Raw genomic sequence first — 144,179 nt, 5'->3', positions numbered from 1 at the left:
TTTAATAATTGGGGGGAGGGAGGGTTTGAACTATGAACATCTCTAACTTTTACTTTTATTTACAGTACTTTCAGTAAAAAGTTTTCAGTTTCAGCAAAATAAACAGATCCCAAATAGACCCCAAGTGTTTGTTCATATGTTTGTTTGTTTGTTTTTGTTTTTGTTTTTTTTTTTTCAGTTGATAATTTAATAATTGGGGGAGGGAGGATTTGAACTATGGACATCTCTAAAGAAAATACTAAGAAGTATTAATTGGACTACATGACTACTCTTGACCAAGTATATATTTTCATGAACTTGTCTATCGAATGGTTTTTTTTTTTTTTTTTTGGTTTAAAAATTAAAATGAGTAAAAAGACACTTATATCTATGTGTTTGGTCCTAGCTTATTTGTTTTTTGCTTTTTATTATTATTTTTTATCTCATTTTATTTTTGTGTGTGCAAATAATCTAAATTTTAGCATTTCATCATACATTTAAGTTACATAAAACTATATATTTTAATAAATACTACGCAAATAAGCTACCGGAAATAAGATGTTCCCAAACACGCTAGAGTAGCAAATAATTTAATTTCAAATTCAACCTCGCATATCTTACATTTCATCTAGACATGTTGATAGGAAAAAAAGACAAAAATACATAGAAACCACAAAAACTGGCTTAAAAAAAAAAGAGTAGATGGAGATGTAGATGTAGATAAGAAAGAGGTACTAGAGCATTTGCATTTGTGGTGCTAAAAAAAATCTCATTTAACAACTCAAGAAGCTACTTTATCTACTTTAACACATTGTTCCACAACTAATCCTATATTTCATCTCTTATTTTTCACATTATAGCCAACACTATTAATTTATTTCTCTCTCTCTCTCTCTCTCTCTCTCTCTCTCTCTCTCTCTCTCTCTCTCTTTTTGTTTGAAGCAAACCAACAACCTCCAAAAACCCTGAAAACCCACCACTGAAACAGCACCAAACCCACATAGTAACCACCCACCACTAGCAACCAGCAAACCCACCTTCCATAACCGAGAAACCTCAATTGCAACCCACCTAAACCTAACAAATCCACCCTCAAACTCAACAATCCACCTCCAAAACCAACAACCCATAGTCTAGAACCCACAATCCACCACCAAAACCAACAACCCACAATCAACGCTAATAAAAAAATCCAAATCCAAACAACCCAGAAAAAACCTCAATGCAAAAAACCCAAAATCCTTCAATAAAACCCACAAACCACCATGAACCCACCACCATGGTGTTGCTACAAAGACGATTGAGAGGTGGGAGGTGCAGGTGGCAAGGTCAGAGAGAGAGAGAGAGAGAGAGAGAGAGAGAGAATAGAAGCATGCTGCAATGAAGTAGCAGTTCACTATAGCAAGTGAGGATGTAAAACAACAAATAGTCCAACATAATGGATAGACTAAAACCAACCAAAATTTTCGGGTTTTGGGCGATTTTCTCTTGTATCTGTTCGGTGGAGGTTTGAAATTTTCAATTTTCGATTATGTGGCAATGCTAGATTTTTTTAACCGAATTGACACACACACACACACACACACATATATTTTGGTGTGCAACTTTAAAACATGTTAGAGTCAGTAACTTAGTGGTAAGCTACATTTTTGTCTTCTTCTCTTTTTCTTCTTGCTTTTTTTTTTTCTCACATCCCAAACACTAAAACCTGACTGAATTGACTACAATCAGGCCGGTTCGGTGTTCCTTCCTTACAATTTGGCGTCAGTGCTAAATATGACAAAACTGACATTCTCAATTCAATGAAAAAATTGCCTTTAACATTGACCAACTTGATTCGATTTCACTCGTAATATCAAGTTTGCAAAATTGTTTTTAGGTTTAGCACTCTGGATGTAACATTTTTTGTTGTTGTTATTGTTGTTATTTAGGGTACTAAATAGCATTTTCGGACTTTTAACACTTTTAAGAGCATTGACATTAGGTGTGCCAAATGCTAAATTTTTAGCATTTGGCATACCAAACATCAAAAACCATATCTCATCAAATGTACCAAAACTCAATTTTTTTTTACAACATGCTTCTACTAGTAGTACAAGGGTACTATAGCATTTTGTAATAAAAAAAAAAGTCATTTTTTGTTTTCTTTTCTCTTTTCTCTCTTCTTTCTTATCCTGTTCAGGCATCTATCCTCTCTCTCGCTTCCCTCTCTTTCAGACATCTCTCCTTTCTATTGCCCCTCTCTTGTTGTGGTTGTGGTTTTTTTTGGGGGAGGGTGGTTGAGATTGGTGGTGGTGGGGTTGAGATCGACAACTATTGGTTGTTGAGTTTGTTTTTGTGGTTGAGATTGGTTGTGGGGTGAAGCACTGTTGAAGCCACTACTAGAGGTTGTTGGCCTCTCTCTCTTGACTATGTTGGGTGGAGTTTTTTTGATTGGCTTTGTAATTGGGTTTGGAGGTTTGAGAAATGAGATTTTTGCTTTGGGTTGAATGTGGGCGTTTGTGTTTTGGTTTTACGATGAGTTTTGTGGTGGTTTTGGTATCCTTGGTGGTGGATTTTGATGGTGGTGGACAATGGTAGTGGGATGTGTGGTGTGATGGCCAGTGATATGTGGGTTAGGTTTTGTTTTTGTTAATTTTTTAATACAATTAAGCGTTTTAAGATTATTTTATTGTTGTGTAATGTCAAAATAGAAAATGTGGTGTAAAAATTAATAAAGTAAGCTTTGGCATCTTAAAATAGCATTTGGCATATTACCTCCGATGCCAATGCTCCAATGCTGACACTCTTGCTAACTAGTTGCCCAATATTGGAGTTAAATAGTGGGATTCTATTTCATAAAATAAAATAAAAAAAAGTAAAAAAAGAATGGGATTCTATTTCTAACAAAAAATGACAAATTCACTTTTGTTTATTTAATTAGGAAGGATATAATTCAAGGCAAGTTCATAGTAAAGGGACTAAACAGAGGTGGTGGGTACAAAACATTTTGTCGCGTGCGTGTGTTCGTGCGTCTTTGACCCGCTCACCTCTCTTCTTCTACTACTAAATACACTTCACTTCTTCATATCTCTGTATAATAAATAATACCGAACCCATCACTATACACCAAAAATAAATATTATAAAAAAAGAAAAAAGAAAAAACTAAAGAAGACATTGACTTGTAAGCCCAGCCCACCTCTTTTCTTCACCTGCTTTTGTTGAACTGTATGTTTGAAAATTCTCAGTTCTCTGTCTAAATTATTTCAGTATTTAGTTCTTTGTTTGTCTGAGTATTTGACTCTTTCTCTCTTTCTCTCTCTCTCTCTCTCTGTGTTGCTGCATGCATTTTCTTCTTTGTTTCTTCACCAATTATCAAGCAAAACGATCGGTCAACGGGGTTCGAGAATTTTAATGATTTTTGAACCCAGAAGTGGTTCAGGGACTTTGTAATAAAAACTTATGAATTTCATGTAAGGATATATATGGGATTACAATTATTAATGGAGCGGTTGGTGGCTTTGGTTTCGGTTTGCGCTTTTCTCTGTTCAATTCTGTTGTTTGGTTTTGTATCAAAGGTTTCTGCTAATGCCGAAGGTTAGTGATTTCTTTCTCTCTCTCTCTCTTTTTTTTTTTTTTTTTTATAAATTTATGTTCTTGTAATTTTAGCTGTAAGTTGGAATTTCGAATTGCTGTATTTGGAAATTTGCTTTGCTGCGATGTTTAATTAAAATTCCGAGTTTTTCAAGGAATTTGAGTGTCACTGGTTTTCACTTTTTGTTTATTTCCTTTATAGTTGCCAAATCTACACATTTTGGGGAATAACAAAAGGGTAAAATTAAGTTACTTTTAAGTACAGTATCTTAGCTGTAGTTGCAGTACAATAGGTTCTCGAATTAAATTCAATCAGCTGGTTGTTGGTTGTATTGATCAATGAAATACAAACAAGCGTTATTGTTTTCAAGCACAATTAAATACAATTCAAAATTAAGGAATCTCTAAACTCTAAAGTATTTGAGTCAGCAGCATATTGTAACTATTTGAAAAAAGTTGTATTCTTTGCTTTTGTCTTGTGTGTCATTTTTTATTGTGGTATAAGGAGTAATAGGATTTGAAATTCCATGGTTGTGTGGGACTGTTTACTTTGTACAGTGGAGTAGTGTAATAGGGTTTGATTCATTATGCACTTACTGCACTGCCTCACTTGAGCAACTTGGTCTTGGTTGTTTTATATGGTAAAGTCACTTAAGTTGAGCCTGTTTTCCTTTTCCTGGTACTGGTACTGGTAAAAACTGTGATTTTAACTGGATGGCATCTCACTAGAAGATTGTGAGTACTGGCAGTTTCCGATGACGATAGAGGTTGATTCATTTTGGTATGGAATTGAAGCTTGCACATTAACATTGTTACCTTCTTGGAATCAGTGTGGTTAAATTGAAGCATCTTCTCCTAAAGTCCCTGTGTGAATGGACCTCACTGACTCCCTCATTCTCCATGGATGGGTTTCTTGATTTCTTGATTTTTTTCCCTCTTTTTGTTGTTTTTGTCTTTGTTCTACTTTTGAACTGCCCGTATACTCAGGCATCCTTGTGGTTTATTTATTTGTTTTAATTCAATTTCTTTGCTTATCAAAAAAACATTGTTAGCCTAAATTACTATTCTTTAATTGATGTTTGCACCTAATGATTGTGCCTCATTTGTATAACACAGGCGATGCTTTGAATGCATTGAAGACCAATTTAGCTGATCCAAACAATGTTCTGCAAAGTTGGGATCCTACCCTTGTGAATCCCTGCACATGGTTCCATGTAACATGTGATAGCCAAAATAGTGTGACACGAGTGTAAGATTTATTTATGTGACATGCTACTTGGACTTGTAGTTACACTTTACTTTAATATTATAAATATAATGCCTTTTATCTTTTCACCCAGTGATCTTGGAAATGCAAATCTTTCTGGTACACTGGTTCCACAACTTGGTCAGCTTTTAAATCTGCAATACTTGTAAGTCATCTTCACATGCAGGGCAAGTTGTTTGACTGTATTTTGTTCAAATGATGATGTTAACTATTCGTTTCATGTTAAAAGATAATTAGTTTGAAATCCACCTACGTCCTCCCCCTATCTACATATCAAAAAAAAAGAAAAAGAAAAGATAAAGTTTTAAAAAATAAGAATTAAAAGCCTTTTTTTTTTCCTAATAGTTTTTCCTCTTATTAACTTGAAGACCATGAATTGAATCATTTCCTTTTTTGTGATTTTCATGATCTATGATGCTATGAACAAGCTTGTTATTGAGTTTTGACATAAATATAGAGTTTTATTCCTTTTAGAATGAGTAGTTTATTGTTGTACAAAGTATTTGATTAAGTACATATTCACTTAAAAGTTTCAAGAAGCCAAATTCTAAGGGGTTCCATCTATATGTTTCTTGATATTTTTCTTTTGGTGGATAAGTATGCATGCATTAAGAAAGAAAACTATAAAAAGACAAAGGGGTTTTTGGGACAATTTGTAATTTTTCATGGTATCAAAGCAGGTGGTCGGTGGTCCTAAGATTGAACCCTGTTTCCACTCTAGCTCCAATTTATCATGGTATTAAAGTATGATGTCATCTTAGACTATGTCCTAACAAGTTTGAAAGAAAGCCATGGAAAAGTAGTCTGGAGACTTTGGACTTGGAGCTTTGTCTCCATTCATAATTCTCATCACATTAAAAACTTCTTCAAAGTTATTTTCAGCCAGCTGGCTTCACCTTCATTGATAGCTCAAAATCATAATCCATCCAGCAAAGGATGTTTAAGACCATTTGCATAATATAGTTGTTTGTAAATCTATACATTTCTATTGTTAATGTTTTTTTTTTTTTTTTTTTTGTGTGTGTGGCAAGACCATGGAAGAAATTGGTGTTTGTGTCTCCTGCCCTCAATCATAATGCTCTTAAATTTTGTCTCCAATTAATCTCTTCCATAAATGTAGGCCTTTCCAGTTTTGTTTTTGCTCTGTCCTCCTTTGATTTCTTTTTAAATGATAAGGACATATTTTTCTACGTTACATTTAGATCATGAACCTCGTATTACAAACCATTCTATGTCATTTCCACCTTGCCAAACTCCTCATTCCATTTCTTCAAGTCCATATTTAGATCTCTAAGTTTATTGGCCAAAATGTAACTTGGAGGCCTTGGAAATGATTGTATTCCTACTATGTTTTAATGTTTCCACAAATCCTTATACTTTTATCAAGATATCTTCAAATTTAAAGGGGTTATACTGCTTTGAATATCTCTTCAGTCTAAAAGAATAGGAAAAATGATTGGAAAGCAAATGAGGGAGCCTCCATTAGACCACATTAAGATATTGATCCTCCAAATCTAGCGAAAACAAGAATTGATCAATTTTGCACATTGATTGGTTCTCTCAATTATTGGACTAGGTGAAACTACCCTGTCCGTAGAAATATCCAACAATCCATGCAGCCATATCGAATTAGAGAGGTCTTGGCTGTTGAAAATCCATCTCCACCCAGTCCCTCACTCAGATAGCAAATGACATTAAAGTCTCTACTTACACACACACCTCCCACCAACTAGTTACATCCTTGGTAATGAATCCCAAAAAAGCTTTCTTCACTATCATAATTTGAACCATAAAATATAGTAAAAAGCCCATTCGAATTGGTTTTCCACACCCTCTATTTGCGTAACACTAAGAAATTTCCCACTGCTTCATCAATTTTTGCTACTACTCTTTTGTTCCACGTAAACCTAAATACAACCCGTCTACTTGTTAACATCCTCATAAAATTCTTAGCATGTTTTGATTTCATTTCCTGCAAACAAACAATGTAGTCTTCCATAGCTTGATTAAATTTCTCATTCACAACCTTTTTTCTCCATCATTCAGTTCCTACGTTCCAAAAAATGATGTTCAAATTGTCAGAGTTGAGAGTAATGCCCTGTCACTTTTATCACTGCTTGTTTTTGAACTTTTATATTCATTTTACTGAGCATGACATATTTTTCAGTTCTTTATGACCCTTGAAGGTCGGTTTTGGACAATTCTTCTAAGAACTTCTTATGTGTCCCTTTACTTCAATATGCCTCAATGGCTACAATTAAACTAGGTTTATTTTCCATACCTCATTAGGCATGCCTATGTACTTGCCAAATCCTTTGAGCTTCTTCATGATCCAATTTTGAAGGTATATACTGTGAAAAACTAGAACTTTCCTTGTATTGAGATCTCCCATTTCTTTCTACATCACCTTTGATGCAGTTCATTTTATAAAGCTAGCTGTTTCTAGCTCATGTTGTATAATAAGTAGTTTCCTTTTACTTGTAATAGCTTTATCACTTGTAACAGAAAATTAGTTAGCTGATGAGTTGTTAGTGATAAGTGCAATAGCCGATTAGTTAGTTAGAGAAGTTAGTTAGGCTTTGGCCAATCACATGGCAGCCACATGGTGGGTTCTTGTTACTAACTCAGCAGTTTGCTTATGTAACTATAAATAAGCAAGCTGCCCTCATTGTAACTAGTTGAATTTGAATCCAAGAAATCTACCTATGAGGTATTATTCAAAGAGTATGTCTCTTGAAGAGCTAGTTCATTCTTTCTTTTCTCTAAGAAACTTAGCTTTCTAAAACATCTTTCCTTTTCACCTTTTTTCCTCCATCAACCTTTTCTTCACTCCATGGAGTGGCCATTGCTAGTGGTTATAAAAACATAGGACATAGGCCCTTTACCCCCTATGTATTCATCGGGCGATTGTTGATTGGGTGTGTGTGAGTAAGGGGTTGTCATTACTCCATTTGAGATAGACGGAATATCTACCATCGGTATCATGAGTTTTTCCTCACCTTGTAACTCTGGGATCCACTGCTTTGAGTTGCTCTAGACTTGATTGAATTTGTAGGAAGGGTGCGTTTGTTGTTGATTGGCCCCAGGGAGTGGTGGATGGACTGTTTCTTTCTCAAAATTACCGGTATACTCAGTTTGACCCTTTGAATCGCTATTACCCGAAATACCATCCAAACAAACTGAAGTAATTCAACCTTTTTCCACACAACCCATCCTTGGAGACGAAACCTTATAACCCCTATGGGGCCTCCGAATGAAACTTTGCTTTGTTTGGAGTCCCCTGTTTGATGGACCCCTTCCTCTAGCCTAATGAGCTTGATGATTGTTTGCCTATCTAGCTTAGTCCCTGTGTGTGTGTGTGTGTGTGTGTGTGGGGGGGGGGGGGGGGGGGAAGGGTAGGGTGGGGGTTCAATGGAAATAACTGATTTTTAGAATGACTAAGCATAACTATTTATACACAAAGGAGTTTTTTATGATGACTTCATGCTGGCATCATCTTAAATAAAAACCTCCCAAAACTATAGTTAGCACGTGTAAAACAAAGTCACATGCTGAAAGAAATCACAAGTTATAGCCAGCACTTAGCTTATATATCATTTATCTTACATGTGTAAATTAATTGGTCACATGTCGAATTAACTTCTACTACATTTTCCATGTGCCATATTATTTAATCATGTCTAAAATGAAAGCCTTCCCTTGAGTAGCAGATCTCAGCCACATCATTATGCCCTAGTGGAGTGGTCTTCCATGTCATCCTGTCCTTGTCATCATGACGTAATCAGACACCTAGTCATACTTGCATCATCTGATCTGTGTTTTTTTGTTTATATTAAATGTCCCCAACTGCTGGTTCTGCAACCAAAGTCTTGTCCATGGTGATGGGCAAAGTCTCAATGTGTGTTTATGGGTGTCGTGCGTTTCAGGTGAAGTTTGGTTGTTTAAACTCATATTTTTGGGGGGTGGTTAGATCTCCACTAACTTGTTTATCACTTAAATAAATCCTTTCCGCCCCTAAAAGTATATCTGGTATGATTTCTTCACAGTGACTGTCATTCCTTCTATACTCTTCTACATATAAAAACTGGCTTCATTTGCTATAACATCTCTAGAATACAAAAGCTTTGCATGATTCCCTAAAATTTTTGAGGAATCTTTGTTAGGGTTATGATGCATTTAAACTTGATAACGTTGAGCAGAACAAATTGCTCCCTCGTTCCCTGAGAGCACTTTGCTCATAAATCCTTTGCCGCATTCAATAATCCAAAGCCCATATCTTCTTGTGCGTTCTTCTAAAACTACTTTGAGTGATTTCAATTCTAACTGAAAGAACTTTCTACCTCCCATCTCTCTTAATTGGAATATATTCTGTAGGTTCTTGATTAGTTACTTTGTGACTAGCCCTAAAAGACTGCTGCCACCCGCCTCTCCCACTGTTTGGACCCCCCATTTTTGCTGTTATAGTGGAGGAAGTTGGGTGGAGCACCAACTGATATAATATTTTAATGAGTAGAAACATGAGCCATGTAAGAACACATTGTTACACACAAACATGTATGGATATGATGGATTATATTTCATGTTTTATCCTGTTTTTCTTTTGTTGATTTTCTTGAATAAGATGAGTAACAATTCACTGGAATGCAATTCCTCTATGTCTTATGTGGTGAATTTTGGAGAATGAAATGCTCAAAGAGTTGAACAGTGTGTGAAATCAATTTCGGACTTGAAGTTTTTGTTGTTAAGGTCATTATATGATTGGATGGCTGCCATTGCACCTTTTTCTTTTTAGTCTTAATTGATAGCTTTTGGTGTATGTCTTTTATACATCCCATGGTGGATTACATCTTTCAATATTCAACTTATGTATACGTCTTATAGTTTCTTTTTGCCATCTAATCTATGAAATGGTTTATTGGTTCTGGCCATTGTTCTATATGTTGCTAAAGCAAAGTTTATGAATGTTAAATTTGACTCATTTTGCATTCTTTTGCAATAAAACATGGAATGAGCTATATAGTATTTCTTTTTTCTTTTTTCTTGCACGGACCTTTAAATGATCTTGTTGTGGCAGGGAACTTTATAGTAATAACATATCTGGACCAATCCCTGAAGAGCTTGGGAATTTGACAGACTTGGTGAGCTTGGATCTTTACTTGAACAATTTAAATGGACAGATTCCAACCACATTGGGCAAGCTTCAAAAACTTCGTTTTCTGTATGAACATCTATCCTTCATCTTATAGTATAAGTCAATGTATATATTTATTTTATTTTATTATTTTTTCCCTTTTTACTAAGCATCTAATTATTTAGCTTGCCTACCTTAAAACAGGTAAGCTTATGGCTAATTTGCTTTTAGATAGTAATTTTTCTTACGTCTATATCTAGAAACAAAATGCTTCTTCTTTGTTACATTTATTCAATATTATAAGGCAATTATTCTAATGGTACTTTTGGTTAATACTTAATACATACACAAACATGCATATGCAGTTAGATGTTATTGAAAGTCATTCACTGAAAATAGAAAATTGTTCAACCCAAAGCATTGCTGACTTCCAAGTACAATGTAAATCTTCATTGTAGCTTAGGTGTCTCAGATGGAGATGTCATTGCCCTAGCAGAAAATAATAAATGAACAATTTGAGCTTGTAATTGGAACTCTGAAGGCAAGGTGCCTTTGTGACACGTATATTTTTATGAAATTTACCATAGACAAAATGTTGCTTTAGCTGGAATGGGAGCTTTGGGAGGCTTATGATATAGTGCAATGTGGAAACAGTCCACTCTTATCTAAAAAAGATAAAATAAATTAAAATAAAAGTTGAAAACTAGTCCCACTATGTTTAAGATGGTGTATTAGCTATGAGAGGTAGGTTAAGTCATCAATTTTTGGAAGTAAGGCCACTGGAGCAAAGGCTGAAGCTTGTGGTTTTGAATTCATTTTTATCTGCAGATTGCTGTCGTCATTTTTTTGGATTCCTTTTACTGACTATTCCTCCCTTTTCTTTTGTTTTTGCATATTTTTCTTGTCAAACATGCTGCCCAATTTGGCTAAGAACTTCTTGCATGCATTTGGAGAACTGATGGCGAAACTTTTATGGTTGAATCCTGTATTTATTTGCATTTCTGGGTTTCTCATTTCTCAATAATATCAACAGGATTTTTGTCATCTATATCTCTTAACCTTTTATTTCCCCCTAAAAATCTTGGATAGGGGACATGCATGATATAGGTTGTATCCTATGTGCTGTGAGTGTCTCGCTGCATGCAGCGGACATAGAAAATCCTTTTTTCTGTGTGATGAAACTAAACAAAGTGATTAGGATGATGTGTTACCAGAGACAGATTAAAGAGTACTTGGAATACTTTTAATTGTATAAAATAAAAGGTAGTCATGGTAATTCTTATTGACAAATTATAAATTCTCTAATTAGCCCAAACATATAACCTGATCCCGTAAGTTACTAACTTAGTATCAGCATCAGACATGGGAGATAGATTCATAGCACCTGGCTTTTCCAGCTACGTTCATTGGCTTTAGAAATGTCACTATGCTAACAGCCAAACTTGGGTACCAAGTCTTCCCATGTCATTATCCTTGGATCCAAAAGTAAACCAAAAATTCTTCCAAAAATGATCCAACATTTCACATAAATATCTGCAAAAACAAAATCCTAAAGCCAACTAACTAGCTGCTGGGCCAAATTTGATATTTGACGCATAGGACTTAATGAATAAATCAGAGGCTATAGAATTGAATTGAATTTTGGTCAAAGTTAAAGAGTGTAATTTGTAATTTCGCATTATATATATATATATATATATATATATATATATATATATATATATGTATGTATGTATGTGTGTGTGTGTGTGTGTGTGTGTGTGTGTATGTGTGTATATTTATTTGTATTTTTATATGTCTTAATTTCAAACTAGACAACATCAATATACTTAGTAGATTTGAAAAGATGATAAGTTCTCTTCAAAAGGTAGCTAGTAAATATATATACGTCAAAGCTGATAATTTTGTGTGCAATATATTTATGAATTATGACTTATCCTAGTATTAGATGAATAAAGTTTTGTATTATATATATATATATATATATATATATATATATATATCAGTACTATAACTCAGCCCCCCAAACAAAATTTTTTGGCTCTGCTCTTGCATAACACATTCATTATTTTGATCTCGAGTGACCAATGAAAAATAATTGATCCTAAACTAGAATTAATTTACTGTGCTCATTACTTCTAATCGGGGTTGGATTTGTTTGAATAATGAGAGTCAGATTACACTTGTTATTCATGGCTAGATGTAGCATACAATTTAGTGTCATTAGATACATCATTTGTTGTGTATAGTTACTGGAATGTTACTGAATATTTAGATGGTTGTTCTATTTCTGCAATATCTTTGTGGTTATCTGTAAATGACAGTTTCTGTTGCGTGAAATAGGCGTCTGAACAACAACACCTTGAGAGGAAGAATTCCCTTCATATTAACTACAGTTCAATCACTTCAAGTCCTGTGAGTGTTATCTTGATTTCTAAGTTTCTCTTGATCAATCAAGATTTATATATTATTTGCACATCATATATATTGCAAAAATGTAACATTATCTTCTTTCCATGTTGAATGAAGAGATCTGTCAAACAACAATTTAACAGGAGATATTCCCATTAATGGTTCCTTTTCATTATTTACTCCTATCAGGTTAATCTCATTTCTTTCTTCTATTTTCCTTGGCAGAATTCCAGAATGACTTGACTGATGAACGAGCTTAGCTGACTTCTGTTGTTTCATTTTGCAGTTTTAAAAATAATCCACTCAATAATCCCCCACCTTCTCCACCTCCTCCTATTCCCCAAGCACCACCAACTTCTAATCCAGGTGTGTTATATGTTTTCATCATTAATATGAACTCTAGTCGGATTGATAATGAGGTTTATTGTGTGTGTGTGCGCAGTTTTGGGAGTTCTCATAGAAATTTGAGAAGAAATTGTTTTGAATATTTTGATTTTCTTTTAAAAATCATCTCACAGATAACTTCCCTGATTTTGCAATCTCTCTATTTCCCCGTTTCTTCCTCTTTCTTCTGATTTAATATAAGCATGAAGTATTCAAGTGAAATCAATTGTTTTTGGAAGCAACTATCTGGAAGTGGGATGTATTTGCATCTAAGGCATGAAGTATCATCTCTGCTGGAGCTTGAAAACCTTCTCCAACTTCTTATCACCCACCCCCTCTCCTTGACGAAGAAAAGGAGAAAGTTGACGTTGGTTGGGGATGCTATTGACCAATCAAAATAGGAGGGATAAAGGAAAGGAGGATGATGACATTGAAGTCATTTGTAAAGTCCTCTGGTAGATATACTTGGTGGTTTGGTTGAATTCTCCCAAAGAGCATAATACCTTAGAGATAGAGCAACTCCATCATCATTGAAATTAATGAGTTATCTTGCCTGTTACAATTTTGGTTCACTTAAGAGAGTCACAATCTGTCACTTTAAATGGTCACACACACATGCACAGAGATAACATGTGTTGGAATGCTAACTTCTATGAACTTGCCATCATTACCATTTGTGAATTCTGTCACCTGTTATGATCGGGATTTGCTTAAGAGAGCCACATTCTGTCTGTTTAAATTGATGAATTGTTTCAGCTAGTTCCACGGGAGCAATTGCTGGAGGAGTTGCTGCTGGTGCTGCCCTACTTTTTGCTGCCCCTGCAATTGCGCTTGCCTGGTGGCGACGAAGGAAACCACAGGATCATTTCTTTGATGTACCTGGTTAGACAGTCAATACAGTTTTTATAAACATAATGTCGTTGCTTCATAGGATGCATTTTTATATATACCTGTCTTTCCAGCCGAAGAAGATCCAGAGGTTCACCTGGGCCAGCTCAAGAGATTTTCTCTGCGTGAACTGCAAGTTGCAACAGATACCTTTAGCAACAAAAATATTCTGGGAAGAGGTGGGTTTGGAAAAGTTTATAAAGGACGTTTGGCTGATGGTTCTCTAGTGGCAGTAAAAAGGCTCAAAGAGGAGCGTACCCAGGGTGGGGAGCTGCAGTTCCAAACTGAGGTAGAAATGATAAGCATGGCTGTGCATCGTAATCTTCTTCGTCTTCGTGGGTTTTGCATGACACCAACAGAACGGTTGCTTGTTTATCCCTATATGGTAAATGGAAGTGTAGCATCATGTTTAAGAGGTACTCTTGCTAGCCACTTTTCTATAAACTACACTTTTTCTAATATTTTAAAACAATTTTCATTGATCCAATGGAAAGGTCAACTCTTAATCTTGGTTAAATTTAAGTGTAAAATTCAATATAAGTTCATTTCTAAGTCAAGTTGAGGAGAGGGGGAGAATAAGTTGAATTAACCAACAATGTTCTTTTTATTTGGGTATGTTGGACTGCTTGGGGGCTTTATATCCAAACAAACCATTCGAGTTTACAAATAACACAAGTTACATCTCCAGATACCCATGCAGACTCCAAAAAGAAATCTCAAATGTTCTTGGTGTGTTGTTCTTAAGATGTTTGATTATTCTCATGATTTTTTGATTCATTATTGTAGATCGTCCGGAATCACAGTCCGCACTTGATTGGCCCGTACGTAAACAAATTGCATTAGGATCTGCAAGGGGGCTTGCTTATTTGCATGATCATTGTGATCCTAAAATTATTCACCGTGATGTAAAAGCTGCAAACATTTTGTTGGATGAGGAGTTTGAAGCAGTTGTTGGAGACTTTGGGTTGGCTAAACTTATGGATTACAAAGATACTCATGTGACCACTGCTGTACGTGGCACAATTGGGCATATAGCACCAGAGTACCTCTCAACTGGAAAGTCTTCAGAAAAAACTGATGTTTTTGGATATGGGGTCATGCTTCTTGAACTGATAACTGGTCAAAGAGCTTTTGATCTTGCTCGGCTTGCAAATGATGACGATGTCATGTTACTTGATTGGGTAAGTAATTCACATCTTCCTATTACATGTTTGTTTGTCACTAATTTATCATTGGACATGGTGCTATTTCAAATAATTCTCTATCCTTCTTTGCATTTGTCTTGTTTCTGGATATTCTAGCTTTCTGCTTCAAACAGTCTGATAAGGAGAATGTAGCGCCAATGAGCTTTAGCTCGAATGACACTTCCTCCTTCCATAATAACGGGATGGAGGTGAGGTTGTGGTTCAAAATCCACTGGGTGCGTGTTTAACTTACAAATAAAAAAAGAAAGCATATGAGACTGAAATCTAGGAGCCATTGTTTGGTGCAATGGTAGAAGTCTCAGGCTGCATTCCAAACACAAGTGTGTGGGTTCAAGATTTGAGAGTGTCTACTTCATGCAAAAATGCTGAAGGATAGGGCTGTATGATGTGGGAGATGCAAGAAGATTCTTATTTAGTATTATTTATGTTTGCAAGTCAATTTTATTTTTATGTTTTAGGTCTTAGTAGTTTATTAGGCTATTAGTATTTTAATTTGGAAGCAGGCTTATTTTTGTAATAAGCGAACAATTGAACTCCTTTTGGAGTTAGTTGATACTTTGATGAATGAAAAAAAATGGCATTTTGGTCTCTTTGGTCTAGTGTTGATTCCAAGTCCACCCTAAGTGCTGACTCTAAGTCCACCCTAGGTGTTGACTCCTAGTGGTTTTTCTGCTTGTTGCTAACTCCAAGCCAAGCCTAGGTGCTAACTCTGAGGTCATATCCCTTTATTTTATTTTCTAGTCTTTCAATTTTACTGTTTGATTGTTCTGGTTGTCTTGCATCATTTTTAGTTTTAGCATCCGAGCAAACGCCCGATTTGTTTGTAGCATCACCGCAGTCAATCTAGACCCCAAAAACAAAAACCAAAAAAATTCTTGTACCTGCTGCTTTCAACCCATGTGTCCAAGCCAAACAGAAATCAAAGCCCAAACCCCAACCATTATCACCACTTGCCATCACGCAACAAAACCCACGACAACCCCTTCGCACGCTCATCACTCACTGGCACTAGCTACCGCATTGGTTACCGTCACCCTCCTCGATCTCCGTTTGTGTTGCTGCCATTCTGCCAAAGCTCTCCACCTTGCACTGGGTAATGGCATGAGAATGTAAATGCTGGTGGTTATTTTTCTTAGATAGAAAACTAATATATAATTAATCTTAATAGTGTTGAGTTTTTGGAAGTCATTTTTAAAGTTAACCATAATTTTCCCTAAGGATTTTTATTTTTTATTTTATAAAAACTCTTACCATCATCATACTTTAAATTTGGTGATGTATGAGAGTAGACGTAAAAATTGTGTTCTATAATCAACTACGCAATTTTAGGGCCTTTTAGATAGCCCATGTCATGTTAGCAGAGTTTTACTGGGTGTTGTTATTTACTGCATGGGCTTTTCCTGTTACTATAGTCTAAAGTTTCCTCTCTAAACCTAGCTCAATCGTTAAAGAGAGTTTTCTTTTGGGTTCATTTAACAAGTGTCTTAGGGAATTGGTTAAGGTTGAAATTATAATGTAGCGAATTGGTTTTTTGTAGGGCGTTGTGCCACTTTTTGGTTAAGGTTGTATTTGTAATTTGCTTATTGGCTTTTATTACTTGCCATTGCAGGTGGAACTTGTTTTTTTCCTCTTTAATGAGTGCACACCATACCCTTTTTCCTTTGGGTTACATTGAACTGCCTGACATTAGTTTTGACAATTCATCAGGTAAAAGGACTTCTTAAAGACAAGAAGTTGGAGGCACTAGTGGATGCCGATATGGAGGGTCAATATGTTGAAGCCGAGGTGGAAGAGCTGATCCAAGTGGCGCTACTTTGCACACAAGGCTCCCCAATGGAACGGCCGAAGATGTCAGAGGTAGTTAGAATGCTTGAAGGTGATGGCTTGGCAGAAAGATGGGAAGAGTGGCAGAAGGAAGAAATGTTCCGTCAAGATTTTAATAGTATGCATAATCCAAACGCTGGTTGGATCCTCGACAACAACTCTACTTCCCAAATCCCTCCAGATGAATTGTCCGGTCCTAGATGATCCTAAATTTCATGGTTCCATTCATAGCATACATATAAAATTCTCTTGGATCGCACTTTTTTTGTATTTGAGACAAACGCATATATATCAAATTTGTGCATATATTTTTTCTTGTAACATTTTTCTAATGTAACAGTTTACGTTACATGTTTCGGTTGATGATGTAATTTCCTTAGGGTTAACAATGGCAATGTGAAAAAAGAAAAAGAAAAATAGGTGCCATCAAACAGGCCAGAAGGGCTACTGAGGCACTATCATTTGTCATATTGTGTATCCAAAACTAATGAAGACTGCATACCTAGTAAATTATAATTATTTTCTTCCTCAGAAACTTTGCTTTCTTCCTGTCTGTGAAGCTTTGGCATACCAATTTTTACATATAAAGTTGAGATCGTAAAAGTCTGGTTTGGATTATTCAGCGGATTAAAATTTTAAAATAGATAAGAAGAGACTGTTTACAATGACTCAATACTATGCTCTTTATTTAGTAACATTTTAGTAAACCTAGAATCCTCTCTCTTTATCCTCCTTTACAACAAATAAAAGTTATATACTAGACTAGACTTAGTATTGTGATAGCAAACGAGCTGACAATGTAGACCGACAAGCCTTCTTTCCTTCAGCCTAAATTCTCCTACTTAATTACTAGTCACATCAATCTCTGAAAGAGGCATTATTCAATAATGGCAACTATAAGGCTGTCTAATTTTGTCTGAAATTTTTCTCATTTTAAGGTATTTTAGTTTGGTTTATAAATAGCTGTCAACTTAAAAATATTTCCAGGTTATTAATCATCATAAAATAAACCCCTCACAGCCGTAAAATGGTTTATGCATTTTCAGAGTATTTTCACCACCAACAAAAGAAAATACTTTCCAAATGTGTTACTAAAAATACTGTCAAATAAATTGCTTTTCCAGAAATTTTTTCACTTTAAAATATTTAAGTCAAACAAATGTAGCTAAGCTAAGAGAGCTTATAGCAATGTCAATTAATAGGCCAGAAACACGTCTTTTCTTTCTCTTGCCAATATTGTGCTAAACCAATATAGCACGATTTTCTGTAGACATCTAATCTCATTTTCCTAACTCCTTTTCTTCTTTGTAATTTCTTTTAGGGAGGCTAAAAAGTTAGACCAAAAGTCGTCTGGCAAATATTCCACAATTGCCAAATTTTTTCATAGCACCTTGTGTAGGGAATTTTCACGAATTCCTAAACCTGTGAGAAACAAAATTAGAGAAAACACACGCCAAAGAAAAAACAATCACACGCACAAGACAGTATTTACGTGGTTCGGCAATTTACCTACGTCCACGGAATTGCAGAGATTTCACTATTATCAGGATAAATACAAATTGCGACAGACGTCTTTTATCTCACCAAAACCGACTTCTCTTAAACCCTAATCACAAAGTCACGTTTTCTACTAAAAACCGGATTCACAATGGGCCAAAAAAAAATTTCCCGGGGACAACACCCCCAGACCCCCAAAAGGCTTGTCCATGAGCGCTCCGGCTTGGGCCTATCGACCCAAGCCTTCGCTCCATGAACTAAGCCTCAGTAAATCTCCCATTAAAAACCACGCAACACTATTCGAGTTGGGTCGGGTCGTCAAATCGGATCAAACATAAACTAGACTTCACAAAGCCCAACACCTTGGTGAAAGTAGGCAACAAAAGGATGAGATTAGTGCTCAACGTCATTCCCTTTTCTTAGAGAATTCGCAACCCACTTGGGATATGGCAAATGTAAGGATGTTTTAGTATATCAGTTCCAAATAGCTCAACATCTGGACATGGAAACATGTAAAAATGCAAAAACTTTTGCCATAGTGCTACAGTACCATTCTAAAGGTAGCACAATGGTATAAAGAAAATATTGTTTTTAAATCAGTTGGTTCTTCTCTCTCCTCTCTCATTATTCATTATCTTTCTCTCTCTTCCATTTCTCTCTTTCCTTCTACTCTCTCTTCTTCAAACCCGAGGCCCATGCAAGCCAATGATGGATAACGGTGGCCACCACCAACACAGCCGCTACCGCATGCAAGCCTTTCTCTCATCCTCTCTCTCCATAGCTCATCTCAGACCAAGCGGGTTTGTTCATGGTTTTCCCGCGTGGTTGTGGGTTTGTAGGATTCTCTGGGTGAGATCGGCGTGATCAAGGATCTGGTAGTTGTTATGGTAGCGAGAACAGCGTGGTTGTGGGTTTGCAAATTAGATTTGGTTGTGGGTGGTGATGGGTTTACTAATAGGTTTTGGCCATGGGTTTGGGGCTGAGTTTCGATGGTGGATTACGGTGGCATCGGTGTGATGGGTTGTGGGTTGTAGTGGCACTGTGGGTCTGGGGTTAAGTTGGGTTTGCTTGGTGGGTTAGGTGGATCGGCGTGTGTTGTTGATGGTGGATTAGTGGGTTTTTGATAAACTGTGTTGATGGTGGATCAATGAAGTTTTTTTTTTTTTGTTCTGTGTTGGTTTTTTTTTTTTTTTTTTGGTTGATAAACTGTGTTGGGTCTTCATGATGGTGATGGAGGTGATGAGAGAGAGAGAGAGAGAGAGAGAGAGAGGAAGAGAGACAAAAATTAGAGAGAGACATAAATATATTTTATTGTGTAAATATATTATTTTAATGTATTGTATAAGAAAATAAAAGTTGGGATGTTAAGTGTGTTGGAAAATGATATGGTATAAATGATAAAGTGAGTTTTGAGATGGTAAAATAGATTTTTTTTTAATTTTTTTTGTTGTTGTAAATTTCGGATGTGAATGCTCTTAATACACTGCTTCTAGATTCTATTAAACCATTTGAACAAGTTAAATCAAAATGCCTTTTCAATTGGGCTTGCATGGAGTGGCTTAATGAAAGGTCTAGTATAAAATTATCCAAGGAAATTAAGAATTACAAATATGAGAGAGAGAGAGAGAGAGAGAGAGAGAGGCATATAATAGACAGTTGGGAGTTCTTAAATCTAACAAAAGGCTCAATACGAGTATAAACTCAAATAACAGGAGGCTTCTCTTGTTCTGTGATATGCAGAAACAAAATCAAACATATGTTAAACCATAAAAAGTCTACTTATCCTCTAATAAGATACTACAAGGAAATAAAAAGAATCTTAAGCTTATCAGTTATCATCCCAAATTAAAATTTAAAAAAAAAATTGTGATGGTAAAGGCTTTTTCAAGGATGAAATACCTCCTTTTGTCCCTCTATTAACAACTTGAAACTTGGTATATTTTCTCTCTAGGTCTCCGTTGGAAACCTGGAGGTGAAAAAAGGTTGCCTTGTGCAAACCTTTTCTCCATCGAGGTAGAAAGATCGTAAGAGGACATGGATGAGATCACGAACAGGTGTGCTAGGTTTCGACTGTCGGCAAAGGAAGAGGCTGAAGTAGAGGTACTTTCCTCGATAGAGGAGGGTCGACAAATCCTAGTTGGAAAATTCTACACAAAGAGGCGGGTTAACTTGGAGTCGGTGGCTAGGGTTTTGAAGATAGCATGGAAAACCAAGGAAAATTTTGAGGTGAGTGACCTGGGGGAGAATAGAGCTTTGTTCCTCTTCCAGTCAATGGATGATCTGGATAGAGTGCTGCAACTAGGCCCTTGGTTGTATGATAAGTATCTTCTCATTCTTCACAAGCTGCAAGTTGGGGAATTTTCTTGGAAAGCATGTTTTGAGAAGGTATCATTCTGGGTCCAAATCCATGGACTACCCACGATGAGCCAAACTAAGAAAATAGGGACGAGCATTGGGGAAACTCTGGGGGTAGTGATAAAAGTGGACGTGGATGATAAGGGCTTTTGTATGGGAGGTTATCTACACATCCGAGTCTCGGTAAACATCACAAAACCATTATGTCGGGGCTGGAAAATACAGTTGGGAAGAGAGAATCTGTTGTGGGTAGACTTCAAATATGAGTGACTTCCTATTTTCTGCTACTGGTGCGAGATGGTGACCACGATGAGAAAGAATGCCTATAGTGGATACGAAGTAAGGAGACACTAAGATTGGAGGAGATGCAGTTTGGAGTGTGGCTGCGGGCTTCACCGAAATGAAACCAGAAGTCTCAGCTAATCGTGGCGACGAGTCATGGTGGCCTTAGGGAAGAAAGGGGGTTTGACATGACAAATGATAGGGTGGCGACAATCCCAAAGGAGCCTAGGCAGATGGGACAGGTGACTAGTGGGCTGTAGGTAGGCAAATCAGAACCCACCAACCTTGTAAGGAACGATGGGGATGATACAAGGCTGATGGAGAACTGTGTTGTGCTAGAAAAGTCGATTTCTGCGCTGGAAAGAGATTTTGACAAGCAATTAGCAGAGATTAATGTAGGAATTCATGGTGAAATTTCTCGAATGATGACAGGTAAGGGGTCTGGGAAAGAAGTGAAGGAAAACAGCAAGGGTCAACTCTATAAACACACGCACACTCCTATAAGCGTGACGGGTGAGGGCGTATGCACTGGCCTAGTGTAGCAGGTTCTTGTGGGCCTCATGCAAACGGGTCTAACATGTCTTTGGTTATGGACATAACTACTGAGCGGACCCAGCCCGAGGATGGGTTTAAATTTGTTTCAAATAGCCTAGCACTAATAAACGACATCAACACAAAAAAGCAACGTGGTTGAGGCCCAAAAAAAACAAGAATAAGGACGTTGGTGAAAGAAAAAGAGAACATAACTGGAGCTCCTTCACACTTTGTAATGGAAGCCATGATAGTTTGGGATATGGCTATGGAGGTGGATGGCATGGTGGCAGGGACTAAGCGGAGGTGTCGTACACCGCTGACAGAGATATAAGAGGAGAATGGAAATGGGAAGAGAGTAAAAGTGGAGGGAGAAGTGAAAGAGCTTGGAAGGATTCTGAAACAACATCTTAGATTGGTGGCGGCTGCAGAACAGCCCTACTGGGAACAATGAGTGCCTTAAGCTGGAATTGTAGGGGGCTTGGGAGTCCTTTAACAGTTAAAACACTCCAAAAAATAGCTAAGGAGGAAGATCCCATTTTAGTCTTTCTAATGGAGACTAAATTTAAGGCAATAGAGATGGAAGGAGTTAAGAGGAAGATTGAGAGACAACATGGCTTGGTGGTGCCAAGTCAAAACCGTGGGGGAGGTTTAGCTTTACTTTGGAGGAGTACACTGAAGGTGGACCCTCTGTCTTACTCACCTAGACATATTGACGTGATAGTTAATGAGTAAGACGGAAAGAAGAGGTGGGATTTACTGGTTTTTACGGCAACCAGGAGACAAGCAAATGGGAGGAGTCATGGGCACTAATAAGGAATCTTAGTAGTAAATGTGAGTTACCGTGGGTGATTATTGGAGATTTCAATGAGCTTTTTCATACAAATGAAAAAGAGGGGAGCAATATAAGACCCGAGGGACAAATGAAAGTGTTTCGGGATACCATTAATATCTGTGGACTACAAGACATGGGCTATAGTGGGTCGGATTTCACTTGGAGTCGAAGACTAGGAACAAGAGGGTGGGTCCGCGAACGCTTGGATAGAGCATTTGTGTCGACCAATTAGGCAAAAATGTTTCCTACAACCAAGCTCTATCATGTGGCCAACTCAATGTCCGATCACAGCATGCTAGTTCTTAAGAATGCAAACCCCAGTGGATAGAGAAGAAAGAGGACAAAGCTATTTCGCTTCGAGTCAATGTGGCTAAGGGATGAGCGGTGTTTAGAGGTGGTCGATGATGCATGGGTAAGAGGAAGAAACATAGGAACAAACTGGCCACTCCTTCATTGCCTGGAGGAGTGTCGCACATCACTGACTAAATGGAACAAACATTCCTTTGGCCACGTACGCAAATAGATCACTGAGTTGCAAAATAAGCTTCAAATGTTGAAGAATTGGAGGGGTAGGGAGTCGGTCTTAGAGGACATCTATACCACGAAAATGGAGCTGAACTGGTGGCTTAGTATGGAGGAGGAAATGTGGCACCAACGGTCCCGAAACAGCTGGCTGAGAGCAGGTGATAAAAATACCACCTTTTTCCATACAAAAGTTTCTAACCGGCTTCAAAGGAACTCAATAAATAGGGTGCGGGACGGTGATAACACTTGGTAGGAGGAGGAGAAACAGATTGGCAGAATCTTTATTGAGTACTACGAATAGCTATTTACATCCTCGCGCCCAGTGGTGGAGGAGGAGTTACTTGGGTCTATTCACACAAAAGTCACTGATAGGATGAATACTTATTTGCTCAAAAGCTTTACTGCCCATGAGGTGGAGAAGGCCCTCCAACAAATGCACCCCTTGAAAGCGCCCAGACTCGATGGTATGCCCCCACATTTTTACCAACATTTCTAGCCTACAGTTAAGTCTATTTCATTACTATTGCTTTAGATTTTCTAAACCAAGGTACTGCTCCCCCGCACTTTCATGATACCCATATTGCATTAATTCCCAAAATAAAAAATCTGAAAAGTGTTACAGATTACAGGCCAATTAGCTTATGCAACGTGTCCTATAAGCTTGCCTCAAAGGTGGTTACAAACAGAATGAAAACTGTCTTGCAGGAAATTGTATGTGAGAATCAGAGTGCATTTGTAGCAGTAAGGCTAATCACAGATAATGCACTTGTGGCCCATGAGATGATGACCTACATAAGTAGAAAAAAGAAAGGTCAATGTGGGGAGATGACTCTAAAGCTCGATATAAGCAAGGCCTATGACTGGGTGGAGTGGGTTTGCTTGCAACAAATAATGAAGAAGTTAGGGTTTCATGATAATTGGATCTTTACAGTGATGAGATGTGTAACCTCGGTGACTTATGTAGTGAGAATAAATGGACAACCATACGGTAAGATACATCCATCCCGAGATCTGAGGCAAGGTGACCCATTATCACCATACCTCTTCCTCATTTGTGCGGAAGGACTTTCAGCACTATTGCACCAAGCCGTCCAAAGGAAGAAGCTTAGAGGGGTGGCTGCCTCAGTTAAGAGGCCCAAAGTCTCGCACCTGTTTTTCGCTGATGACAGTCTTATATTTGGACGGGCGACAAGGGAGGAGGCAGCTAAACAGGAACAAGACATCCCTTTTCTTTAGCCCGAACACAGTTGAAGGGATAAGAGATGATGTGAAAAATTTGTTTGGTGCTTAAGTGATTAAATCCCACGAGTCATACCTCGGTTTACCCTTTTTGGTAAGGAGGTCAAAATCCAATACTTTTGCTCACGTGAAACAGAGAGTGGTGAATAAGGTGTTGGGCTAGAAGGAAAAACTATTGACTAGTGCCGGCAAAGAAATTCTAATTAAGGCAGTCGCACAAGCGGTGCCTTCATACACTATGAGCTGCTTCCTTTTGCCAAACAAAATTTGTGATGACCTCCAAAGGATGATCAGACAGTTCTGGTGGGGACAAGCAAATAACGAGAAGAAATTAGCATGGTTGAGCTAGGAGAAACTGTGCATGCCGAAAGATAGATGGGGTTTGGGCTTTCGCGATTTGAAGCTGTTCAATCTAGCTTTCTTAGCGAAACAAAGATGGAGATTACAAACAAACACATCATCCCTGTTTTGCCGTGTCTTTAGAGCTAAGTATTTCCCTCAAGGCAGCTTTGTGGATGCCGACATGGGAAGGACCCCCTCCTATGCGTGGAGGAGCCTAATGGCAGCACAAGGGGTGGTGTGAAAAGGCATTCGTTGGCAGGTGGGGGATGGCGAAAACATTAGAGTATGGTGTGATAAATGGGTGCCAAGACCGAGCACTTACATGGTGGTATCTCCAGAAAAACAGAGCCCGAGGGTCACTCTAGTTAAGGACCCTATAAACAAAGGAACTTTTGAGTGGGATGTGGATATGGTCAATCAATGCTTCAATGCCGAGGACGCTTTAGCCATTTTGGGCATCCCGTTAAGCTCAATTGGCAAAAGAGATAGGCTGATTTGGGCGACTTGTAAATCTGGGAAATTCTCAGTTAGGTCGGCATATGCATTAGCCTATGAGGAAAGGATAGAACAGAATAGGGAAGATTGCTCAAACGACTCGAACTGCAAATAGGTCTGGAAGGGTATTTGGCAGTTGAAACTCCCACACAAGCTAAGACACTTTGCATGGAAAGCTAGCCGAAACATCCTTGCTACCAAGGATAACCTTAAACGAAGAAAAATTTCCGTCAAAGATGAGTGTGTTCTATGTGGACAACTTGAGGAAACCACATGCCACTTGCTGTGGTTCTGCAAACATGCCCGTGGGGTGTGGGAATCTAGTAAGCTTGCTCTACCCTTCGCCATTGATCCGTCTTGGACCTTCTCGGATGTCATGCAGAACCTGCTAAAATGGGAAGAGTCTTAACCCGGTCAGACAGAGAAAGTCATTTCAGTTTGTTGGGGCATATGGAAAGATTGCAACAAAAGAAGGATGGGAGGCACAGACAAATCAAGAAGAGAAATCTTGAAGACTTCGTTGCACCTTGTGGAAGAGTACTATGCTGCGAATGAAGTTAGACAGGAAGATACCCAGGGGGCGAGGCCAGTGATAACTTGGGTGCCTCTTGCCTAAGAACAATACAAGGTGAATGTCGATAGGGCAGTCTTCAAGCATAGAAAAAAGGCGGGAGTTGGTGTGGTGATTTGAGATGAAAATGGGTGGTAATAGCGGCCTTAAATAAGATAGTAAACGCATCACTGGGAGCAGCGGAGATCGAAGCAAAAGCAATGGAAGCAGGTGTACTGTTTAAGCGGGATGTGGGGATTAGGGAGGCTGTGTTTGAAGGAGACTCACTGGTCATTTGCAAGGCCCTCCAAGGTGAGGGGGAGGCTCCCTTATCCATTCATAATGTGCTGGCAGTAACGTTGGAACAAACCACAGACTTTAGGAGTTTTTATTTCTCTCATGTAAAAAGACAGGGAAATGTCCCTGCTCACTTGTTAGCTCAGTACGCAAAAGAGGTCGAGGACTATGTAGTTTGGCTCGAGGAATGCCCTAGCTTTTTAGAGCACATGTGTGCTCATGATATGGCTGCAGTCTCTCATTCCCGATTTAATGACATTATTCAGTATTTCCAATCAAAAAAAAAAAAAAACTTGAAACTTTACTATGGTTACTCCATTTAATTTGAATGGATAGGCAGTAACAAATACTGAATACCACCCCTTTCCTCTAGTTTTGTTGTCATAGTTATGAAAATACCTCTTAATCAATGGAATATAATTACCTGAATTATCGAATATTCAACATTAATGCACCAAAATTTGTTCCCAAACTAATGCGACTGGCAAACTTGGGACATTTTCAAACTGATACAATCCTCCATAATCTGATTAGAACCCCAATGTGTTGCAGGAGCTTTTATATTTATTTGATAATTGAGGGAGGGAGAATTTGAACCATAGACATATCTATTGAAAACACATCCATAATCTGATTAGAACTCCAATGTATTGTGTCATTGTTTTTTTTTTGGATGATTTGATAATATGGAGAGGGAGAATTTGAACTGTAAATACCTTTATTTGAAAATACTAAAAAGTTTCGAATGAGCTAAGAAACTCTTGGCTATTGTGGCATAATTAATACCTAGCAATGCCTATATAACTTGGCACTAAGATAGTATGGTCATAAAATAGCATCAACTAGTACAAGGGGAAGAAATTTCCAAAAAAGAAAAAGAAAAAGTCTGACAACTTTAACACAATTCCAATTTTGTAAAGCATAATTAACCAAGATAGACCTGAAGGCATTTTATGAAGTGCAACTTTGCTGCCTAGATCATCAAATACAAAGGGGTTGACAGCTGACCAGTCCAGCTGACCCAACACTGCAAGTACCAATTACCTTCCAAAGATCTGTTAGATTAAATGGAGCTTGAGGTTTGAAAATTCTCAATTCTCTGTCTAAATTATTTCAGTATTTAGTTCTTTGTTTGACTGAGTATTTGACTCGTTCTCTCTCTCTCTCTCTCTCTCTCTCTCTGTATCTTTCTCGCGCGCTCTCTCTCTCTCTGTGTTGCTGCATGCATTTTCTTCTTTGTTTCTTCATCAATTATCAACAAGCAAAACGATCGGTCAACGGGGTTCGAGAATTTCAATGATTTTTGAACCCAGAAGTGGTTCAGGGACTTTGTAATAACAACTTATGAATTTTATTTAAGGATATATGTATGGGATTATTATTATAATTATTAATGGAGCGGTTGGTGGCTTTGGTTTCGGTTTGCGCTTTTCTCTGTTCAATTCTGTTGTTTGGTTTTGTATCAAAGGTTTCTGCTAATGCCGAAGGTTAGTGATTCTTTCTCGCTCTTCTTTTCTTCTCTTTTTTTTTTTATGTTCTTGTAATTTTAGCTGTAAGTTGGAATTTCGAATTGCTGTATTTGGAAATTTGCTTTGTTGCGATGTTTAATTAAAATTCCGAGTTTTTCAAGGAATTTGAGTGTCACTGGTTTTCACATTTTATTTATTTATTTCCTTTTTCGTTGCCAAATCTACACATTTTGGGGAATAAAATAAGGAACTTAAGTTAGTACAGTATCTTAGCTGTAGTTGCAGTACAGTAGGTTCTCGAATTGAAGTCAATCAGATCAATAAAATACGAACAAGTGTTATTGTTTCCAAGGACAATTAAATACAATTCAAAATTAAGGAATCTCTAAAGTACCGAAGTTGTACCCATAACAAAAATATAAAAGAAAGCTTAGCAACCTATGTTGATCCCTAGTTACCATTAGCTCTTGTAATGTTTTAATCACTGAATTGAAGGATCATACTAATGGTTTATTCTTTGCTTTGCCAAGAGGTTTGTAGCTTAATTGGCTCCTCCCCATGCACAAAGTGCTTGGGGGTTTAGGGGAGAAACGGTTCAAGTTACGGGTTAGATCTAAAAAAAGGTTGAAATTTCATGGTTGTGTGGGACTGTTTACTTAGTATTTGTACAGTGGAGTAGTGTGATAGGGTTTGATTCATTATACACTTACTGCACTGCCTCACTTGAGCAACTTGGTCTTGGTTGTTTTATATGGGAAAGTCACTTAAGTTGAGCCTATTTTCCTTTTCCTGGTACTGGTACTGGTAAAAACTGTGATTTTAACTGGATGGCATCTCACTAGAAGATTGTGAGTACTGGCAGTTTCTGAGGACGAGAGAGGTTAATTCATTTTGGTATGGAATTGAAGCTTGCACATTAACATTGTTGCCCTCTTGGAATCAGTGTGGTTAAATTGAAGCATCTTCTCCTGAAGTCCCTGTATGAATGAACCTCACCGACTCCCTCATTCTCCGTGGATGGGTTTCGTGATTTCTTGGCATCCATGCCTTCTCATTAGTTGCTGATTTTTTCCCCTTTTTATTGTTTTTTGTCTTTGTTCTATTTTTGAGCTGCCTGTTGTATACTGCCCGTATACTCAGGCATCCTTGTGGTTTATTTATTTATTTTAATTCAATTTATTTGCTTATAAAAAAAAACATTGTTAACTTAAATTACTATTCTTTAATTGATGTTTGCACCTAATGATTGCGCCTCATTTGTATAACACAGGCGATGCTTTGAATGCATTGAAGACCAATTTAGCTGATCCAAACAATGTTCTGCAAAGTTGGGATCCTACCCTTGTGAATCCCTGCACATGGTTCCATGTAACATGTGATAGCCAAAATAGTGTGACACGAGTGTAAGATTTATTTATGTGACATGCTACTTGGACTTGTAGTAACACTTTACTTTAACTATTATAAATATGATGCCTATTATCTTTTCACCCAGTGATCTTGGAAATGCAAGTCTTTCTGGTCAACTGGTTCCACAACTTGGTCAGCTTTTAAATCTGCAATACTTGTAAGTCATCTTCACATGCAGGGCAAGTTGTTTGACTGTATTTTGTTCAAATGATGATGTTAACTATTTGTTTCATGTTAAAAGATAATTAGTTTGAACCCCACCTATGTCCTCCCCATATCTACCTATCAAAAAAAAATAAAAAGAAAGAAAGATAAAGTTTTTAAAAATTAGAATTAAAAGCCCATGGCAGACTCTTTTGTCCATTGCCTTGGTGTCAAATGGTCCTTCCGATACTCTCATTCATTATTGTTCATTATTTATTAAAAAAAAAAGCCTTTTTTTTTTAATAGTTTTTCCTCTTATTAACTTGAAGACCGCGAATTGCATCATTTCCTTTTTTGTGATTTTCATGACCTATGATGCTATGAACAAGCTTGTTATTGAGTTTTGACATAAATATAGAGTTTTATTCCTTTTAGAATGAATAGTTTATTGTTGTACAAAGTATTTGATTAAGTACATATACACTTAAAAGTTTCAAGAAGCCAAATTCTAATGGGTTCCATCTATATTTTTCTTGATTTTTTTTTTCTTTTGATGGATAAGTATGCATGCATTAAGAAAGAAAACTTTAAAAAGACAAAGGGGTTTTTGGGACAATTTGTAATTTTTCATGGTATCAAAGCAGGTGGTTGGTGGTCCTAAGATTGAACCCTGTTTCCACTCTAGCTCCAATTTATCATGGTCTCAAAGTATGATGTCATCTTTGACTATGTCCTAACAAGTTTGAAAGAAAGCCACGGAAAAGCAGTCTGGAGACTCTGGAGTTGGAGCTTTGTCTCCATTCATAATTCTCATCATATTAAAAACTTCTTCAAAGTTATTTTCGGCCAGCTGACTTCATCTTCATTGATAGCTCAAAATCATAATCCATCCAGCAAAGGATGTTTAACGCCATTTGCATAATATAATTGTTTGTAAATCTATACATTTCTATTGTTAATGATTTTATTTTATTTTGTGTGTGTGTGTGTTTTTGGATAGATAAGAGACTTCTTGATTTCATGTCACTTCCGCATCTATTGAGTGGGCACCTATAGAATTGTTCCATTGGTGGGAGTTGGCAAGACCATGGAAGAAATTGGTGTTTGTGTCTTCCGCCCTCAATCATAATGCTCTTAAATTTTGTCTCCAATTAATCTCTTCCATAAATGTAGGCCTTTCCAGTTTTGTTTTTGCTCTGTCCTCCCTTGATTTCTTTTCAAATGATAAGGACATATTTTTCTACGTTAAATTCAGATCATGAACCACATATTACAAATCATTCTATGTCATTTCCACCTTGCCAAACTTCTCATTCCATTTCTTCAAGTCCATATTTAGATCTCTAATTTTATTGGCCAAAATGTAACTTGGAGGCCTTGTAAATGATTGTATTCCTACTATGTTTTCATGTTTTCCATAAATCCTTATACTTTTAACAAGATATCTTCAAATCTAAAGGGGTTTTACTGCTTTGAATATCTCTTCAGTCCAAAAGAATGGGAAAAATGATTGGAAAGCAAATGAGGGAGCCTCCATTAGACCGCATTAAGATATTGGTCCTCCAAATCTAGCGAAAACAAGAATTGATCAATTTTGCACATTGATTGGTTCTCTCAATTATTGGACTAGGTGAAACTACCCCGTCCATAGAAATATCCGACAATCCATGCAGACATATCAAATTAGAGAGGTCTTGACTGTTGAAAATCCATCTCCACCCAGTCCCTCACTTGGATGGCAAATGACATTAAAGTCTCTACTCACGCACACACACCTCCCACCAACTAGTTACATCCTTGGTAATGATTCCCAAAAATGCTTTCTATCACTATCATAATTTGAACCATAAAATCTAGTAAAAAGCCCATTCGAATTGGTTTCCCACACCCTCTATTTGCATAACACTAAGAAATTTCCCACTGCTTCATCAATTTTCGCTACTACTCTTTTGTTTCACAAAAACCTAAATACAACTAGTCTACTTGTTAACATCCTCATAAAATTCTTGGCATACCTCTTGTGATGAGTTTTGATTTCATTTCCTGCAAAAAAACAATGTAGTCTTCCATAGCTTGATTAAATTTATCATTCACAACCTTTTTTCTCCATCATTCAGTTCCTATGTTCCAAAAAATGATATTCAAATTCTGTTGAGAGAAATGTCCTGTCACTTTTATCACTGCTTGTTTTTGAACTTTTATATTCATTTTACTGAGCATGACATATTTTTCAGTTCTTTATGACCCTTGAAGGTCGGTTTTGGACTCTTCTTCTAAGAACTTCTTTTGTGTCCCTCTACTTCAATATGCTTCAATGGCTACAAATAAACTAGGTTTATATTCCATACCTCATAAGGTGTGCCTATGTAGTTGCCAAATTCTTTGAGCTTCTTCATGATCCAGTTTTGAAGGTATATACTGTGAAAAACTAGAATTTTTGAAATCTCCCATTTCTTTCTACATCGCCTTTGATGCAGTTCATTTTTAGAGCTAGCTGTTACTAGCTTATGTTGAATAATAAGTAGTTTTCTTTTACTTTTAAAACTATAGTTTGCACGTGTAAAACAAAGTCACCTGCTGAAAGAAATTACAAGTTAGAGCCAGCACTTAGCTTATATATCATCTATCTCACATGTCTAAATTAACTGGTCACATTTCGAATTAACTTCTACTACATTTTCCATGTGCCATATTATTTAATCATGTCTAAAATGAAAGCCTTTCCTTGAGTAGCAGATTTCAGCCACATCATCATGCCCTAGTGGAGTGGTCTTCCTTGTCATCATGACGTAACCAGATACCTTGTCATACTTGCATCATCTGCTCTGTGTTTTTTTGTTTATATTAAATGTTCCCAAGTGCTGGTTCTGCAACCAAAGTCTTGTCCATGGTGATGGGCAAAGTCTCAAAGTGTGTTTATGGTTGTCATGCATTTCAGGTGAAGTTTGGTTGTTTAAACTCATATTGTTGGGGTGTGGTTAGATCTCCACTAACTCGTTTATCACTTAAAAAATCCTTTCCACCCCTAAAAGTATCTTCTATCTGGTATGATTTCTTCACCATGACTGTCATTCCTTCCATACTCTGCCACATATAAAAACTGGCTTCATTTGCTATAACATCTCTAGAACGCAAAAGCTTTGCATGATTTCCTAAAATTTTTGAGGAATCTTTGGTAGGGTCATGATGCATTTAAACTTGATAATGTTGAGCAGAACAAATTGCTCTCTTGTTCCCTCAGAGCCTTTTGCTCATAAATCCTTTGCCCCATTCAATAATCCAAAGCTCGTATCTTCTTGTGCGTTCGTCTAAACCTACTTTGAATGATTTTGATTCTGACTGAAAGAACTTCCTACCTCCCATCTCTCTTAATTGGAATATATTCTATAGGTTCTTGATTAGTTACTTTGTGATGAGTCCCGAAAGACTGCTGCCACCCGCCTCTCCCACCTTTTGGACCTCCCATTTTTGCCGTCATATAGCGGAAGAAGTTGGGTGGAGCACCAACTGATATAATATTTTAATGAGTAGAAACATGAACCATGTAAGAACACATTGTTACACACAAACATGTACCAATATGATGGATTATATTTCATGTTTTATCCTGTTTTTCTTTTGTTGATTTTCTTGAATAAGATGAGTAACAATTCACTGAAATGCAATTCCTCTATGTCTTATGTGGTGAATTTTGGAGACAATGAAATGCTCAAAGAGTTGAACAGTGTGAAATCAATTTCGGACTTGAAGCTTTTGTTGTTAAGGTCATTATATGATTGGATGGCTGCCATTGCACATTTTTCTTTTTAGTCTTAATTGATAGCTTTTGGTGTATGCCTTATATACATCCCATGGTGGATTATATCTTTCAATATTCAACTTATGTATGTGTCTTATAGTTTCTTTTTGCCATCTAATCTAGGAAATGGTTTATTGGTTCTGGCCATTGTTCTATGTGTTGCTCAAGCAAAGTTTATGAATGTTAAATTTAACTCATTTTGCATTCTTTTGCAATAAAACATGGAATGTGCTATATAGTATTTTTCTTTTTTCTTGCACAGACCTTTAAATGATCTTGTTGTGGCAGGGAACTTTATAGTAATAACATAACTGGACCAATCCCTGAGGAGCTTGGGAATTTGACAGACTTGGTGAGCTTGGATCTTTACTTGAACAATTTAAACGGACAGATTCCACCCACATTGGGCAACCTTCAAAAACTTCGTTTTCTGTATGAACATCTATCCCCTTCATCTTATAGTAGAAGTCAATAGATTTATTTATTTTATTTTATTATTTTTTACCCTTTTACTAAGCATCTAATTAGTTGGCTCGCCTACCTTAAAACAGGTAAGCTTATGGCTAATTTGCTTTTAGATAGTTATTTTTCTTACGTCTATATCTAGAAACAAAATGCTTCTTTGTTACATTTATTCAATATTATAAGGAAATTATTCTAATGGTACTTTTGGTTAATACTTAATACATACACAAACATGCATATGCAGTTAGATGTTATTGAAAGTTCACTGAAAATAGAAAATTGTTCAACCCAAAGCATTGCTGACTTCCAAGTACAATGTATATCTTCATTGTAGCTTAGGTGTCTCAGATGGAGATGTCATTGCCCTAGCAGAAAATAATAAATGAACAATTTGAACTTGTAATTGGAACTCTGAAGGCAAAGTGCCCTTGTGATCACACGTATATTTTTATGAAATTTACCATAGACAAAATGTTACTTTAGCTGGAATGGGAGCTTTGGGAGGCTTAAGATATAGTGCAATGTGGAAACAGTCCCACTATGTTTAAGATGGTGTATTAGCTATGCGAGGTAGGTTAAGTCATCAATTTTAGGAAGTAAGGCCACTGGAGCAAAAGCTGAAGCTGGTGGTTTTGAATTCATTTTTATCTGCAGATTGCTGTTGTCATTTTTTTGGATCCCTTTTACTGACTACTCCTCCCTTTTCTTTTGTTTTCATGTTTTTCTTGTCAAACATGCTGCCCAATTTGCCTAAGAACTACTTGCATACTTTTGGGGAACTGATGCAAAACTTTTATGGTTGAATCCTGTATTTATTTGCATCACTGGGTTTCTCATTTCTCAATAATATCAACAGGATTTTATGTCATCTATATTTCTTAACCTTTTATTCCCCCCTAAAAATCTTGGATAGGGGACATGTGTTATATAGGTGGTATCCCATGTGCTGTGAGTGTCTCGCTGCATGCAGCGGACATAGAGAATCCTTTTTTTCTGTGTGATGAAACTAAACAAAGTGATTAGGATGATGCATTGCCAGAGACAAAGATTAAAGAGTACTTGGAATACTTTTAATTGTATAAAATAAAAGGTAGTCATGGTAATTCTTATCGACAAATTATAAATTATCGAATTAGCCCAAACATATAACCTGATCCCTTAAATTACTAATTTAGTATCAGCATCAGACATGGGAGAAAGATTCCTAGCACCTGGCTTTTCCAGCTACCTTCATTGGCTTTAGAAAATGTCACTATGCTAACAGCCAAACTTGGGAACCAAGTCTTCCCATGTCATTATCCTTGGATCCGAAAGTAAACCAAGAATTCCTACAAAAATGATCCAACATTTCACATAAATATCTGCAAAAACAAAATCCTAAAGCCAACTAACTAGCTGCTGGGCCAAATTTGAAATGAAACATGATATTTGCCTCATAGGACTTAAATGAAGAAATCAGAGGTTATAGGATTGAATTGAATTTTGGTCAAATAATTTGTAATTTAGCATTATGTGTCTTAATTTCAAACTAGACAGCATTAGTGTACTTAATAGAGTTTAAAAGATGATGAGTTCTCTTCAAAAAGTAGCTAGTAAATATATATATACATTAAAGTTGATAATTTTGTGTGCAATATATTTATGAATTATGACTTATCCTAGTATTAGATGAATAAAGTTTTGTTATATATATATATATATATATCAATTCTATAACTCAGCCCCCCAAAATTTTTTTTTGGCTCTGCTCTTGCATAACACATTCATTATTTTAGTCTCGAGTGACCAATGAAAAATGATTGATCCTAAACTAGAATTAATTTACTGTGCTCATTACTTCTAATCGGGGTTGGATTTGTTTGAATAATGAGAGTCAGATTACACTTGTTATTCATGACTAGATGTAGCATACAATTTAGTGTCATTAGATACATTGTTGGAATTTTACAGTGTTATTCTTTTAAGTAATTAGTAATATGTTTGTTGTGTATATAGTTACTGGAATGTTACTGAATATTTAGATGGTTGTTCTATTTCTGCAATATCTTTGTGGTTATCTGTAAATGACAGTTTCTGTTGCGTGAAATAGGCGTCTGAACAACAACACCTTGAAAGGACAAATTCCCGTAATATTAACTACAGTTCAATCACTTCAAGTCCTGTGAGTGTTATCTTGATGTCTAAGTTTCTCTTGATCAATCAAGATTTATATATTATTTGCACATCATATATATTGCAAAAATGTAACATTATCTTCTTTCCATGTTGAATGAAGAGATCTGTCAAACAATCGTTTAACAGGAGATATTCCCATTAATGGTTCCTTTTCATTATTTACTCCTATCAGGTTAATTTCATTTCTTTCTTCTATTTTTCCTTTTAGAATTCCAGAATGACTTGACTGATGAACGAGCTTAGCTGACTTCTGTTGTTTCATTTTGCAGTTTCAATAATAATCTATTCAAAGTGCTCCCAGTTTCTCCACCTCCTCCTCTTCCTCAACAACCATCAACTTCTAATCCAGGTGTGTTATATGTTTTCATCATTAATATGAACTCTAGTCGGATTGATAATGAGGTTTATTGTGTGTGTGTGCAGTTTTGGGAGTACTAATAGAAATTTGAGAAGAAATTTGTTTTGAATATTTTGATTTTCTTTTAAAAATCATCTCACAGATAACTTCCCTGATTTTGCAATCTCTCTATTTCCCTGTTTCTTCCTCTTTCTTCTGATTTAATATAAGCATGAAGTATTCAAGTGCAATCGATTGTTTTTGGAAGCAACTATCTGCAAGTGGGATGTATTTGCATCTAAGGCATGAAGTATCATCTCTGCTGGAGCTTGAAAACCTTCTCCAACTTCTTATCACCCACCCCCTCTCCTTGACGAAGAAAAGGATAAAGTTGATATTGGTTGGTATTGACCAATCAAAATAGGAGGGATAAAGGAAAGGAGGATGATGACATTGAAGTCATTTGTAAAGTCCTCTGGTAGATATACTTGGTGGTTTGGTTGAATTCTCCCAAGAGCATGATACCTTAGAGATAGAGCAACTCCATCATCATTGAGATTAATGAGTTATCTTGCCTGTTACAATTTTGGTTCACATAAGAGAGTCACAATCTGTCACTTTAAATGGTCACACACACACACAGGGATAACATGTGTTGGAATGCTAACTTCTATGAACTTGCCATCATTGCCATTTGTGAATTCTGTCTCCTGTTATGATCGGGATTTGCTTAAGAGAGCTAAAAAATCTCTCTATTTAAATTGATGAATTGTTTCAGGTAGTTCCACAGGAGCAATTGCTGGAGGAGTTGCTGCTGGTGCTGCCCTACTTTTTGCTGCCCCTGCAATTGCGCTTGCCTGGTGGCGACGAAGGAAACCACAGGATCATTTCTTTGATGTACCTGGTTAGAGAGTCAATACAGTTTTTATAAATATAATGTCGTAGCTTCATAGGATGCATTTTTATATATCGCTGTCTTTCCAGCCGAAGAAGATCCAGAAGTTCACCTGGGCCAGCTCAAGAGATTTTCTCTGCGTGAACTGCAAGTTGCAACAGATAACTTTAGCAACAAAAATATTCTGGGAAGAGGTGGGTTTGGAAAAGTTTATAAAGGACGTTTGGCTGATGGTTCTCTAGTGGCAGTAAAAAGGCTCAAAGAGGAGCGTACCCAGGGTGGGGAGCTGCAGTTCCAAACTGAGGTAGAAATGATAAGCATGGCTGTGCATCGTAATCTTCTTCGTCTTCGTGGGTTTTGCATGACACCAACAGAACGGTTGCTTGTTTATCCCTATATGGTAAATGGAAGTGTAGCATCATGTTTAAGAGGTACTCTTGCTAGCCACTTTTCTATAAACTACACTTTTTCTAATATTTTAAAACAATTTTCATTGATCCAATGGAAAGGTCAACTCTTAATCTTGGTTAAATTTAAGTGTAAAATTCAATATAAGTTCATTTCTAAGTCAAGTTGAGGAGAGGGGGAGAATAAGTTGAATTAACCAACAATGTTCTTTTTATTTGGGTATGTTGGACTGCTTGGGGGCTTTATATCCAAACAAACCATTCGAGTTTACAAATAACACAAGTTACATCTCCAGATACCCATGCAGACTCCAAAAAGAAATCTCAAATGTTCTTGGTGTGTTGTTCTTAAGATGTTTGATTATTCTCATGATTTTTTGATTCATTATTGTAGATCGTCCGGAATCACAGTCCGCACTTGATTGGCCCGTACGTAAACAAATTGCATTAGGATCTGCAAGGGGGCTTGCTTATTTGCATGATCATTGTGATCCTAAAATTATTCACCGTGATGTAAAAGCTGCAAACATTTTGTTGGATGAGGAGTTTGAAGCAGTTGTTGGAGACTTTGGGTTGGCTAAACTTATGGATTACAAAGATACTCATGTGACCACTGCTGTACGTGGCACAATTGGGCATATAGCACCAGAGTACCTCTCAACTGGAAAGTCTTCAGAAAAAACTGACGTTTTTGGATATGGGGTCATGCTTCTTGAACTGATAACTGGTCAAAGAGCTTTTGATCTTGCTCGGCTTGCAAACGATGACGATGTCATGTTACTTGATTGGGTAAGTAATTCACATCTTCCTATTACATGTTTGCTTGTCACTAATTTATCATTGGACATGATGCTATCTCAAATAATTATCTATCCTTCTTTGAATTTGTCTTGTTTCCGGATATTCTAGCTTTTTGCTTCAAACAGTCTGATAAGGAGAATGTAGCGCCAATGAGCTTTAGCTCAAATGACACTTCCTCCTTCCATAATAATGGGATGGAGGTGAGGTTGTGGTTCAAAATCCACTGGGTGTGTGTGTAACTTACAAATAAAAAAAGAAAGCATATGAGACTGAAATCTAGGAGCCATTGTTTGGTGCAATGGTAGAAGTCTCAGGCTGCACTCTGAACACGTGTGTGGGCTCAAGATTTGAGTGTCTACTTCATGCAAAAATGCTGAAGGATAGGGCTGTATGATGTGGGAGATGCAAGAAGATTTTTATTTAGTATTATTTATGTTTGCAAGTCAATTGTATTTTTATGTTTTAGGTCCTAGTAGTTTATTAGGCTATAAGTATTTTAATTTGGAAATAGGGTTATTTTTGTAATAAGCAAACAATTGAACTCCTTTTGGAGTTAGTTAATACTTTGGTGAATGAAAAAAATGGTCTTTTGGTCTCTTTGGTTTGGTGCTAACTCCAAGTTCACCCTAGGTGTTGACTCCTAGTGGTTTTCCCGCTTGTTGCTGACTCTAAGTCAGGCCTAGGTGCTAATTCTTAGGTCATATCCCTTTATTTTCTGGTCTTTCAATTTTACTGTTTGATTGTTTTGGTTGTCTTGCGTCATTTTTAGTTTTAGTATCCGAGCAAACACCTGATCTGTTTGTAGCATCACTGCAGTCAATCTAGACCCCCCCAAAAAAAAAAAAAAAAAATTATTGTCACTGTTGCTTTCAACCCATGTTTCCAAGCCAAACAGAAATCAAAGCCCAAACCCCAACCATTATCACCGCTTGCCATCACGCGACAAAATCCATGACAACCCACTTGCCCTTTGCAAGCTCATCACTCACCGGCCACTAGCTACCGCATTGGTTACTGTCACCCTCCTCGATCTCCGTTGGTGTCGCTGCCATTCTGCTGAAGCTTTCCAACTTGCACTGGGTAATGGCATGAGAGTGTAAATGCTGGTGGTTATTTTTCTTAGATAGAAAATTAATATATAATTAATCTTAATAGTGTTGAGTTTCTGGAAGTCATTTTTAAAGCTAACCATAATTTTTCCTCAGGATTTTTTTTTTTTATAAAAACTCTTACCATCATTATACTTTAAATTTGGTGATGCATGAGAATAGACATAACAAGTGTGTTCTATTAAATCAACTACCAGATTTTAGGGCCTATGGTCAGACTGAACGTGGCTTGTTATAACCCTATATTGACACCAGTTTAGGTAGCCCATGTAATGTTAGCAGAGTTTTACTGGGTGTTGTTATATACTGCATGGGCTTTACCTGTTACTATAGTCTAAAGTTTCCTTTCTAAACCTAGCTCAATCATTAAAGATAGTTTTCTTTTGGGTTCATTTAACGAGTGTCTTAGGGAATTGGTTATGGTTGAATTTATAATGTAGCGAATTGGTTTTTTATGGGCGTTGAGCCACTTTTTGGTTAAGGTTGTATTTGTAATTTACTTATTGGCTTTTGTTACTTCCCATTGTGGGTGGAACTTGTTATTATCCTCTTTACTGAGTGCACAACATACCCTTTTTCCTTTGGGTTACATTGAACTGCCTGACATTAGTCTTGACAATTCATCAGGTGAAGGGACTTCTTAAAGATAAGAAGTTGGAGGCACTAGTGGATGCCGATATGCAGGGTGAATATGTTGATGCTGAGGTGGAAGAGCTGATCCAAGTGGCGCTACTTTGCACACAAGGCTCCCCAATGGAACGGCCGAAGATGTCAGAGGTAGTTAGAATGCTTGAAGGTGATGGCTTGGCAGAAAGATGGGAAGAGTGGCAGAAGGAAGAAATGTTCCGTCAAGATTTTAATAGTATGCACAATCCAAACGCTGCATGGATCCTCGACAACAACTCTACTTCCCAAATCCCTCCAGATGAATTGTCTGGTCCTAGATGATCTTAAATTTCATGGTTCCATTCATAGCATACATATAAAATTCTCTTGGATCACACTTTTTTTGTATTCGAGACAAACACATATATATCAAATTTGTGCATATATTTTTTCTTGTAACATTTTTCTAATGTAACAGTTTGCGTTACATGTTTGGGTTGATGATGTAATTTCTTTAGGGTTAACAATGGCAATGTGAAAAAAGAAAAAGAAAAATAGGTGCCATCAAACAGGCCGGAAGGGCTACTGAGGCACTATCATTTGTCATATTGTGTATCCAAAACTAATGATGACTGCATACCGAGTAAAGTATAATTATTTTCTTCCTCAGAAACTTTGCTTTCTTCCTGTCTGTGAAGCTTTGGCATACCAATTTTTACATATAAAGTTGAGATTGTAAAAGTCTGGTTTGGATTATTCAGCGGATTAAAATTTTAAAATTTGATTAGATGTTTTTTAAAAAAAAAATTTCATTTCCAAAACAATGTTCAGTTAACGCACTAGATTAGGTTTTTTTATATATTATTATTATAAAAGATAAATTTACTCACACTAAAATTGGATAATGAATCAATGGTTCATTCAATAAAAACACTTTGGGCGTACCCTTGGCCTTTGTGCAAAAATATGGCAGGCTTTTATTTCTTCGAACGAAAATACCTTGGGTAAAGTATTCAGAGCAAAAACTAAAGAGGCTGAAAATACCTTTGGTGAAAGCTTTTGTGCAAAAAATAGTCTAAAGCTTCGAAAACTTGAAGCAAAACTTGAAAAGGTTAAAGATAATATTCAGATTTGGAATTTCATAAAATAGATGAGAAAAGACTGCTTACAATGACTCAATAATATGCTCTTTATTTAGTAACATTTTAGTAAACCTAGAATCCTATCTCTTTATCCTCCTTTACAACAAATAAAAGTCATATACCAGACCAGACTTGGTATTGTGATACCAAACGAGCTGACAAAGTAGACCGACAAGCCTTCTTTCCTTCAGCCTAAATTGTCCTACTTAGTTGCTAGTCACATCAGTCTGTGAAAGAGGCATTATTCAACAATGACAACTATAAGGTCTCTCTAATTTTGTCTGAATTTTTTTTTTCCTCATTTTAAGGTATTTTAGTTTTGTTTATAAATAGCGGTCAACTTAAAAATATTTACACGTTATTAATCGTCATAAAATAAACCCCTCACAGCCGTAAAATGGTTTATGCATTTTCAAAGTATTTTCAGCACCAACACATGAAAATACTTTCCAAATGTGTTACTAAAAATACTGTAAAATAAATTGCTTTTCCAGAAATTTTTTCACTTAAAAATATTTAAGTCAAACAAATGCAGCTAAGCTAAGAGAGCTTATAGCAATGTCAATTAATATGCCAGAAACATGTCTTTTCTTTCTCATGCCAAATTGTGCTAAACCAATATAGCACGATTTTCTGTAGGCATCTAATCTCATTTTCCTAACTCCTTTTTTCTTTGCAATTTTTTTAGGGAGGATAAAAAGTTAGACCAAGAGTCGTCCGACAAATATTCCACAATTGCCAAATTTGTCATAGCACCTTAGTGAAAGCAGGCAATGAAAGGATGAGATTAGTGCTCAACGCCATTCCCTTTTCTTAGAGCAGTTGCATCCCGCCTGGATATGGCAAATGTAAGGATGTTTTAGCATATGAGGTCCAAATAGCTCAACATCCGGACATGGAAACATGTAAAAATGCAAAAAAATTTACCATAGTGCTACAGTACCATTCTAAAGGTAGAACGACATTGTAGCATAATAGTATAAAGAAAATATTGTTTTTTAATCGATTTGGTTCTTCTCTCTCCTCTCTCATTATTCATTATCTTTCTCTCTCTTCCATTTCTCTCTTTCCTTCTGCTCTCTCTTCTTCAAACCCGAGGCCCATGCAAGCAATGATGGATAACGGTGGCCACCACCAACACAGCCGCTGCCGCATGCAAGCCTTTCTCTCGTCCTCCCTCTCCACAGCACATCTCAGACCAAGCGGGTTTGTTCATGGGTTTCCGGTGTGGTTGTGGGTTTGTAGGATTCTTTGGGCAAAATCAACGTGATCAAGGATCTGGTAGTTGTTGTGACGGCGAGAACAGCATGGTTGTGAGTGGTGATGGGTTTACTAATCGGTTTTGACTGTGGGTTTGGGGCTGAGTTTCGGTGGTGGATTGTGGTGGTATTGGTGTGATGGGCCGTGGGTTGTGGTGGCATGGTGGGCCTGGGGCTGAGTTTGGTGGGTCAAGTGGATTAGCATGTGTTGTTGATGGTGGAATAGTGGGTTTGCTTGGTTAGGTGGATTGACGTGTGTTGTTGACGGTGGATTGTGAGTTTTTTTTTTTTTTTTTTGGGTTTTTGATAAACTATGTTGATGGTGGATCAATGAGGTTTTTTTTTTTTTTTTTGATAAACTGTGTTGAGGTTTTGGGTCTTCACAATGGTGATGGAGGTGATATGTGAGAGAGAGAGAGAGAGAGAGAGACATAAATATATTTTATTGTGTAAATATATTATTTTAATGTATTATTGTATAAAAAAAATAAAGTTAGGATGTTAAGTGTGTTTGAAAATGGTGGTATAAATGATAAAGTGAGTTTTGAGATGGTAAAATAGATTTTTTTTTTTTTTTGTAAATTCCGGATGTGAATGCTCTTAATGCACTGCTTCTAGATTCTATTAAACCATTTGAACAAGTTAAATCAAAATGCCTTTTCAATTGGGCTTTGCATGGAGTGGCTTAATGAAAGGTCTACTATAAAATTAATCAAGGAAATTAAGAATTAAAAAAATGAGAGAGAGAGAGAGAGAGAGAGAGAGAGAGAGGCATATAATAGACGGTTGGGAGTTATTAAATCTAACAAAAGGCCCAATACGAGTATAAACTCAGATAACAGAAGGCTTCTCTTGTTTTGTAATATGCAGAAACAAAATCAAACATATGTTAAACCAAGGAAAAGTCTGCTTATCCTCTAATAAGTACTACTCTGGAAGGAAATAAAAAGAATCTTAAGCTTATCAGTTATCACCCCAAATTAAAATTAAAAAAAAAAAATTGTGATGGTAAGGCTTTTTCAAGGATGAAATACCTCCCTTTGTCCCTCTATCAACAACTTGAAACTTTACTATGGTTACTCCATTTAATCTGAATGGATAGGCAGTAACAAATACTGAATTCCACCCCTTCCCTCTAGTTTTATTGTCATAGTTATGACAATACCTCTGAATCAATGGAATATAATTACATGAATTACCGAATATTCAACATTTTCAAAAAAAATGCACTAAATTTTGTTTCCAAACTAACATGACTGGCAAACATGGGACATTTTCAAACTGATACGGTCCTCCATAATCTAATTAAAATCCGGATGTGTTGCAGGGGCTTTTATATTTATTTGATAATTGAGGGAGGGGGAATTTGAACCATGGACATATATGTTGAAAACACATCCATAATCTGATTAGAACCCCGATGTATTGTGGCATTGTTTTTTTTGGATGATTTGATAGTTGGGAAAGGGAGAATTTGAACCCTAAATATCTTTATTGAAAACACTGAAAAAGTGCCAATTGAGCTAAGAGGCTCTTGGCTGTTTCGACATAACCTAGCAATGCCTATATAACTTGGCACTAAGGTAGTCTGGTCATAACATGGCGTCAACTAGGACATTAACCCAACCCAGTACAAGGGGAAGAAATTTCCAAAAAAGAAAAAGAAAAAAGAGGACTCTAACAAAAACGAAGGCAAGGAAGACAAATTTATCACGCATATATTCTTATTAATACAATTCCAATTTTGTAAAGCATAATTAACCAAGATAGACCTGAAGGCATTTTATGAAGTGCAACTTTGCTGCCTAGATCATCAAATACAAAGGGTTTGACAGCTAACCAGTTCAGCTGACCCAACACTGCAAGTGCCAAGTACCTTCCAAAGATCTGTTTCCGATTCTGCAGCAGCTTCAGCATGTTCATGAATGGCATCATCCAATGGCGATGGAGCTGATGGGAAGGAAGCTAAATGATTCAGTATATCAGCCTCCAGTACAGTAATATTGTGATTGGCATCTTTAGTGACCACATGAAGCTTCCTACGTAAACTGGCTAGTAGATAGGGAGACTCTGAAGCAGTGAAGTTACGGATGGGAACATCTCCTGCAACAACTTTCCAAGCATCATCTTGGTAATCATATACCTTGATTATGGCACTATCAAGAGAACTAGCTGGATCCAGTGCATATAGCTCACCATCGACAGTCACACTCAATTTTGTTCCTGCTTGCCTTGCAGGCCAGCCCTCTCCCATTCCATTTGGCATTTCAACCCATGAATTCATCTCCGGATCATAAACTTCCCCCCCCACATCAACAAAAAATGGCCAGCAATATAAACTCTGAGGCACAAATAATCTTCCCCTATAAGATGTTATACCAGTGGCAATAGGCTTGAGCAGATCAGCCAGGAAGGCAGTTGGTAGCACCTGAGCTTTTGTAAAAGGCATGCTTGGTATTTGAGACCATACACCTGTAATTGGATCGAAAACTTCAGCAGACTGAAGTGGGGTCAATCTACCTTGACTCCTAGAAACCCCACCAACAACATAAAGCTTATTGTTCAAAATGCCTGTCTTACAATAAGCTCTACCAATTGACATAGGAGTTGCTTCACTCCAAACATTTAAAATTGGATCATACCGCCAGACACATTTCATGGTTGAAGCTCTGGAGAATCCCCCTAGCACATAGAGGCAGCCATCAACAGCCCCAATAGCACAACCACAAAGACGCATTCTATCAAATGCATCCTTCCTCCCAAGCCAACCCCTTATGACATCAGCAATTTTGATACTTGAGCCTACCATATTCCACATCCGAAGGGCATTCAAACCCTTTCTAGATTCATCTTCAAAAGCAAAATTTGGCATTCGAGGCAGCCTCTGCCATCTTCGGGAAAGAGGGTCCAAAGCATACCATAGTAGCTTATCATTTTGAACCTTTGTTAATATATACAGCCATTCCTCTGTTTTTCCAAGTTCTTTTCTCAATTTGAAAAGTTCAGAGCTTAGAATGGTGGCCTTCCAGGCCTGAGACACCAACTTAAGCTTCAAATAATTAATCCTAGGAAGTCTAGCAAGAATCTGTAAAGATATCTCATCAGGAAGACTAGGAATCAATCTTGAATTCTCCTCACAAAAGTCTGATGACAACCTTTGCCTCTTGCAAAAGTCACTTTGTGAAACCTCATGGTGCTCGATTCTCGAATTGTTTAGGCTCAATACAGACCCCATTAAATCGAAGTCTTCAAAAAAAAAAACTCGACCAGCTTCTTAAATATTCCGTAATGTTAAGAGTTATAACTTCTAATCATATCTGAGCTCAGCACAATAGAAATAAGCATATAAGAATAGTATCAACATCAAACTATCAATTTCAAAGGTCAGTTATCAGAAATACACTGTAAAGTTCTCAAATTTTTACGCCAATTTAGTCAAACAAGAAAAATGTGCTATACGTTGGATAGACCAATACCATTTCATAATACTACAGAAAGTAATTAAAAAAAAAAAACTCCACTAAAGTGCAGACTGATCAGCCCCATAGTACAGGTACTCTTGTACAATTAAAAAACATTCTAATCGTAGTATGAGCTTCTGGTTTTTATAGGGTATTAATATTAACAAATAGAAAAAAAAAAAAAAAAAAAAAAAAATCAGCTTTCTTCTTCCACCAACATATTGAATTTCTGTATTCTAATTTTATCAAAAAAAGAAGAAGAAGGGGAATGAAAAAAACAAAACTTTCACTTAAAATGGGCCCATTTTATATCAAAATTACTTTTTTTTTTTTTTCACCCCTTACCTTTCTTGGCAACCAAACACAAATTTTAACAAACAAAAAAAAAAAAGCTAACAATTGGAGCAATTTTCACAGGAAAAGCAAAACCCAATATAAAATAAGCAGAGATGAACCTATATTTTCAACTGGGTTTCCCAAATGAGTGAGCGTGTTGTATAACTTGTATTACAAACAATCACTTATAGTGAAAACTGGATACTATGAAAAACCAAAAAAAAAAAAAAAAACATATATACATATAAACAAACCAAACGATTAATAAAACAAAAAAGTATCATAGGAAACTACAATTTTATTGCAGAACTGAAGAAGAAGAAATATAAACTTACTTTGCTTTTTCGCACAGAGACAGAAAAGAGAGACACAGAGAGAGATTCGTTTCTTTGTTTCCTTTATTGTTCAAGTTTTTTTTTTTAATTTTATTATCATCAATAATATCAAAAAGTTTAATTATTAATAGATTTTAAAAATATTCGGAAAACGAAACCTTAGCCTTGTCTGTCAGTCTGTGTCTCTGTGTGTGTGACCCACCTAACGTACGCCACATAATTATCTAGAACGTATGGGCCCCACGTATCGAACGGCCCAGATTTCACAGATGTATTCCCTCAGTTGCGCCCAACACTAACACGCACATCGCCCGTACCACGTCATTATTATTATTATTATTATTTTGGGAATGCCTATCACGTCATTCGATTATGTTTAAGAGAAAAAGATGACAATAATTTTATATTAAAAAATAGGTTATTTTTAAATCATTATACAAGTTTACTTGGAATTTGTTTATTTTATTAAAATTAAAATTTTTTTATTAAAATTATTATAATTAAAAATAAATGTAACTGAAATATTACAGTAGAATTCATAAATAATACTAAAAAATATCATACAACCCATAAATAATATCATAATTAAGTTAAGTAGTAAAATAAGATCGCGGTCAAACAGACATCTCCTTATCTCAACGCACCAGTAGTCAACTTGTGCGCACTAGAGAAAACAAAATAGCCAACTTGTGCCTTCCAATAAAAAGTTTTATTAAAAAGTATATATTTATATAATAACTATTTAATTCATAATTTTTAATATATTTATCAATATAAAAAATAATTATCTGTTATCTATAATAATATTTAATTCATTAATTATTAAAAAAAATCAAATTAGAGAATTTTGAATATATAGATTGTTAGATTGTTTTAGCATTGAAGTTCATGTGGAATAGGTCAAGCCTATTGCACTCTTTTTAACCTGTTTGCCTTGATCTTTGCTTGGATTATGATTCTTAACGAAGTTAGGATTTCTCTTATTTCGAGAGTGGGGCAGAATTGTATCTAATTCTACATTGAAATTTCTGATTGTTAATTAGTTTATGCCTCTTATAATTTAAACTAGTGCTTCGATTGATATGAACATGAGTTAGGAATATCAAATAGAATTCATCTGGTGCCACAAACTAGTGCACAACTCGTCTATGTGGCGAATTGTGGTTGGTGGAAGGGTGATCAACCATCAGCTCTCTACCAACCACAACTCGCCATATGGACGAGTTGTGCACTAGTTTGTGACACTAGACTTTTTCTATCACATATGTGCCTTTCTTAGTCAATTCTTTGTTTTAAATATTTTTTTTCTTTTTCATTGAAGAGCAGTAGGATTTTTTTTTTTTTTTAACAATTAAGTAATCTTTAACACCTATGAATTTCGACTATTGAGTTAGTGTTTGTACTTTGTCAGAAAGTAGAGTGTTTTTTAGAAACTTTTTTAGGTATCAAACTCCCACTATGTTCATACAAGAGTAAGCCAAACTGTGTTTTTTAGACTTGGTATTAAATTTCCAATAGTGCAGCTTGATTACCTAGTGATTTTTTATTTCCAAATAGGAGAAAACAACGTTTTAGAAGCTATTGGAGATTAGCTCTTATGGTGATAACTGATAATATTACGGCAAAACAATAGTCTACAAGTATCTCATGTGCGGAAAATTCTTCGATATTTTTGGAGTATGGATAAATAATGCTCTATTCTCTCACATTCATGATAAACTTCATTATGAATTTAACGAGTGAATCTTACGATAAATATGAAAAGAGAGAACATCATTTTCTAAGAGTATATAAAAATTAATTTGTTCGAGATAATACACAATAAAACCCTGTAGGAAGGCTAAATTGCATCAATTTGTGGCTGTGATACAGACCAGATTTCTCCTAGTTGTTTTTATTTTATCGAATTGCATCTAGTTATTACTTTTGTGGCCTAGTTCTAGCTTTTATTTGATCAAAGAGAGACACAGATTCGTTTCTTTGTTTCCTTTGTTATTATTATTTTTTAATCAAAAGTTTAATTATTATTAAATTTTAAAATATTCGGAGAACGAAAACTTGGTCTTGTCTCTGTGTGTGACCCACCTAACGTACGCCACAGGATTCTCTCAAACGTACAGGCCCCCATGTATCGAACGGTCCAGATTTCACAAACGTGTTGTAGGTGGTTCTCTCAATTCCAACTCCTACATCACCCGTACCACGTCATTCTTTTTTTTCTTTTGAGAGTACCTCCCACGTCATTCGATTATATTAAACAAAGAGATGACAATGATTTAATATTTAAAAAAATATTATTTTTGAATCATTAGAGAAAACAAAATAGCCAACTTGTACCTTCCTATGAAAGTTTTATTAAAAAAATATTTATATAAAAAATATTTCTATATATATATATATATATATATATATATATTCAAAGTTCTCTAATTTGATTATTTCTTTGTTAATAATTAAAGAATTAAATTATTGTAGATAATAGAGAACTATTTTTTATTGATTATTTATTTATCTAGATTGTTTTAGTATTGAAGTTCTTGTGGAATAGCTTAAGTCTACTGCAGTTTTTTAAATTGTTTGCCTTGATGTTCACCTGGACTATGGTCCTGCCAGTAATGAAGTCAGGATTTATTTGGGGAAGGGAGCAGAGAATGATCGTTTGATAATGAGAGTGATACAAAAGTTTAAGAATAAATTTATACATATAACATATATAAAATTAAAACTTATGTCTATTTGATGTTAACAAAATATAAATGAAAAAAAAAAGATAATAATCATTTTTAATACAATTTCAGCCAATCATCTATAAAGGTTAACTCCTTCTCAAAAAAAAATCTATAAAGGTTAACTAAATTTTACTGCAATTTGCCTACCCCAATCTCAGAGGTTATAATTGAGATATAAAATTATGTTTTTTTTTATTTAAAATTATTCAAAAGGAGTATTTATTTCTTTATAATAAGTTTTACATAGCCAGCAGTAGGTAACTTCCTAATAAGAGTGCCTATTTTCAATACATCTCACAAGTAGTTATCATACATAAAAGTTGAGCATGTATTACACCCTAAAAGTCAACTATGTTGCAGGCTTCCCGTTTTGCTAGATCATTAATCAAGGGCAAGGGCAGCTCTACGTAGAAGGCAAGGTGTACAAACGAACGCCTTGATTTGCCAAAAAATAAATAAATTATACTTTCCAAAACAAAGTTATATTCATAATATACCTATTTTGACTCAACCCTAAAACAATATTGAACACATTGACTTGAGGGGTCATTCTACGGTATCCCTATTTGTTTTAGGAGGTACGATACGGTAACTTTCCTAATCCTAACCATTAATTTATCATTGTTTCAATACTGACCATTCATTTAATTTTAATGGAAATTGGTTATTGGTAAAGTAGGTCCGTGTATATAAACTAAAATTTTTTTAGATGGTTCCTATCTTAGCTTTTTATCTTACGTTCTCTTCTTCTTTCTCTAGTTCTCCAATTCTTTCTTCTTCCTTTCTTAGATTTTGCTCTTGCATTCACTTCATCCCCTTATATTCATGATCACATTATATTCTTATTTTTCTATCATTTTAGGTATGATAGAAAAAGCTACAAATCTTAGAAGGTAAGTTGTTACTAGTTCTAATTTAAACACTCTACTAAATTTTTTTTTTTTTACCCACTAATAACAGTCAGTTGCAACCTACTACTTGTGATTTATTATAAAAATGTTGGCATAATATTTCTAAAAAATAGAAGTAATGTTATGAACAATACAAAATGTCACAACAATTTCATAACATTCCTAAATTAGTACACTAACTTACACATGGGCCCACCCAATCTTTAATTTGATTTTGTTTTCTTTTAGTAATTTAATTTTCATTTTTTGGTATACTAATATAGAAATGTTGTAAAATTTTTGTGTCCATACTCCAAAGCTTTAATCACAATTTAGAATCGTTGTAAAATATATGTTTCCCTAGCATTAGTCACAAAAATAACCTTACCCAACAAACATAGTCCTTAACTCCTTAAACAAAAAATTAAAAGGCCAAATACAAACAATAAAAGTTGGCAAAAATACCATTTTGGTTCTTACATTTTGGGCTCACTGTCAATTTGGTTCATACATTTTGGCAACAATAAATTTGGTCATTGTTATTTTCAATTTACAACCAACTTAGCGTGAATTTTTAGTTAGAGAGTTGATTGCAGACACCAAATTAATGTAAGTTGAAATTAACAAAGACCAAATTGATTGCTATCAAAATGTATAGACTAAATTGACAGTGATCCCAAAATGATATTTTTGCCTAATACAACCCTTTGGCGTGTGAGGGTTTCGATGTGGTCTTAGTTGGTGCTCTAGTGTGACACGGTAGATTCGGTGCATCACCAACACTTTGCATTGAGAACCCAGGTGATTTGATGAGAAGAGGCTTCTGGCCACATTGTAATGGGGAGCTTGTTGAGGTTAGGATCTAAATAGATCTGGATCAATGAGTGATTGGTGTGAAATTTAGGTTGAGTATATTGGTGTTTGAGTTTGGGTGCTTTGGTTTTGTTGATGGTGGTGGAAAAACATGATGGCTGTAAATAGGGATGGCAATGGGGCGGGGGATGGGATCTTCATTCCTGCCCCGTATGGTTGTTGCCCTTCCCTATCCCCGCCCCGCCCCTAATACAATTTTATATATATAAATAAAATTTTTGCTACAATAATATAAATCACAACAAAACAAAAATGTTTTAAAATCCAAGCATTTAAATAAATTAAGTACTTAAATAGACAAATAAACCAAATATATCAACAACTTTCAAGAGACACATATATTATAGTCATTTGATTGAAAAACATGAAACAATGTGCCAACAAAAATTGAAACATTTGGAATATAATAAGAAACAAATCTACTGCCCACTGGAAGCACTAAGTGACCAGCCTTTTTTCCTACCTACTGTGCTTCTTCAATAGCTATAAACAAAAATACCAATTTTAGATAGAAAAAAAGATTCAAAATTCAAATTGAAAAAAAAAAAAAAAAAAAAAACTGATTTAAGAAACACTAAAACAAAAGGAAGATAATGAATGAGATGAACCTAAAAAGCAACGTCTTGGACTTGGAGTGGAGTCTGGCTTGAAACTTGAAAAACACATATAGACTATAAAGAAGGGAGAAGGGCCAAAGAGCGGCAATAACAGTAGGTATTAGAATAAAAAATATTTTATCCCATGTCTTGTGTTTCACTTTAAATATTAGTGATTTAGGGTTTACTAAATTTACAATTATAATCCTTATTACTGTGGGGTGGGGACGGGGTGGGTTGGGGATAAAATACTAAACCCATCCCCACCCCGCCCCAGGGTGTGGGGACAAAATATTGCCCCATCCCCGCCCCAGCACCTTTACGGGGCGAGGTGAGGCGGAGCGGGGCAAAATTGCCATTCCTAGCTGTAAAGGTCATTTGATTTTTTTTATTTTTTATTTTTGGTTGAAAAGTTTGTGTTTTGTGTTATTGATTAGGATGTTGGCCTTGTGGGTTTTTTGAGATTTTGCAATTTTCTTTGATAGTCTTTTTTTTTAGCAAATAAAAAAAAAAATTCATTAATAAGACATTATCGTAGTTTTTTGACAAAGATAATCAGGGGCTCCTCAATTCAAGCCAATTCCAAGTTAAAACATTTGGCCTTTATTTCCTTGTCTTCGCCTTCACTAGAGGACAATCATTCATATTAGTTTGGGATTGTCAGGAGTTAGTAGTTTGTTTAATCTTTAATTACTCGGATGGATATAGAGATATTTTTAGTATTTCATTTTATAGTTGAGGGTATTTTATACATTATACTGTAAATTTTTTTTAATTTTTTTTTTGAATTTAAGTGACAAAATAACAGAAAGTGGATGTTTCTCATTTCCGAAAGATCAAAGAGGCAATAACTCAATTTCAAAATTTAGGGAGGGAATTGTAAACAATCTTAAACATAAAGAAGGAAAAATACTTTTTCCCCATATTGAAATTACTATTTCAATTAAAAAATTTATTACTAATAACTTGAAACAAAATTAGAAACATTTTAATATTTATTTTTTAAAATTTTCGGTTATACATGATAAGTTGTAAAATAGTACTTATACAAAAATGATTTTTACATATTGAATTTTATATAGTAGTTATAGTATATTAAAAATGTGGTTGTACCAAATCTCCATCCACTAGTTTTGTTGTGATTTGAGTATGGTTATAATAGGGAATATTCTAACCCTGGTGTGGACGTCCCCCAAAAAATTTTTGAAATTTTCTGAGTTTTGTTGCACATCGAGTCCTTGGTAACGTGACTCTTGTGTGCTTGTGTATCTAGAATGGAGTGTGTGTGCATGTGTATGCGCGATTGTGTGTGAGTGTGTGTTCCTTTTTCTTATTTTTGTTTTAGGAGTCGCCACCAACCATTGGTTTTGTATTATGTGTGATTGGTCACCTAGATGTACAATTTATTTTAACTTTTAAGTTACCTAATTAACTTCTTTCTCAAAAAAAAAGAAAAAAAGTTACCTAATTAACTAAACTAAATTTTTAAAGATTCATTAATTAAGATAAACCAAAAGTCTTTGGACCAAAGATCATGGATTCGAAAGTTTGGTTACATATCGGGAAGGTGTTAGGTACCCCACAACGCCTATCTAAAGATAGTACCTCATTTTAATTTATTCCAAACATTAACTTTTTATGAAAAAATAGAATACTTTGCATTTTGATTTTGTTTGAAAAGGTTTATGCAAATATATATATATATATATATATATATATATATATATATATATATATATATATGTATGTATGTATGTATATGTACATGTGAGTAAATATTTACATATAATATAGCTATCATGTGAATATTAACTTCAACAAAATATATACAATCAAAACATGTAAGGTATATACATAAGTACCATGTGAGAGAGCATACAAGTATACTTTACAATAGCATGTGAGTATTTATTTACTACATAGCCAGCATGTGAGTACTAAATACTATACAAAAACAAACATCGTGTAAGGAAAAGAGAGGATTTGAAGGGTACCACCTTGTTGTCATCCACCATTTTCTTATTTTTATTCATGCAAAACGATGACAAAAAGTGTAAAGTTTAATTTATTTAATCAGGTGTTGGCTTTATTCTGTACCAAATTTACTTGTAATTTAGCAATTAGATACCTTGTATTTAGGTGGAAATTATGTAAGGGTTGTGTGTGAGAAGAATGTGAAGAATTCAAGTGTGTAAGCATTCAAATGATTCTTGTGATTGGATTTCGTGAGTGACTCGCGACTAGCGACTCGCCAAAATGCCATATGTGTGAAGCATGCAGGAAGTTGAAGGGTCACGACAGTTGGAGCACTACAAGACAAAAAGTACAGTTTGGCTTGGCAGTTAACTCGCGACTCAAACCCATGACTCATCCCAGTTGCAAGAGTGAGTCGCCAAAATGCCCTGTTTTGCTAAAAAATGACTTTTGACATTCCTCACGTGCCCTACTATAAATACCTTTATACCCACAAAATGTAGAGAGCTTCTAGAGAGAATTTTGAGAGAGAAACCTTAGAGAAAACCAAGATTGACTCATCCACAATCTTAGACTTTTGATTCTCCGAATTCCTCTACTCTCACCCTTTCCATTAACATACCCTTGAGAGGTTCATTAGCCAAATCCTTATCTCACCATACCCATATCAGTGAAGAGGTATTTTAGTACTTGGGAAGCAGTTTAAAGATGACCAATTCACTTGGTTGATGCAATAGGCTTATTGTGGGATCTGAAAAGTTAGAGAAGATACGGCTAGACTTAACCTTGTTGGAGCAAGAAGCTTAGAGGGCATAGGTGCATTAGGAAGATTAGGCTTAGAGGGTCTATTACTATTTGTGTATCTCAACTTTATTCTTTAGTGGATCATTTCACCACTTGGAGGGCGGCAGAGAGGTTTTTCACCGAGTTCTTCTGTTTCATCTTCGATAACACGTGCCGATGTTATCTTTGTGTTTGTATCTCTCTAATCCTTACTCTAACCTTTTAATTGTTGCTGTGTTATGATTAATTATGGTGCAGAGTTACTTATTTGATTGGGTTTTAGCTTGTACTTATCATTTCATACATCTATTGTTTGAGTATAAGCTTGTATTTGTTAAATTTGAAATTGGGGGTCTAAACGTTCATTAGTGTTTTACACACTAATTGAACTTTCAAAAAGAAACTCATTAGTGCTAAGAAATGTTAGGGACAATGTGAGCTTATAGGGTGTTTAAAGACCCAAGAGAAGGAGCCTTGAATACAAATCCACAAACTACAACTATTCTAAATGATGATGCCAAAAAATCGTCAGTGAGTTGCGCGGCCCTCACATGCTCTAGACAAAACCTGCGAGATCGAAACAACGAAAACCCTACAGAGAGTACCGGTGTGGTACCGGCCAAATACCCTCCGAAGGTTAAGTTAGAGAATTTCTACAACTCTAGAGTGTTAAAGCTGGGAAAAATTACGAGTGCCTTGGTTTATGAGGGATTTGGGGTTTTTAAAGTAGTATAGAGCTGACCTCCGTTTCTTGATGGAGAAGGTATTTCCTTATAGAGAAGATTCTCTTAAGTGCTCATATATCATGAGATTTTTTTCTTTGTAGGGATTCCTCTAATTGTGGTTGAGCGTGAGATGCAAGGCATTTCCATATCAGGTTTCTTGGGGACCACTTAGGTCACGTAGGTGCCACGTGGCTTTACTACCCGTCTACCCTATGTCTGTCCATCTCATTGGAATCTGTCCTCTACAAAGAATCCATCCGTCTTTCTGCCTTTCTGTTCGAGACACAGTTCCCTCTACCAGTTCTTTGATTGTTAAGCCATCTACACCATCTCTTTTGGCAATGTCGTCGCTTATGACAAACCTTATTGATTGGATGCCTTGGGCTTTATCCTTATCAGCTGCCCCCTCACTCTATGGGTCCGTTTCCTGGTATCCTAGACGGACACGTGGAGTGACAGTCTCACCTAGTTCTAGGGAGTTGTGTTTTGATTGACAGGTTAATTGAGAGTCATAAATGCTAGAGGGACATGTGACATAATTTCAGTGGTTGGTTACTTAGACCAAAGTGTCTCTTCGTCTTCCGCGCCATTTCCTCTATATATATGTTGCTTCTTCCCTTCATTTCTACTGTTCGCAACCATTTTTCAGTGTTAGTGCGCCATTGTCATCTGCAAGAGATTTCCAATTTGTCACCTTAGTGTGCCCGTTCACCACGCCGTTTCCGTCCCTTTTTTGCACCGTTCAATTGTAAGTGCTCTTCGTCCTACATTGAAAATTTTCTTTTCTTTTCTCATTCTCTTTAAATATTGTATGTCCTTCGCATATGCAGACCTGTAGAGTCCTAGGAGTTTATCCGTCACGTGTAGGTGTGATAGATGTCTAGTGAAGCGTTGAGCGAGCAATTGTGTGGCCGAGAAGGAGTGGGCTACAATGAGGTGTTCCAGTCAGGTCAAGATGACCCGATGCCTTTTATACTGAAAGGGTACCATTTGCCAACTCACCTTTTGAAGAGGAGGATGAGGATTCGGACGTGGATGGGTCAGAGAGTGATGCAAGTGGAGACTCAAACGGCGAGGAGAATGTTGAGAATGTTGAATCTCCTATTAGATCCGTCATTGGCCATGATGGCCTTAAGAAGTTCGTCCTTCCCCTCATGTGGACGGTCGATGATTTTAACTCTACCATTAAAAGAAAACAGTTTAACACCTTATGGGAGAGATATCAAATTCCTGTCGACAGGCCGCTGCGCAAGTGAAGAAGAAACAGGAAGAGGGAGTGCCCCCTAAGGGAACGGGTCCACTGAATCCATTCATTAAGAGACAAATGACAGACAAAGTTGATCGTCCTACCAAGATGCCAAAGGTGGTGACTAGTTCAACCGTCGGGGAGACGCTTCCGACTACTAAGCTGCCTCCTCCTCCCTGTCTTAGGAAAGGGAAGGGTTTAATGACAGCCTAAGGTCCTGTCTCTGAGAAGCGCCCCCTCCAGCTCCTTGAGGATTCGCGGTACGCCATCGGGCAGCTCTTATCCATCATCAAGGATTAAAATTATGAGGGCTTGGGCAACCATGAGCTGAGGCCATGGGGGAGACGGGCCTCTTCAGCTTGGCACAAATGTGTATTCGTCCTTCTTTCTTTCCCGTCTCTTTGTTACACTTGTTTCTAACCTTTGTTTTGATTTTTGCAAGGGGTGCTTATGATGAAAGGCCTGATGGACAGTTGCATGGCTCGAGAGAAGTTGGTGGACCGTCTGAAGGAGAGGACTGAGGCCACGGAGACGAGCTTGAATGAGCTTGAGGCCTAGAGGGAGGTCTAGATCAAGAAGCTTAACCTGACGAAGAAAGCCTTAGAGGAGTCAGAGGGAGAAGCCAAGGTGCTGAAGAATAAGTTCAAGGACAAGGATGGGGAGATCTCCTTGTTAAGGAAGCAAGTTCTTCGCACCAAGGAGGACGTGGTAAAAGAGTTCCATAACTCCGACGCCTTCCTTTACGAGCTCGGTGGTTGTTTTGCTGAAGGCTTCAATGACTGCCTTCGTCAGGTCAAGGCTTCCTTCCTTGATCTGGACTTGTCTCAGATCTTTATTGGTGCCACAGCCCAAACCCCAGCCCGATCTGTCGAGCCTGAAGGTACTAATGAGTTGTTCGGGGACGACCCCAATCCCGACGCTCAAGGTGATAAGGAGGCTGCTCTTCAAGATGAACAGGTTAAATCTGTCAAGGATGAGAACCGTCCTCTTGAGGAGGCCAAGACGGTTGACCATGAGAAGGTCATGGACAAGGAGGCCCTTGTTGACCAGCCATAGATTTGTTTTTAGAATTTTTATTAGTCTTGTTTTTCATTTTTCTCTTTTATTGTAAAAATCTTTAGGAGAAAAATATTTATGCAATTTTTAACATTGCCCACTGTTTTTGGGCTTTTGATGTAAACATTTGCCTTCCATGGGCTTTTTATTCTTTATCTCTTTTATGTCTGTCGCTTTATTTGCTTGTTTGAACATGCTTTTGTCATTACATTTCAATGGGTTTTTTTGTCTAGGTAAAGGTTAGGTGGGATCAAACACACCTTCCTGTTCCCTATTGGGATCCATCGTGTATAGGATAATTTTTACTTGTCCGTTCTACGGACTCAAAGATGTTGGACCCTTTGTATCTTTTATTCGTCCATCCATAAACTTAGTAGTCTTTGGGTGTTTGGTTTAGATCCGTCTGTTGGGGGAACTTACATCGCGAGTTGGTGTCCATTCTCCCTACAGACTTAATAAATTTTTGAATATTAGTCGTATCCGTCTATTATACTGGTCAAAAAGTTTGAAGGCATACTTTGGGATGCATATGTCCACTTAAGAACTTAGTAAATTTCAAGGCATTCCTTGGGATGTATCCATCCATTTAAGGACTTAGCAATTTTCGAGGCATCCTTTGGGATGGATCCGTCCTGTTAAGGATTTAAATAAATTTCAGGCATCCCTTGGGATGCGTTCGTCCACTTAAAGACTTAAATAAATTTCAAGGCATCCTTTGGGATGCGTCTGTCCGATTAAGGACTTAAATAAATTTCATGGCATCTCTTGGGATGCATTTGTCCACTTAAGGACTTGGTCGTAGACGCGGTTTTGTAGACATGTATATATGCATATGGTATATCTGAATAACTTCTCTTATTATGATAAATACGTGCATAAAAAATTATTCTTGAAAAAAATGAAAAGCTGCCCTTTGGGTTTAAAAGGTACTGTAGATAATAAAAACTAGCTAAAAAGAAATAAACTTGAAATGGGGAGTGGTGCTTTGCATGCCGTCGTCTACTGGTAGTATTTCTTCAGGTGCTCAGTGTTCCATGGATAGTGCAACTTCTGTCCATCTAGCGTCTTCAGGTGGTAGGTGCCTTTCCTTTGCTATGAAACAATTCTATAAGGTCCTTCCTAATTAAGTCCAAGCTTTTCCTAGGAGGAATATTTTGTGGCGCTCGTCACCTTCCTCAGGATGAGGTCTCCAAGTTGAAAATCTTTGTGTCTGATTCTGGAGTTGTAGTGCTTGGCCATGAGGTCCTAGTATAATGATAACCTTTGCTCAACTGTTGCCCTGACCTCGTCCACTAGGTCAAGCTGTATGCGCATTGCTTCGTTGTTCCTATTTTCATCATGGTTCTCCACCTTGTAGCTAGTAAGTCTGACCTTAGTTGGGATAACGACTTTGCTATCGTATGCTAGTCAAAACGGTGTCTCTCCTGTAGGTGTTCTAACCATTGTCCTGTACGCCTATAGTACACTTGGCAACTTGTCTGACCATATATCCTTTGCGCCTAGAGCTGAGTCTTGATGATTTTGAGCAATGATCAGTTTATGACCTCAACTTGTCTGTTGGCCTGAGGGTGGGCGGGAGAGAAGTATTGGTTCTTGATCCCCAGCTGTGAGAAAAAATCTCTGAAGGATGCGTTGTCGAACTATTTTCTGTTGTCTGAGACCAAGACTCTAAAGGTATCGTATCTGCAAACTTTGTTTCTCCATACAGAGCTTCGTATGTTTTTCTCCGTGATAGTGGCCAGCGCTCCAGCTTCTACCCATTTGGTGAAGTAATCTACATCGACTACTAGGAGCTTTAGTTGTCTTGCCACAATCGGGAATTGGCCCATGATGTCTAACCCCTATTGGGCGAAAGGCTATGGAGCTGTCATCAGGAAGAGCTCTTTTGCGGGCTGCCTGATAACGTTGTTGAACCTTTGACATTTATCGCAAACTTTGACATAGGCTTAGGCATCCTTCTGCATGGTAAGCCAATAGTATCCTGCCCGAATAAGCTTTTGCACTAGTGGTCGTGACCCCGAATGGTTCCCGTAGATACCTTCGTGAACTTCCCTTATGACATAATCTGCTTTCTCGGGTCTTAGGCATCTTAGGTACGGCCGATAGAAGCCTTTTTTGTACAAGACATTCTTTATTAGGATGAATCGTGCTACCTGAACCTTCAGCTTCCTTGCGGCCTCCTTACTATCAGGTAATGTGCCGTCTTTCAAGTAGAAGACTATTGGTGTGGTCTAGTTGCTTTCGGAGCTTATTTCCTGCACGCTGACAACATCTTTCAAAGGTGAAATCTAAATAAAAGAAAGTACCTTATTGGGGATGAGCGTGTGTTTTGCTGATGTAGCCTTTGCAAGACGGTCGACTTGCTCGTTCTCTTCCCTTGGGATTTGAACAAACTTGGCCTAGAGGTTGTTCACCTGTTTCTTTACTTGCTCTAGGTATTTCTTCATCCATTCATTTTTGCATTTGCAGTCACCGTTCACCTGACTTGTGACCACTTGAGGGTCGCAATACACAACCACACACGTGTACTCCGCTTCATTGTTGGTCGTAGGGAAGTCGAGACGAACCATGCACTCGATCTTGTCTTCTTCTGGAGAGTGGAGTACTATACTCTGCCAGCCTGCCTGTTGGACGATCCGTCCGTGTGGAAACTCCATTGAGGACGCTCTTTTGTCCTTGGCCTTCCATATTGGTGAATTCCGCAATGAAGTTAGCAACTACCTTTCCCTTCATGGCAGTGTGCAGGTGGTACTGAACGTTAAATTCGCTTAATTCAATTGCCCATAGTGCCATCCATCTAGCGGCCTCGAGATTACTCATTGCTTTTCGTAGAGGCTTATCTGTTAGAACGACCACAATGTGGGCCTAGAAATACGGCTTGAGCTTTCGAGCTGCGGTCACTAAGGCGAAGGCTAACTTCTCTATTGAAGGGTACTTCTCCTCTGCTCCTTAGAGTGCCCAGCTAGTGTAGTACATAGGTTTCCGCACCCTTTCTTCTCTAACTAAAGTTGCACTGACAGCAGCTGGGAGACGGCTAGATAAAGAAACAACTTTTCCCCTAGTTTAGAAGGACTTAGCAACGGTAGGGAAGAGAGGTATACTTTTAGGTCTTCAAATGCTTGCTGACACTCAGTCGTCCACTCCAAGGATTTTTTCAACATGTGGAAGAAGGGCAGGCACTTGTCCATTACCCTTGACACGAACCTGTTCAACGCCTCTACCTTGCAGTTGAGGCTTTGCACTTCTTTCACGTTCCTAGGAGGTGCCATCTCTATTATGGCCCGAATCTTGTCTGGGTTGACTTCAAAGCCTCTTTGAGACACCATGAACCCTAGGAATTTTCCAGTCGTTACCCCAAATGCGCATTTTCTTGGATTGAGCTTCATGTTATAAGAGCGGAGGGTATCGAAGGTCTCCTTGAGGTCGTCCAAATGGTCACCTTCCTGTCGACTTTTTACTAGCATGAACTCCACATCTTGCAATTTGCGGACTTCTTCCACTATATCCTTGTTTCGCTCCTGAGCGTATACTCGCTTCTTCTAATGGATAAGGGGAAAGGAGGGCGATACATTTAACCTGTGAACCATGATTGAAGGGTTAATCTCGGGCATGTCTTTGTGGCTCCATGCAAAGAAATCCTGAATCTCCCTTAGGAATGTCGTGAGTGCCTGATAGACTGGCGGACTAGCAAGGGTGCCAATCCTAGTAGTTCACTCAAGTCTAGAGTTATCGAGGAGTATCTCTTCCAACCCCTCAATAGGCTCTGCAACTGTCCGTTGTTCTTTTATGGTCATGGTTTGTAAGTGGTCATCCATCTCTAACATTGCTATATAGCACTCGCGTGTTGCCACTTGGTCTCCACGTATATCTCATACGTCGTACTTGCTTGGGAACTTGATCATTAGGTGATAAGTCGAATTCATGGCCTTCCATGAATTAAGGGTAGGCCGACCCACTATGGCATTGTAAGCAGACGAACAGACAACAAGGAACGTAACGTCCTTAGTAATTTGTTGAGGGTAATCACCGACTGTCATGGGTAATGTGACTGCATCGAGGGGGTATACCTTCGTTCCTCCAAACCTGACGAGTGGTGCATTGGTTGGTATGAGCCATGCTCTCTCAATTCTCATTTGTTGGAACGTTTGGTAATAAAGGATATCAATAGAGCTTTTCTTATCAACTAGAACTCGATGAGTGTTGTAATCCCCTACCCGTATACTAGCGATGAGCGCATCATCGTGTAGGTTATAAAGACACCAAGCATCTTCCTCCGTGAACCCATTTATGGGGTTGTTCACCCGTGCCATCTTTGGAATGAAACCCATTAACTGAACGTTCTGAACCATTATAAGGTAAGTCTTAATTGCCTTCTTGGACGAACTAGAAGCTGCGGCGCCCCCTACAATCATCCTTATGCCCCCTAGGGGTGGCCTAGGACACTCGTTATCCCTTCTAGTAGCCTGCTCCTGTGGTGGGCCTGCCCGTTCTTTGTTGACAAATTGTTGTAGTTTCCCTTGCCTGATAAGGGCTTCAATCTGTTGCTTCAAGTCATAGCATTCAGACGTGTTGTGACCGTGATCTTGTTGAAAATGATAATACTTGTCTCTGGACCTCTTACTAGGATCTCCCTTCAACTTGCCAGGCCATGTTAAGGCCGTATCGTCCTTGATCTGCATCAGGACCTGATCGATCGGGGCCGTTAGCAGGGTGAAGCTTACGAACTTTCTAGTGGGGGGTTTGGAGTGCCTATCCTCCTGTTGGTCTCCAATCCTAGTCGTCTTCCGTCCCCTATCTTGCTATGTATATAGTAGCTCAATAAAGTACATCTGACATGGTCATCGTGTCGTTTTTGTACAAGGAGAACAAAAACTGCCCCTTCTGTAATCTATTGGCGAATGTAGCAACAAGTATCTTGTCATCAGCTTCGTCTATCAAGAGGGCTTCCTATATTGTCTCGTCCTCCCGTTGCTTGATGCTCATCAGGCATGTAATGGACTTCTTATACCTATGTCCCTTCATAAAGTGCGACGCAAACTGCACGCTCAACTCCTTGAAGGTACTGATGGAATTAGACGTCAATCTGTTGAACCATACCCTTGCGGGACCTTTTAGCGTAGTTGGAAAAGCTTGACATATGATTTCGTCCACAACACCCTTTAAGTGCATGAGGGTTTTAAATGACTCCAGGTGATTCAAGGGATCCTTAGACCCGTCGTAGGCTTCTATCTGTGGCATACGAAACTTTGGCGGAAGGGGGGACGAAGTGACAAGTGCAGTAAAGGGCGAGTCCATCCAGTGGACCAACTTGTTGAGGTCGTTTAACACCAATCCCCTGAGGGCGTTCATCATGAAGTCCAACCATTCTTTCATCATTTACATCTCTACAACCATGTATGGCGGTGCCTTATTTGCAACGAATGGACGGCTGGTGTCTTGTCTCTCTTGTTTGCTCGGGGCATTATCGCCTTCTGGTCCTTCTTGGTCCCTTCTTTTGGCACTGGTACCCTCTTGGTCCTCCCCATGATTGTTGGGTCCTGTGTTTCTTTGGCACAATTGTTCCTCCAGGTTGTGGTTTTACTTAGTAAGGCGATCCACGGCCGCGGCGAGAGTCTGTATCTGTCTTTTGAGGGCAGTGGTACGTGGTTTGTCTTCTTGGTTAATATTGGTTGTCATTGAGCGAGTGAACACCATACAACTCTTTGTCTGGGAAGAGGTAGTAGACTTCTACTACGAGGTTGTCTTATTTCCCACAGACGGTGCCAACTGATGATGCCAAAAAATCGTCAGTGAGTTGTGCGGCCCTCACGTGTTCTAGATAGAACTTGCCAGATAGAGACAAAGAAAACCTTACAGAGAGTACCTGTGTGGTACCGCCAAATACCCTCCGAAAGTTAAGTTAAAGAATTTCTACAACTCTAGAGTGCCAAAGCAGGGAAAAATTACGCGTGCCTTAGTTTGTGAGGGATTTAGGGTTTTTATAGTGGTATAGAGCTGGCCTTTGTTTCTTGATAGAGAAGGTATTTCCTTGTAGCGAAGATCCTCTTAAGTGCTCATATATCATGGGATTTTTTCTTTGTAGAGATTCCTCTAATTGCGGTTAAGCGTGAGATGCAAGACATTTCCATATTTGGCTTCTTAGAGACCACTTAGGCCATGTAGGTGCCACGTGACATTACTACCCGTCTGCCTTATGTCCGTTCGTCTCATTGGAAATCGTCCCCTACAAAGAATCCATCCGTCTTTCTGCCTTTCTGTCTGAGACACAATTCCCTCTACCAGTTCTTTGATTGTTAGGCCATCTACGCCGTCTCTTTCGGCAATAACATTGCTTATGATTAACCTTATTGATTGGATCCATCTGCCTTGGGCTTTATCCTTATCATTGAGAAAAGACTTGGAAATAAAAACTTACTACATTAACTTTATTATTTTGGAAAGGCACTTTTTTTCTCTTAAAAAAGATTTTATTTTAAGGTTTTGAGAAAAAACAATTTTTTATGAGGTAAAACACTTTTTCCAAAGGTATTTCTTTATTTTTTAAAGGAAGAGAGATTTTTTTTTTTTTTTTGAAAAAACAATGTGGTAAAACACATCTATTTTTTTTTTGAAAACATTTTGTTTTGAAAAGCATGTATCTTTTTGAAGAAACCATTTTTGAAAACACACTTTTGTATGTCGAAAATACTTTTGAAAACATTTTCTTTTGAAAAACTTTGAAACCATTTATATTTATTTTTTTAGTTTTAGGTTTCCCCTTTTTTTTAAAAAATAGATTTTTTATTTTGCAAACATTTTTTAAAACAGGTTTTTTTTTTTATTCTGAAAACAGTTTTAGAAAATAGATTTTTTTAAACAGTTTTTTAGAAAACAAATTTTTTATTTCGAAAACTGGTTTTTTAGAAAACAGATTTTTATTTTGAAAACAGCTTTTTAGAAAATAATTTTTTTTACATTTCAAATATTTTTTAGAAAACAAATTTTTATTTTTGAATAAAGTTTTTTAGGAAACAGATTTTATTTTGAAAAAAATTTTATATATTTTTTAAAAGGTTTTGAAATCACCCTTTTAATTTTTTTTATATTTTGAAAGCAAGGGTTTCAGATTCCCTAAAAAATTTAGTTTGAAAACTCTCTCTTTTTTTTTTTTTTTTTGAAGAGGAAAAGCATTTAAAAAAATAGAAAAGTTTGTGTTTGTGTTTTGAAAAACTCTTAGAAAAGAAAAACTTTTTGTTTTGAAAACTTTTAAAAAGAACAAAGGAAAAACATTTTAAATAGATTCTCTTTTACAAAAAAAAAAAAACTTCATTTTTAAGAAGGAAGTGGGAAAAGATGGATTTTGTTTTGAAAATAACTATAAAATCAAAACTATATTATTAGTTAGCCAAGGTTTGAAATTATTTTGGTATCTAACAAATCGAGTCCAAAGGAATTGATTTTGGAATGCAAATCAAGTACACTGAACTCGATTTCAGCTCAGTGCTACAGCTGATGTGGAAATCTGTCCACGTAGGCATGAAAATCGAGTCTGTAACGCTTGATTTCGTTACCTAGCAATAACGAAGAACGAAGCACCAGAGAGAATGAAGCAACCCAGGCAGAGAATGCTTCAGGCAATGGCAACGAAGGTTGAACACTAGAGAACGAAGAACAAAGAACGAAGCACCAGAGAATGACTAAACCCAGGCGATGGCGGCGATGGCTGAACACCAGAGAACGAAGAACAAAGCACCAGAGAACGACTAAACCCAACAAGTGAAAGCTTCAGGCAATGACGGCAAAAGCTTCAAGCGAGGGAAATCCGATCCGATCAGGTATTTGTTTTGGGTTTTGCATTTGGTTTTTTTCATGGATTTTTAGGGCTTGGAAGAACAAGGAAGTTCATCTACAGTTATTGAAGCAAAGGAAGCAAAACTAAATTGAGTCCGTAGGACTCAATTTCTATTAAATAGAACTCGAGACCTATGGACTCAAGTTCTATGCCTACGTGGACCAAGTATCCACATCAGCTACAAACGATGTTGAAATCGAGTTCAGTGCAGTCGATTTAGCATTCCAAAATTGAGTCTTTTGGACTCGATTTGTTAGATACCAAAATAGTTTCAAACCTTGGCTAACTAATGATATAGTTTTGATTTTATAGTTATTTTCAAAAAAAAAAAAATCAGAAAAGATTTTAGAATTTTTTTTTTTTAAGAATAGTGTGTAGGGGAAATGTTTACCCAAGCACATTTATTTTATGGAAACTTTAATAATGAGAACTGTAAAGAAACAACGATTATAAAGTGCAAAAAATAAATTGTAAGGAAAATAAAGAGTTTGAAATTTAAATGATATAGCTTGGAATTTAAATGACATAAAAGTAAAGAAGTTGGAATATTGTAAAGGTTGATTAAAAGAAAGTTTTTTTTTGTTGTTTCTCTCTTAAATAAATTTTAATTTCTTTGAAGCCTTATGGAATTTTCATTATTGTTGGGTTAAGATAGATTGACCTCGATTAATTACTTCTGATGAGGAATGAAGTACTCTAGATCATCCACGGTCATCCACACTAGCAGCCGTCCAGAAGAAAGCATCAAGACGGGAGCTAACGCCATAGCTGTCCATGGACGAAGTCAAACCCACGTCTCTCGTCCTGAGAAGACAACCATCTCGCCCTAACTAGACTCGTCCACACGAGGACCCCTGGACGAAAACGTACACTTGAATTACTAAAATACACTTCACCATTCCGTAATACACGCATAACTTCCGATGACCGTTGTGTGAGAAAATGCAACTATCAGGTGGTTATGGGAGTTATCCAAGAACCCCGGACCTCCTAAAATCCAGGGGAGGTTACAATTTCAATAACTGCCCCTAGGACACTATATAAACAGCCATTCAGATCAATGGAAGGTACGTTGAACATTTTCCCAAAGAATTGAAACTCCAAAGATATAGAGAGAAAACTGACTTTACCATCGGAGGGTTCTTGACCGGCGATCCCGGTCACCTTTGATCGTTTTCCTTTGTTTTTCAGGCCATTAGAGAGCGAGTGGTCTTTTCAAATTTGGAGCATCCAGCCTACTGATTTTCCTTGCAACATCAGTTGGCGCCGTCTGTGGGAATAGAGCAAACAAACACTATTCACTGTTCTTTTTATTCGATTGTGTTTTTGTTGTCAAGGGTTACTCTGTCCCAGACAAAAGGCTAAATGGTTCGAACAAGATCAAGGGCTACCAGCCCAGGCCACCAGGAGAGTAGGGATGCATCTAGTAATCCCCTTCGCGATCGCAGGTCAGCGCCTGTCATGCAGCCGCCTTCTATTCAACACATACAATCCATGGCTGCCGCTATGGCAAAACTGACGCGTCAGAATCAAGAGTTGAATAGGGAGATCAACCTCAGGAGGCAGTGCCAAGATGGGCACACGGAGGGACGGGCACCGAGTCAGGAAGGAGAAGAAGAAAATGTCGAGTCCGAAAATCAGACAAGGGGTACTACTTCAAGAAGAATGCCGCACTTGGAGAGAAAGATGGACCAGATAAGGAAAGCCATGGATGAGATGAGGGAGAATATGAGACGGGCAAACCCAGTGGACGATATGGTTCACCGAACAGACTCCCCTTTCACAGCTTCTATCAATAGTCATCCTCTACCCCCGAAATTCAAAATGCCTTCTCTAGACTCGTATGATGGAAATCGCGACCCTTGCGATCATATTGCAACTTTCAAGACGACCATGCACCTTCAAGGAGTCCCGGACGAGATTATGTGCAGAGCTTTTCCCACCACACTTAAGGGACTAGCGTGAGTGTGGTTTAGTAAGATACCCCCAAACTCGGTGGGATCATTTGAAGAGTTGAGTAAGTTGTTTGTCAACAATTTCATTAGAGGACAGCGTCACAAGCGTTCCTCCTTTAGTCTACTGACTATAGAGCAAGGGGAAAATGAGAGTTTGCAGTCCTTTATCACCCGGTTTAATAGGGAGGCCTTGACGGTGGACGAGATGGATGACAAGTTATTACTGGCCGCTTTCCACAATAGGGTCAATTCTAACTTGTTCATTCATAAGCTCTACGAGCAGGAACCACAGACTATGGCCGAGCTCGTCCATTCGGCCCAGAATTTTATGAATGCTGAGGACGCTATCATAGCCAAGAAAAGGAAAAGGGCAGAACGCTTGGAAGCGGGTCACCATCGTTATTCGGATCAGGGACCTCATCCAAAGAAAGCTCAGGTAGACGAGAGGAAAGATAAGGATGGTAAGAAGGCGAGTTCCTCCGCGAGGAATCAGCAATACACGCCCCTGACTATGCCACTAGAGCAAGTTCTTATGCAGATCAATGATGATTCGTCCTTAAAGTGGCCGGATAAAATGAAGGGAGACCCCAACAAGTGTAATAGGAGCAAGTACTGCCGCTTTCACAGAGACCACGGGCATGACACGGACGAGTGCTTTGACTTGAAGCAGCAAATAGAAAATCTCATTAGACAAGGAAAACTGAGGAACTTCCTTGGACGAGACCAAAGAGATGAGAAAATGAAAGCCAAGGTGGAAGAATCATCACGTCCCCCACTAGGAGAAATAAGGGTAATTATAGGAGGAAACTCGACAACGTAGTCATCCAAGTCAAGGAAGACATACCTGAAGGTGGTGTAGAACATCCAGCTGTCCGGACGACCTCCTAGGACGAGGGAAGTAGACCAGCAGACCGTTACGTTCACGGACGAGGAAGCAGGACGACTTCATCACCCACATGATGACGCGATAGTCATCACCCTACTCATCTCTGACTACATGACCAGGAGGGTGTTGATAGACAATGGCAGCTCTGCAGACATTCTCTACTACCCCGCATTCCAGCAAATGAGGCTAGGACGAGATCAGCTTCGACCAGTGAACTCGCCGTTGGTAGGATTCGGAGGAATGAAGGTGCAACTGGTGGGCACCATCACATTACCAGTGGTCGTTGGAACATATCCACAGTAGATAACCAAGGAGGTAAATTTCCTTGTTGTTGATTGTGCATCGTCATATAATGCAATTATTGGAAGACCAACTTTGAATAGCTGGAAGGCGGTAACATCTACCTACCACTTGTCCATCAAATTTCCAACCAAGCACAGAGTAGGCCAAGTACAAGGAGATCAGTTGGCCGCCAGAGAATGCTACTTAGCTATGCTGGCAATGGATCGCGGCGGAGCCCACTGAAGTATTAGAAGACGTCCCTTTGGACGATAACTAGCCTGAGAAGTTTACTAGAATTGGGGCGAGCATGGAAGAGGGGGCAAAGCATGCTTTAGTCCGGTTTCTGAAGAAAAGCCTCGATGTCTTTGCATGGAGTCATGAGAACATGCCTGGCATTGATCCGAGTGTCATTACCCATAGCCTGAACGTGTGTCCCTATTCAAAACCAGTGCGGTAGAAGAAAAGGATTTTCGCTCCTGAGCGAGACAATGCCATTAAGGAAGAAGTATAAAAGTTGGTCGCCACGGAGTTCATCCGAGAAGTTTATTATCCAGATTGGTTGGCGAACGTGGTCATGGTCAAGAAAGCTAACGACAAGTGGCGAATGTGCGTGGACTTCACTGATTTAAACAAAGCTTGCCCCAAGGATAGTTACCCATTGCCACGCATTAACCAATTGGTGGCCTCGACGGCAGGTCACAGAGTGCTTAGCTTCATGGACGCTTTCTCAAGTTACAACCAGATACAGATGGATGAAGCGGATCAGGAGAAGACCTCATTCATTATGAGCCAAGGGTTGTATTATTACAAGGTAATGCGCTTTGGTTTGAAGAACGCATGGGCGACTTACCAAAGGCTGGTTAACCATATGCTTCGTCCTTAAATCGGGCGAAATGTGGAGGTTTATGTAGACGACATGCTAGTAAAGAGCCAGGACGAGGATAGACATCTGGATGACCTTCAAGAGACTTTTGATACATTGCGGCGTTACAACATGAAATTAAATCCAAGCAAGTGTGCTTTCGGAGTTTCATCGGGGAAATTTTTGGGGTTCATGGTGTCGCACAGGGGAATTGAGGCAAATCCGGACAAAATCCAGGCGATACTGAATATAGAATCACCAAAAAATATCAAGGAAGTCCAGTCTCTTACCGGACGGGTCGCCGCCCTTAACAGGTTTGTCTCGAAAGCCGCTGATAAGTGTTGCCTTTCTTTAAAGTCCTTAGGAAGGCATTTGAATGGACGGACGAGTGTCAAAAGGCCTTCTAAGACTTGAAGACATATCTCATGACAGCGCCGCTGTTGAGTCCATCTGTACCTGGGGAAGAGTTGTATTTGTATTTGGCAGTGTCCCCACACGCAGTAAGCTCAGCGTTGGTCAGAGAAGAGGGGAGAGTCCAGAAACTGGTCTATTACACAAGCCATGCAATGAGAGGAGCAGAAGGACGATACCTGATGATGGAGAAACTAGCCTTTGCCTTTATCACGGCTTCCAGGAAGCTGAGCCATTATTTCCAGGCACACATCATCAACGTCCTAATAGACCATCCCATAAAGAAGGCAATGAACAAGTTGGAAGCTGCTGGACAGCTAGTATAGTGGGCTGTTGAGCTCAACGAATTTGACATCAGATACCTCTCAAGGAGTGCGATAAAAGCGCAGGCATTAGTAGATTTCATCGCAGAGTTCACCCTCAGCCAGGACGACCTGGACAAGGACGAAGGAATTGAAAGGTGGGTGATTAATGTAGACGGATCGTCCACACTGTATGCAAGAGGGATTGGAGTTATACTGAAGTCCCCTGAGGGTGACAGGCTGGAGTATGCAGCCCGTCTGCAGTATCAAACTACCAACAACGAGGCTGAGTACGAGGCTCTACTTAAGGGATTGGAATTGACTAAGTCCTTAGGGGCGGAGTCGATAACAATCAGAGGAGATTCTTAGCTGGTCATTAACCAAGTAAATGGAATGTGTGATACTAAGGAAGATCGAATGAAGAAATACCTCAACAAAGTGAAACGACTTGCATGAAAATTTTCAGCTGTAAGTTTTGTTCAACTACCCAGGGAGGAAAATACGGAAGCAGACGCCTTGGCAAAAGCAACTTCGGCAGGGGTTACAGACGAGTGCGACAACATCCAATATATGCTGAGCATAGAAATCCCTGACATACAGCAGATAGGAGGAGGAGAAAATTGGATGAGTCCAATAATGATTTATCTCAAAGATGGAAGGCTTCCAGAAGACAAGGATGAAGCGAGAAAGTTAAGGGTCAGGGCAGCCAAGTACGTCCTCATAAATGAAGTGTTGTACAAGCGAGTTTTTCCCAACTATACTTAAGGTGCTTGGCTCCTGACGAGTCAAACTATGTTCTAAGGGAAGTTCATGAAGAAGCATGTGGAAATCATTCAGGAGCAAGGTTGCTAGTCCATAAGATCGTCCGTGCCGGCTACTACTGGCCTACAATGCAGGCAAATTCTAAAGCCTATGTCAATGTATGTGACCAGTGTCAGCGCTATAGCAATGTACCTAGACAGCCATCAGAGTACCAGACCCCAATGATGGCCCCATGGCCCTTCGCACAGTGGGGACTGGATATCCTAGGCCCTTTCCCCATGGGAACCCGGCAAATGAAGTTTTTGGTGGTAGGAATCGATTACTTTACCAAGTGGGTAGAAGCCGAGCCTCTTGCAGCAATCACTCAACAAAACGTGAAAAATTTTGTATGGAAGAATATTCTATGTAGGTTCGGAGTACCCAGGGTATTAGTATCGGACAACGGACATCAATTCGACAACGCACCCTTTAGGGACTTTTGCAATCATTTTGGGATCAAGAATCACTATTCCTCACCCTCTTATCCACAGGTAAATGGACAAGCAGAAGTAGCAAACCGATCCCTGCTGAAAATCATCAAGACTCAGCTCGAGGGGGCAAAAGGGATATGGCCAGATGAGCTACCAGGTGTTCTTTGGGCCTATAGGACGATTGTACGAACTCCGACAGGAGAGACCCCCTTTAAACTAGCCTATGGAAGTGAAGCTGTCATACCAGCGGAAGTTCATATGGCTAGTCACTGAGTGATGGGGTACCAGGAGAAAGAGAATGGGGAAAAACTTCGTCTTGACCTCAATCTTATTGACGAGGTAAGAATGGATGCAGAGCAAAGGACAGCAAGGTACAAAAACCTTATGGCCAGACAGCATGATGCCATGGTGAAACCCAGACGATTCGGTGTAGGGGACCTTGTCCTCAAAAAAGTCTCCTTGGTGACTAGGAACCCAGCTCATGGAAAATTGGGATCCAATTGGGAAAGACCCTACAGGGTAATCAACTGCAAGAGGCAGGGGTCTTACTACCTAGAAGCTCTGGACGGGCGGAAGTTAGAGCATCCCTGGAATATGGAACATCTGAGGAGGTACTATTAGTGATAAGCAAGGACGAGGGAAGTCAGTGGCAAAGTTACAGCTATGATTTGCGTGTTCGCTTATATTTACTATTGAGTTCTTACTACTATTATGGTGTGTTATGAATAAAAAGTGCACTAGTTCTTAAACTTTTGCACCGCTTACAGACCAGCTTATGAAAGAAGAGGTTATGTATTTTTCTTAAGTATTTTAATAAGGCACTAGCTTATAAGCATGTGTCACGTTTGTGAACAATGTTCATGTAATATTATGGTTTGGATTTCCTATGTATTTGATGCATAAATTTAGTTTTCATAATAATACCCAGAAGGGGCAAAAGCCTAAGACGAATAGAAATCTTCGGACGTAGAAACACTCATCCAAGACTTTCCTTTAAATAAGGATAAAGCAAAGAGAAATAAGCTAAGGCATACTCGTCCAAAGCTTTCCTTTAAATAAGGATAAAGCAAAGAGAAATAAGCTAAGGCATACTTATCCAAGGCTTTCCTTTAAATAAGGATAAAGCAAAAAAAAAAAAAAAAAAAGCTAAGGCATGCTCGTCCAAGATTTCCTTTAAATGAGTATAAAGCAAAAAGAAAAGGCCAAGGCCCACTCGTCTAAGAAAGAAAGTAGGCATTAAGGCATAGCATTTCAAAGACGAGTAGCTAGTCAAGACGAGTAAAACATAAACGTTATGAACTCCTTGCGAGAAGACGAGTAATAATTGCCTAAAGGACAAGCAAAAGTAATGCAGTCACCATTATCGTCCTAAGTGGGTCGTCCATAAAGAAATCGTGTAGACGATCATTCAACACTTAGAACATTATTTAAAAGACAATTGCATAAATGATAACAATGTATAAGCTCGTCCATACAATAGGTAACAGATAAAGAAAATATTCTTTAGTCTAAAGAGGGTAGACGACCACCATCCAAAAACCCTTATAAAATAAGCATTAAAAGGCAATTGTTAATAAAATGGTCCAGAACACTCTAGACGAGGTAATTGTACTTGAATACATTTTAAATAAAAAAAAAAGAAAGAAGAGAAAGCCAAACAACAATAACACTAGTTAAAAAAAAAATTTCTTCAAGAGGGGGGGGGCATCAATGTTGGGGTCGTCCTAAGCTGGTTTGGTGGAAGCGTCGTCCTCGATGTTGACATTGTCTGAGCCTGTGTGAACGAGAGAACTTGTAGCAACGCCAAGGTCTAGTTTAATGGTGCTAAAGTCAACTCCAGGAAAATTGTCTATAGCATCCATCCTAAAATCCTCAAACCCTGCTGCGTAGTTCGTGTCCAGCAGGTCAATGAACTCTTTGGATGCTTTGAATTCCTCCACTGCCTCATCTTTAGCTTTCTTAAGAAGAAGACTCAGCTCGTCATTCTTCTTTTGAAGAAGGTCGAGACGGTCGTCCTTCCTAGCAGCATTGGATTTCAGCTCCCCCATTAAAGCCTTCAACTCCTCAATCTCGTCCTTGGCCTTGTTTGCCACCTCGGCCCAAGTCCTGCAGTCGTTCTTGATCTCTTCTATTCTTTTCTCTAGAAGGATCCTCGTCCTATCCATCTCTGTGGCCTGCCTGGACGCAGCTATGAACTTTGATATTGCCTACATGGAAGATAAGAGGGTTAAAGAGATAAAAATAACGTTGGATAACATGGCCAAACCAAGACGAGGCAAAAATGGTTACCTTAAAAAGATCGTGGACACTGAAGTGCTCGAACTCCTTCAAAGACATGTCGTAGCACGCAGCCACGTCGTCGCCTTTCACAACCTCTTGGAATCGTTCCTAAGCCAAATCCTCGTTCTCCAGCAAATTTGTAGAAATCCTTTGAGGAGGCTGGGACGAATCAGAGGCAGGGGACTTGGACGGAGTGACGCTGACAGGAGTAGACAAGTCGATGTCGACGACTGGGACGGACGGCTAGGAGGAAGGGGGATCAAGCCTAGCAGTTTCGGGCCTGGACGACCCATGCTTGGCCTTCTTTCCTCGACGACTGGGCAGGCTAGCCAAGTCCAAGTGCTTGGACAAGCTTTTCCTTTTGTCTCCAGCACCAGGACGAGGCTGGGTTTGAGCTTCAGGTCTCGTCGCCTCGTCGATCACCTCCTTTCCTTTATTTCCCTTCATGGTTGCCATTCCTAAAAAAAAAAAAAAAACACGTGAACACATATACATACGAATAAATAATAATAATAAGATAAAAATGAAAAATACATATATCTTTAAGAGAAGCACTCACGTCTACGGATGGTTTGTTCGTGTGCTAAAGCTTCGACGGAAGGTTCGGGGCCAAGTCCCCACCTGTGTAGACGCTGAAGGGTCACCAACGAATGAAAGTCTCTCTCGGAATGTAGACGAGCCTTGTGGACGCGATCACGGTGGAACTTGCTCAAAGAAGGACGTCCAATAGCTGGGAAAGGAAGAGGGAAATTAAGGTTAGACTACTACTCAAAGATAAAGTATGACAAAAAAAAATAAAAAAAATGAAGGAAAAAACATAACATACCTTCTGGACAAAGCTTCCCTAAATCTCCAGTATAAGGAGCAAACGAATCTCTTCCAACCTTAATAGGATGCCCCGCCCCGAAATCAGAGACAAAGAAAATTCTGTCTTCTAGTTTCTGTCAGACGAGGGCAAAGACTTAATCAATCTACAGTCATTGCCCCTAGCTGTAAACTGATAGAAGCCTAGAGATTGACTTATCTCGGAGGGTTTATAATAGTACAGGAACTCGTCCACGGTGATATGACAGTTCTCGTCAAATACCTCCCTCCATAAGACTTGCATAGAGACAATTAGTCTCCATGCATTGGGGTTAAGCTGACACACTCTCAAGCCTAGCCTAGTGAGTAATTCCCTAGCAAAGGCATTCAAAGGAAGTCTGAGCCCCCCTAACAAGTAAGCTTCGTAAACGCCTATTCTAAAATGAGGCTGGCAACACCATTCACCTCGGACAGCTAACCTAGGGTTTAGGTCGTCAGGAATTTGGAACCAACTGCTAAGAGCATCTAGCCTCCTCTCGTTCGTCCTAGAAGGAACCTCTATAGCACAACTATATACAGTTTCCTCTTCGTCCAAAGGGGAGGACGGCGGGAAGCTCGTCGAGGTGTCAGCCCCAGAAGCTGCCCTCGTCCTAACATTTTCTTGAAAGGTCTCGATGGGAATTCCTGGGAGGCCAGAGGTATATTCCTCTGTTGTGTGACCACTACTACTGCTATTGTTACTGGAAGTATCATAACTAGAAGAGTCGTGATACTCGTCTATGGCTTTGACTACCCTGTCGCTAGACGAACAGGAAGCCATTTAGGACGTCCTAACACTTAAAAAGGAAAGTTTGAGAGTTGAAGTAAAGAGAATACCTGGCCCTAGACGGAAGATACTAAGGACGCTGAGAATACTTCTAGACGAGGCGATGGACGAGGATGTCAAAACAGAAAACCTGAAAAAGTGAGAGGGGCACGAGAGGGAAACCACTATTTATAGGTAAAAAAGTCTCGATATCCACAACGACGAGACCAATGAAAAAATGACACGTGGCGCTTGCCTCGAAGGAATGAATCGACGCGGCCAACCACCGATGAAAGTATGACACATGGTACGCAAAAAAAAAAAAAAAAAAAAAAAAAAAAAACATCCTAAAATCTGGTGATACACTACATGACCCCTGGACGAGGGGCAACTGATGAGGAATGAAGTACTTCAGATCGTCCACGGTCATCCACACCAGCAGTCGTCCAGAAGAAAGCATCAAGATGGGAGCCAACGCCATAGCTGTCCATGGACGAAGTCAAACCCACGTCTCTCGTCCTGAGAAGACGACCACCTCATCCTGACTAGACTCGTCCACACGAGGACCCCTGGACGAAAACGTACACTTGAATTACTAAAATACACTTCACCATTCCGTAATACACGCATAACTTCCAATGACCGTTGTGTGAGAAAATGCAACTATCAGGTGGTTATGGGAGTTATCCAAGAACCCCGGACCTCCTGAAATCCAGGGGAGGTTACAATTTCAATAACTGCCCCCAGGATACTATATAAACAGCTATTCAGACCAATGGAAGGTACGTTGAATATTTTCCCAAGAAATTGGAAATCCAAAGATATAGAGAGAAAACTGACTTTACCATCGAAGGGTTCTTGGCCGGCGATCCCGGTCACCTTTGATCATTTTCCTTTGTTTTTCAGGCCATTAGAGAGTGAGTGGTCCTTTCAAATCCGGAGCATCCAGCCTACTGATTTTCCTTACAACATCAACTTCAATTACTCAAGTTGATTGATTAGGTCAAATTACTTGCAAATTGTGAAGACACCAACAAATCACCAAATAAACTAATACACAGCAGCAATTAAATTGACACCGTGATTCATTAACAAATGGGGAAAATCTCTAGCAAGACAAAAACCCCACCGAGTGAATTTAAGGTCACCATTCCCAAGAATCCACTAACCAATAATCAAGCGGTTACAAATATGATGAATCTTACCACTACCCTAGCCTATCCTAGTATACCAACCTATAGTTGAACCTTCGCTTTAATACCCAATTGAACTTGATCTTGTACTAGACTTCTTTCCTTTGCATGGATCCCAGTACATGACTAACTCTAACAATTTGATTGACTGTTTTTTACTGCAAAGTTCTTACTTCATAAATGATAAAGATCATGAATCACTTGGTTACAAAACCCTAAGGCGCACAAAACACAGTAGCTTCTCACAGAGTGTATGAGTTCTACGTCTTTGTTTTTGTGTATGATGACTTTTAAAATAAGCCTTATATATGACTAGGGTTGTAAGAACACTCTCATCAGGTGTCTTAAATGTGTTAAATTCCATAATATGACACATTTAACACTTCAAACACCAAAAACGGAGTTTTATCAGGTGTGTCAAATGTCTCAAAAATTTGAGACATGCTACAATACTGTTCCATCTTTGGAACGGTACAGACAGGTGTGTTAAAAAAAATTCTTTTTTATTCATTTCTGTCTCTTCTTTTATTACTTTTCATCCTTCTCTCTTACTTTTTCCTTCTTTCTTCCTCCGCCTGTTCCTTTTTTCAGTCACTCCCTCTTTCCTTTCTCTTCTTCTTTCTTCTCCAGCGTCTTCAATGGCTTCAGGTTCTTTTTTTTTTTTTTTGCTTTTTTCTTTTTTCCGTTCCCTTTCTCTGCGCTTCTCTCTATTTTTTTTTTCTTGTCACGAAGAAGAAGGCGATTTCGATTGAAGGGACTCACTGGAAGGACTCGCCGATCTGAAGCAGAACTCGCCGATCTAAAACTTAGCTCGCCGATTAAAGCATGCCGATCTGAAGCAGAGCTCGCCAATTAAACCCACCCAAAATGTCTCGGTGTATGTCCGATCCTTGCTCGTTGTAATTAATTTTATAATTGATTTGGTGGATTTGGGATGTGGGTTTGTTTTGATTTGGTGGAAGTGGGTTTGTGCCGGTGGTGGGTTTGTTTGGTTTAGTGGATGTGGGTTGGTGGCTGTGGCCGTTGTTGCGGCATGGTTGTTGGTGGCCGTTGTTGCGGCAGTGGTGGTTGTGCCGCCATTGTTGTTGTTGTTGTTGTTGTTGTTGTTGTTGTTGATGATGATGATGATAGGAGGAAGTAATATATTATTTTAATGTGTAGTAAATATTATTTTAATGTATAGAATTGAAGGATAAAACATCTGATAAATGGGATATTGTAAAATGATGTGGTAAAATGATAAAGTAGGTGTTTGATGTGTCAAAATGAGATTTTTTTTGAAACATCTGATGAGAATGCTCTAAGAAGTTTAATTCTAGTAATTCAAGTCATCATGGGCCAAATTTCAAATCTGAGATTTCTAAAATCACAAATCTCAATAGATTGAGCTTATGTCAAGCTTATCCATTAATCTTCGATAGCAGCATCTGTCGAGCTTGTGTCAATATTTAATGAAACAGTTTTTTTTCATATGTTTCTTGGATCAACCTTCATATCTTTAATGATACCACTTGATTTGTTTGAACAACATACTATTTGATACATTAAACCCAACTTAGATCTAACCAATTACAAGTAAAGTGCGTTTTGTCAAAGAATTAGTCAATTACAAAGAAAAATGGCCTTAGCAATCATAAAGAAGTGAGAGTTCTAAGCCATCACAATTCTTATGAGACATTCTTATATTGTGCTTTAATGGAGATTTAAAAACCATTTAAGAGAGATGGTATAAAATCTTTTTATTATTATTTAGATGTCTAGATATAGTACATATATATATATATATATATATATATATATATATATATATATATATATATATATATATATATATATATAAGTGCAATAAAATAAAGGGGGAGAGGGGATGTGCAAGAAATTAAATGGGATGACATAAAATAAAAAGGAGATGGGGATTGCTTGAAATTAATTAGGATGACATAAAATTAAAAGGCAATAATAATAAAATCCCTAGATGCCTAGGTGCAATGAGATTTCTTTCCCCTAAGGGTACTTCCCATACATAGCCAAGGAGATGGTTCAATACTCATCTAGGAAAACAAACACAACAATATAAATCAACAACAATAATATGAAGATTGAAATAAAGAGATAGATATATACACAATATGTACAAGAGCATAGAAAGTAAAGCAAATATGAACAAGAAGCAAGATAAAAGAAAGATTTTATATATATGGAAAATGATGATTACAATATAATAAAAAGGGTGGGATGGGTGTAGTTATTAAGAAACTAACCCATCCCTATAGCCTTACCCAAAAAAATTACAACAAAAATGGATGGAACTTTTTTTTTTTTTTTTGTGTGAATTTTCTTACTATTTTCTAATTTTTCTCACTTTTTCACTCTTTATTTCACTATTTCTTCCTATTTTTCTCCATGATTTTTCCAAAAAATAGAGGGTATTTATAGGGGAGTGAGAAAAATGGGAGGCTAGCATTAGTGTATCTGATACACTAATGCTATCCTCCCACTTTTGCCACCTCATCAGTCCTTTTTCGTATTTTTTTTTAAATTTCTAACCCAATTTTTGTTGCTGTTTGGAGGCCTTTCCGAGCTTCGTTCTCTTCGAAATTTATATGCACGGAAAGCTCTAGATATATACACAATATGTACAAGAGTATAGAAAGTAAAGCAAATATGAGCAAGAAGCAAGATAAAAAAAAGATTTTATATATATGGAAAATGATGATTACAATATAATAAAAAGGGTGGGATGGGTGTAGTTATTAAGAAACTAACCCATCCCTATAGCCTTACCCAAAAAAATTACAACAAAAATTGGATGGAGCTTTTTTTTTTTTTTTTTTTTGTGAATTTTCTTACTATTTTCTAATTTTTCTCACTTTTTCACTCTTTATTTCACTATTTCTTCCTATTTTTCTCCATGATTTTTCCAAAAAATAGGGGGTATTTATAGGGGAGCGAGAAAAATGGGAGGCTAGCATTAGTGTATCTGATACACTAATGCTACCCTCCCACTTTTGCCACCTCATCAGTCCTTTTTCATTTTTTTTTTTAAATTTCTAACCCAATTTTTGTTGCTGTTTGGAGGCCTTTCTGAGCTTCGTTCTCTTCGAAATTTATATGCACGGAAAGCTCTAGATGTCTAGTTTCCAATGTTCCTAGCATCACTTGATTTGGAGCTACAGTTGTATATATATTGTGCCTGGAAGGAATGTGATGCAAAGCTGAAAAATTCAGTGACATTTTTTCTTGAAAAGTTCATATCTTCCAATCTAAAGCAGATATTGTCGAGCCCTTTTGATGAAAATTAGCGAAGACCTTGTTCTTCAAGATGTTCCAGCCCGCTCGTTCCAATTCTTGTCTAATTGGTATAGTTCACTGTGCAAAGAGGGTAAAAAATTGCCAGTTTTCCTGGAAAAAAATAGTGAAGATTTTATTAGGGCTTTTGGTATTTTGGTGATATCTCATTTGTTTCGACTCTGATTTTGGCTTGTAAACTATCGTTTCGAAGGGGAAAATATTCCCTACAAGGCGGTCCAAAATTCAACATGATTCAAAGGTCGAATAAAAAAGTCAACTTTTTGACCATTCTCGATTAGGGTTTTGGTCTGAATTGCTGTAAAATGATTTTTTCGAATGTTGTGACCTTTTGATCCACCACCCAATCATATTGTATTTATTTTTTCCCTTTTTGGTTTTAAAATTCATTATTTTTCACCTTTTTTATTATTTACTTATATTTTTGGTTTTTGTTTTGACGCGTGAATCAGGACTGGACAAAATACAGTATCAACACTTGGGAACCGAGATCTGGCCTTCCTTTGTTTCTAGTGCATGACACATAAAAAATATGGGAGAAAATGGATCTTATTGGTGTTTGGTTAGAGAGGAGGGGAGGATAAAAAATTGGTGGGGCCCATGTGTTTTCTCCCATGACCAAACAAAATTCTATCTCTTTAATTTGGAAGAAAATATAGGGAAGAAGAATAGTTGCATTCAATGACTAACTACCCATTCCTACCACTACACGGATTTGCTTGTTGCTTTTTCACTTCTTCTCTTTTTATTTTTGTTTTTTATTGCTTTCTTGGGCATGGATCTGTTGGTTGCATTAGTCCTGTCCACACATATCCGGTGACTCGACCCACCTGGAGACCCGACTGGGACCAATTCGAAACTGACTAACCCGAACTACTCCGGCGGTTGGTGATGGATTTTCTCCACTAGAAACCGACTCCGGCGGATCGGTTTTGGTTTCTCTCCCCCCAAAAACCCGAACCAACCAGCGAAAAACCCATAATCCGGCAAAAAACCTAGATTCCGACGAGAAACCTAGATTTCGACGAGAAAAATTCCAGATTCCAGCGATAGAAAACCCAGATCTCAGCGAAAAAACCTTGATTCAGGTGCTATTTCACGTAGATCCGACGAGATTTTGACCAGATCTAGCGAAATCTCATTGAATCCGATGAGATTACCGCCAGATTTGGTGAAATCTCATAGATTCCGATGAGATTTTCATTGGATCTGGGTTTTTCTCACATTTTCTCGCAATTTCCTCGCCGTTTTCTCAAATCTTTAACGTTGACCGACCTATCCGCCACCTGTTGAAGTCTAATCCACCCGACCCGTTTACTCCAGCAGTCGGCGGCGGGTGAGTTTTTCCAAAACCCGATTCCGTCGGGTCGGTTCCGGGTTGGGCACAAACCTGACCCGGACCGACCTGTGGACAGGCCTAAGTCACATCTTGACAATTTTTTCCCCATTTCCCCAATCATACATGTTTTTTCCTTATTATTTTATTCTTCATTTTATTTTATTTTTCTTATTATGTGGATTTTCTTATTTTATTTTATTTTTATCTAGGCATGACTTTTTTTTAATAATAAATTTGGATGATTGCTTTTTGAGAAACGTTATGTCCACAACACTTTTACAATAGATTTTAAGTGGTTGGTTGTTACTGATTGTTATTTTTGGGTCCAAAAAGTAATCTTAACTATAGGTTCAAATTTGAACCAATAACAACTAACTACCTATGATTTGTTGTGAAAATATTGTGAACATATCACTTTCCTTTCTTTTTTTATTTTATTTTTTTACACTTTTTTTTATTTTAGTTAGGCATTATCTTTTAACATGTAATATTTGAATAAATTTATACAAAATCATTTTTTATCTTATTTTTATCTAAGCATGACTTTTTTTAATATTTAATTTGAATGCTTGCTTTTTTTTTTTAGTCGGGCATCATTCTTTAACATAGTATTTGAATAAATTTATACAAACCTTTTTTTTTTCTCTCTCCATTTTTTTTTTCCATTCCCATTTTCCATGCTCCACCACTTTCATCTCTACAACTAGGGGTGTCCACGGGTCGGTCCGGGTCGGGTTTGTGCCCAACCCGAGACCGACCCGTTAGAATCGGGTTGAACAAATACTGACCCGCCGCCGACCGGCGAGGGAGTCGGATCGGTGCGGTCGGTTTTGCACCGGAAGCACGGTCGGTTCGGTCAGAACCGTCCATGGTGAAAAATCCTGCCATAATTGTTGATTTCAGGCGAAAAAACGTCAAATCCGGTGGAGACTCACCGGATCTGGTGAGATCTCACTACATTTGGACAAAATATCACTCGATCTACTTGATAAGTCACCGAAATATGAAAATCTGGTGCCAAAATCTGAAAATTTGAAGTCGGGATCTAGAAATTTGAGGCCGGAATCTGGAAAATACCACCGGATTCTGGAGAAAGTCACCGGAATCTGGAAATAATTGCCGAAATCTGGAATTTTTTTCTAGAAATACCTAGTACATCGGTCGGATCGGGTTTTTTTGGGTTCTGGAGAGGAAAACCGAGACCGATCCGCCGCCGTCGGTTTTTGGAACAACAGACCCGTCGCCGACCGGTGACTTGATCGGGTCGGACGGTTTTCGGGTCAGATCCGGTCGGATTCTTCGGGTGGGTCGGATCTCCGGATTGGATGGACAGCCCTATCTACAACCGAAGTACCTTTAAAAGTTGTTCCTTTTACTTTCCCTTCCCTGCCGCAACAAACCTAAAGTAACTCAACAAACAGTTCATTCTCTTGGTGATGTATCAGCCTATGCGTGAGCGAATTCCATACGACGTCGTCAACGACATCTTTGGTCGGCTACCAGTGAAATCCTTAACCCGATTGAGGTTCCTTTCCAAATCTCGTAACTCCATTATCTCCGACCCCACTTTCATTTCCACACACTTCAACCTCAACCGAACCAAATCGCTAATTTCCACCAACACTCACAGTGGTCATTTGCAATATACTCCAACAGTAACAGTCATCTTCCACTTCCAAACAATTGTGTACTGTTGTTTGCAACAACGACCAAACGTTGACCCAGGTTTTTAAATTTGAAATCCCATCGTTTCTTGACAAGTTCAGCATAGTTGGCTTCTGTAACACCATGTTCTGCCTAGCTGGTTATGATCAAGATCTTAATCACATAATCTATTTGTGGAACCCAAGTATTAGAAAGTTTAAGATGTTAGATATAGAGGGCGTTTGGATTCCACTGAAGCTGCGTCTACGTTTTCAGTTTTTTTTTTTTTTCCTCCAGCCGCAAGTATTGACCCAATCTTCTGTGAACAGTGCATTTGTGCACTATTCACGGACCTACAAATTTCACTTTTCAGCAACTTTTTCATTAAAAATGGGTCCCGCGGTACTATTCACACATTTTAAAATTATTTTGCTACAGTGTTTTCAGTTTTCAGTTTTTAGCAATAAGTTCTATCTAAACGGACCCATATTTTAACAATTCACTTTTGTGTTAAAGTCAAAAGAACAATATACAAACCTAAGAATAATCAATAACATAAATAGATGTGAAAAGTAAAAGCAATAAACAAATACGAAATATATATAAAAAAAAAAATCTGCAAATAATTAAAAACTCACAGACTAAATGCATGAAGGATGAACAATTCAAATTAAGTCTTGTGTTTGACACAATCTCCTTAAAGTAAATTTCGCCCCTCACACAATTACGGTAGTGTTTTGAGACGTACTCATGGACGTCTACCTCTCAGAATAAAATTATCTACAACACGAAAATGAAACACACAATGTAGTGCTCTATGAATTACTCAATGTCTCTTTCTCTCTCTTTGATACAAAATGAAAATGTACAAAAAATTCTCACTAAGAGAGTTTTTCTTCTTAAAAGTAGTTTTTATGAATGAAGGACTATGTAAAAATTATACAGTAATAACTGCTATGTACAGACTAACTGACTTAAAAAATTAAAATAATAAAATATTATTATTTGGACAAGTAAGCTTAGTCCACATATGCCAAAGGTCCAATCCAATATCCAACTCTTGAGCATATAAACTCATATATTATCCTTTTCTTTTTTTTATGTGAGACTCAAGAATTTTACCACTTATAATAACATCTTTAAGTAAACATAAAAAATATCAATTTCTTATCTATTTTACGTTATTTTTCCTACATAAGAAGCTTCTATCTACTCGCTTTCTTTACAGTGATGTTCGAGTTGTTTTTGGACTTGTTTTTGACTCTAAAAACAATGACTTCAAGGTTCTAAGACTAGTAACAACTTGTTGGGGGCGGAAAAGCCACTGGCTGAGGCAGAGATATACACTTTGAGTACGGATGGAGAAAAGTTATAATAACAGTGGAGTCCTTGCGAGGGTATGAACCCAATTTTGGATCTATTGTTTCTGTTCTGCCACTCTCTGTATTTTGTAGTGGAGCTTTGCACTTTATAGCATATACTTGCCGCCACCATTTCATTTTGTCCTTCGACGTCCATGATGAGACTTTCCATGAGATGATGTTGTTTCTGGCTCAAAATGATTTACCTTCTTTTCAACTAGTGGTATTCAAGGGATTGCTGGCCGTTATTTTCTTCTGTCATCGTCCATGTAATACTGGTTGCCTGTGCGACTTCTGGGTTATGGAGGAGTATGGTGTCGTTGGGTCTTGGACTAGAAAATGTTTGATTCCAATGGATTTGCCTCATGATTCCTATGGCTGCATTGATAATGGTGAACTTCTATTCAAGAGTGCCAATGGGCTGGTTTCAATTAACCCTGAGAGTCTAAATTGCCGCATTCTTGCGATTGAAGATGCTAATTGGGTGGGTTTCTCGGCTAATTATATGGAGAGCTTGATTTTACTTGATGAAGGTGAGTAAATGTGAGAATTATCTTTAGCTATTATATCGCTTTTACTGCTGAAAGCTTCAGTTTTTCCGTCATCATTGTGAAAATTATCTTAGCTATTATAGTATAATTTATGTTCAAGCTTTTTCGTTTAGGAAACTAGATACTTTTGATGCAAAAAATTAAGGTTGTTAGCTAAATTACATTTGACAGTTGATGGTTAGAAGCGTTGAATAGAAGTGGATCTTATTGATTTTGTCTTTCTGTCTTCAGTGTGCATTTCTTATAAACAAATTTAGGACTCTGAGCAGAGAATACTAGGCTTAGGTTTGCCTTTCGCTAAGAAAATGTGTCCTTGGCCCTGTTCTAGTGTTTCTAACTTAATTCAACCTTGGAGTTAAAGAGTATCACCTGCTCTTTATTTTTTCTTTTCTTAGGTCTTTCTCAGCAACCAAACAGTGACTGTGATTAGTTAGGATTGTAGAGACAAAAGTTTAATAATGATTAGGTTTTTTGTTTGCTTGATTTTGTTCTATATTGGCTTTGTTTCGAGTCTGATTGCTGAAAAAATGGAAAGAAAATGATTGTTAAGTCGGAGTTAATGATAGTTTCTGCACTACCAGTTAATCAAATTAACATCAGTAGGGACTAGAGAGAATGTGGATTTTCAAATATTAATAGTTTTGCAGTGTTTTTGTACTGTATATAGGCAATGTTGAAGCGCAAGGTGAAGGTGGTTCTGGTTCGTGTCCAAAACCAAAACAGAAGGGAAAGCCTTTTTATTTTATTTTATAGAAACAACAGAAGGAAAAGTCTATACGCACAGTTTTCGTTAAAATAGGAATTTGCCCATACACAGCAACGCACCGTTTCACCAATAACCCAGGTTGATATGCAGTTATGCACCGTTTTGAATAAGCACTGAATGTATTACTGAAGGTACCAAACGATGTCGTCTGGTAGCGCTCAGTTGTCCGTTGAAGATGGCGCGAAAAAATGGTTATGAAGTTTAAATAGTAAACTATTTAGTTACGACGAAACTAGAATTCGTAGTGGGCCAAAGTATAAACTCAAAAAAGTTTATAAAAATTAAAACTAACATCTACTCAAACTTTGTTGAATTTCATCACATTCATTAACATTATGACCTCATATTTTCACAATTTTGACCAAATACTAATTTATTCAGTGGTAATTTTTTGGAATTTTGTTTGAAAATTTTCATGAATTGAGACAACAACACTAGAGGCGATGTTGTATTATCAGCTTCAAATTATTTGTAATTCTTTATCTTTAAAAAAATCAAATAATATAGATAATTTTCTCATTATCAACAATTTAAGTAAAAGTTTCGTTATTTCCATATTATATAGCTTTATCGTTTCAAAATTTAGTCCAAAAAATAAACCAAACAAACATACCCCACAAGCTACAACAACATTAATGTTAATAAAATATTTTCTAAAAATAGTTAATAATTCATAAAAATAAACCTACAAACAAGCATTAGTATCCACTGCACACATTTGATCATAGTTCTCACGGGCTTCATATTTTTGGATCAATATGCAATGGGCAAAAGGATGTTACAATTTTCTTTTTAGTTTTCATGGGTTAAAATGTAAAGATTTTGAAGGAAGGGGGCCAAAAATATATTTTTTAGGGGAAATTTTTGTATATATAGTGCTATATTTTTTTTTCAAAATTTGGGGAGGGGGGGGGGGGGGGGATGGCCACCCTCTGCCCTAACATGGGTCTGTCCCTGATGATTTGTACACTATAGATAGAAAACCATTACTTAGATGTAAATTAAGCAAGAATTTCAGTTTTTCATTAATAAGATTTTCTCTCAAACTTTCTCTCTCTCTCTCTCTCTCTCTCTCTCTCTCCCTACAATTCTCTCTGATTTTCTTAGTTCTTAATCTTGCTTCATTACGAAATTCTTAGAATAAAGAATTTCTTCAGGCAGGAGGATTGTTTAGTTGTTTGTGCCTGTGGGTGGCAATGTGTATTGAGAGATTTGGGAAAATTATTGAGTACCGACGACTTATTTTTGTTTAGATTTTGTACCAGTAAGATGCTTTAAGAGTTCTCAGTAGTATTTAGCAACTCCAAAATGTTCTCAATGGATAGCTAAGCAATTCTATTCATTTGTGCTTTCAGCATTGACCATCCAAACCCCCTTTAGTCTAATTGGCCTACTTTGCGATGATTAGTTCCATAGCTATTTGTCATAGAATATAGTTGTCACTTATTCTCAAGTCCAACAACTAGCAATAGCTGAAATTTTGCTTCCTTTTAGAAGTTTAAAACAATGGAATTCTAATTAATCATAATTAACATTGGAAGAAACCAAATTTTGCATTAAGATCATTAGTAGGAATGCAAATCTTATGTACCATTTTTTATGTACCACTCTATGTTCCACCAATCATTACTTATCATGTGTGTGTATAATTGCTTTCTATTTCAAACTTCAGTTATTCTATAAAGAAAGTAAAATGAAAACATGGCAAGTAGTGATTGGTGGAATATAGAGTGGTACACAGAAAGTGGTACAGAATATTTGAACTCAGTAGTAGGTGTTGATGTAACAATGATTTAGGACAAACTTGAAGTACTTGTCATATGCATATGTTAGACTTTAGGATAGGAAAATTTTTCTTCTTATTATTATTTGATAAGTAAAGAAAGATTTTGTTGCAAAAAGACCACTTCATGTTCAAAAGATGTAAAGAAGTATAAAGAATTAGAGAATGTAATTATGTATAGAAAGCAATGGCTCTATGAGCTACGGAATGGAGATGTTATTAGTGAAATCCCATGTGCAAGACCAATCAAATAAAGAAGGCGTGATAAAATGCAATTTTGCCTCATCAGTACGATAGAGGACCTGAAGATCTTGTATCAAAGAAAGCACTAAGCAGATAATGACACCGGTTTGGGGTTTACCAAAGACCATTCAATACTTAAATTAGCTTGAACTCTTTAGAAATCTATAATCTGTAGAGTAATTTGTGTGTGTGTTCAATATGAATCACTTACTTGTCTCTCTTGGTTTTATATAGCCTTTGTGTGAGTAAATTTTCAATCTGTTGGCCTTTCCTTAAGTTGTACCTGAGCTAGAGGATTTATGGCTCATAATGAGCACTTGATCCCATCCCTTTAATGTTCGTAACGACCATTAAATGCACATAATTGGACGGCGGTAACGGCTCCGTGTTATTTCATGATTTGGTCATTAAATACTGTCTAGAATTAATGCACTTACGCTCGTCCATACTTTCACTCGTCATTAACTTGGACGAGCATTTTATCTCTATTCGTCAAATGATTTGTGCATTTATCTTCTTAGGAATTATGGTTGAACTAGAGGGTTAAATGGCTCATTTAATAGCCATTTAACCCCCCATTCAATTTCTTGGCTATGTAATGGCCAGTTTGAGGTGTCCGTTACACTTGTGCCATTTAAGTGAGGAATTTATATCTAGGCATTAATGTGCGCTTAAGATCGACCTTAGTAATAGCGGTCATCCTTAGTAATGATGGTCATTTTATGGATGACCATTTTACACTACTTGTCAGTTGCCCCATTTATTCCTTTATCGTCCTTTGTTTGGACGAGCATAGGAATATGAAAGGTTTTTGGCAATTCAATCTCCCCTTCATGTCCTGAGATTCTCATCCTATCACGTTTAATGCGAGGCGACTTTCTCGTCAAGTGATTGACACATGCCTTCTTTTCATTGGTTGCGTGTGCGAAATTTTCTTGAGCTTCCTATGCCCCTTGATTTTTGTTTTCCTTTTTAGAAAAACTACTCGTCAGTTTTTAATCATGCGAATTTAATCATATGACTTACTCTCGCTTTGAGAATTTGATCGTCATTATGATTGTGTTCATTAGTTTTTAACCATGCGAATTTAATCATATGACTTACTCTCGTTTTGAGAATTTGATTGTCATTATGATTGTGTTTGTTGGTTTTTAACCATACGAATTTTATCATATGACCTACTTTCGCTTTAAGAATTTGATCGTCATTATGCTTGTACTCGTCCAAATTAAACCTTATGTGATGATTTTACTTTTACCAAGATTTTTATCATCTACTTGGTTTTACTCATTGGACTTTCAATGACGGGCTTTCTTCTTGATTTTTTTTTTTCTTTTGTATGGTAATAATACTTTCATATCTTTCAAGAGAACAACATTTATTCATGTGGGGAAAAATGCTCCCTTATTCATTCTTGCTTAGAAAACAGTTTGATGAAAGAAAATTGAAAACGTCATCTAACTTGCGATAATACCTCTTGAAGTGCTCAACACTCCATAGACAAGGTAACCGTTTGCCGTTGAGTGATTCGAGGTAACAAGTTCCTCTTTTAGAATATTTTACAATCTTGTATGAGCCTGGATATTTTCGTTGTCATTCTTTCGACTGGGGGAACGATCGTTCTTCTCCATCTTTTTGTGTTAGAGCTCATAAATTTCTTCCATCTTTCGCTTGCCATCTATTCCATTTGCCGTTAATGCATCCTCTCTGTTCATGTCCTTTTAGGCTTTGAACAAGAGGTTTGTCATTGTAGTTGGCGGAGTCTTCCCTAGAGAGAAGATGAGGTCAAGATTGTTTAACCCTGCTTGGAAGGTCGTCATTATCATCTGATTGTTTGTCTCGTCAATTTCTAGCACTGCTTTGTTGAAGCGTTTTACATATTCTCTCATGGTTTCCCCTTCTTGTTGCATCACAGTTAACAGGTATGAGGTGGGCCTCTTATGGTGTTGGCCTCCAATGAAATGGTAGAAAAAAATTCGCTCAGTTGCTTAAAGTTCACAATAAAGGCCGCGGGCAGCTTTCGAAACCACACTCTTGCTACTCCTCTGAGGGTTGCTAGGAATGTTCTGCAAATTACCTCGTCTGGGGTCTGCTAGAGGTTTAATATTGTCTTGAATGCCCGTATGTGATCTAGGGGATCCTTAGTGCCATCGTAAACCTCCAACTGTGGGAGACAAAATTTGGGAGGCAGAAGGCACTCCAAAATGCTGGCAGTAAAGGGTGTGTCTGTCCTCTTGATATTGCCATCAAGATTTATCGCCGTCTTTCCCTTCATGGTGTTCTTGACTTCATCTAACTCCTTCCTCATGTTTTTCATCATTTGATCGTTGTCATGAGTTGACTATACGGTGTGCTTAGAAGTTTCTCTTCCGCTATTTCTTGGACTATGGGCTTCATCGTCATTGTCATAGCAATTACGCCATGACTGTGATGTATATGTGCCCTCTGAACGCACTCTCCGCTTCAAGTCTTCATTTTGTTTCTTCAATTCTTGCACATTGGCTGTTAGTGCTTGGATTTGTTGAGCCACCACCACCGGGTTCAGAAACGCAATTGTCGTTGAGTCTATTAGTTCTAAGGAACTTAGTTAGTAGAGAATTCAAAGGCTTATTGATTGATAACTTGTTGTTCTCACAGACGACGCCAAATTGATAAAATGCGATTTCACTTCGTTAGTACGATGGAAAACCTAGAGATCCTATATCAAAGAAAACACTAAGCAGATAATGACACTGGTTTGGGGCTTGCCAATGACCCTTCGATGATTAAATTAGCTTGAACTCTTTAGAAATCTAAAATTTGTAGAGTAATTTGTGTGTGTGTTCAATATGAATCACTTACTTGTCTCTCCTGACTTTATATAGCCTTTGTGTGAGTAAATTTTCAATTTGTTGGCCTCACCTTACATTGTACTTGAGCTAGAGGATTTATGGCTTAATAATGACCACTTAATCCCAGTCCTTTAACGTTTGTAATGGCCATTAAATGCACATAATTGGACGGAAATAACGGCTCCACGTTCATTCATCATTTGGTCATTAAATGTTGTCTGGAATTAATGCACTTATGCTTGTCCATACTATTATTAGTCATTAACTTTGACAGTTTGCAATATGGACGAGCATGTTATCGCTATCCGTCGAATACTTGGTGCATTTATCTTCTTAGGTGTTATGGTTCAGCTGGAGGGTGAAATGGCTCAATTAATAGCCATTTAACCTCCCTATTAGGGATGACAAATTTTCCCTGCCCCGCTTGACCCGCCCCTCCCCGCTTCGCCCTGTGCGGGTTTTTCCCGCCCCGCAAAGGTGATGGGGCGGGGATGGAGAGAGATTTTAGACCCGCACCACGGGGCGGAGCGGGAATGGGTTTACACTTTTTAGACCCACCCCGCCCCACCCCGCGTTAATAAGGATTAAATTATAATTTTTTCATACTTTAAAATCCTACTATTTAAACAAAAATATCATCAGCTTATTTTATTCTACCTAACGTGGTTCTACCTCTCTTTTATCTCAAGCAAAGTTGGAAATAAGGTACCAAGTTTAACTCTCTTTTTTTGTCTTTTCATTCATGATTCATATGAGATTTTTGTGTCATATTATGAGATTTTTGTTGTGACATTGTCTTGTTAAACATTTAGATAATATTATTTAGTTTTTGCTAAAAATTAGTTTGATTTGACAGGATAAATTTATTTATAACTTCAAGTATATTTTTAATATTGAAACATGTCATTTTATTTGAAAAATTTGTAATAGTTATAGGGAAAATTAACAAGAAATAAAATTTTACGGTGTAGGGCGGGGCTTCGCAGGTCTTCAAAAGGCCTTAAGGGGCGGAGATGGGGCAAGAAATTTTGCCCGTCATGCGGGGCGGGGCAAGGATGGGGCAAGAAAAATCTATACAGGGCGGGGGCGAAGATCCCATCCTTTGGCCCCACCCCGCCCCGCCCCATTGCCATCCCTACTCCCTATTCAATGTCCTGTAATGGCTGTGTAACGGTTAGCTTGAGGTGGCTATAATAGCTGTGAGCTGGTGGCTATACGTCCAATACACTTGTGCCATTTAAGTGAGGAATTTATATCTAGGCATTAATGTATGCTTACAATCGTCCTTAGTAATGATAGTCACTTTATGGACGACCATTTTACACTACTTGTCAAGGCAGAAATGCATTTTTGGTTCTTACATTTTGGCCCTATTTTTATTTTGGTCCATACTTTTTAATTTTACCACATTTACTCCCTAAAATCAATAAACGATTTCGTTTTGGTCCCTACCGTCATCTCATTAACATAAATATCCTATGTGGCAGACGGATTCTACTGTTAGCACAGTAAATGCTGACATGACCATTAAAATAATAATAAAATTTGTTATTTGGCATTTAAATAATGCCACATCATTATTTTTCTTTTCCTTAATTATTTTAAAATAAAATTTTCTTTTCCTTAATTATTTTAAAATAAAATTTTCTTTTCTTTTCTTTTAATTATTTTTTTTATTATTATGTTCTTTGTGTTCCCATTATTGTTCATGTTCTTCCCCAAACCTATTTATATTCTTTCTCACTTCCCTAGAATTGTTCATGTTCTCCCTCAAATAACTGGTTGCCCAGAAAATTAATGTATTTTCTTAGCAACCAAACATGCAAAACACACATAGCAATCTTCAAATTTAGACCAAAACCCAGCAATCACCTGAACATCTAAACCAAAACACCAAAACATCTCAACCGAGACACCAAAAATCTCAACTGAAACACCATAACAAAAAAAATCACAACACACCAACCCACCCCACAACCCATCACTGGACCCAACCGACCACTGCTTCACAACCACCAACCCACCCCACGACCCACTCTAACCACAAACCCCCCCCCCCCATGACCCACCACCGGACCCAACCGATCACTGCTTCACAACCACTAACCATAACCATCGATCTTTGTTTCACAAGGGAAATCGAAGAGATAGAGAGTGAGAGACAGATAGTTATCCATGAACCTACCGATCTGAGAGAGACCCATTGAGAGAGAGACACCAATTGAAGTGATAGAGACCCACTGGTTTGTAAAAATAGACATCGACCTGAGAGATACAAAGTTTAAGATGATAGATTGGTAAGAAGAAAAGAGAGAGATAGAGAAGAAAGAAGAAAAAAAAAAAAGAAAAAAAATTAGAAATATTTTAATATTTATTTTTAAAATTTTTTGGTTATACATGATAAGTTGTAACATATTACTTATACAATAGTGATTTTTACATATTGAAATTTTTTTTTTTTATAGTAGTTATAATATATTAAAATGTGGTTGCATCAAATCTCCATTCTAATGTATGACACATAAAAAATAAGAGAGAAAAAGTTTAAAAAAAAAAAAAACTGATTTTATGGGTGTTTGATTAGAGAAGAAGGGATGATGAAAAATTGGTAGAGACAATTTATTTTTTCCTATGGCTTGCCAAATTCCTAGGGAAGAATAGTTACCTTTAATGACTGACTACCCATTCCTCTTCTGACATGGATTTGCTTGTTGCTTTTTCACTTTTTCTTTGGGCCTTCCTGGGCGTGCATCTCTTGGTTGCTTCGTTGGCATTTTTTTCCCCCATTTCCTGAGTCATACAAGTTTTGTTCTTATTATTTTATTCTTCTTCTTTTTTTTGAAAAAAAAATTTGGACTTAACTCTTCGTGAATTTTCTTTTTTTACTTTCTTTTAATATAGGCGTGAATTTTTTTATAATAATAAATTTGAATGATTGCTTCTTTTTTGCTTAACACTTATTTATTTATTTATTTTAGTCGGGCATTATCTTTTGACACGCAGCATCTGAGTAAGAAACTTAATTTTTTTATTCCTCTTCTTTTGTTTTCCTCCACACACACACACACACACACACACACTCTCTTCTTCTTTTGTTTTCCTTTCCCGTTTCCCATGCGCTACCGTCTTCATCTATCCAAGTCCAACCAAAAGTTGGGGACGAAATAGCAAAATAACCCTAAGTTTCTAACTATATAGTTAGCAGGCCCGGTTTGCAAACTATATCATAAACTAACATCTCGAGTCTTAGACGCTCGATTTTGGGCTAAAAATCGAGTCTTTAAGGCTCGGTTTTCTCTGTTTGATGTGGCGTTTTTGCCAGGTGGCGTCCACCTGGAAATCGAGTCTTAGAGACTCGATTTATGTGACGTGGCCATCTGGATCTGACGTGGTTGTGCCACGTGGAAAATAGGAAACCGAGTTTGTGAGACTCGATTTAAATTTGGGTTTTTTTCAAATTTTACGCCTCTCACACAGCTCTCCTCTCTCTCTAACACAGCAGACTCTCTGTCACTCTCCCTCTCTCTCACTCTCCCTCACTCTCACACACCGAACCTCAGCCTCTCTCACTCGCTCACCCTCTCCACTCTCACTCACTCACCCTCTTCGTACTCACCAGTCTCCACCATTTTCCATCAGGCTACGCGGTTTGCTCTGCGCCTCCACTGCCTCCACACCATTTTCCATCAGGTTTGTTTTTTTTTTTTTTTGTGCAAAATGAAATTATTCTGTTTGGTTACCGAGAAATTGAACTAGAGAAAAACAATACCCATGTCTTCAATTTCACTATCTCATCAATTTTACTCACCAAAATAAGAAAAACCCAATTCCCATTACTTAAAAGTAATGGGTATGATTCAGAATGGGTATGATTCAGAATGGGTATGATTCTGTGTGTGTTTGGTTTGGGATTTTGGAGTTTTGGGTTTGCTTTGGCCGTGTTGGTATGCTGAATTGATGTAGGCTAGTGTGTATGGGATTCTATGGACTTTTTTAATTAATTTTCAGATTCTGGGTCTGATGATTTTCTGTAAAATCAAATACAATATCTCAGTTGTGTCCAATGCAGCATAAGTAGTAGTTTAAAGTTCATGAAGCAAGTTAGAGGTATAATTTTCATGCTTTTTTTTTTTCCTTCTGGATTTGGTAGTTTTGGGTTATTTTTGGTGTGGATATTTTTGCTTCACTAGACTTGAATTTGAATTGTTTGCTGAGATTTTTTATAGTTGTTGTTTAACTGTGTGATTGGATTTGTATAGGTAATAATTATTGAAAGAATTTTGGTTTTTAGTGACCTCTGATGAGAGGTTGGCATTTGAGCATGATTTGGAATGGTGGGTAGATTTGGATTTCGAGTTTAATTAGGAATATTTTGGAAGTGATTCATTTTTTTTTTGTTTGGAGGGGAAGAGGGTCTGATTTATACAATTGACACCTATTGTGTTTAAGTCTAAGTTCATGCTTGATTGTTGTCTGCCTCCTGTTTTGTTTTTCATTTTAGCTTGCTTATTAATGCGTTTTGGTATTTGATGTTTTGGAGTTCATATCATGTGTTGTTTTACTGGTAAACTATAATTCACACTCCTGGTCCCTTTAAGACCTTACTGTATTTGCTGCAAGGATGGTACCGAATGAGGTAAAGAAAGTAGGTTGGCAGAATAGCAATCAAACTTCTTACCAAGAATAGTCTCTCCACCTATTGATAAGACCCCAATAGCAATCAAACAATTTCTTATTGGATGCAGAATTGGATGCTAACTTATATGATGGCCAAAATTTCATTTATATTGTGTGTTCATTTCTCAAACTAACTGCTTATTATTTTTGTGTAGTATGGCTGCTGCAAATGCTGGGCGGATTGACTATACAGAGCCTGGACCCATTGACAGGTCGGTGTTGTCAAAGCAGCTCAAGCATCGGTCCGAAGCCATTTGGAATGGGCAGGTAAAACATAAAACTAAAGATTTAACTAATGTACATGCATTTAATTTATACAATGTACATGCATATGCCACCCATATATTAATCCATGGTTCGATCCCGTGCGGGATCCAGATCTCGTTACCTGCCGTAGCCGTAGTTCAGAGTTCTCCAATCGAGAGCCAATGGTGGACGATCGAGTCAGGAACATCATCAAGGCAGTTGGTTTGGAGGGACTCCTTTGGGTCCCGGGTAGAGAGATTGACCACGGTTTGATAACTGCCTTAGTGGAGCGATGGCGGCCCGAGACTCACACCTTCCACATGCCACATGGTGAGATCACCATCACATTACAGGATGTGGAGGTTCTTCTCGGGCTTCCTGTTGATGGTGATGCTATAACAGGGAGCACGCAGAAAAGTTGGGTGGATGTGTGCCGGGACTTCCTTGGCTTTCAACCTATAAATCAAGACAACCATAAGCAACTTACTGGTCAGAGGATTCTCATCAACCGGCTTTTGGAGCAAGTTGCCGATCCATTGCCGCCTAATGCTGAAGAGGACCAGCTGCATAAGTATGTACGATGCTACATCCTAGCGCTATTGGGGGACACAATATTCATGGACAAATCCGGCGATAGGGTGCATCTAATGTGGGTGCAACAGTTGGAAGACCTTCGTAACCCACGAAGGTACAGTTGGGGAAGTGCTTGCCTTGCATGGTTATACCGAGAGCTATGCAGGGCAAGCGAAGACACTAGTCAGATTGGTGGGTGCTTACTGTTACTCCAGTATTGGGCATGGGCCAGGTTCCCCTATTTGTGCCCCGCAGTTGAGCATGGTCCGCCAGTGGGTGCTTATGGTCCTCCAGTGCGTGGTCCATTGTCCTTGAAGTAAGTCTTTACCTCATGCACGTCATCTACATTATGCGATCATTCCCTAAGCTTATAATAATGTAACTTGCTTTTATTTATTTATTTTAAAGGCTTCTAGCAATTTTTTATGTCAACATTGTGTAAATTTCAAATAGAGGTTCAATATATATGATTACGTTAATATACTCCAATTTTGTGATTGTCATGTGGCTTGCATGTGCTTTGTTTTTTATAATCGAGTTTCTTATTCTATTGTTATTATTAATTAAGTAAATATCTATAAGATGATCTTAGTAGTTATAACATTGGAATTATCTCTCGTATGAAATAATCGAGATATTGATCTATTGCAACCGATTGTAGGTGGTTGTGGGTCCCAAACAAGAAAAATAGGCCCGCCCACATCTTCGGGGACGTATATCGCGAGCAAATAGCTTCAATGTTGCCAGACCAGGTATGAAAATGCATTGTTTTACATGTTTAGGAACAAGATATTGGATTGAGTGGATTTGAAATATAAACATTGCTACATAACGTGTTGTGTACTTGTTTATTGGTTGTGGTAGGTGGTGTGGCGGCCATATGAAGCCGAGTTAGAGGACCTTCCGCCATGGTGCGTTGCAGGGAGGGCCGTGTGGACGGCAACGGTGCCGCTTGTATGTTTCCACCTAGTAGAAAAACATACACCGGATCGTGTCGTTCGTCAATTTGGGATGATCCAAGAAATTCCTCGCAATGTTGACACCGACACTGTGCTTCATGGCATTGATTTGAGGGGGAAAGTCGGTGTTGATTGGACGCGAAAGCATGCTGTGCATATCGATGAGTGGGGTAATCGCCTTCAACGACGTTGTGAAGCGGTGCTTGGTGATATGCCTCCACAAGACGAGTACCATGACCGGTTCAAAAGGATAACTCGGAGGTTCATAGATAGGCCTGGTGCTATAGTGACTCTGCTGGTAACTTCTCAATGTCTTCTACATCTTACCATATTGAAATAGCATGAAACCACTGTTTAGATAACAGTATACTATCACATTTTTTGCTTAGCACTTGGTCTCTCTATAATTTGCAATTATTACTAGCACAACCAATTCTAAACCAACATTTATTTTATTATCGATTGGCATTGTTGATTTGGTGTTGCATTACTAATATGTGTGGTTTTTCCATGTGCAGATTGAGGGATACGTCCGTTTGTTGAGGCGTCACCCAGTGGGCATAGAGGACCACAAGGACATTACTGAGGTCCTAACGGCAGTGCATGCAATTGAACGTGTACAACCTCCTATTCCTGAGGCCCCGAATGAGGAGGCACCTACTCCAACGGGCCCAAGCACGAGCACAACCCCGGCCGGATGTCGCCCTCGTCCGCCTGTTGCTAGCCCTCGGGTTGTCCCTACCCCCGATCCTTCTCCATGCATCCCACATCCATCCCCTAGCCCTACCATCCCTTCATCCACCCCACATCCATCCCCTACCCCCACCATTCCTTCACCCACCCCACATCCATCTCCTCGCCCCACCATACTGACACCTACCCCACATCCTTGTCCTGGGTCTGACATTCGTCCACCCACCCCACAGTCATTTCCTCAGCTGTCACCCATTCCATCCTTTGACCTGGGTATTGATCCAACCCCACCTAACATGCAGCATGAGCCACCCTCCCACAGTACATCTACTGGCCCTTCTTCAGCCATCGACCCACCCCATGTTCAGGCTGAGCAGACTGTTAGGTTACCTACAATGGCTGAAGGTTGGCTGAAATGCATATCAAAGGCACCTCCTTGTGGGACAGGAGGCACAAACTTGGACACAATGCTGGGCCCAAGGCATCTGACGAAGGACATGCAAGACCTCTTCCTCATTATATGAGACGGCATAAGATTCAAAAAAGGTAACTCAAAGCTTAATGTGAAACAACACACTTTATTCCCAGTGGTATTCCTCTTTTCACATTTCAATCTACTATTGATTACTTCATGATATTATTATGAAGGTCAATATGGTTTTAACGTACATTTTCCGACGTAGGTGATGGGAACGAGTGGTTGAAGGGGGCCAAAATGACAGTGATGCGGGTGTAGAAGACGGTAAGCAACTACTCTGACTTTGGCGGTTAAAGGCCACAATTCACTCTCGATTGTTGGAATAACAACGTAAAATTTCATTCTTCTCTCTTTTCTTTTTGTTCTTCGCCAATAAATTTTTGTTTAATTAGCGCGGAGTCTCAATTATTTATTTATTTTGCGTAGAGTCTGAGTAATTTTTACTTAATTAATTAATTTCTTTCTTAGAGTCTAACTAGTTAGTTTGATTAATTAATTAATTAATTAGAGCTTTTTCTGTTGGTGAATTAGAATCTGAATTATAATTATTTAATTTCTTATATTGCTGTGTAGAATCTGAATTTTATATATATAATGTTAATATTTATTAATTAATTTCTTATATTCTTGTTAGATTTTATTAGGGCTGTTCTGTTGGTTGGTTAATTTATGTGTTTCTTTGAATTATTGTTTTGTAGTTTCATTTGTCTTACAAACTTGTGGGGTTGTTGGCGCCACTTGTACTCTGCTTGGTATCTTATTTCCCATGGAAACAGCAAAATCAGAAGAGGATAAGCCCACAAAAGATTTCGTCAAGACGGTCGAAAGTTTTGGTGGACTCAGGTTCTGCATTTGCCTGCATTGGAGAAAGCCCTGCTAGAGGAACTAGTGAAATCTTTGAAGGAGCAGGGATTGTTGAAGAAGGGATCAATCCGGGTAGATATGGAAGAGCTGGATCTAGAAGAAATAGATTTTGAAAGGCTAAGCAGAGAATTTCTTGTGTTGGAAGATCAGATTAGTACAATGAAAGATATTATGGGGAAGACTGGAAGAGAGCATTGGATGTGGAGGGATCAATCATCTGGGTAGATATGGAAGAGCTGGATCTAGAAGAAATAGATGAAGGGCTAAAGCAGAAAATCTCTTTGATGTTGAAAGAGCGGATTATAGCAATGAAAGATTTAAAGGAGTAGAGAGCATTGCAGCGCTACATCTGGAACAGCTAGAGAAAGATCCAGAAGAAATAGCTCGGAAAGAGCTACAGAAGAAATACTCTCGCATGTTTGCAGAAATCCGAGAGAAGATAGAGACAAGTGCCTGCTAGTGCTTGGTAGATGTTTACCTGCTATATGATGTTTCTTTTCTATACTTTATGCTTTTATGTTCTCTCTGCCTACATAAAATTGCATATTACCATTTCCTATAATATCCGGTAGCCCTTACATCACTTTTTCTTATGGATCTCATTAAGTTACCTCTTTTCATCAACTTTTGTTTGTGGAAAATTCTGATGGTTGCATCTGAACTCTTTATTTGGATCCAATATCATCTAGATGCTTTAACGTCTTCTCAACTTTTTAACTCCTAATTTGACTTAACTCATTGTTTTAACCTGTGGAAGAGACAATTCATATGAAAATTGAGTCATGTGCAGTTGAAAATATGTTAGATTCTTTGTATTCTTAACGTGCTAGTAATTTTTAAAGTACTAAAGTAATGCAGGCTAATTTATAAATTTCATTATGGGAAAGGCGAGTCACCTCACCTTTAGCATTTCAGTCTTTTCTGTTTATCCATTTACATTATCTCATCCTACTTGCTAAATCCTATTGATGAATTTAGAATTTTTCTGTTTTAGCTGAACATCTGTGCAAAAGCAAAACCAGATAAATGTATACAATCTGCTTGGAAAAAAAAAAAAAAACCCTTATAGTTTAGTTCATGAGTGAGAGTTTAGTGCCGTAAGTTTAAATTGATGGCTTTTAGTCCCTGAAATAACTTGGTCAAACTAAAAGCTAACATGTTATGGCTTCATTATGGCTAAATTACATCAGTTTAACTTAGGTAGGGACTAAATCGATCGCTTTAAGTCTTGGAAATAATTTTAATTTCTCTTATATCAATAGTCACACCCATATCACTAGTACTCCCTTCTGATATATCTTGCTGCTTTTCCTTTTTCTTTTTGGCTCTTGCTGGTCCACTAACGTTGAAGTTGAATTACCATCTTTGTTTTTGTTGGTAGTGGTGTTCTTGTTATTGCTAGTGCTCTTATTATTAGTGTTGTGTTTTCTCCCATGGGATTTATCTATCTATGTGACTGTCTAATTTTTTTGCTTGAACTGATTTTGTCAAGGTCTTTGTTTTGAGTATTCAGGTAGATATTGTGTACTAATGTTATTTCCTTGTTCCTTTTATAGCATGATGTTTCCGAGATAAAGAGCTTGATTTACTGATCTTGTTGTGTAGGACTGTTCTTGTAGCAAACAATGTTTCTCTGCTCAACAAAGAGGCAAATGCACCTATCTATAGTCCTGAAGACTTAAAAAATATTAAAAAAATAGCTGAGAGAGATGATACATTTGACCTACTTGGGAATTCACTGGCACCTTCTATATATGGGCATTCATGGATAAAGAAAGCTGTAATTTTATTGATGCTTAGTGGAGTGGAAAAGAACTTAAAGAATGGAACCCACTTGCGAGGGTGAGTTGTACCTTCTTCTCTAATATTCTATCGGCATTATATGCATCTTTTTTATTGTACCCTTTCTCTTATGCAATTCTCTTATTTCCTGTATCTGGGACCATTCCTTGAGGCCCTAGCATAAGAATTGAACGTTGAATGTTAATAAACTGATTAATTGTTTCTTTCAGCGACATTAATATGATGATGGTTGGTGATCCTTCTGTTGCCAAGTCTCAACTTCTAAGAGCCATTATGAATATTGCTCCCTTGGCCATATCAACTACAGGTCGGGGTTCTTCTGGTGTTGGTTTGACTGCTGCAGTTACTTTAGATCAAGAAACAGGTAAAGCATCTCCATGTACTCTAGCATTTTGCATTATGTGGCATTTTTTCTTCTTCAAGGAAATGGTAATTGACCAGTGGCTGTTGATCAGGAGAAAGAAGGCTAGAAGCTGGTGCGATGGTTCTTGCTGATCGAGGTGTTGTCTGTATTGATGAATTTGACAAGATGAATGATCAAGATCGTGTTGCCATACATGAAGTTATGGAGCAGCAGACTGTAACTATTGCCAAAGCTGGTATTCATGCGTCACTCAATGCTCGATGCAGTGTGGTGGCTGCTGCAAATCCCATATATGGAACTGTAAGTGGTACATATGGTAGTTATTCAAGTGCACCTTACTGCAAATGCTAGGTGATTGGTGCTTTAATTGCTTAGCTTGATTTCATGCTGTTTACTGGTTGTGCAGTATGATTGTTCATTGACTCCGACGAAGAATATTGGACTCCCAGATTCTCTGCTTTCTCGTTTTGATTTACTATTTATAGTATTGGATCAAATGGATCCTGATATTGATCGTCAAATCTCTGAGCATGTTTTGCGCATGCACCGGTACCGTTCTGCAGTTGGAGGTGTGTTAACACTAATCTCATGCTCAGAATACTAGTGGTCTCTATGATGAGCTTGATTAAAGAGTTAAATTGTAGGTGAGGCGACACTTGATGGGAGCTCAAGATATGGAAGAGAAGACGAATCTGATGCTGACTCTGTCTTTGTCAAGTATAACCGAATGCTACATGGAAAGAAAGTAGAAAGGGGACGGAAGCGTGATACCCTTACCATCAAGTTTCTTAAGAAATTTATTCATTATGCAAAGCATAGGATTCAGCCTGATCTGACTGATGAGGTCATTATAATTATTAGTTTTTTATTCCTGCCTTAATGTAATGAGGCTATAGCCAGACTAATACTAGTACTTTTTTGTCTGCAGGCATCTGAACAGATTGCAACAGCATATGCAGAGCTTAGAAATACCAGTTCAAATGCAAAGGTTAGTGCATTGTAATCCATTGACAAACATCCAGAAATTAACTATCTGGGTTTTCTAATCCACTGAAAAACATATTATACAATTAATGATAGTTTTTCTCTTTACCAATTCGTGTGTAGACTGGGGGAACACTTCCAATCACTGCTAGAACCTTAGAAACCATAATACGTCTCTCTACTGCTCATGCCAAATTGAAGTTGAGCAGAAAGGTACCTGGATCCATCTCTCTTTTGATGTCTTTTGTAATTAAATGAGAATATAATGAGATTTGTGTTCATTATACTCCTTAGATTTTGGAATGAATCTAAGTTCAATATTAATGTTCAGAGGTCTTATTTGTATTGACCTTTAACTGAGGAATTCCATTGTTTTTCTGCTTGCTCATCACAAATTGATCTCTCTTGGCAGGTTTCAAATTCTGATGTTGATGCTGCCCTGAAGGTTTTATATTTTGCAATATATCATAAGGAATTGACTGAAATGGAGGAGCGTGAGCATGAAAGGGAGAAAGAATTGGAGAGAAAACGTAGAGCTGACCATCCTGGTGGAAATGATAGAGACCATCGTCCTGGAAAAAAAGATAGACGCGAAAGTGGAACTTCAGATGTAGAAGGGTGAGCCATAGCTGTATTTTCTACATGAATTTTGAATGTACTTGTTGCTTAGAAGCATTGGTATCTATTCAAGGAAAATCTGTCATTTGGCTTCTGCTGAGCTGTGCATGCTTTTATATATATACTTCTATATATAAATAATCACACTTTGTGTAGTTTTTGGTGTAGACTTTCATTTGAATATGCAAGCTCTGAACTAATTTGTTTTATTTTGTCTTTTCAATTATTCTTTTGCCTTTTTAACTATGGGCAAGTTCTTTATTCCCTATGTGTGTATCTGAAACTTCAAGCAACCATGGTATTTGGATGTGAATCCTTTCCTGTGTAGATGAATTTCAGCCATTCCTTGCATCGCCTAGTTGAGTTAAATAGGTTTTCCTATAGACTGGTTACATAGTGACCATCATTTTGATCTCACATTGATTTGGGTGTAATGTAGTATGTTCAACAAGCTAGTCACACTAAATTGAGTTTTTAATGATTTTAAACTTTTATGAGCCAACAAGGTTTTCAAAAGAAGCCTATCTTTATTTTTGGATAAATATTTTAATGCTTTCTTCAGTTTCCTTTATTGCAGCAATGGTAGTTTGACCAATTTACGTAATCAGTAGTTGACAAAATCAGTATTTTGTTGACAAGTACCCTAAGTACAGAAAAATGCATGGAAATGTTTCAAAGCATGTGACATTGGTCACAGAAATGAGCAAGATGGCTGAAGAGAGAAAACTCATGTTAGTTTCAGAAACAGAGCAGGAGTTGGCTTGTAATGATGGTCAAGTGGCAGCATTTGAGGTAGTGTAATCAATTGTATGGTGTCTTGTTTTTCTCTAAATATTGTTTATGTTACTTCATATATGTCCTTGGGCCTACTTAGATATACATTTTTGTAGATAATTTATAATAGAGATTATTATAAGATACATAAGTATGGATTTTGATATAATTTTTAGACAGCTATATGGTCATGAATCAAGCCGAAGGAGTAGATTGTCCTAGTACAGGAGGTTGAAGAAAAGGATGTTGTCTTGGATGATTTTGTTGTATGCACACATGCATTAGATACACTCATCAGTATGAGACAGATTAAGATGGATTATGTTATTTACCCAATGCTCAAATATGGTTGGGAAATGAATTTACAAATTTTAATTTGTTAAAATATATTTTAAAAAAAATGATACCAATAACAAAATTTCTTTTTCCTTTTTCTTTTTCTTGTAAATTTTAAATAAGATACAATTTTTAACCTTAGCATATCAATAAACTTCCCTATTTGACAACAATTGATTTGAAATGACTGGTGGCAATATTTATCCCATATTTTAAATTCATGGTTGAAATCTTTTTAGATCATTTAGTTGAAACACTAGTTGAAGTTATGTGATGAGAGGAAACACTAGTTGGAAAATTATTTTGTGATGTCATGTATTCTAAAATCTGACTCAGGACACTTTTTGAGACATTAGCTCTTTCACATGCAACATAACATGCTATAAACTCAAACATATGGCCTATGTCTTTCTTAGAAGGCCATTCTTCGACCAATCCACTGACATCTTCACTATCTGACCTCTCTGTCTGGGAAATGTCCCTATTAAGCATACAAATAAGAGAGTTCATTGTATCTTGGACCAATATATTTTGACATCCATTGTGGGAGCAGGGAGGAACAGTAAATTGTTATGTTCCCTGCTTCTCCCTTCTTGTTGAAGTTATGTGATGAGAGGAAACACTAGTTGGAAAATTATTTTGTGATGTCAAGTATTCTAAAATCGACTCGGGACACTTTTTGAGACATTAGCTCTTTCACATGCAACATAACATGCTATAAACTCAAACATATGGCCTATGTCTTTCTTAGAAGGCCATTCTTCGACCAATCCACTGACATCTTCACTATCTGACCTCTCTGTCTGGGAAATGTCCCTATTAAGCATACAAATAAGAGAGTTCACTGTATCTTGGACCAATATATTTTGACATCCATTGTGGGAGCAGGGAGGAACAGTAAATTGTTATGTTCCCCTGCTTCTCCCTTCTTGTTGAAGTTATGTGATGAGAGGAAACACTAGTTGGAAAATTATTTTGTGATGTCAAGTATTCTAAAATCGACTCAGACACTTTTTGAGACATTAGCTCTTTCACATGCAACATAACATGCTATAAACTCAAACATATGGCCTATGTATTTCTTAGAAGGCCATACTTCGACCAAACCACAGAAATCTAAACAATCTGACATCTCGGTCTGGGAAATGTCCCTATTAAGCATACAAATAAGAGAGTTCACCGTATCTTGGACCAATATATTTTGACATCCATTGTGGGAGCAGGGAGGAACAAGTAAATTGTTATGTTCCCTGCTTCTCCCTTCTTGTTGAAGTTATGTGATGAGAGGAAACACTAGTTGGAAAATTATTTTGTGATGTCAAGTATTCTAAAATCGACTCGGGACACTTTTTGAGACATTAGCTCTTTCACATGCAACATAACATGCTATAAACTCAAACATATGGCCTATGTCTTTCTTAGAAGGCCATTCTTCGACCAATCCACCGACATCTTCACTATCCGACCTCTCTGTCCGGGAAATGTCCCTATTAAGCATACAAATAAGAGAGTTCACCGTATCTTGGACCAATATATTTTGACATCCATTGTGGGAGCAGGGAGGAACAAGAAATTGTTATGTTCCCTGCTTCTCCCTTCTTGTTGAAGTTATGTGATGAGAGGAAACACTAGTTGGAAAATTATTTTGTGATGTCAAGTATTCTAAAATCGACTCGGGACACTTTTTGAGACATTAGCTCTTTCACATGCAACATAACATGCTATAAACTCAAACATATGGCCTATGTCTTTCTTAGAAGGCCATTCTTCGACCAATCCACTGACATCTTCACTATCCGACCTCTCTGTCCGGGAAATGTCCCTATTAAGCATACAAATAAGAGAGTTCACCGTATCTTGGACCAATATATTTTGACATCCATTGTGGGAGCGGGAGGAACAAGATGATTCTGACTCTGACAAGGCTTATGAGGATGAGAAAACTGGATACCTTGTAGCTTCATGGCCACAAGTCATTTTCTAATGAACACCACGTTGCAACACCGCAAACATCAGCAAGGTATTCAACTATCAGACGCAGAAGATCCAAAGCTGATACTGAATTTGAAGCTAATGCAGGTCAACAGTTGATTGTTACCATCCTCCAGTGTCATCTTGAGAGTGTAAGAGCCCTGTGAATACCACAAACCATCAGCTGGTTGATGCGAAACACTAGAGTAAGAAAAATAAAAATAAATGATAGATTAAATTGTTATATTGGACTGTGACAACTAACGAAAATGTTAGATATCTAATGGTAAATGGCAACAAAATTCTAGGAATTGGCCCCGTTAAAAATCGAGTTTAAAAGAATCGATTTACATATATAAAATCGAGTTTAAAACCCTTGATTTACACTAAAAAGCCGCCTTTGCAAATCGAGTTTTAAAGCCTCGATTTTTAGTTTAGTGGTTCTTTTAAAAATAATAATATTCCGCGGAAATGGCGCCTTTAAAAATCGAGTTTAAAAGCCTCGATTTACATTAGTAAAAAGTGCGTTTGAATCTGCCCAAAGGAAATCGAGTTCCAAAGACTCGATTTCCACTGGGATTTTTTTTTTTTGGTTGCAACTTACCGCAAAGAAGAACAAGATTTAGTTTTTTCCCTTCCCCTACAGCAGTAAACAACTAGATACAACCAATCAAAGGGTACATCAGAAACAAACAACCGGTCCCAAATAGTTACTATTCATTACTGGCTAGGCAAAAGCTGCACAACGCAACTAATGTGACGAGTACAATGGATAACAAATAGTTCAATTACAACAACATTCAACAATAAACAAAATATAGAAACAAACAACTAACTAAAATTAACATAGTCTACATTCGGCAACAACATTCAACAAAGAAAAAAAAAACACTTGTACATGCATATACAGAAAATAACGACAAGTCCCACGTACATTGCCAAAACTTTAATCGAGTCTTCGCTCGCCTGACAAACATGAAAATACAATCGTTAGTTTCCAAATGCGAAGAACAAAAACCAAATGAAATTCATAGCATATTATATAAAAACAGTGAGAGCACTTGCCTAGTTTGTAGCACTACCACTTGTCGAAGCCCCAAGGGAATTGGGACAGCTTCTACGGTTATGCCCCTCTTGATGACACACTCCACATCGCTACCTCGGTTGAATCTCCCTCAAGTCCGGATCTTCCCTCCGGCTTCCCCGTTCTCGTCGTACCCCGTCCATTTCATTCCTTATTCTTGAGGCCACAGGACGACCTTTGGCCCGCAATAGCTGTGGGTCGAGCACCCACCGTGGTCCGCGAACGTCCCTCCACAATGACTCGACTTTGGCACCACAAAATGATGTGAATATGTGTGAATGGCGTTGTTCAAACTATAACATGGGTCAATATAGCCGGTCGCATCGAGGTGCGTACCTTGAAGAACTTTAATTGCATGTGAACAAGGAATCTTCAAGTTTTGCCACTTTCCGCAACCACATATTCTATCAAATGCGTGCACTTCATGATCGTGGTTTCCCCCTCCACCTCTATGGTCGTTGTACGGGGTAAGCACTTGATATACACCAGTTTCATGATTAAAATTCCTCACAGTGTGGCCTGCGGTTTTCTGCGCATTTTTGTTATAGATCTCCATTGCATAATCACTCCACACCTTACCTCGAGAGAGATCTTCCGTAATTTTTTTATGTCGATCGTGGAAATATGCAACAAGTTTGGACCAAGTGAACTCAACCATTGCCGCAATGGGCAAACCGCGGGCACCTTTAAGTACCCCATTAAAGCACTCAGAGATATTGGTTGTCATTGCCCCGTAACGTCTTCCACCATCATGTGACTGGGTTCATTTGTCCACATCCTCACTGGTTAAATATGTGTATGGCATACAGCGTCCAACATGGCGAGCAGTAGGGTCTACACCCCTCAGTAAATTAATCTCGGCCTCCTTAATGATTTGCATTATGGATTCAAATTTAGCTTCATGGGTCGCATATCCAGCTTTCAAGGCCAATGCCTTTAGAATCGGGTCATCAAAGCGTCTGTTGAAGTTGCTAGCAACATGTCGAAGGCAATATCGGTGATATACCTGTTCTGTTCCGTCCCTCCCTCTAGGCCACTGTCGAATGGCGTTTTTGATACCTTTATGTCGGTCAGAAATAATGCAAATGCCGTTGGCAGGTATAACATGCTCAATCGAAGCCCTGAGACACTCTAAAAACCACCCCCAACTAGCCTCTGACTCCTTATCCACAACAGCAAAGGCAAGAGGCAAAACCTTTTGGTTGGCATCAGTTGCCATTGCAATCATCAAAACCCCTTTGTATTTACCATACAAATGAATCCCATCAATACTGATCACTGGCCTACAATATCGGAATGCAGCAATGCATGAAGCAAATGCCCAATATACATAGCGCAGTAACGCAGAATTCTCGTATGGCCTAGGTATGGTGTGATAATTGTACTGGGTACCCGAATCCTGATCCAAGTATGCCAACAACAACTTTTGCAACCTTTGGTAAGACTCCTCCCAATCCCCAAATATCTTAGCAATTGCCTTTTGTTTTGCGTCCCATACTTTATAGTAAGAAAGCTCATGTTTATACTTAGTATGTATGATGTCCCAGAGCTCATCAATACGAGCAGTGTGATTTTGTCGCAATTTTCCCATAATTTCTGATGCAACAAAATTAGAATCCATTATTTTACCGTCTCTTCGCAGGCCAAAGGGTATACAAGTGTGTGGACCCACATAATATGTGACCATCCACAGACCATTAAGTTTAACCTTTATGAATGCCCCAACGTACCACTTACAGTTGTCGTCAACGCATGCGGCGCACAATTTAGTTTTGGTCGACCTCCGGATTATAAAATTCCTATTATCATTTGCTGCGTATATTATCAATGCACGCTTCACCACCTCTTTATTTGCAAAAGTCAACCCTTTACAAAAAAGCATCTCATCTTCCCAAGTAGAAACAAATGGTATCTGAAGACGCGAAGGATCAACCATACTTTCCCAAGTATTTGCGTAAAATGAGTCGGCAGGAGGTCTGTAGGCAGTAGTCGCATTTGTATCATGCTGGATGCCAATATCATGGTCTGCATCACCTTCATCATGGTACTCCATATTTTCCTCTTCAAAATTGGGAACAACTTCATGGTCATCCATATCGTTCTCAAAGTCACCTCGCTCAATCCTCTCTTCATATTCATCCACATCATCAATATTTTCACCATCATTCGCGGCATGATCTTCGTCTTCGTCTTCCTCCTCTAAATGTGTCTCTTGAGGATGGAGGGGTTCACCAGTATTGGTAACATGATCTTGAGATGGGAGCGTATAACCTCCCATTGTATACCCTCCCATTGTAGTACATCCATCATCTAGGGCTGTAAATTGTAAAGCCGTAGTTGTTTGTTGCACCACCTCAGTATCAACTTCTACAAGCGGCTCCGAACTTACGTACAACTCAGCAGCATTTACTTGGGGCATTTTTTGGATCCTATTAAACATCATCTTTACATGTTTGTCTTCTTTGATCTCCATATACCTGTAATTTATCCGTTCATGAAGAACTTCTTGTGGGTAACGATAAATAATCTTGATGTCATACCAAGCAGGGTTCAAACTCAATGAGTGCATTATTTTCCTCTTCAAATCATCCAACGTCTTCAACTTACGACGTATCATCATGTAGTAGCATTCAATACCCGGCCCTCTAAATGGGAATCCGTCAATCTCTCCAGGATTGTCAAGGGGTCCACCATAGTATACATTTATACCAATATTCTTCAGAGATTGTGAACCTATTAGAGAGTAAAGTATAATATGTTAGTGACATATTTGATCTCTTTTATTTAACATCAATTAGAAAACCTTGAATATCTACTCAAAGTACAAAAATTACAACTTCTCACCCCACATCACATACAAACACACTCAATCATTATCATTTCGTACTCAAACAAATAAAAAAATTAAAGACAAAACTCACCCCCATTACAAAATTTCGACTCAATTCTAACAAAAATATAAATAAAAATATCAAACCAAACAACAAAAGTCATGAGGATGTGCAAATGAATGAGTGCAATTTGATCATGAGCAATCAAAATTAGACATATCATCTAATTTCAAAATCAAGGCATTAATATACAGTTAAATATACCATATGTGATATACAAACTCAAATTTAATACAAATTATGGAGAAAAGGAAGCAGATAAATTCACCGAAAGCTAGCAAAAAGACTTCCTAGGTCATGAATAAAATATATATATATATATATATATATATATATATCTTTCTCCTTACTTTCTAAAATAGATATATATATATATATATAAATATATTTATATAAATATATATAAATATAAATATAAATATAAATATAAATATAAATATATATATGTATGTATGTAAATATATATATATATATATATATATATATATATATATATATATATCTTTCTCCTCACTTTCTAAAATAAATATATATATAAATATAAATATAAATATAAATATAAATATAAATATAAATATAAATAAAAAAATAAATATAAATATAAATATAAATATATATATATATATATATATATATATATATATATGTATGTATGTAGGTATATATATAGATATAGATATATATATATATATATATATCTTTCTCCTCACTTTCTAAAATATATATATATATATATAAATATAAATATAAATATAAATATAAATATAAATATAAATATAAATATAAATATAAATATAAATATAAATAAATATAAATATAAATATAAATATAAATATAAATAAATATAAATATAAATATAAATATATATATATATGTATGTATGTATGTAAATATATATATATATATATATATATTTATATAAATATAAATATGTATGTAAATATATATATATATAAATATGTATGTAAATATATATATATATATATGTATGTATGTATGTAAATATGTAAATATGTAAATATATATAGGTAAGAGTGAGGAGAACATTACCTGACATGAGGATGTGCAAATATGCTACTAGGATTGTATGAGAGTGAAGAGAGGAGCAATGTTTGTGTGAGAGTTGAGAGAGGAGCAATGTTTGTGTGAGAGTTGAGAGAGGACCAATGTTTGCAGGATTGTATGATGAGATGGTTTTGCTGAATGTGTGAGAGAAGAGCAATGTTTGCTTTCCTGTACAGTTTTTTTTTTTAAAGATTCCTGAGAGACCTAGGAGACCTATTTTGTGAAGACGTACACGCGTGCTTTCTTTTCCTGAAAATTCACGTGATACTTACTTTCAGAGACAATACACTACTTCACGTGATATTTTTTCTGAAGATTTACACTACTTCACGTGATACTTTTTCTGACTGAAGATATTTTTTCTGAAGATTTACACTACTTCACGTGATACTTTTTGTTATATTCAAGACCAGGTCTTCAGATCAGAGATACTTTTTGTTATATTCAAGACCAGGTCTTCAGATCAGAGTTCAGACTCTCCAGAGAGAGAGACATGGAAGTGACAGATGGGACCCAACGGTGTGGAAAACCCCCACTTAAAAATCGAGTTTATGAGACTCGGTTTCCATTTCAGGAAACCGAGTCTCTAATACTCGAGATCTAAGTGGCGTTTACGTGGCAAGAATCGAGTCTCTAATACTCGGTTTTAAAAATCGAGTCTTAGAGACTCGATTTCCAGGTGGATGCCACCTGGCAAAAACGCCACATCAAACTAAAAAACCGAGTCTTAAAGACTCGATTTTTAGGCCTAAAATCGAGTCTCTGAGACTCGAGATGCTAGTAAATGATATAGTTTAGAAACCGGGCCTGCTAACTATATAGTTAGCAACTGAGGGTTATTTTGCTATTTTCTCCAAAAGTTGGTTCTTTTAACTTTACCTTCTCTCCCGCAACAAACCTAGAGTAACCCAGCAAACAGTTCATTCCCTTGGTGATGATGTCTCAAGCTATGCGTGAGCGAGTTCCATACGACGTCGTCAACGACATCTTTGGTCTGCTACCAGTGAAATCCTTAACCCGATTCAGGTCCGTTTCCAAAACTTGTAACTCCATCATCTCCGACCCCACTTTCATTTCCACGCACTTCAACCTCAACCTCAACCTCACCAAATCGCTAACATCCACCAACACCCACAGTGGTTATTTGCTATACACTCCAACAGTAACAGTAACAGAGGATCATTCATCTTCCACTTCCAAACAATTGTGTACTGTTGTTTGCAACGACCCCACGTTGCCCCCGGTTTCTAAATTTGAAATCCCACCGATTTTTGACGAGTTCAGCATAGTTGGCTTCTGTAACAGCGTCTTCTGCCTAGCTAGTTATGACCAAGATCTTAATCACATAATCTATTTGTGGAACCCAAGTATTAGAAAGTTTAAAAAGCTTCGATCGACTCTCTTTCTTTACAGTAATGTTACAGTTGTTTTTGGATTTGCTTTTGACTCTAAAAATAACGACTTCAAGGTTCTGAGACTTATAACTTTTCGGGAGAAAAAGCCGCAGGCTGAGGCAGAGATATACACTTTGAGCACGGATTCATGGAGAAAAGTTATATTAACAATGGAGTCCTTACGAGGGTATGAACCCAATTTTGGATCTATTGTTTCTATTCTGCCACGCTCTGTATTTTGTAATGGAGCTTTGCACTTTATAGCAAATACTTGCGTCCACCATTTCATTTTGTCCTTCGACGTCCATGATGAGACCTTCCATGAGATGAAGATGCCTCTGCCTCAAAATTATGCACTTTCTTTTCAACTAGCGGTATTCAAGGGATTGCTGGCCATTATTTACTTCTTTCATGGTCTATGCCACTTCTGGGTTATGGAGGAGTATGGTGTCGTTGGGTCTTGGACTAGAAAATTTTTGATTCCAATGGATTCGCCTCATGATTTCTATTGCTGCACTGATAATGGTGAATTGATATTCAAGAGTGCCAATGGGCTGGTTTCAATTAACCCGCCTAGGAGTCGGAGCATTCTTGCGATTGAAGATGCTAATTGGGTGGGTTTCTCAGCTAATTCTATGGAGAGCTTGGTTTTACTTGATCAAGGTGAGCAAATGTGAAAATTAACTTTAGCTATTATATCACTTTTACTGCTGAAAGCTTCAGTTTTTCCATCATCATTGTGAAAATTATCTTAGCTATTATGGTATAATTTATGTATATTTGTTTAGGAAACTAGATAGTTTTGATGCAAAAAGTATTTAGTTAGCTAAATTACATTTGACAGTTGATGGTTAGAAGCGTTAACTTACATTTCTCAGTGTGCATTTCTTATAAGCAAATTTACAGCTTCGAGCAGAGAATGCTAGGCTTAGGTTTGCCTTTTGCTAAGAAAATGTGTCCTTGGCCCTGTTCTAGTGTTTGCTTGATTTTGTTCTATATTGGCTTTGTTTCGAGTCTCATTTTGTTTGGTTTATTTTTTGGCATCTGTCTGATTGCTGAAAAAATGGAAAGAAAATGATTGTTAAGTCAGAGTTAATATTAGTTTCTGCACTACCAGTTAATCAAATTAACATCAGTAGAGACTAGAGAGAATGTGGAGGTTTCAAAGATTAATAGTTTTTCAGTTTTTGTACCGTATATGGGCAGGAGGGTTGTTTAGTTGTTTGTGCCTGTGGATGACAACGTGTATTGAGAGATTTGGGGAAATTATTGAGTACCATCTACTTATTTTTGTTTAGATCTTGCTATTATTGCGGGGAATGTCCAGTAATTTTGTGTGCATTGTAGTTGTTATCAATGTTACAAGTAGCAACAAGATGCTTTAAGAGTACTCCATAGTATTTAGCAACTCCAAAATGTGCTCAATAAATAGCTAAGCAATTCTATTCTATTGTGCTTTCACCATTGACCATCCAGAATCCGCTTTAGTCTAATTGGCCTGCTTCGCAATGTTTAGTTCCATAGCTATTTGTGATAGAATATAGTTGTCACTTGTTCTTTTGTTTCCTGATCTGTGCCCCCATAGTACATCCCCAATGTACTCGGTTTGGCAATCTTTCTATTATTAATAATATTCTTACGTTATTTATCAAAAAAGAATATAGTTGTCACTTATTCTCAAGTCCAACAACTAGCAGTAGCTGAAATTCTGCTTCCTTTTAGAAGTTTAAAACAATGGAATTCTAAGTAATCATAATTAACCTTGGCAGAAACCAAAATTTGCATTTAAGGTCATTAGTAGGTATTGATTTAACAGTGATTTAGGACAAATTTGAAGTACCTGTCATATGCATGTGTTGGATTTTAGGATAGGAAAAATTTTCTTCTTCTTATTATTATTATTTGATACGTAAAGAAAGATTTTATTGCAAAAAGATCACTTCATGTTCAACAGACGTAAAGAAGTATAAAGAGTTAGAGAATGTTATTATGTATAGAAAGCAATGGCTCTATGTGATTCGGAATGGAGATGCTATTAGTGAAACCCCATGTGCAAGACCAATCAAATAAAGAACAAATAAATTTAACTAGCAATTGAGGTTTCGGTGAGGGAAAGGCTTTAGAATATATGCAATGCTTATGGTTTGAAAAGGTCGGATTAATAATTGCAAAGAAGGCTCGAAAAGTGAACAAAATGGCTACAGGAATTGCGATGGAGTAGTGAAATTTACTATTATTTATCCTAAAAAGAAAAAATTGGATGCAAGAATTAACTCAAAGGCTACGTGAATGGTTTTTGGTTTGATTTAAAGCAGTATTTGGTCGCTTAAAGGTGTGGAAAATATTGGGTTTTAAATGTTTTAAAGGGTTGTGCCTTGGTGCGATTGCAAGTACTTCTGATTAAAAGCGACATGTCGTAGGTTCGAGTTTGGGAGTCAACTTCTAAACAATTGGGGATAAGGCTGATTACCAATCACTCCTTCCAAACCTCACCAAAATAGGAGTTTCAAGCATTGAGTATGAGCTTTTTTAAGGTTTTAAAGGGATGAGAAAAGATTTAATTTGGAAGAAGAAGAAGAGAGACATAAGAGGTCAGTTTGCCTTTTGCCCCATAACTCAATCACGCTATATTCCATTAATCAAGGGGTTTTTTTTTTTTTTTTTTTTTTTTGATCAATTAGTAAGTTACACAGACAAGAAGGATATTTTAATTAGAGGGGTGATAGAAAGCATAATTTTGGATATGAATCATAGGATAAAATGACAAAGAACAATACATGTTGCTAAAATACTTCAGGTGCACATAATACCACCTCCTGAAAAACAGACAAATCACCATATGTGATAGTACATAAACAAAGTACCTCATTCTCCTGATGCTCCTACTTTTCTTGAGGACGATTTGATTTAAGAGGTGTTGTTATTGATCCTGCCTAGAGTTCTGGACTTTCCCACATCTATTGAATTCCACGTTTGATCTTAGAAGTACATTCTCAAATCTTATAATCACTGATGAGAGTCAAACTAATGGAGCTACGACTGGGATTCATAACTAACAGGTACTAAATTCAAAGAAAAATCAATATTGTTGCTGTTGTTTGCATACTTATTGATCTCTCTTTTAAGTGTATGTTTCCTCTTTCTCATTTAAAAGCTATTTGTTCCGCATTGCAATTAAAATTCAATATATAGAGTGGTGGAGTCAGGATTTGAGTTAAGGGCGGCAAGATTAAAAGGATAAGATTTGAAACAAAATTAATCGAAAATGACTTTAAAAAAAAATTATATAATAATTTAAATTAGTCATAGAAAATATAAATAAAATGTAAACCATAATTCATATTTCACACCTAGGTTGATTTACTTAGTTTCCTCTGATAATTATTCATATTATTAAAATAAAAATAAGAATAATAAATTCAAGTTATTAATGTAATTACATGAAGTTAAATAATGAAATTTGATTACTTCAAATAAGTTGAAGAAGAAAGCAATATAAAAGTGTTAAAAGTATAGTAATACACTTGGAAAGCTGTATAACACTTCACTGCTTTTTTGCTATAATTTTTATTTTTATTTTTATAGAGTTCATCTTTCTTTTTCTATTTTCTAATTATTAAAATTTAGATTTATACCAAAGGTCTGTGAAAGTGTGAAGAGATTGATGGGAAAAAAAGATTAATGAAGGAATAAAGGCATTAGGAATTTAGTGTCATGTATTTTTTAATAGTTATTATATATTTGAACATACCAAATGTCTTGTAGCTCAACCAATACATTTTAATATTTTTAAGGAAGACATCCCAAGTTCAAATACCCCTCTCCCCTTATTGTAAACTATAAATTATACCAAACAAAAATTTAAAAATAGGACCCACTTGTTTAGGGCTTTTTATTGGGGATAAAAATAGCAAGACTTTATAGAATGAAAATAAAAAATAAAAGTCTATTACATTAGTAGTCTAGCCTAGTCATGTGGCAACCAGCTAGCCAAAACATTGCTAGTTTAATAAAACTTAGATATAACACCCACAACATCTTCAATCTACAAGTTTTCAATTAAAGGAATCTTGGCCATACATGACCTTGGCTAAAACCATGGGAATTACCATTGAATATGAAGCTAATACAAAAGATTTAGAGGAATAGAGCATACCTTGCAAGCTAGGTAACCTCACTTTATATGCAATGCTTTGGAAAGCACCCCTGTTCCACGGCTTTATAAAACAGAATGTTTCTCAATTTCTGAAACTATGCGGCAATAGCAAGACCTCATGAACACATGGATCAGCCAACAAGAGCCTCTTATGTCTTATATAATTGAATTTTAATTCAAAGTGCCGTGAGTCATAATAGTTTATCAAAAAGAAAAAAATGTTGTGAGTTTGTTATTAAGTTATCAGCTAGTTTTTAAAATTCTTTTTAAATGATATTTAATATTTATTGATAAAAAAAAGATTGCATTCATATAAAATCAAACGAAAAAAATTACATCAGTTGAGAGAGTATGTTAAATAAGGATTCTCCTTATTCCAAGTTACATAGTGCTCAATATGCATAGTGCTCAACATATTGAGTCTAAAATATAGCACCACCTACATTTACTTTGTATACAGGATCTGCAGGTGGAATCCAGGATTGATAGCCAATGTCCTTAACTATAACAGTAATTTCTTTGTCTGTTCAAAGTTTTTCACTTTACCTAGGAATTTGTAATCTCCATATTCTTCTCTAAATTTCTTTATATCACTATCAGATGATCCACCTTGTGTCTTGACGAACTCTTAAATCCATCTCTACTTTGTAGGCACTTCTGAGTCTCGCTGAGACTTTATTTGGTTACTCTTGTTCTATTGCTAAGTTAGTCTTAGTTTCTGCTATATCTTTTTGTTTGAATAATAGCAATCTACCAGCTGTTTTGGCTTAGCTTGTTAGGTAGATTTTTCCTCTGTATATTCCTTTTAATTTTTTTTTTTATGCATCGCAGTTTATCAAAAAAAAAATCATTCTCAAAATAATTTATGCTTCATGAGGCAAGAACATATGACGGATCAATCAATTTTCCATTCATCCCGTTTACAGTCAATAAGATCACTAACCATAGCTTGATTATCCAGGTACTTTGAGGCGAATTGTAGCAGTTGGAACTTGGAAGCCACCTGTCAGACCAAATCCAAACCAAGCTTCCTCCCATTTCCCACCCTCCATCTCATCCCTTGTCTAACAATGTGTTGGGCAGCCATGATGCTTCTACATAAATAAGATGGTCTTCTACCCTATGTAGCCTCCACAAACTCAGGGAGTGTTTGATAATGTTGTTTTAGTAATGTTATTTGTATTTTTTGAAAGTACATGTGGGTGAAAAAGTATGTAAAAGTATGTATAATGTTGTTTAAATACTGGAAGCTGGTTTCATTTTGTTTTCTAGTCCGCCTGAGGAATTGCGTAAAGCCTTGGAGGATGACTGTCATGGAGTTTACTCTAATAGACTTTGTACTGATTTTGTTGTTTAGTTTTTAATGTTATCGTCTGTTTAACCAAAAAAAAAAAAAGTTTAAATACTGAAAATTGTTATTCTAGTTACACTACCAAACAACCCCTCACATTCTGGAAAGTATTTAGCTTTAAGAACATGGTAGGCGAGAAAGTTATGATTAGTTCGGAGCTTCCACCCTTGTTTAGCTAAGAGAGCTAAATTGAATTCCTTTAACAGTTTAAGAACCATACCACCTTGAGATTTAGAAATCCAAATCTTCTCCCAACTAATCCATGTTATCTTCTTATTGTCGCCCTTTTGATCCCTCCAAAAATTCCTCACCATGCTTGTTAGCTCATTATAAAGAGATTCAGGGATTTTGAAACAACTTATAATGTAAGTAGTAACTGCTGGAGCAATATCTTTTAAGTTTATGTTTCCCCTTTCTCATTTAAAATCTATTTGTTCCACATTGCAGATTAATTATAAACGAACAAGTTAAAAAACATGAACACGGGGAAGCTAAGATAAGAAAAGCCTCAGTTTCAGTCAAAAATTAGTCAACGAGGTTTAAAACTAGAACATGTCAAAGAGAATAATCTCACCCGCACAACAAATCAAACACAGTGCTAACAAGTGTCAACATTGAGAGTGAATCGTTGAGATAAATTCTATTTTACGCATATATAAATAACACGATAGATTGGATTGGAAACACTTCAGATTTCTCAAGGACAGTAGACTTTCTTGTATTCTACAACTCATTCTTGAAGCATCAGACCGAACTAAACACATCTATATATAGAATATAGATGCTCTATGTGCCTGTTTAATAAAAAGCATAAAAAGTGCAATGAAATGAAAAAGAACACGACATAGCAACTCTGTAACAGTGTGCTCCTTTCACTAATACACACACATATATAACTTTAACCAATGTTACACTACATAATATTTTTTAATTAGAAGTAAATTTTGACAAATTCACTGTTAGATACATTATTTTTATATACTCTTTATGCTTGCAAAATTTCAAGATAATCAAAGATTAATAGTCATGTCATCAATTAATTGTTTAAATTTAAGTTTTTGTATAAAAGATGAGTTAATAGATCAAATGGTAAATAAAATCAAATTGACATTAAAATTAGCATGAATATTAAGAACATATAGAATATATAATTTGGCAGTGGGATTTTCAAAATATGAATTCTATAACAAGTTACCAAGTGGTGTAACATTACTTAGAGTTATACCAGGTGTAATTTAAACCCAACATTTCTCTCTCTCTATTTATATATATATATTCTCCCATCTACACCAACGGTGATTATTATAGTGTCCAATGCCACGTCCTAGGTAGAGGAGATTTGTTTTACTCTACGTTGGAAGAGAAAGTAAACCAGTTGCGAAGTTTGTTGAGAGATTTTGTATAAAAATTGAGGAGAATAAGAGGGAATCTTATCCCAAAACACATCTTGATTTTTTCATTTATTGAAATATTAACTAGAGCTTTTGACAGATCATGCTGGACAAATGGGAATCCGCCAGAGAACTTCAAGTGAGGGAAGAAAGAGCTCCGCATAATATTTTCAACTTTAAATCCAAAATAATTATACTTGGGCCTCTCAAAAATTAAAAACTAGTGAAAATAATAAAAAGTTGCACATCACATTCCTATGATTGAATGCTGGATGTGAAATTTCACTAGTTGTGAAAAGTATAACTAATAAATCTGTAAAATTTATAGTAACTCTCGCATTACTTTTGGATTTAATTCTATAAAATGGATGTGGAATTTCACTGAGATAAATGACAGTCGGGTAGAATTTATTGAAAATGATTTATGTATTGGTCAAAAAATAGACTTAAGATATACAGAGGTTTTGTATATTTGAACCTTCAAACTTCTTGAATGTTAAACCAATCACATCAGCTTATTTATAATCTTCTAAAATAGAAAAAAAAAAAAAAAGTAACAATTTTACACATTCTAATCCAAAAAACACTCATATCAGTCTTTGTAAAAATGTGCAAATATACACTATAGCCGTGTAAATAAACAGTAACTGTGCATATATGCACAGTTACTGTTTACCATGTAAATGACTTTTTTTTTTTTCCTCCTCTCTCTACCTCTCACTTACCTCTTACCATGTAAAGAAATATGTGTATAATATTTTATTTTAATATTTTACACTATTTATCGTGTAAAGAAATGAATATTTTATTTAAATAAATGTATATAATAGATAAACTGATGTTAATGTTTTATAAAAATAGATATATTAAATAAAAAAAAAAGTATGTTTTAAATATGTAAAATGGAGAAATTTTTCCGCAAACCGACGTGAATGCTCCTTACATAAGTACTTCACAGCTTTTGTTAGCAAGTGTATTTGTACCCTCATTAAAGAGACCGGTCCCATTACTGTTGGAAAATAGTAAATGCATATGTGGCTCGAGTCCTAAGAAAATGTCAATTGAATACGATACAAAATTCTATGTTACGCAAAATAAATTATAAAAGAAGTATGATAAGTAACTACATTTAACTTCATTTGAGAGAGAGGGAGAGAGAGAGGGCTTATTAGTACCATACCACATAAAAGCTCAAATAAATGAACAATACATGCATAATTGCTCCTAGATATTGGTTACAAACTTACGGTAGACAATTATGTAATCCACCAATGCATGTATAACGGATATCTTTACTGTTGTGTAAATAACTTGCAAATGTTATGTTTCAACAAAAAAAAAAAAAAAAAGTGTTTTATAACATATTTTAGGGGGTAAGTTGTTATTAGTTTTATTTTGAACTCTTTATTGAAATAACATTTTTTGTTTATTGGTAATAACCATGAATAAGTTGCCATTTAAAATTTGTTGGAAAAGTATAGTGAAATGTGGCATTTTTATAAAATAAAATAAAAAACATGCAAATGTTAAAATTAAAGGATTAATTATGGATACCATCAACCTTTATGATTGATAATAAGATTACACAATTATATATAGTAATTATTTACAAATATTTTGTGCAATCCGATTTCTAGGATGAGAACTAAATACTCCATATCAATAAACTTTCTTAAATATGCCTTTGTTTAAGTAGGAGTTACAAGTTAGTTATGTATTTATGTTGACATGCTCAAGTAAATACATGGGCGGATCCGCATAACATGGTTGAAATTCTTTCATTCATTTATTATGTTGTTGACATTAACTAATTACATATAAATGGTAAAAGGTTATATAATAAAAATGGAACTATTTTTAGCATTGTTTTGAAATTAACCAAGTCAGTTGATTTCCCAATATTAACTAAGTAACCAGAAAAAGGACAGGATTGTGATTGTGATTGTGATCGGTGAATGCATTCAAAACATTGGCATACACCAGTACAAGATAAAACTGCAAAAGCCAGCCAACCCACAGTTAGATAAGTCATAAAGACAGTATGTTTCTCTCCCATTGCCTTTATAGTCAGTCACCTCTGATCTTCATTTCTTGTTACAAAGTCTTATCTCATTGAAAACATTCTAGTACCCTCTTTACTTTGTGTGTCTAATACTATACAATCACTAGCTCTTCATCATTATTCATACACACTTTCTTCTCTTTGAAAACATGAGCATGAGAACAACAAAGAATATGAGAGGCTTCATGTGCCAGTCTCAAGCAGCAACTGCAGTGTGCATGGCCACTACTACTTCTCGCAGCTCGGTGATTGTACCTAGGAGGGCTGAGAAAACTCTTATTGATCATAAAACTCGTTTTAACAACAATGCCAGGTACTCTAGGCTTGTTGACACTCATAGGCTCGCTGTTGGTAATAAGCCATTCATGAAAAGGGAACACGATCCGCACCATCAGGCAAAGCCCATTCAGAAACCATCTTCATCACTTGCTTCGCCAGACAATGTCTTCCAGGTCAGGTTGAGGTCCTCGAGGAAAATTAATTTTGATATTACTTTTCTTTTAGATGTTATACATTATGTTACATCAAATCACTGGTGCAAATGTAAAAACTTAGCTACGTCTTTAAATTATGAATCTGGTTAATGTGTCATTAGGTCACTAATAAATTATTTTAAGAAAATTTTTATACAATTTTTATGGGAAATATATAAAAAAAATGTCAGAAATGAATTATATTTTCATTTTCTATAAAAAGTTTCTAAAATGCTTTTAGGGCATTCATAAATAAAATATTTAAATTATTAGAAAAAAGAGATATATTAATGGGAAAAAAATATGAGATCAAGTGTCATAAACCAACAAAAACTATATTATTCACAACAACAAAAAAGAAAAAGAAAAAAAGAATTTACTTCAATGAGGTTTAAACTTTGATCTATTTCGCAGTTTAATCAAATATTTTGGTTAGTTTTGGATTACTCATATAATTTCTAATAAAATTTTGCTAAGTATAACCATAATTTTAATTTTTTTTCCTCATATTTGATTCGCTAAACAAGACTTTTCTTTTTGGTAAGTAGCTAGATATGCTGAAAAATAATTATTAAATAATAAATTCCGATATTTGATATACTTGTTGATACTTTATGGATATTTGATCTACTTCTTGATGTAATATAACCTAACATCCTAACTGAAAGAAGTTGTCTTAATCTTGCCTAGTGATGTAGCATTTTTTATTTTTATTTTTAGAAAAATAGTGATATCACATATAAATGTGACCATTGAAAACAAAGACTTATATGGTGTCACTTTCATCCATTCCCTTATGTTTGGTTATGTCAAAATTTAAACCAAAGACCTACCAAAGGTACCCATCTTCCCCACTTCTATAAAACTTGGATAAAGGTCTATGAACGTTTTGTACCTTATTCCATTTGATATAGAGGTGATGCAAAATATTTTCAATGGCTCCTCCATTATTCAATGAACTCGAATTTAAGAATTTTGTTTTTTCATGTCATCCACTCAGTCACCTTTAAAATTAAAATTTTATTTTTGTTATCCTCAAAAGAATTGTTAGGACTGATAGGAGTCATGTGCAATATAGAAATTGATATACAAAAAAGTAAAAAATGAAAGAGACTGCTCTGTTTGGTAGAAGGATCTCCATTAATATGGGTGCAGGTGGGTAAAGATAAATTATCTCCTTCTTAATGTTATCCATGTGATGATCCATTACTTCCATTTCATGCCTTTTAGTATGCATGCCAGGCTTTAGTTGCATGATGCTGAGGTCAGTACCCATGTTCCACTATGCATCAACAGCATATACGGTATTAATTTACTAGATTGTACAGATTGTACACAGCATATATAAGTTACTAGATTGTACAAAACTTTTATTTTTTACCCCCAAATAAAATTAATAAAATTAGTGAGGATTAGAATCTAAATTCTTCCATAAAAAAGGCGATTGTATCACTCAGTTACAACAAAGTTTCTGACTGGTTTGTTCAAAACTTAAAAGACAAAACTTAGATACGGTATTAATTTAGATACTGTTCCTTAAGTTTTTCTCTTAAAATTTAGCTATATGGTTTTTTTTTTCTAATGAGATAAAAATGTATTTTTAGTTAAGTATAACTACATGGTTGAATTTTAAAAGAAAAACCTAATTACTTTACTTAAGTTTTGCTCAAACTTAAATTATATATAAGAGCTTAGGAAAAATTAGAATTAAATGAAATGGGTAAATTATAAAGGAAGGAAATATAGTAGATTTTTTATATAAAAAAAAACAAAAAAACAAAAAACTGACTTAGGACATTTGTAAGAAAAAAGAAAAAGAAAATAATAATAAAGGGGATAAATAGTAAATAGTTTCAACTAATATACCCTTATATGGGCCCAAGTTATTTCCATAAGTACTTGACCAAGATGAAGTGAGTTAGGTTGTTTTTCACATTATAAGTGGGTTGGGTTGCAGGTTGTTGTGATGAGGGTATCCATTCATTGTCAAGGCTGTGCTGGCAAAGTTAAGAAGCATCTGTCCAAAATGGAAGGTATTTTATTTCAGTGGGAATAATTACATCAATTTTCCTTTTTGCTTTTTTTTTTTTTTTTGTTTTTAAATTTATTTTTGGTATGGTTTTGTGAGTCCATAAAAATAAATAAATAAACCATATACGCATTATAGCATATTTTTAAGATAGTAATTGTTAAAATGATAAAGTTTAGGTTACAACCTTACTCAACATCTTTTTATTGGATTACAATCTTACTCAATATTCTTGTTAAAATTGTACCATATTATACAAAATTGTTTATTTATTTTGGTTGGGATTAAAAATGAAAATATGTTATCAAACAATAGCAGATTTTGGAGATAGTACGTGACCAAAGAAATGGCAAAGACAGTGAGTGCTACCAAACTTTTTCTCTTCTATTTTATCTTCTACAACAGGCGACATTAAAACTGTGGACCTTGAGAGCTATGAAGAAGTGTGGGTCTCTATAGAGTAATGTAATGTATCGTAAATAATGTCCATAAATATAATTGGTCACCCCTCACCCACCATTTAAACTTACCTCATATTCCATCAGTTTATCTAAAACAACATCTGTACCGTACCTGATCGACCGTGACACTTAATAGTACATTTTTTCAGTGGCTAAAATTATTTGTATCATTATCAATTTTGCAATAAATTAACGAAAAGGAATTTTTTTTACTTACGTGGACTAGTATATACTATATAATGGTGTGTATAGGTTGGGTTGAGAGGATTTTTTAACCCAACCCATCATGATGGATTAAAAAAAAAATTCAACCCAACCCAACTTATCACATAAGTCCAACTCAACCCAAATGAGTCGGGTTAAACCTATGGGTTGGACAAATTTATTATTATTATTATTATTATTATTATTATTCAATTGAGTAAAATATATATATATATATAAATATATTAAAAAAACTTAAAAATTAGTATCAATGTAACTACTTAAAGGCAAACAATTCTAATGACTAAACAACAATAGTAATTTACTAGAGTTTGTGTAAACTAATTAGTTTTTATATAGACTAGGAAAAGTTGGTTATTTTAAAAAATTTATTAATTATATAATATATAATATATATATATATATATATATATATATATATATTAAATATATAGATGGGTCGGGTTGGGTTTGGCGGTTTGAAATTTTATGATCCAAACCCAACTCGACCCGCTATCAAAATTTTTTTTGTAATCCAACCCAACCCAACCCACCAAGGCCTAAAAACCAATCCAACCCGGCGAGTCGAGTCGGGCCAGGTTGGGTCGGTTTTGGTGAATTGGTGGGTTGGCTGCACACCCCTAATATAGATACAGCTTAAAATGAAGTTATGATGAATAAGAAACCAATCAATGTGTATTGAAAATTTTATATGTATAAACGTTTAGAACAACTGATGCTTGCGCAATCTTCTTTCTTCGTAACATTGTAATATTTCAGAGTTACAAACTTCTCCTTCACATATATATGATTGTAACAACAAACTTCTCTCTCTCTCTCTCTCTCTCTCTCTTACATTAGGGGTTACATCGTTCAGTATCGATGTAGAGACAAAGAGGGTGACTGTGATGGGACACGTTTCACCAGTGGGAGTCCTAGAGAGCATTTCAAAGGTGAAGAAAGCAGAGTTTTGGCCATGTTGAATGCTGAGCACCTCAAATATATTGGAAGCCAAAGCCAATTTGAAGAACGTTAAATCTTTGTTCTACTCTTTACATTTAGTTATCTGTTTAATCACTTATCCTAAAAAAAAAGTTATATGTTTAATTTGGTGGTTATGGTTGGACAGAAAGTGGGAAAGAGTGCGGAAATTTGATCATGTGAATTTTAATTTGTACTGTGCATTTAGCCTGACATACGTCTGTCTCTATTTATTTTTTGGGCATTAATTTTAGTCTTACTCTTGCTTTTAATTGGTTATAATCTCCTAAATTTCTAACAAATTTATTATTTTGTGTAATATATTCTATGCAATATCCTCTAATATTGGGGGTGGACTCTACAAATTTAGGACCTAAGCCCTCGTTTAAGAGAGATGTTGCGTGAGCTCATAGTGAGCTCTTTAGTTACATTCATGTTGAATCTCCAAAAACAACGAAAGGAAACCGAATAATGAAACACTAAAAAATTATTCGAAAGAGAGTTTACTTTGAAACCATATTTATGTGGAAATTCTATAGTGACTTAAATAAAGGCCCAAGTCAAGATAAGTTTAATTACTTACGCTGCGTTTGGCTCTATGTAAATTCACTTCCGAGTGTAAAATAGATTCAGGGGAAAATATTTTACGTAAAAGGAAAACACGTTCGGTTGTTTGACTGTGTTGTATTATGCCGGAAAATTATTTCTTGTGTTTGATCTTACATGTAAAAATCCTATTTTCAGAAAAGGGAAACACAAGTTAGCTCCCTAGCCACCACTTGGTCCAGCCACCACCACCACCAAGGAAAAGCACAACCCACCACCAACCACCAAAATCCATATAGAGAAGAGGGAAAAAAACCGCCCCCATTGCTCCGTTACCACCAAAATCCACCAAACACCACCACTCACACCACCACAATAACAATAAAATTTGAAATCAAAGAAAAAAAATATCAAACACAAAAATATGTGGGGGGTTTGGTTCAGGTTAGAGAGAAAAAGTGAGATGGGGAGATGAAGACCACCATGGAGAAGACAAGGAGGGTGAGACCGATCGAAGAGAGGGATGGTGAGACCGTTCCAGATCGAGCTATGGCGGTGGTGGATCGGGTTCATGTAGAGGCAGAGGAGGTGTTTGACTGGTCGGCTGTGAGGTGGAGTGAGAAGATAAGGGAGAAACTCACCGTGGGTTGAAAGGAAAATGGTGGAGAGGTGCGTTGGAGAGCCTGGTGGAGCACGGCCTATGGTCGATTGTCAAGATCGAAGCTCAACTTGTACTCGTCGATGCATGGTTGGCGATCAGAGAGGTGGGTCTTAGGTGTTTGTGGATCGGTGAAGAGGGAGGGGTAGGCTGAGATCTTCACGTGTGTGATGTCTATGAGGAGTGGGCTAGTGGTCGGTGATGGCCAGATCGGCGGCATTGAGCAAGAGGGAGAAGAAGAGTTGAGGAAGAAGAGAGAGAGAAAAAAAAAAAAAAAAGCTTGGCTAGCGCATGATCTGGGTGGTGGGGGCGGCACAATCTGGGCTGGGCGGCCACCTGTGCTCTCTCTTCTTGCTCTGTGTGTGTGTGTGCGCGCGCGCGCGCATGTGTGTGTGTGAATCCTGGAAATCATTTGAAGGTAAAATAAAAACGGAAATAAATTTATGGCTTGGGAGGCTTATTTTACAGTCAAACTGAATTCTATTTTCAGTTTGACTGTATTATCAAGTGGATCCAGACACGCACTTGCGTGTAAAATGTTTTCAAATTTTAGTTTACCACCGAAATAAACGCAGCCTTAGAGTAATTATTAAGCAATTGTACCGCTGAAAATGAATCAAGTTGTATATAAATAGTTCAGGCTCGACTAAAGAAAATGTCTATTTATGTTTGTTTGAAAGTAAAGTTCAAGCCTTAAGTTTAGACTTAATTATTAAATAAGTCAAGGTTAAGTATATATAATAATGTGTTCGGGAATGAACTCGAGAACATGAGAGCTCAATTTAATCTATATATGCTATAAAATCGAAACCTTTAACTATTTGTTGATCTGCTCCACAATTTTCCACATCATCACCCATATTATTTATTTATTTATGTTATATTTTTTTGAAAAAGAAACATCTCAACTCTATAATCAAACCTTGACCCTTATAACCTATCATCTTTCACTTTCTCTTCTTTTTTCTCGCCTCTTCTTATCTCCAAATGTTCAGTTGTTGAATCTTGAATATTCAAAAGTTAACCATTCCACCACTTCTCCATGTTTACTCTTCTCTCTTAACGCTGCCCCTTGTCCCTTTCTCTTTGTCATAAACGCAGAGCATCTCGGCCAAACCCTTCACCTTGTCTCTCAGTCTCGCTCTCTTTGTTTGTAGCCTCTGTTGGCTCAAGTCTTGGCCTCTAATGCTTAGTGCGTTTTTTTTCTATTTGGTTCTGGAGAACATGTTGGTTTCAAATGATTTTGTTTCTCTCTTTTCGTAGTTAAGTCAAGCTGCAAATAATGAATGTTGCATTAATAAAACGAGAAAATTTAGGTGGTTAGAAAATTTGCAATCAACATTTGACAAAAGGGTATATTACCTTTGTTTTGCTTCTTAGGTATTACATGAAAGGACACAGCTTTTTGGGTTTAACCATCTTTTTGGTTTGCAATGGTGTTTTACTTTGTAGGTTTTTTTCTATATATATATCAATTCTTGGGGTTTGCCTCTCTTTTGTTTTTCATGAGTATCATACTATGGTCTCCCTCGTTTGCAGGGAAGATCATTTATTTTCTTTGCATTAATTATCTGTTCTTTAAAGTGAACTCCACATGCTTGAAAAAATGTCTTAGTTGAATTTTATGGATAATTTAAATAAGTTGGATAAAGATCCCACATTGGGTGCATGTAGCTTATATATGCAAATAGCCATTTGAAAGATGGAAATATGGGGTATTTCTCCTCTTGAAATCCCATTTTGTAGGTGAGTAAGAAGTTTTCCTAGGATGGACTATTGTAACAGTAGATGATTAATAGGTTGTGTGATGTAATGATAGTGTTGGGCTATTGGGAAACACCACTTTTGGAACTTAAAAGGCTTTAACCAATGGATTTTTTTTTAGCCCCAAGAAGTAGTGGTTATTATAGAATCTTCCCTATAAATAGCATTAAGCTTCAACTTGGGTTGATGATTTCTCTTTACCTTTTTTTAACTTAAAATTTTCCATCCTAAATGGGGTACAAGTTTTCTTCTCAAGAATCAAACTAGCAATCTTGGGTAGGAAATAAACTTATAAAAAAAAGTGTTGGGTAGGAAATAAAAGTTTTGAGAATCAAGTCCAATAGATTCAAGTGCCCAGAATAAGGTTTGCTCTAAAATTTCTTACGCAATTTTCAAATTAAATATGGCCTCTTATTTGAAGATATGAGAGTTTGCAGCTTATATCTGCATATAGCCATTTGCATGATGGAAATATGAGTTGTTTCTCCTCCTGAAATCCCATGTAGTTGGTGAGAAGGAAGTTTTCCTAGGATGGACTATTGTAACATTAGATGATTAATAGGTTGTGGGACGTAATGATAGTGTTGGGCTATTGGGGAAACACCACTTTTGGAGCTTAAAATGCTTTAACCAATGGGTTTTTTTTTTAGCCCCAATAAGTAGTGGTTATTATAGCATCTTCCCTATAAATAAGATTAAGCTTCAACTTGGGTTGGTGATTTCCCTTTACATTTTTTAAACTTTTTTCTTATTATTATCTTAAATGGGGTACAAGTTTTCTTCTCTAGAATCAAACTAGCAATGTTAGGTAGGAAATAAACTTATATAAAAAGTAAAAAAGTGTTGGGTAGGAAATAAAAGTTTTGAGAATCAAGTCAAATACATGCAAGAACCAAAAATAAGGTTTGCTCTAAAATTACTTATGAAATTTTCAAATTAAACATGGCCTCTTATTTAGAGATATGAGAGTTGAAACTTTCAACCTATAAATTAGTTTCATGAGTGCCACCACATTCATTTTCCATTCAAAAATTATAATAATCATAGTTTTCTAATTGCAGTATGAAGACATAATGTCTTCTAGATTTACTCTGCTGGGCCTATATTCATTAACGAATTTGAAGAATTTCTTTTGTCCATCTTTTGTATCATTGCCATTGTATCCTTGCACATAATGATGATGATTCAAACATTTTTCACTAATCTCATATAAAAAAGATTGCTCAAAGTGCCTAAATGTAAGAACTTTTGGAGTCACAATTGGTTAGGTAGATGTCATAACCTTAATTTTAAGATGTCACTATATTAAGAGCATTTATATGTTTACATTGTGTAGTAATTCTTTTTTCTTCTAAAATTATTAGTACTTATCAAAGCAAATGTAATTCTTTTATAGTAATGGATTTAACTATATATGAATTGCACTCATGTAGCCTAAGTATTTTGTTATCATTTTCAAGTCATAGTACCTTCAAGTAGACTAAATAGTTTTAATATTTATTTAACTATCCCGTGAATCGCACAGGTTAGCAACTAGTTATATATAATACTATATTTTTATATGTATAATTATTTAAAAATATATTTATATAGACTTGAAATTGGATTATATAAATTTTTCTATAGGTTCATATGATATTAAATTATTATTTGTAATTTATTAATGATTGATATAAATAGTATATTCATAGTTAAAGTTCATAGAATTGTGAGAATGTAAAACATTTTAGTCATGGTTTCACAGTAAATAGGAAAATAATAAGTTAATTAAATAATTCATGAACAAGTTTGAGCTTGCTTGACAAGAAAATGAGCCAAGCTTGAGCATAAAATCATGTTTGATAATGAGCTCAAGCTCAACTTGGATTCCGTTTGAAAAAAAAGAAAAAAGAATAAATTTGAACTTTTAATACTCGGCTTGACTCATTTACAGCTCTACGTGGCACACAGATTGCAATGCTAGCATACACAATACTTATGTGGCTATTAAAATAATAATAAAAATGTCATGTCAGCATCTAATTAAAATTTTTCATTTTTCATTATTTATTAAATAAAAAAAGAATTAAAAAAATACATAAATTTAGATGTATATATGAAATTTGAGAGAATAGTATGAACTGGAGTTCAACCTGGAAAATCATTAGAACCATAAGTTGATTCAACCGGGTCAAGGGATTGTACTTATTTGGAAACAATTAGAGAAAGAGGCATGCTACCAAGTGTTGAACCTGTGACCTTTCCCCTAATAAGCACCAAGACTGAAGCCATGACCAACAGACCAGGTGAGCTTCTAGTGAGCTAATATTAAGTATTATTAAATAGATTTAGATCCTCTAGATTTCCTAGAGCACTCCACTAATAGATTTTTTTTAATCCTAACCACTCTTAAAATAATAAAATAATGTTGTAAACAAAACAATTAAGAGTATTGTTAATGGAATGTTAACATGACAGAATCTATACCCTTAAATCATAAAAAAAATGGTTAGGATTTAAAGAAATCTACTAGTTGAGTACCCTAGAAAATCTAGAGGATTTGAATCCCTATTAAATTTATATTAGATTTACTTGATTCATAGTTTCTAAATATTGCTAAATTTGTTTTCATTACTAAATTTAGTTTTAAATATTACTAAATTTGTTTTCGTTGCAAAATTAACTTGTAATTTAAGAATAATACCTTTGCATAGGAATTTACTATTTATGAATTTATTTTAGAAGTGTTTTTTAGTTAATTGAAATGATTACTACTTGAAGGACTATTATAAAATTTCTTTCATGCTTACTTATGATGTACTATTTTTTATTAACCTTATAATGTACTATTTTATGTTAACCCTTAAAATATCAAGAAAATTTATTTGAAAGTTTGTTTCAATTTTTTAAGATATCTTTAGTCAATTTTGCTATTATTTACAAATTTAATACCTTTATTTTATTTTAATTAATTACTAAATTAATAATGACATCATCGTTACCTTGGTTGAACTTCGGTCCAACCTTAAAAACCTTAAACCTCCCCATTTACTAGTTCTTTGAACGGTTCAGGTCTGAAAATAATTGATTTAAGCACAAATACAAGAAGTGCATTTTCCTTTGTGGCATTTTCTATTTATGTTTTTCTTAGAAAACAAACACAAAATTAAACACACACAAACCCAAAAAATTATACACACACACGCGCGCGCACACACACACACACTCTCTCAACTAGCCCAGCCTCTCTCTCTTTTCCTCTCTCTATGAGCCTGATCCCAACCATGAAATTTCTTTTATTATTATTATTATGATTGATCTTATGTTATTGTAGCTCTATTAGATACACCATTTAAATTCAAGAAGCCATAACTGTTATTATATTGGTACATTAGATGAAAGTTCTAATATTATATAATAAGCATTCATTTAGTTATTATTTTGTTGGGGAGATAAATACCTTGGGGAGCTTCTTTAAGTAGGTGAGAGTAAAAAAAAATAAGAGAGATTTTTCTTTAGCCTTGAGACATACACAAAAATTATTGTAATTGATTTAATAATAGTGAACTTATTCAGAATTTGTCCAGTGGTTTTTTCCCTTTAAGAGAAAGGGTTTTCCACGTAAATCTTTGTGTTCCTGTGTTTGATTGTTATTTTGGATTGCTAATATTGTTGATAACATTATATTAACTACTTAAAGAAGCTCCCCAATGTGGTTATCTCCCCAACAAGTGGTATCAGAGCCCATGGTAGTGCGGGGTAAAGGAGGCAAGGTTAACGAGGTTCCTTTTGCAGTTGGAGCGGGAACAGGGTGTGTGTACTTGAACCCCTTTAGCAAATAGAGCGAGGACAGTATATTGCACCAAGAAAGCCCATAAAACCCACACAAAAGATCTTGGAAAAGGAGTATTATTGCCAATGGTGCAAGATAATGGTGAAGTACGAGGTTCCCATGAAGGATAAAAGACTTGCAAGTTGACATGTGGAGAACATTGCAAGCAAAAGGGCATTCCCATAAGATATGTTCTGCAGTTTGCACGAGTAGGGAGAACAACCAAATAGGCTCTCCATAGGAAATTATGAATCTTCGGTGGAGTATTCAATAACCCATAATATATATATATATATATATATATATATATATATATATATATATATATAAAAAAAACAAAAGCCTTTGCTCTCTCCACAATTTTCCACATCAGCATTTTATATATATATTTTTTTTTAATTTGATTAAGGATTAAGATTAAGAAAAAAAAAAAAAAAGAAGAAGAGAAATTCATGTTAGGACTCTCTCTTATCTTTAAATGCTTATGCTTTTTAATCCAAGCAGCCATTAATTATCTGAATAGGCTCTCCATAGGAAATTGTGAATCTTTGGTGGAGTATTCAATAACCCATAATCTATATATATATAAAACCGAAGGCTTTGCTCTCTCCACAATTTTCCACATTAGCATTTTTTTTTTTTAATTTGATTAAGGATTAAGACTAAGAAAAAAAAAGAGAAGAGAAATTCATGTTAGGACTCTCTCTTATCTTTAAAAGCTTATGCTTTTTAATCCAAGCAGCCATTAATTATCTAACAGTGAGCCGTAGATATCAAACTTCAAGTTGATTAGGACACAATATGAGACTTGAAAACCTCTCTTTCTTCCCCCAAAAGCAAACCCGATAAAACTCCTGAAACAAACCTACTTTCTATTCAATAGTTTTTGCTAGCAGACTAAAGAATCAACGAAGAAACAACAAATCAAGCAAAAGATTTTTATCTATCCTCTCTCAAACGCTGACCCAAGTACAACCATGGGTGTCCCTCTCTCAAATGTAGACCCAAGCTCGACCATGGGTGCTAATGTTTTCAATCTCTAACCTGGCCGCCATGTCAGATTATTCTCTCTGGGTATTTCTCAATTAATCTATGACTAATTTCTTTTCCTACTATCTTCAATTAGGTATTCTGTCAATTTAGGGATTTGAATTCCTAGCCTTTTTTTCCTCTCTATTCTTTTTTGTTGAAGTCAGGGAAACACTAATAGAAAATAAAATTCTACAGGTTTTGTAAGAAAATATTGTGGATATGAATGTGTTTCGTAGTGGAGATAGTATTAAAGAGCCTCCCAACCCTCAAAATTTGAAAACAATCCTATAGGTTTTTCTTTATCTTCAAGTTCTGCTTTATTTGCTATTTAGGTTTTTTTAGCATATCCGATTTAACTTAGCTTAATCTTCTGTTTGGATGAATAATTATTTGGCTACCTAAAATGCCAACCTTCTACCTCTTCATTATAAAGAAATAGGGAATTAAAAATTTGTTGATGAAATTTTTATTTCTTGCTTTATAATTCTAAATTTGGTTTGTATTCTAGAGTTGATTGTATTTTGTAGTTTTATAATTTTGAATTTGGTTGGAAATTTTTATTATTATTTGTGAATTTGAAATTTAAAGCAGTTGAATATGAGGATATTTTATTGTAGCTTGGCTTTGCTTGTGATTCAAATATATATATCAAATTCAGGAAGGGGTTACCCAGTATGTGGTTTGACCTATAAAACTTCAATGCTGCCCCATGATGGTTGAGATAGTGTGACAATCCATGAGTATACATATACTATATCCTCCTCCTCTCAGGTTCTCACATCTTCTTATTTTGTATTTTAATTCCTTTTTCTATTTGGTTGGAGATTCATACTTTTCTTTATTTTTTTTATTATTATTAGTAGCCTTGGTTGGAGTTTCTTAATTCATATAAGATATTGTTTGAAATACAAAGTATTTTGGCTGAATTATTATGTAAGCATCCAATTCAGAAGTTGTATAACTGACTGGAAACTCAGATTTAGTTTGTTATTTTCTATTTGATTATTGAATGCCTTGTAGATTTTTTGTTTGGGGCAGGGTTGGAGTAGACTGGGTGTATTTGTGGAAGCTTTTTTTTATATCATTATTGGTTTATTAAGTTTAATCTAAACTGTATATGCAATACTGTGGCTCTATTTGGTTTTTGAAGTCTATTTTATATCAAAAGTATTTGCAATATAAAATATTAGTAGTTGATAGTGCTAGGGTATGAAAATATTAGAATACAAGTATCGTTTTACATATAATATACCTAACTGGCACTGGTAACTTAGTCTTTGCACATTCGTGATATCATTATAACTATGGCATGTAGCTCTAGACCTAGACAGGTGCTTCCAATAATCAGGTTATTGGATTTAATTTTGTGAATTCTTATCTGGGTTCATGTGTGGCTACCAATGCCTGAATTCTTATTGTAATTTATGCATGATTGGGTGTTGCTTGAGCTTTTAAGTTTATTTTAGGTTTCTAATTGTGATGGGAATGCCCTGTTTTAAACATATTGTCTTTCATTTCTATTTGTTGGGAAATCTAACTAAATATCCAGCACAAACTTTGTGATATTGATGGCTGACATTGAAAATGTGACATTGATAGCCATTGTTTAGATTATGTGAGACAATTATTATTCTACTGTTATAAGTATGAATATTTGATCTAAATTTAATGGGTTTCAAATCTTGCTGTAGTTGCATGAGCCCTTTGTTACATGCCATAAATGACCTACGAAAATCTTAGAATAAAATGAGAGGTAGCTAACCTAACTTCTAGCTTGCACTTCAAGTCTTCAAGAGACAATGGATCCTCTGTAAATAAATTGAATCTATAAATATTGAAGCTGTAATGTCATGTGTTCTATGCATTGTCTATACCCTCCTTGCTTAAGAAGTGTCCAACAATTACATGTGATAGGAGGGTCCACTGATGGGCCTGAAATTAACAATCTCAATTCTCCAGCTCATCTTTTCAATTTCAACATTGACCATTACATTTTATGCATGAATGGCCTTTTTGTGATGGTATGAAAGTGTTTAATAAGGTCAATTTAATTGGCTCTGCCAACCCTAAGATGTAGTGTGTTTACATTGGAAGAAAGAAAGGGTCATTGCATTTCAAGTTAAATGTTGAATTGTACAAAGTCATACATACATCAGTGTATTCATTATTGTACCACAGATATAAGCTTATATATAGATAATTGTATTTGTTTTTTTTTTTTTAATGAATCCCATGCATTGCAGGAGAGTATAACTTATCGTCAACAAGTGGAACACAAATTTATATTGATTTGGAAATTTTTGAGACTGCTTATTTCAAAGATCAGTAAATGCTTTGTTTTGGATTCACATTTTTGATGTACTACAATCTCTACAATACTATGTCTAATATGAACATCAACAGAAGAACCATAAGTGAAATAACAAAAATTATGTGGGACTATGGTAATGAGGTAAGAAAAAAGAAAACCTTGAATAATAACATTGTGTCCTTAACATTGTGTCCTTAACATTGCTTTATGTACTATAGACTTGCTTTTATAAAATTTAATTATAAAATTATGAATTGATTGATATTAAATTCAATTTCTAGAAAACTATCTTTACCTGTTAGAGAAAGATTATAAACATTGAGATAGATAATTCTAGTTGGTATTTTATCTGTTGCAAAGTATGTTGTAAAAAGGTAAAATCAAGAGATGAATTTTTATGGTACGACAATTGCAACAAAAAGGCATGCTTCCCAATCCCAAGGTACACAAAATGAAAATGTTTACTTTTTATATTAAAATACACAATAACTAATATGATATTAACATTATATATGTCATTTTTCTTATTAGGTATAGAATTCAATTAAAGGTTGAAGATAGCTCGGGAATGACGATATTCATTTTATTATTTAGAAGCAGAAAAATTAGTCATCATATCAGTGAAAGATCTTTTGAACAAATGTTTAGAGATGAGAATATGGATGATAAAATTAGTGTTTAATATTTACTAAACTTTACTTGAGTGTACAATTTGAAAAATATTACTTTTGTTAGGTGCTTGAAGAAGTCGTCCTTCCTATGCAAATAGAAAATCTAAATGGAAAATAATTTGTTTTCCAAATAAAACTAAATGACTATAATCTCAACTATGGATGGGAATTCTATACTGTCAAGAAAGTTTTTGAATCTTTTGAAGAAATTGACAAAGCAATTTAGCTTGATAAAATTAGAGAAGTACGTTTTCTTTAATTAGGCAAAATTACAAATATGATATTTGACTTGTATATGTTGTACTATATTCCTCAACATGTTCTATTGCTAGGCTTACATTAGTGATACTTCAAAGCAATGCGCAACTCACACCAACATCTGTACTCAAGGAAAACAAAAGGACATATTTAGTGACTACTACGAAGCAACAAAGGAAGAAGATACAAAAAACACTTTAAAGTTGTCTTTCAATTTATTTTAAATATTGATTAAGTAGTTCTCTAAATTTGTGTTTCATACATTTTATGGATAATTGAGGATGTTAAACATTTAATTCTTCATTTTATTTTAAAACTTATGTTTGATTTCTATTTTTCATTATGTAAATTAATGTTTCATATCAAGATTAATATTTCATATCAAGGATAGGAAGCTATAAAACTAAAATCCTAATGTACAAGCAAGAGAAAAAGAATAGCTTACATCTTTATACACAATAGCTTTCCCGTGCATCGCACGGGTTAGCAACTAGTTTGTTCCAAAGCTTTCTACATTGGTGAGCAAGAGAATGTTCCCCCAAGATTGGTCTGTTCATTCAAAGAGCTAGCTGGTACGTAGTTTTAACCTAGAAGATTTTCAGGTTGTTTTCCTTCCAATAAAGCTTGTCCCGAGAGTGGGTGTTGGCCAAGATGAATCTTCAAGATTTCATCACATGTGGAGTGTATCCGAGTTCTATCCCACTGTTGAGTAGCCACATCAAACAAGTTGCTAATCTTAAGGGACCGATCTGCACTAGGCCGAAAACAAGGGGGTCGGGGTAACCAATTATGACTTTCAACCCCCACTGAATTCCCATCACCAATTTGCCATAGCGAACCTTCCTGAATGAGTTCTCTTGCCTGGAGTAAGCTTCTCCAAACAAATGAAGGGTTATTTCCAAGATCAGCATCCATGAAAGAGTAGGTGGGGAAGTATCTAGTCTTATACACTCCGTAGAACAAAGAGTGGGTTTGTTGAATTAGCCACCAAGCTTGCTTTGCCAACATAGCCAGGTTAAAGGCATTAATGTTAATGTGCATTGATAATAGCTTAATTTTAAATATGTATGTCATCGTTAGAAAGCATTATCATACTTATTTAAAGGTAATTCATGTATTTAATATTTAGTTTTGGAATAATGCTAAATAATCAATTTTGTGCTTAATTAAATTTTATTGCATAAATTTGTCTTTTGTGGAATAATGAAATTAAATAAGTGGATTGTTAGGATATGTGCCCTTTAAATCCTATTGTATGATGCTATGTATGACATTATGTATGATATTATGTTGTGATTAAAAAAATTGTTTTATTATTATCTAAAATAATGGTAACATGAATATTTGGACACTATCATATAGTCCATAAGATGCATAGTATGTGATTTATGTCATTTAGTTACAGAAGATATAAATCACAAGTTCTTTGTAAACTCAGAATTTTAGTTTGTAGTCAGTGATGAAATTGGGTATTTCATCTGCAAAAACTATAACATATCAATGAAGATGATTTGTCTTGATCATGGAAGTGGAGACTTCTAATTGATATGTTGATATGTTTTAAGTGTTAAGGCATATTAAACTGGACCACTATAAGATTTATTATTCTACTAACGACTGTCGAATGAGTAATAAATTTCACGACTTCTATTTACATGAACTCTCAATCCTGAGAGCATAAAGAATATGATCATGAAATATAGATTACTTTGATATATTAGAAGTGAAATCTAAAGTCACGATCAAAACCTCAATATGTTGGGCAGCCATATTCAATGTTGAAGGAACATATATTCTCAAGATGAAATTCATAATATTTTAACGGAGATATAAAATATTCTCTTGAGATAAGTTTAATAGGTTTACCTATTCAGAGTGTTAAGCCTAGCTAACCACTTTAATAAGAAGTTACTAAAAGTATATATTTATGAAACTAGATTTCACAAATATATGATAAATAACTTAAACGATTAAATTGAGTACTCAAATATTAAGATGTAGTAATCTTCAAAATAGCAGTCAACACTCATGACTTTGTATTACTACGAATATTTTAATAAAGGGGTTGAATATATAATAAAGTCTTGGGATATGATTTATTAATAAAGCCTAAAGTGCAATTATATTTAAATAGTGGTATTAAATATAATTAATGGTAATTTTACGCTTGTCAAGAGTTGATAGAAATGCCCAAAACACATTGGAGCTAGTATCTTATTTGTCCTTTTTGGTCTCACTCCAAGCCACACACTAAAGCCCAATTGGAATGGCCCAAATGTCTAGCCCAATTAGATAATCAGTTATATATAAGGATAAAAACATACATAATTTTGTATAATATGTATGAAATGGTATGCATGTAAGTGTAAGTTACTCTCTTATTCTCCCTTGAATACATACATATAAACTGATTGAGAGACCACACACTTTTTGGGCATAAGTGGAATTGGAGTGAAGATTAAAAGTGTTTCCAAGTACTTTTAATATTTGGTTTTGAATTTCACCACACCAAGATACACTATCTTGTTCTTAAATTCTAAGATTTACATAGTAGATGTTATCAATTGTAAATGAATTAGATCTGTTAATTTTCCGCTACGTATATTTTGTATGCGATAAAACTACGTTTTTCCAACATGAGTTTATGCAAAGAAGAAAGCTAATGGACTTTACTTTTACAAAGGCCATGATGAAATTAAATAAGACCAACCCAATTAAATTTGAGTCCAATTGGAGTAAGGAATTAAAGGAAATTTGCACCAAATCCAAGTCTAATTCGGTTTAGGATTTCAGCCTACACATCAGTTAGTATTTTTAGCATAAATTTTAGTTCAGATGTCCAATCGAGATGATTCAAGTTGGGCTGAAAATTTAACTTAAAGGGATACAACTTTGTAGTTTACCAAAAGTCCGAATTCTGAATTTAAATGGGCCAAAATCGTCAGTTAATTGAAACCTAAAAATATGAGATTTTCTCCAAAGGGGAATTCAACTTATAATAGGTTTGGGGCTAGTGCCAGGGTTGGGGGCTGAACATAGAGAGCGAGGCTACCTCTTTGGTTTTCTTCCATGACAATTAATTTTATTTGTCTAGTTTAATAATTAGTATTTTATTCTTGTGTTTTATTTTGATTATCATGAGTAGGTAAATTTATAATTAGTTTTATTCTTGTTAAGAATTATCAGTATTATTTATGTGATTTGATTTTTCCCACAATAGTTGTTCTTTAATGATTTAAATTGTTCTTGTTTCATATCAATTGACTAAGATGGGATTCTAGATATGAGTGTAATCATGTTTTTCTCATGATTTAGGATTTGTATTAATTAATTGAATGCTTGGTTTAGTATTTCTTGATTTTAAAATTGAATATCTCTTGTGATTTGTTTGGCTACGGGTACAACTGATAACTTGATTTTATACTTAAGAAGTGAAGAAGAACATGCTTTTGATTTTTAAAACAAGAATTTTAATGATAATATTTTCCATGATAGCAAGATTGATTTCTAGATTATCATGCAGTAGTTGGGAAAAATTAATGTTCATAAATATATGTTGATATGAATTAACAAGGCAGATTCCAAAACCTTAATTCCTTTCTTTAGATTGTTTACATCTCTTTACTGTTTTATATTATATCTTTGCTTAATTTAATTATTTGCTTATGATAGGCCAAAAAAGTATTGACCCCTAGTGATGAATTATTTGATTAATTAGACAAATTTATTAATTAATCAATTAGCATGCAATGCACGTGGTAGCACAAACAAATCACCAACTAAGTTAATATGCAGTGAAAAATAAATTTGACATGGTGATTTGTTTATGAATGGGAAAAATTACTAAGGTAAAACCCTACCGGGTGAATTTAAGGTCACCACTCTCGAGAATTCATTATTATCATAACAAGCGATTACAAGTAAAGGAATCCCAATACCTTATACCAACCTTCAGTTGAACCATTACCCCAATACATAATTGAATTTGTTCTGTAGTGACAATCTCTCATTTTCAATGCACGACTCCTAGTATGTGACTAACCAATCGATTCGCGAATCCCTGTACACAGCTTACTCCTTTGAACGAATTTCAATACGTGACTAACTCCATAACAACCCTTTGATTGTTGTAATTTATTTGCAACAACTTTACATAGAAATACCAATAAAATCTTCAATATTGATGCAAAAGACTTTGCTTGGTTAAAGAACCCAAATGCGTATAAGAAACGCAGCAAGAATTCTTTCTTTTGTAGGAGGAGGCTAGGGTTTCAAAAAGAAAACCTTATGAAGCTATCTAGGGTTGGGTTTTTCTTTTTCCACATCCTTTAAATAGGAGCTTAATGGGCTCTCCTATTCCAAATAGGTTTACACAAACTTTAGGTTTTCCTAGTTCAATAAGGATTATACAAACTCATAAACAAATAGCCTTTTAGAATAAAAATGTTGCTAGCTATAGTCTGAATCCCGTAAGCTTGATAGATCGAGACATGTGTCGAGCTTTAATGAATCTCGATAGAGAGCTTTTGTCGAGGAGGTATTGAAACCTACAGATTGCACTTTTCTTGAGCGGTTCTTGAGTAATCTTCATGTCTTCAATTTAACCACTTATAATGATCATCTTGAACCTACTTAGATTTACCCAAATACGCTTTTTTTCAAAGGATATGCCAATTACATAAAAATATGTCCCTTTCAATCTTCCCCTTTGGCAATCCGTGATAAAACCACAAGAGTACATTGAATGTCCTCAAATACATTCTACTCAAGATTACTAAATAAATAAGCCTAGTCCAAAAGATCTGAACCTTGGAAGTTGTTGCAAGAAAGTTTGAAATCTTGACTTGGCTTTAACTTGTCTTTCCTGAAAGGCACTAAAAAAAAGACATCAAGGTACCATGTGGAAAATAATGACAAGTTAAATAAATAAGAAACATGTGTATAAAGAGAGAAACACATACATCATCATCAAATATAGAAATAACACATGATGTATGTAAATGGTTACAAAATCATAGGATACAAAACACAAAATTCAAAAAAAAAATATATATATATATATATATATATATATATATATATATATATATATATATATCAATATCAAAGTATATCAAACTTACCCTCCCCCTAAGTTAGTTACAACAAAAACTTTCTTCCCTTTAACATGAAGTTCTCCCCCTAAGTTTATTACTCCCCCTTTGGAATGACATTTAATTCTCAAATTTCTCCCCTTTTTTGACACGATTGTCAAAAGGAATAAAAAGTCAAAAGACTTTATCGAAGATAGATAGAAAACTGATAAAGAGGAAACGAGGAGAATAAGGAACCAGAGACCTAGAAGAAAAAGAAAAACAAGATGCTATGGACACAAATGAAAAAAATGCAAAAAAAAAAAGAAAAGAAAAATGAAATGCATGCAAGGGTATCTCGATCGATCGAGAGGTGTTGAGAATCTATCAAGAAAAAGCCAACCTCGATGGATCGAGAATCTGTCAAGGATGTGTCGGCCAGGCAAAAACTTTCTCAATGGATCGAGAATCTGTCAAGAAACTATCGAGATTGCGATGAAAAGAAGCTGAATAGCTCGATAGATAGCCTAGCTATTGAGAGGTGTCTAGCAGCTGTCAAGATTGCTTAAAAACAGTTTTTCAAAGAAGAGAAAAACATAGATATGAATGCAATCAAGCATGCTACTCAACCAAGGATCCAAACAATATTTTAAACTCTCAAAATCATCTCTCAACAAAAAAATGATAAGCATTTAGATCCAAAACACACACACACACACACACAACAAATCTAACCCATTTTATATTTCAAAAATAAGTCAAGACAAATTAGTGAACATACATTAACACATGTATTCCTTGTGATGGCCAAATCACATTGTACCTGCACATGTATTAAAAGTAGCAAAAAATATTGCGTGTTATGTGTGAAAAATATCACAAGATTGCATAAGTGTCTACATGTTATGAAGATTTGAGATATTAGTAAATCACTTTAACTGACACACGATCATAACTTCTTGATGAGGACTATTACCTTCAAGGTACATCCTATAACTCCCACATCTCCTAGAATACACGCTTGCAATCATATTTTAAAGCATTTTGATTCTTTTTGCTTTTTAGTTTTCTTTGCATATTTTTCTTTTAAGCAAACCGATGCCATTCCATGATTTTTGGGTAACATTGGTGAGATGGTTATTTATGCCATTCTCTTAGGATTTTTTAGTCCTTCCCATAAAAAAGAGTGATACGAGTGTTAAGGACAAGAGATAACTTAATCTTACTTATCACAAATAAGAGCCACAAAGCTCACTTGCTTAGCTGTGCATAGATATGCTCATTTAAGCTACAAGAGATACAAAATTTAGAAAACTTTGTTTCAATAGCCATTCAAGGTACACAAGTACCAATGTACACAAACACACATTGTTTTTGTGTTTTTTTTTTAAAATTTTTTTTAAACATAACAAAACAAAAAAAAAACATCTAAACAAAAACAAACAAACAACATGAAAGCATGAAAAAAAGATGCATATGCATGAAAAAAAGATGCATATGCATGAAAACATGATTCCAAAGCAGGTAAAAAATCAAGTAAAGAGTGTCCTACTTTAGATAGAAAGAATTAAAGTAGAGGACAAACAGAAAAGACAATTAAGTCTTAGGCTCCTTTCTCACCCACATAGCATGATTCTTTGACCGTGAAGATGAAAAGGCACGTGTCCTTGTATGTCTACTAAAGGACATAGAAAAATGAAGTTTCTCCTGAAATTGAGTTAAAAAGCTCAAAACTTTTAATAACTCTCCAAACAAAGGTGTAGGTCTTTGAGAGGAAACATGTGACCGTTTAGACACTTGCTTTTGAGGATACAACTTAAAGCAATTAAGACGAATGTGTCCAAAAACACCACAATAGTGACAAACATGAGCAGTTTTAGAACTATTCGGCTTCCTAAAAGGAGGTCTAACCTTAGAGATAGACAAACAACTTAGGACAATTTAGCCTAATATGACCAACAATAATGACAAGTGGGGACAAATTTAGAATTTTTATTCAACCTAGAAGAAGTTTTAGACATAGAATTAGAAACTTTAGTGTTAACATCAGATTGTTTACTTTTGTCTATCCTAGCAATATTAGTTTTCAACTCTTCATTATTCCTTTTAAATGGAGGAATATAAAAATCTTTTTCTTTTGAGTTAGGCTCAACAACAAGTTTGGCACTAGTTAATTTTTCAACTTTAGTTTTAAATTCAACTAGTTGCTCTTCCAAAATCTTAATTTTGTCCACCTGAGATGCAATTTGATTTTTAAAATTCTCATTCAAATTATTGGCTTCATCCAATTTTGCAATCAAATCATCTTTTTCAAGCTTGGTCTTTTTAAATTTAGCTTTTAATTTTGTAGAGCTTTTAAGAGATTTCATACAAAGATTATAAAGCTTGCAATAGGTATTATGAATATCATCATCATCATTCAACACAAGATCATGCAAATCAAAACAATCAAGAGTTTCCATGACAACAGGGGTCAATGAATCACACAACAAAGATTAACCATAATTAGAGTGTGCCCTCTCTGATACCACTTGATAGGCCAAAAAAATTTTGACCCCTAGTGATGAATTAATTGATTAATTAGCCAAGTTTATTAATTAATCAATTAGCATGCAACGTATGTGGTAGCACAAACAAATTACCAACTAAGTTAACATACTGCGGAAAGTAAAGTTGACACGGAGATTTATTTACGAATGGGGAAAACCACAAAGGCAAAACACCACCAGGTGAATTTAAGGTCACCACTCTCGAGAATTCACTATTATCACAACAAGCAGTTACAAGTAAAGGAATCTCAGTACCTTATACCAACCTACAGTTGAACTCTTACCCAATACATAACTGGACTTGTTCTGCAGTGACAATCTCTCATTTTCAATGCATGGCTCCTAGTACATGACTAACCAATCGATGTGCGGATCCCAGTACACACCTTACTCCTTTGCACGAATTCCCATACGTGAATAACTCCATAGCAATCCTTTGATTGTTGTAGTTGATTCAGTAGCTTCACATAGAAACACCAATAAAATTTTCAATGTTGGTGTAAGAGACTTTGCTTGGTTACAAAATCCAAAAGCATAAAAGAAATGCAGTAAGAACTCTTTCTTATATAGAAGAAGGCCAAGGTTTCAAAAAAAAAACCTTATGAAGCTCTCTAGGGTTGGGTTTTTCTTTTTCCACCTCATTTAAATAAGAGCTTAATGGGCTCTCCTATTCCAAATATGTTTACACAAACCTTGGGCTTTCCTAGTCCAATAAGGATTACTCAAACCCATAAACAAATAGCCTTTTAGAATAAAAAAGTTGCTGACTATAGTCTCAATCCCGTAATCTCGATAGATCGAGACATGTGTTGAGATTTAATGAATCTTGACAGATCGAGCTTCTGTCGAGGAGGTATCGAGACCTACAAATTGCACTTTTCTTGAGAAGTTCTTGAGTAATCTTCATATCTTCAATTTAATCACTTGTAATGATCATCTTGAACCTACTTAGATTTACCCAAATACAAGTAAAGTGTTTTTTGTTAAAGGATATGCCAATTACATAAATATGTGTCCCTAACAACTTAGTATATTTAATTTCAAATCAATCAATTTTTATTAAACTAGATCAGGATTAATTTGGTTAAGGTTTAATTAATTTTCCTACATTCATCCAAGTCCTTGTGAGTTTGACCTCATTCTTGTCAAAATATAATTCGGTACGGTTCGTACACTTGCGAGTACTTTAAAATTTCACAACAAATGTCTTGAAAACCATCCCCCCATTGCTCTTCGGAGTACACAATTTCCCCCAATTTATCCAATGAATCTTCTTCTCATTCCTTGATTGTCCCCACCAATACTTAGCCAAGATTGAAT

At 36.3% G+C, this 144,179-nt stretch overlaps 6 protein-coding genes and 1 pseudogene across 9 annotated transcripts; 6 read left to right on the top strand and 1 right to left on the bottom strand.

Moving 5' to 3' along the window:
- The first annotated feature begins 3,047 nt into the window (after positions 1 to 3,047).
- Positions 3,048 to 17,200, top strand: LOC142643034 (BRASSINOSTEROID INSENSITIVE 1-associated receptor kinase 1-like). The gene is made up of 11 exons (XM_075817556.1): positions 3,048 to 3,557; positions 4,671 to 4,803; positions 4,895 to 4,966; positions 9,896 to 10,039; positions 12,296 to 12,367; positions 12,482 to 12,553; positions 12,651 to 12,730; positions 13,505 to 13,630; positions 13,711 to 14,052; positions 14,423 to 14,817; positions 16,549 to 17,200. Exons 1-11 carry the CDS (start codon positions 3,446 to 3,448, stop codon positions 16,867 to 16,869), a joined length of 1,869 nt encoding a protein of 622 aa, XP_075673671.1. The 5' UTR covers positions 3,048 to 3,445; the 3' UTR covers positions 16,870 to 17,200.
- A 9,427-nt stretch (positions 17,201 to 26,627) lies between these two features.
- On the top strand, positions 26,628 to 39,903 carry LOC142642933 (BRASSINOSTEROID INSENSITIVE 1-associated receptor kinase 1-like). The gene is made up of 11 exons (XM_075817383.1): positions 26,628 to 27,100; positions 28,353 to 28,485; positions 28,578 to 28,649; positions 32,724 to 32,867; positions 34,990 to 35,061; positions 35,176 to 35,247; positions 35,345 to 35,424; positions 36,191 to 36,316; positions 36,397 to 36,738; positions 37,109 to 37,503; positions 39,252 to 39,903. The coding sequence occupies exons 1-11, from the start codon at positions 27,007 to 27,009 to the stop codon at positions 39,570 to 39,572; spliced, it is 1,851 nt and encodes a 616-aa protein (XP_075673498.1). The 5' UTR covers positions 26,628 to 27,006; the 3' UTR covers positions 39,573 to 39,903.
- Positions 39,904 to 43,322: 3,419 nt separating this feature from the next.
- Positions 43,323 to 45,882, bottom strand: LOC142643671 (F-box/kelch-repeat protein At1g22040-like). The gene is made up of 2 exons (XM_075818372.1): positions 45,764 to 45,882; positions 43,323 to 44,948 (listed from the first exon to the last, which is right to left on the bottom strand). The coding sequence occupies exon 2, from the start codon at positions 44,864 to 44,866 to the stop codon at positions 43,445 to 43,447; it is 1,422 nt and encodes a 473-aa protein (XP_075674487.1). The 5' UTR covers positions 44,867 to 44,948; positions 45,764 to 45,882; the 3' UTR covers positions 43,323 to 43,444.
- A 35,680-nt stretch (positions 45,883 to 81,562) lies between these two features.
- LOC142644041 (F-box/kelch-repeat protein At3g23880-like) lies at positions 81,563 to 88,341 on the top strand (annotated as a pseudogene).
- Positions 88,342 to 92,358: 4,017 nt separating this feature from the next.
- LOC142642054 (F-box/kelch-repeat protein At3g23880-like) lies at positions 92,359 to 116,638 on the top strand. 2 transcript variants are annotated; one of them, XM_075816407.1, is made up of 3 exons: positions 92,359 to 92,457; positions 110,546 to 111,742; positions 116,197 to 116,638. In XM_075816407.1, exons 2-3 carry the CDS (start codon positions 110,620 to 110,622, stop codon positions 116,301 to 116,303), a joined length of 1,230 nt encoding a protein of 409 aa, XP_075672522.1. In that variant the 5' UTR covers positions 92,359 to 92,457; positions 110,546 to 110,619; the 3' UTR covers positions 116,304 to 116,638. The 2 variants fall into 2 exon arrangements, with proteins under 2 accessions (XP_075672522.1, XP_075672521.1); XM_075816406.1 differs by lacking the exon at positions 92,359 to 92,457 and having other exon boundaries at positions 110,545 to 111,742.
- Positions 97,533 to 102,361, top strand: LOC142642544 (DNA replication licensing factor MCM3 homolog 3-like). Of its 3 annotated transcripts, none has more exons than XM_075816925.1 (10): positions 97,533 to 98,261; positions 99,401 to 99,637; positions 99,808 to 99,962; positions 100,054 to 100,262; positions 100,369 to 100,531; positions 100,607 to 100,806; positions 100,891 to 100,950; positions 101,070 to 101,159; positions 101,359 to 101,564; positions 102,204 to 102,361. In XM_075816925.1, the coding sequence occupies exons 2-10, from the start codon at positions 99,588 to 99,590 to the stop codon at positions 102,247 to 102,249; spliced, it is 1,179 nt and encodes a 392-aa protein (XP_075673040.1). In that variant the 5' UTR covers positions 97,533 to 98,261; positions 99,401 to 99,587; the 3' UTR covers positions 102,250 to 102,361. The 3 variants fall into 3 exon arrangements, with proteins under 3 accessions (XP_075673040.1, XP_075673041.1, XP_075673039.1); XM_075816926.1 differs by having other exon boundaries at positions 102,142 to 102,361; XM_075816924.1 differs by having other exon boundaries at positions 102,127 to 102,361.
- A 3,355-nt stretch (positions 116,639 to 119,993) lies between the features above and the next one.
- Positions 119,994 to 124,400, top strand: LOC142643804 (heavy metal-associated isoprenylated plant protein 30-like). Its single transcript, XM_075818520.1, has 3 exons — positions 119,994 to 120,491; positions 122,470 to 122,545; positions 124,068 to 124,400. Exons 1-3 carry the CDS (start codon positions 120,189 to 120,191, stop codon positions 124,187 to 124,189), a joined length of 501 nt encoding a protein of 166 aa, XP_075674635.1. The 5' UTR covers positions 119,994 to 120,188; the 3' UTR covers positions 124,190 to 124,400.
- The last annotated feature ends 19,779 nt before the right edge of the window (positions 124,401 to 144,179 follow it).

Source organism: Castanea sativa, chromosome 7 (assembly GCF_040712315.1).
Source record: "Castanea sativa cultivar Marrone di Chiusa Pesio chromosome 7, ASM4071231v1".
NCBI lineage: Eukaryota > Viridiplantae > Streptophyta > Magnoliopsida > Fagales > Fagaceae > Castanea > Castanea sativa.
Note: the sequence above shows the minus strand (reverse complement) of the source record. Positions and strands in the feature narration are given on the sequence as shown.

Coding starts and splice junctions, on each gene's coding strand:
- LOC142643034 (XM_075817556.1), top strand. CDS start 3,446: ATGGGATTACAATTATTAATGGAGCGGTTGGTGGCTTTGGTTTCGGTT. Junction 4,967..9,895: donor CTTTTAAATCTGCAATACTT/GTAAGTCATCTT, acceptor TTGTTGTGGCAG/GGAACTTTATAGTAATAACA. Junction 13,631..13,710: donor TCATTTCTTTGATGTACCTG/GTTAGACAGTCA, acceptor CTGTCTTTCCAG/CCGAAGAAGATCCAGAGGTT.
- LOC142642544 (XM_075816924.1), top strand. CDS start 99,588: ATGCTTAGTGGAGTGGAAAAGAACTTAAAGAATGGAACCCACTTGCGA. Junction 99,963..100,053: donor TACTTTAGATCAAGAAACAG/GTAAAGCATCTC, acceptor GCTGTTGATCAG/GAGAAAGAAGGCTAGAAGCT. Junction 101,160..101,358: donor AATTGAAGTTGAGCAGAAAG/GTACCTGGATCC, acceptor CTCTCTTGGCAG/GTTTCAAATTCTGATGTTGA.
- LOC142642933 (XM_075817383.1), top strand. CDS start 27,007: ATGGAGCGGTTGGTGGCTTTGGTTTCGGTTTGCGCTTTTCTCTGTTCA. Junction 32,868..34,989: donor CTTCAAAAACTTCGTTTTCT/GTATGAACATCT, acceptor TGCGTGAAATAG/GCGTCTGAACAACAACACCT. Junction 35,425..36,190: donor ACCATCAACTTCTAATCCAG/GTGTGTTATATG, acceptor GAATTGTTTCAG/GTAGTTCCACAGGAGCAATT.
- LOC142643804 (XM_075818520.1), top strand. CDS start 120,189: ATGAGCATGAGAACAACAAAGAATATGAGAGGCTTCATGTGCCAGTCT. Junction 120,492..122,469: donor CGCCAGACAATGTCTTCCAG/GTCAGGTTGAGG, acceptor GTTGGGTTGCAG/GTTGTTGTGATGAGGGTATC. Junction 122,546..124,067: donor GCATCTGTCCAAAATGGAAG/GTATTTTATTTC, acceptor CTCTTACATTAG/GGGTTACATCGTTCAGTATC.
- LOC142642054 (XM_075816407.1), top strand. CDS start 110,620: ATGATGTCTCAAGCTATGCGTGAGCGAGTTCCATACGACGTCGTCAAC. Junction 111,743..116,196: donor CTTGGTTTTACTTGATCAAG/GTGAGCAAATGT, acceptor TTGATTATCCAG/GTACTTTGAGGCGAATTGTA.
- LOC142643671 (XM_075818372.1), bottom strand. CDS start 44,866: ATGGGGTCTGTATTGAGCCTAAACAATTCGAGAATCGAGCACCATGAG.